The following is a 108,049-nucleotide window of genomic DNA, read 5'->3' on the forward strand; positions in this document are numbered from 1 at the left end:
TTTTTACATACATATACATACATACGTGCACACACATATATATATATATATATATACGTGCATATATATGTATATATATCTATATACGTACACGCGGCGGACTCTACATGCACAAGGCGGCAGCTGTAAAAACACCATCGCGCCATCCAGACCCTGTGGGGGGCGGTGATTCTGCTTGTCTGTATACACGCCCTCTGTCTCCGAATGTGTCCATGCATGCGTAGGGCATTTGCGCGTGGCACCGTGAACAGCCTTAGTACGTGCTTCGTTCTTCGCGTGGTGTGGGCGCGCAGGTAAATGCCACAAAGGGCCGCAGTGTCGCTTCGCACACCACGTGGATGAGATCAGCACCGACTTTGCGCCGCACACAGCCGACGCTGTCCAGCGGGCGCTTCCGAAGAACCTCGCAGACCCGCCAATCCTGAAGCGCCTGTTGTTTCCGCGCGATGCAAAGTCTCTGCCTTTCGGAGAGGGCAGCGCGGGCGCGCGGGCTGGCGGCGAGGAGGAACGCGCCACAGACGACGGGGTCGAGGGGCTCAGCGCGGTCGACAGCGAGGGTAGCGACGCGCGGCTGCGGCGGAAGGAGGACCACGACACCCGCGAGAGAGGAAGGAAGCGTGGGCATGAGGCGCTCTCGCAGGCTGCGGAGATGGAGACGCCGACGCAAGCAGACGCCCACGCCGCGGATGCCGCGGACTGCGGCCTGGTAGAAGGCCCGCCGACTCTTCTTGCCGCCAGCCACGTGCGCCCGGCCTCCGCGGGTTACGCGGAAGCGGAGGCGGGCGAGAACAGCGAGGACACTCACGGGGTGATGCGCCCGCGTGCCGCGCCTCTCGACTCGCACGCGACCTACTTGGGTCCCTCTCCTCGCCTCTGCGAGCCGAGCTCCTGCTGTCTGCTCTCCTCCGCCTCTTCGCCGCATTCCAAGCGCAGAGGGAAGCATGCACCGCGCGCGACGTCTTCGCCGTTCCACTCAAGGGCCGAGCCGAACGGCTCCGTTTCCGCTTGTGCCCTCTCTGCCTCGCGCCCTCCGTCTGTCCCTCTGCTCGGTGATGGGGCGTCATCTCCCTCGCTGAGCTCGCTTCTGCCGCGTCCTGCGGCGGCGGCTCCGTCGGGATTCGAGAAGCGGGAGGGTGTTTACCCGTTGAGCGAGCGGCCGCCAGCCTTCGGGTCCGCGCGGCCTGCGCGTCTGTCCTTTTCTCCGTCGGCGGGCTCCCGGGCTCTCGAGCAGTTGGGCAGACACGAGAAGCGCGGCGCGCTGTTGAACCCACCCTGCCCGCCGCATGTCCATCCTGGAGGGCTGCTGTCCCCTGCCTTTGCGGCGTGTTGTTCGGGGGCAGCGAGAGCTGACGCCTCGCCGAAGACTCGCGACGAGGGAGAGGGGGGAGTGGAGACCGAGATGTGCATGCCGTCTTTGCTGCGGGAGCGAGGGAGGCCCGCGAGCGGCGTTGGGGCGGCCCACAAGCTGCGTCTTCCCGCCAAGCCCGGCGCGCCGTCGTCGGTCCCAGACGGCACGAAGTGTTGTCGGAAGCCGCCTTCTTCCTCTTCGGCCTCTTCTTCCGCGTCTTCGGAGCCCTCTTCGTCCGGATTTGCGCCCATTTACTGTGGCTTCGGCGGGCAGGGAAGGGGCGGCAAGGCGCTTGCGACTCCCTCTGCGCCGGCGCCTCGCTGCGACCCGGGATGCACGCTGCCTCGTCCGCAGGAGCGCAGCGGCGCGAGCGACAGCGTCGGCTTCCCGATGCCGTCCTCTTCCGCCTCTTCGGCTTGCTCTGCACTCGCATTCCCGCGGACGCTGCCGCTGCCGCCGAAGGCCTGCGACAGCGCGCGGGTCTCCGCGATCCCTATGGCGCCCTGCGAGGTCTCGAGAGGCGGCGCCCGCGTCGCCGCTGCAGGGGGAAGAAGCGAGCAGACGGCACCCGCTGAGGTGACCGTGGCCGCGCAGTCGCCGTCGCCCTCTTCGTCGCTGGAGTCCTCGCGCTCTGCGAAGGCCGCTGCACTCCCTCGCAAGAGGGCAGGGCCTGCAGACGATCCGTCGCAGAGCAGCGAGCGGAGTGGGAAGGGGGACACGTTTCTTCGGTCCGCCTCCGCGCGCGCCCAGCGTCCGGCGTCGTCCTCGCTGCCTCCGCGCGCCCTCGCCTCCGCTGTCTCGCTGCCTCCCCGCGCCGTCGCCTCCGCTGTCTCGCTGCCGGCGCATCGAGGCGGAGGGCGTCTGCCGTTGGGCGAGGACGCGCCTGGGTGTGCTGCGAGAACCGACGCCTCAGTGTGCATGCCCCCCGACCTCGCCAGCGCCGTCCAGGAGCCGTGCCTCCCTGCCTCAAAACCCGCTTCCAGCGGCCCTAGCCACCCCTGTTGCCTTCCCCCGCAGAAGGCCATCGAGCTGCGGGCGACGCCGGCGCGTCGTCGTGACGAGGCGAAGGCGCGTCACGTGGGAGCGGCGGGGAAGAAGGATGCCTCGGCCTCGCCTTTGACCAGGACCCACGGAGCGTCTCCTCCAGGCCACTGCAGCCACGCTGACGCGGCGGTGGCCTCGCCTCACAACGCGCCGGGCTGCTGTGGGCAGCACGAGCGCATCCCTGCGTCGTTCCTTCCGTCCTCCTTCTGCGCGCCGACTCCATCCCCGCTAATTTGTTTTGACTCAGGGACTCAGATCGCGGCCGTCAATGTCTGCCCAATCGTCCGTGCGCCGGACACAGGGGCGACCTTCACGGGGCGTGAAGGAGACGGGAAGAGAGAAGCTGAGGGCGCGGAGAGACCCGTGGCGCCGCGACCTTGCGCGGTGTACTTCGGGGACCTGGGCTCCTACGTGGCGACCCTGAGAGAGAGCCCCTCGGAGTTGTCGCGAATGCCGCCTCCGGTGCAGATTCCGTTGCTCCCAGCTTGGTCCTCGCTGCTTGCGCATCGCCCCTCTGCGTCGTTCGCCGCGTCGCCGTCCTCGGCCTCTTGCGCGGTGTCTTCGCCGACGTTCTCCGCGTCGCCCGCGCTCTCCGCCTTCACGGTCTCGTCCTGCGGCGTCTCGACAGACTCGCGGCCATGCTGCCGCACCACGGGGACGGCCAACACCACTGCGTCCTTCCACTCCTCATCGCCGTCTTCCGCCTCGCCGTCGGCCTCCCTGCCACTGCCTCCGCTCGCCACGTCGCTGCTTCCGGTGTTGCCGGCCGCGAGCTCTCTGGCTGCAGCGCCCGCGAGGACGAAACTCGCCCACTCGACAGACAGAGAGGGAGAACGGCACGACACCTCGAAGAGAGAGGCAGCCGACCGAGGAGACGCAGACGGGCGCTCAGAGGAAGAGGGAAGCGGCTCCCCGCCCTGGACGCTGAAGAAGACCGGAAAAGGGAAGCATGGGGTAGGCCTCAGTCCCTCTCGAAAAAGCCGCGCCCAGGGAAGTCCGATCAAACGCGAGGAGTGTGGGATGTCTCCTTACCCCGCGAACCCCGAGGCCGGCGCCGCAGCGGCGGAGGGGCGCACAGAGAGACCTTCGGATGATGCACAAGGCGGCGACGCGCCTTCGCTCTTCAGCCGCCCTTCGTTGTCTCCTCCCTCGCCTGCGCATCCGTTTCCCGCGTGGTCGTCCCTCGTGTCGACTCCAGGGTGCGGCAACGCCATCGTTCTTCGTTCTTCCTCGCCAGCGCCCCCAGTCGGTTTGATTTGTCTCTCCGCGTCGCCCGCGGCGTCGCCGCCTCGTCTCCTCTCAGCTGCGACTTCTGCGCCTCCGCCAGCCGTCAAGCTCAGCGAGCCAGACGAGGCGCCCGCGCCTATGCTGTCTCCGTCTGTGTCTCTGCCGCCATGTCAGCCGCCAACGCTTGGGGGCGCGGCCTCGGCAACCAGCCAGCCGTATCCTCTCACTTCGATTCCCGCCTCGTACCCCGCCTTCTCGTCCGCTGGCGGCGTCGCGTTACCTCCCCCGACTTCGTCTTGCGAATTCCCTGCGAGGCCGGTGCCGCCCTCTTTCCTTGCGCCGTTTCTACCGTCCCAGGCAGCTGTGCCGCAGGTCTTTCCAGCGTGTGCGGCCGGCGAGCCGAGCGCACCGGGCTCGTCCTCGTTGCCTTCGTCTCTCTCTCCGCCCTCTCTGTCTGCTTCCTCGACGTCTTCAGCGTCCCTCGCGTCTTCGTCGCTCGCGGCGTCTCACATCTACTCGTTATCTGCGGCGCCTCCGTCCTTCTTCGCCGCGCCGCCGCCGGGAAAGCCCTTCGGGCCCGCGCCGCCGCCCCACGTCTCGCCTGCGGTCTTCTTCACTTCGCAGTTCGCCAGCAGGGGAGAGGGCGACGTCGTCGCGTCGGCCTTTCCTCCGCCCTCTTCAGGCGCCGTCACCTTCGCCGCGCCCCTTCCTCCCTCGCTCGTGCCCTCCTTCCCCTTCGCGCCTCCGCCTCCAGTCTTGTTCTTCGCTGAACAGCCCGCCCGGTTCGACAGCCTCGAGGCCACCCACGAGATGCACTCCCCGGCGGGGCGAAGAACCCTCGGGCGGAGGGCCCAGGGGGCAGGGGTGCGGGCCCCTTGCGGCGCTGCCAGACCCCAGAAGGCGAGAGGAACTTTCTGCGCGTAGAGCGAGAGAGTGACGCGATGGGGGGAGAGGCGGAGCTGCTGTCCGCGCCGCCGTTGTCGCCGCGCTACTCACGCGCCCGATCGCCGGCGCACCTCTCCACCTCTTCGCCTGTGCTGCCGCGTCTCGTCGCGTCTCCGGGCGGTGCCACGGAGGCGGCGGCAGAGCGGGCGGAAGACCTCGCGCGAAACGGGGAGTGGAGACGCGAAGGGTGCGAGTCGAGCAGCGCGGAAGGCTGGAGAGACGCGGCCGGTGCTGCTGCCTCTGCAGGCGGCGGCGTGCACACACCCCGGTCGCCGGGGGTCGACGCAGAGACAGCGGAGGACGCAGAGAGGTGTTCTGTACGAAGGCAGATACCGTTTTTGGCCCCCGCTAAAGCTCTCCAGGGCGCGGAGCAGGCTGCACCAGCGTATTTCCTCTCTCCTGCGCCGGACGGCTGCCTGGCGTGCGAAGGGAGGCGAGGCGCCGGGAGTGAGAGCGACAGGGAGGGAGAGAGGGTATACGCGCGCCCGACGCCTGGAAGGCGCGGCAGCAGCGGAGAGGGGGCAAAGTCTTTTGGCTTTTCCCAGTGCGCAGCAGAGGCCGCGCTCTCTTCCACGTGCGCACTCGGGGGGCGAGCGGATGAGGAGACACCGCACAAGGATGAGGCTGCAGCTGCCGGTGAGGCTCCAAACTGCAGCGGCGCGTCGCCGTTCCAAGCCGCCGCAGACGACGCGTGCGCAGAGCGCTGCGAGGGATCAGAGGAGGCGCAGACGGTGGTGCCTGTCGGCGCGGAACTGGCACCAACCGTGTTTGTTCCGCTTCCAGGATTTGAAGATGGGGCCGAGGAGAACGCGGCTCCGGTGCTTTATCCCTTCTTTTATCCTGACCTATCCTACTTGGAAATCATCTCCGCAGTGCGGCTCCACCCCCATATCCTTCCCTTGCTGCAAGGCGTCGCCTCCGCCCAGTACGAGGACTAGGCAGGGCGGGCTGCGAGCCTGCAGGCGGGCAGCGGGCGGCGGGGGGCGGGAGGGATGGCGGTCTGTTGTGGTTTTTCTCGTGTGCATCCTTCCGTGAGCGGAGGCAGCCGGCAGAAGGCCGCGCTCCTTGTTTCTTCTGTTTGTCGTGTAGCTCTTCCCGCCCTGACTGTCTTCTGTCTTCTGTCCCGGTGACCTCGTGCCTGAAGCTGTGTCTTCTGTCTCGATTTTTCCATTTTCGCAGTTCCTGCTGCGCTTCGTCTCTCGCTATTTGTGAGGGCTCAATCATCTCACAGGGGGGCGGGCCCCGCTAAAAAATGTCTTTTCTGTTTTTCGTTTTTTGGCATGCATTTTGCTCGCATTTTTGCTTTGCTTGGCGGCGGGCTTGAGGCTGCCGCGCACGCGTGTCGCCTGCGGAATGAAGCATACGCGAGAACGAAACACGACCATTTTTCATATTTCAATTTTTTGTCCCTTCTCGCCAGCGGGCTTTTGCAGGCGCGTGGTGCGGAGGGGCAGATCTGCAGATGCGGTCTTTCCCCTGAGATCGGTGTGAGGCACGGCCTTGCTCTCGCGCCTGTCCATTTTGCTCGCAGCTTTCCTAAACCCGTCTTTCGTGCTTGTCGTATTTCATTTTTCCATTTGCCTTGGCAGGGCTCGGCATCTGCGTTGTGTCCCGCCTTCGATTTTGCTTTTATATCTCGGGGGTGCGTCACCCTCAGAGTAAACCCTCAGTCTGTGTATGGACAGCCGAGCTGACTATTTTTGTTGCCGGCGCGTTTTTTTAGCTTCTCCGCTGGTCCTCTTCACTGCATGTTTGTCATCCATCTAATAAGCGCCAGCAAGCGAGAGCCTTAGGGACCTGGGCACGTGTTCGCATGTTGCAGCCTTGTGCCGTGCAGGGTGACACCACACACACATATATATATGCATATACATGCATGGATATATGTGTGTATCTTTGTATGGTAATGGACGTGTGCATTCAGACCTGGATCTATGCGCGGATGCGTCAGCCGTGTTTCTTCTTTTCGAAGAAAACGTGTGGAGAGACGCCTTGCCGTCGGCCCTTTTCCAGAAAAAGGGGCAAACTTTTAGACATTTGTGTCAATCGTTCCTCGAAAACGGCATCGCGCGCCCCGCTGTCGAGAGCCGCGAGCAGATCGTGGAAAAGACACCCACGAGGGAACCGGGAGAACCTGCCTCCACAGAAAATAACCCAAGGGCGAATCGTACACACTTGCATACACAAGCAAATTCATATACGTGTATATACGCAAAGATCTATATCTACATGCATACATACGCACAAGCATTTCCCGGTTGAACCTGTCACACCGATCTATCTATGTGTAGGTGAGCAAGGGAGCATTCATACAATTCGAACGGGGGAAACATAATCAGATCTGGTGTCAGACTGGAGGCCTGGATGAAGTTGAGAAGTTCTCTCTCCTGCGTAGGCGCTGGCTAGTCTGCTTAGCTCGTCTGTAGTCCCGACTTCTCTCGTGATTGACAGGCGCACGAATTTCCTAGCGCTGCGTCAGTAAGCACTCTAAACTGAACGTGATAGGTACGAGAAGGAACCGCCTAGATGAAGACACCAACTCTCCGTAGAGCTCTAGAAGGGCCCTCGATTTCACATAACGACACGGGGCGCCGCCAGCAGCTCCCGCGAGGCGAGGCGCCGATCTGGCTGCGCAGCTGCCGAGCCTAGGGTCAGGAAAACGCTGCGAAGGAGCAAGCACGACTCAGGGCAACGGGAAGCTGTTCGAGTTTCGCTAAGCGCAGAAGTCTTGGTGTGAGTCTTTTGAAGCGCGCGTCGGGCGACAGTTCGAAAAGACTCGTCTCTGCAGCCCGTAGCGTGTCGTGCAATATTCACATCAGCGTTACCCTCGGGCTCATAGTCGCAGAGGAGGCTCGACTGCAAAGGGCGCCGCTGCATTAGCGTTTCAGGCGCAGCGCTCGCTGGTGACTTTAAACAAATGGAGTTTTCACACGTGCGTCCCGCCCGTTTCCAGACTGGAGACTGAAGAATAAAAAATTCGCCAGCGGCCTTCTGCCTGCGTCCGCCCGCCCATGGCACAAACCGAGAGGAAGATTGCAGGCGCGAGGATGTGGATGCAGGCACGCAGGAGCTAGATGAAAACAAAAAGCAAACTGACAAAAACTGAGGCACCCGAGGCCGAAAGGCGGGTCTCCCTACATATGAAACCATATACTCGAGGGCCCTTTTGCCGGACGCAACGCATCGGGGGGCAGCCAAACACACTCTTGGAAAGCACCGCCTCTGCAGGCGCCTCAGGGTCCGTCTGTGACTTTTGGTTGCCTCCCTGGAGGTCGCCCTCGCGTGTTTTGACTCGGTTCTTGCCCCAGCGTTTCTCACTTTCCCGCCGATTTGACGCGCCCGTATGGATTACCCTTCTTCAACTTGGGTCCCGGCTTCGCGGCCTCCTCCTCCGGCGCCGCTGCGAGGAGCGAAAAGGCCCGACGCGGGACAGCCGCAGAATACCAGGCGCCCTTGCTGAGGCGAGGCGGTGTCGGCGATGGCGGGCGCCTCCAAAGAGAGACAGCGCTGCGTTCTCCCGGCGTGGAGCCCCTCACTCTCCGCGTGTTTGCCGAACACGAAAAGGAGGCGAAACGCGTCGACGGCGCGTGAGAAGGGGCGACGGAGGCGCCTGACTCGAGAGAAAGAGAGGCGGAAAGCAGCGAACAGACTCTTTCACTTCCGCTCTCGACATCTGGCCTCGCGTCACGTGTCGGGCCTGTCTCCCGAAAAGAAGCGGCAGACTGTGCGTCGCTTGCCTTTCTCTCTGTTTCTCCGCCTCGATCTGACTTCACAGTCTCTCGGTCGTCTGCGGGCGACATCGTCAGGTCGTACTCTGTATGCAGATTTCCGGCAAGAATCTCCGTCGTCGCCTCTGCCTTCGAGGCAATTCCTGCTTCTCCCCCGCCATCGCCATCCATGCCATCTAAACCCCTCTGTCTTCCCTCTCCTTCTTCCTCAGGGTCGCCCATTGCCTGTCTCTCTGGCGTCACATGCGTCCCTGTCTCCTCGGCCTCCACGGCGGGGTCTACAGCTGCCTCGCCGTCTTCCGCCGCTGGACCGTTTGCTTCCTTCTCTCCCTGCGCACGCCGCCCTCGCGCGCTGGGTACCTCCTCCGCCGCGGGCGGCGCCTTGCCTGCGAGTCTCGTCGATCCCGTCTCTCCGCGGTTTCGCGCGTCATCCCCTCGCCCCGAGTTTTCCTCTGCCCACGGGACTGGCTCTTCAGCCCCTCGGCCTGCCGCCTCGCGGCTACCTGGATCTTCCCTCCGCGCCCTCGCTTCTTCGCGGGCGCTGTCGTCAAGCGCCACCTCCTCCGGCGCCGCCCCGGAGGCTCCCTCTGCGCCGGCGTTGGCCCGAGCGCTGGAAATGCGTTCGATCTCCCTCCACAGCTCGCGCTGGCGCTGCTGCAGGAGGAAGGTGAGGAAGCGCGCGTGCTCCGCGGAGGTCGCGAGACTCCTGCCCTCGCTGCCTCTGGCTGTCGAGGCCGACCGGGACAGCCCGCCGAGGGTGTCTTCTCTAGGCGACCGCGAAGAGAAGCCGCGCGCGAGCGGCGAGGCGGTCGGCGCGCGCGAACTCCAGGCGCGCGCCGTCAGACTGTTGCGTGGGGGGGAGTAGGACGCCGCAGAAGCAGTAGAAGCCAAGAGGGAGGACGGCGACGAGGAAGGGCGCGACTGGATGGAGCTCGAAGAGAATGCAGAAGACCAGCGCCCCAGCGGGTACCGCGGATTCACTTCGCCCGCTGCGTCTCGCTGTCCTCCGCCGAAGTCGCTGCGCCTTCTAGGGCTCGAGGAGGATGCCTTCTCCCCGCCCCGCCTCGAAACCGCGCGCGCAGAAACAGGCACAAAGCACACGGAGGCCGAAGACAGGCACGATGATGAGCAGGAGAAGCGAGACGACAGGCAACGCGATGGAGAACTGTTGCGCGTGGTGTGCAGTCTCGCACGCGACTCGGCCTCTCCTCGCTTCGGCTTTGTCTTCTCCGTGTCAAGCGCGTCCGACATGGGCTTAAACGTGAGACTCAACTGAACGCGCTCGCTTAGCTCAAGATCCAGTTCGCTGCTCGCCCCCGAAGAAGCCGAGTCAGACAGGGAACGGAGTGTCTCGGCGCCGCCGACCCCTTCTCCGCGACCCCGACCCTTTGTTCCTCGTGCGTTCACTCCCACCCACGCTAAAGCAGTGTCGTCTCTGCGCACGCCTCGCGCGCTGCCGGCTCGGCTGCCGCGCTCGATGAACAGCGACTCGAGTTTCCGCACGCGCTCTGCCTCGCGCTCAAGAAAGACGAAGGGGCACGCGTCGCATCTGCGGCAGACCTTCCCGAGGGCCTCGCCGCCGCTCGCCAGGACCGCGTAGATCGGCGCTTTCTCCGCGAAAGTCGGAGCTCGCCTCACGCGCCCCAGGTTGGAGTTCCACGGCGGCCATGGCGACTCGCAGACCGAGTTCGCCGACGAGACCGACCGCGCAGAGTGCGGCGGGCGAGTGCGTGAAGACTCCGCCGCGGAGGCGGAGGCGGAAACTGAGCGCGACGCAGCGGGCAGAGGCCCGCGAGGCCGCGCCGAGTGAGGACGAACCGAGAGCGAGGAGGCGCGAGCGGCCGCGGCGACAGTCCGCGAAGAAGACCCTGGCGACGGGTGCCGCCGCGGAGACCGCGAAAGCGGCGCGCGTCGTGCAGAGAAATACCGGGGCCGTGAGGAATCATGCGAGCGACAACCCGCGAGGCGAGAGGAGGCGCGAGCTGCAGGTAAAAGGGACTGGGCAAGTCGCGAGGCAGAGGAAGCGCCGAGCCTGGCGGAACCAGGCGTCCGCGGCAGCGAGGTGAGCGACGCATCCGTGCCGCGCGGGAGACCGCCGCGGCCTCGCGAAGGCTCTGAAACCGCGCCGGGCGGCAATTTGGGCGACGCCAGAGACGCAAGTGACAGTCCGTGCGGAGGAGAGCAACGCCGAGGAGAGACAGCAAAGGAAGCGTGTGACGCGGGAGGAGGCGACGAGAGGCACCGCCGAAACGCAGAGGCCTCCTCTTCGCTGCATGCCTCTCTCGCTCTACAGAGAAAATACGAAGAACACAGGCCGGCGACCGGGCTCTCCAACGAGGAGGGTGAAGACAGCGACCGCGAAAGAGCTGCGATCGCGTCTTGCGTAGGCCGTGCCTGCTCGTCGTCTGCGCAGGCTCCTCGCCCCGGTGACAGATGCATGCAAGACGAACGAGACAGAAGCGAAGACAGGGCCAAGCGCTCAATCTCCGACTGGAGCATTGCGGGCAAGGAGTATACGGAGGGAAGGAATCCCGCGCTCAACGAAGAGACAGCGATAGATGTAGCGTCCGCCGGTGCAGCGGAGCCGGAGCCTTCCCTAGTCAGGGGAGCGTCCACGGCGGCCGAGTTTTCCCCCCTGTGTTTTTCGGCGCTTGCCGCCTCTTCACTCTGGCTGCAGGCGCACGCGTCTCCTTCGCTCTCCTCACCCGCCATGTCTTCTTCGTCTTGTCTCCTCTGCTCTTTTTGGCCGTAGTGGCAACGAGCCTCTTCTTCGTCTCCGCGCGTACCAAAGAACTCGTGTGCCTCCGACACGGCTCCCGGCTGTTCGCGCGGACGGATGGATATGTCTGGGTCGCGGGTCTGCGCTTCATTTTCTGGTGCTGCCCTTTCTTCAGTCGCTGTTCCTCGCGTTCCTGCGTCGATCGCCTCTCTCCCTCTTCCATCCTCATCTGCGCTAGTGCCAGAATACCCCTCCACGCTTTCCGCGCGCCTCTGCGTCTGCCGACTCTCGTCTCCTTCGTCTTCTCTGTCGCGCCACCCCCCTGCATGCTGTCTCTCTGCCTCGCTGAACCCGTAGTCTGTGTCCGCAGAGGCTTCCTCCTCGTCGCTGCCCGCCGTGAGCTTCGCTGCCTCCAGGTCGGTCTCTTCGCCTTCAGCCTCGCTTGCTGCCCCCTCCTCCGCTGGCTCTCCACCCAAATCTTCTGCTTCTCCCTCGAATGCGTCGCCAGAGGTCTCATTCTCTGGAGTCGCGAGTGCGGCTTCAGGAACCAATTCGCGGCCGGTGTGTGACTCCACCGAAAACACAAGCGCCTCGGCGCTTGGGCGGCGAGGGCTTGCACGCGGAGGCGCGACCCCGTTGACCATCCTCTCCGACAGCAGCTCCTCCTTCGCTGCCGCGTGTTGCGGCTCATGTGCCGCGCAGTCCGGAAGGATCGCAGGCCTCGCCTCTCTGTGTCCTGCGCATTCGTCTGCGTCGGCGGCAGCCTCTGTCGCGCCGCAGGGCTCGTCTTCCTCAAGAGACTTCACAAAATGAGATCCTTCTGCTGCCTCTTCTTCATGTATGCCTTCTCTCGCGTGGGTTTCAACGCCCCTCCACTCGGAGGGTGTCGCTTCCTTTTCATCTTCTGTCCGGTGGCTGGTCTCATCCGCTGCAGTGTGTGACGCGCCGTCTGCTATTGCGTCAATTTTCTCGTTTTTCCTCTCGTCGCACCCTTCTGCAGCTTCGCCTTCTTCTGTGTCTCGCTCGGCCGTTTCACCTCTTTCCATCCTCCTCTCTGCGCATTCCTGTGCGTCATCCTCTGCCTTCCTCCCTGCGTCAGAATCGAATGCCGCTTCCTCTTCGGCTTTCAATCCCTTCGTCTGTGTGTGCTCGCTCGCAGCACCTCCCTGCAGCGGGTTGGTCTCTTCTTTCTTGTCGTTCTCGGATTTCTCTTCGAGGCCTCCATGCGCGTCTGTCGCTTCGCGGAGGGACGCCTCCGCTCTCTCGTCTTGGCTGACCTCCGCGGACTTGCGGCAGCCGCAGTCTGCATCCTGTCCGCGCTCCTCAGTTGGCATGCATCTGAGATCGAGTCCTCGTCGTGCGGCTTCCGACGCGCAAGAGACATTTGGTTTCGCCTCTATTGCTGCCTCGTCTAGTTCGTCAAGCCTCACGGAAGAGGTGTCCTCTGCGATTCGCGCTTGCGTTAGGGGGTCAGACTCCTCAGTCCCCAACGGCACCTCTTGCGAGCTAGGGACAAGGAGACCCCACAGCACACAACTCTGCGAGTCGCCGTTCGCTTCCGCGTCTGCTTCTTGCGCTTCCTCGCCGCGAGGCCCCAGAAGGCCAGCCGGCGCCCTGAAGACGTCGATCTCCTCCACTCCGCCTTCGTCGTCATCTTCTGTCTCCTCTCCTCCCGCCTCCTCTTCGTCTCCACTGCTTGCTCGTGCCTCGCACGCAGTTTCAAAGGACTCACAGCGAGGAGCCCGCTCAGGGAAGGCCTTTGTCTGCCGCAGCGAAGCCAGGGCGACCTCAGTCAGCCTCTCCATATCTGCCGACTGAGCGGCGCCTGCTTCAGATTCTGCGCGCGGCCTGTTGCTCAGAGGAAGAAGCTCGGGCGAAGAAAGGCCCTGCGCGAAGACGAGGCGCGGAGACGCGGCGCTGGAAGGGACGCCCGCCGGCGCCGCTTCTCCTTCGTCCTCTCGCTCGCCCAGTCCTCGCGCCTCAGCCTGCCTGTCTGCGCGCTGCGGAAGGGAGAGGGGGTCAGCGCAGGATGCGGAGAACACGGAGGACGCGAAAGACGAGGCTGCAGAGAAAAACAGCGTGGATCTGCGGCGCGCAGAGACAGGAGGCTGAGGGGAGCTCGCGCGGCTTCCTTCTGCGTCGATATCGCTCGTATCATCTCCACAGGAGGAGCACGCGAGGGCGAAAATCGCCGAATCAAAAGACGACGCAGGCGGCAGTGCAGAAAGCTCGAACGATGACGCTTCAGGAGCAGGCGGGATTGGTTGAGACGCGCACGACGGCGCCGTGGAGGGCGACGGAGGAGACGGGCAGGAGGGTGCGCAGTGAGGAGGCAGCGGAAAGCCCTCTGAGGAAGAGAAGTCGCGCCGCAGCGAATCTTCTCGATTTGGCGATTCATGGGAACCGGCATTTGCATCCAGGCCGGCGGTCAGCGCCTTCTGTGCGTCGACTGTTTCGAGTGCGCCCTCCTCGGCGTCTTCAGCCCCAGCCGCGGCTCTCAACTCCAGGGACGCGGCAGTCGCGGGCGTCTGCCGAAAAAGGAGAAGGCGAGGAAACGAAGAAGAAGGAGAAAAGGAAAGGAGGGCAGGATGAGCAGGAAAGGCACACATCACACACACGACACAAAACACACAGCAAGATGACGAGGAAGAGTGATCAGAAAAGAACTGTGCGGCGAGGGGAACCAGCCAGGCTCGCGGCCGCCACGATGAGCGTGGCGGCCGCGAGAAGGCGCCGGAATCCGAACAGTTCAGAGGCGGGGGGGGGGGGGGGGAGGAGGAGGAGGAGGAGGTTCAAGGTTCAGGGCTTAGGATTAGAAGTTTGCAAGTGTGCTTTTCCCCTTGCGTTAGGAGGTAGTATGTATGTGGGCGTTCATTGTTTCCACGGCACTATCTCCTTGCTTTTCTGCCTCCGCTCTCTGTTTTTTCGTTTCCAGAATGATTGTTCGTCTCCGCCCCCCCTTCGCCTCTTTTGATAACTTGTTTTATCCCTAAACAGTCCGTCGGCAAGAGCCCAGCATTCGGCGGGGCTGGCTCGCGAGCGGGGATATCGCGGCAAGCTCGATACAGGTACTACTGATCGGAATGGCGTGCCAGGGAGCATATCAAAACAGGCCATGAAGCGTCGCCTCCCTGTCTCTGGCGCTCCTCTGTCCCCTCCTACCTCCCTCTTCAGGGATCTTCTCTTGTCATCTGAGCGGCCGCCGCGCCCAACCTCCACAACTCTCTCTGCTGTCTGGTCTTCTCCTGAGCAACCGCTGACGCGCCTCTGAGGCGGCTTCAAACGGCTGAGATCCAGAGAAGCAAGTAAAGCACCCAGTACGTCTTTGGGTAGCTTTGGCTAGCTGACGAAAGGGGATCCGCCAACAGCAAAAAAATATGGCACGAAACAGGAGAGGGAAGGGACTGCAGCCGCACCTCTCTGAGAAAGAGAGGCCCTGTCGGCTGAACCAGGAGGACAGAAGCAGAAAAGAATGTCCTCTACTGCTCGCGAAAGCAATAGAACCATACTCGTATGCAGAGAGCTCTCTGTTTTGGTCCTGAATCTGTGCGGATCTACATTCATGCGTGCCCATCAACACGCTCACTGACACACACAGGAAGACTTCCTCGTCTCTTCTCGGAACCGAGAGTCGGCGACAGCTCCAAGCGAAGAGAGAGCAAGAAAGCAGCCGGGCGTTCTCGGTCGTTCCGAGAATAGAGGAACCTTGCAAGAGGAAGCTGCGCCACGGTATAAGGGACAAAACTTCCTCAGATAGCCGACCTGTTTCTTCCTTTTTGCCAGCGTGCCGACATCCACACATGCATGCATATACGTAGTTATCTACCAATTAATAGAGATTAGTCTCGATATCTCCGGAGCCGCTCTCCTCAGGCGCTTACCGACGAAAGACGAGGAGGAGGCGCGGTGAAGCTGCTGCATCTGTGGGGGGTGCATTCGCGCCTTCCACCTGGTGATGTCTCGTTGAAATGGGGTTCGAAAGACGGAGACCGCGAGGCCACGAAGTCGCCTTCGTGGTCTTCTCCGGCGTCGCCGTAGACCTCCCAGATTGATTCATCGGGCTGTCTTGCACACGCTTCGCCACGGGCCTCGGCGTGCCAGTGTGGAGCCTGGATCGCGACGGCATGCCCCGGGGCGTGTCTCCAGGGTCCCGCCCCACAATTTTCTCCACTGTCTCCTTCCCCGCACTCGGAGGCCCAGCGCGCGTCCGCATCGCTAGCTTGCCGCCACAAAGGCACCTCGGGGACATCTGCGCATGACTGTCTCGGCGATCCAACCCCCTCGTCGCAGAAGGAGGAAGACGAGAAAGAAGAAGCCTGAGGCGGGAAAGTCGCGCGGAAGGGAGCGGCGTCGCCGCAGCGAGAGCGGGCAGCGAACGAATCGGGAATGGATCTGACCTGCGGCACACACGCTTCTTCCCTGTCGCGCTCGCCGCGAATGGGTTCGTAGGCCTCTTCAGCGAAGGGCAGGGAAGAAGGATGGAAGCAATTGGAAGGCGAAAGCGAGCATCGGTGCGACGCAAGACGCGAGGAAGGGAGACAGCCGCGATTCTCCTCCTCTTGACCCCAGCAGCGGTGACACGGAGGCTGCCGCGGGGGGCTGTGGAGGGCGTGCGGCTCGCCGGCGTCGTCTCCCCTTCTCTCGGAGATTCCAGTCGCTTCGCAGCAGCTGCGGAAGAAGGGAGCATTCCAGGGAGCTCCGCACTCTCTACGTTCTTTTTCCTGTCCCGTCCCTTCAGGTCGCCCTGCCTCGCCTCTCATCCAACGCGGGCTGCCCTGCGGCTGGCAGTCTCCGCGTTCTCTCTCCTCGACACGCGCGGAAAGAAAAGAGGCTCTCCCGCCTCCAGCGTGAGGCTCCGCCGGGGGACGGGCCCGTTGGGGAAGCGCCGCGGCTCCAAACGCCGGCGGATCCGCGCCCGACGTCCACCTGTCTCCTTCTCGCTCGTCGTCCGCTCGCCGGCAAGTCGCCGCTGAGCGAGCCGCTGCGCCCGGCGCAAGCAGAGGAGAAACGGGCGGCTCGCCTTCGCGGGGCGAGCGGAAGCCGGGGGTGCGTCCCGCTTGGGCCAAGGCGAAATTCGCGCTCTCGGATGGGAGCTCCGAAGAAGCATGGAATGGAGGGAAACGAATGGCGTCTGCATTGCCGAAGAGGCGCTGAAGGACACGCATGCAGAAAAAAAGAAGGAGAGAGACTGCGCGGTCACCAGAGACAGGCGGGGTCAGCAGGAGCGGGGAAAAGGAAAAACAGGGAGAATCGATAGGAACTGTCCGCCTGTGACGTGCAGTGATATACATGCATGTGTGGGCAGCCGTCTATCCTTACAACGAACGAACACGTAGATATTCATATGTCTATACACATATACATATGGATATATGCAGCGGGGCAGGAGGCGACTCGCTTGAAACCGACGGAGGGATGCCTCAGCGGAGCCAAGCTGTGCGGCAGTTTAGGAATCGCTCGCCGCGGGTTGATAGGGAGAAGAGAAGTCAGGTAGTTTCTCTTCCCAGGCGCTCCATTCTGCGCTGTGTAAGACTCAGATCGCGATGCGCACCTCTCTCAGTTGTCGCGTGTTCATGGCTAGCGCTTGTCCCTGCATGCGCAGTCGCTGGTTGGTTTCTGTGGTCCGCCGCAGTTTTTCCTTCAGACTCTCGAGATGTTCGCGGGAATAGGCCTCGCGATCCGCCTCTCGGGCCACTGCTTCGACTGCGAGCTCCGCCTCTCTTTCTCGTCGCCCTTCTTCGTCCTCATGTAGAGCCGCGCGCGCGCAAGGGCCTTCAAAAGCGGCGCTGGCGACGCCCCGGGTGCCCATTCCAGAGACCTGCAGATTCTCCTCGCTGAATTCTTCCAAGGGGTCTGTCCCCATGTCCTCCGCCGCAGATCCCGGCCTGGGGCCCGGTCCCCACCCCGCGGGCCCGAGGGCCTCGTCCTCAAGGGTCTCTTCGGCGCCGAAGGCCTGCAGGCGCGCGTGTGCACAGAGTTCCCTCTCGCCGCGGCCGCGCTCCTCCTCAGGGTCCAAGCAACACGGAGGCGCGATCGCAGAAGAACGAGAAGCAGAGGGAGGCTGGCGGAAGCCGCGCTGAGGGTCGGCGCAGGCCCGCGGCGAGCAGGCGGGGCCTAAGGAAGGAGGCGCCTCCGCCGGCGGCCGCTGGCACGATGGGTTCGCGTTTCGTCTGCAGGCGTCGATTTTGCGAGCGGTGCGACTCGTGATGCACATGTCTTTCATTTTCGCAATGACTTGAGTGAGGTCTCCGTGTCGCCGCAGTTCCTCGAAGCACCGCGCTTCGTCCTCCGCCCCCTCCGTCCTGCCTCGCGCGTCGCTGCAGCGCGGCGGGCCCTCTCTCTCCGCCTCCGCTGAACGGCGTATCGCCGGCGCTTCGCAGGCCGAAGAGCTGTGCGGCTCCCGGGCTTCGCGGCGGACGCTGTCGCTCTCTCGGCCGCACCCCACGGTCCCCGGAGCGCTTCTGTGCGGGGCATGTGCTCCCGTTCTGTCGCAGCCCTCCTCTTGGGCGGCAGCCGAGCCCCGGCCCGTGGGCGCCTTCGCCGGCGACTCGTTGCGCAGTTGCTGGAGGTCGCCGGCGCGCGAGATTCCCTCTGCTGCAGCCTCTGTGCCGCTGCGCCTCACCGGGCGTTTGCCTGGGCTCTCCATCAAGCGTCTACCGTCGCTCGACGAGGCTCGCTCCTCCACAATGTCTCCCCACAGACACGCAGAAGGGTCGCGCGTTCCATCGCTCGGCTCGAGCGCGGGCCTTGCCCCTCCAGGCCCGTTTCGTCGGCCCCTGCCGCCCCGCCTCGCCTCGGGCGCGCCGAGTTCGTCGGCGCCGGAGTAGTGCGAAGACGAGCACGATGAGGAGGCTGAAGGACCGTCGCAGCGTCCTGCCGAAGGGGGCTCTGTTGAGTTTTTCCTGCGCGCGGATTTCCCTGTCTGCCGGCCTGCATGCTGTTCGAGGCCCGCGTCGGGGTCGCCGCCAGGGCCATGCACGGGCGGCGCCCGCCCTGGCACTGGGCGATGGCGCAGCGCGCACGCCGCCTCGTCAGTCTCATCTTCGGAATCCTCTCCGGAGTGCAGCCGCGCGGGCCTCCTCTCGCGCCGCTTTAAGTGACAGCAAGGCTCGCCGCGGGCGGCGTGGTCATGAGCAAGGCGAATCGGTGAGGCGAGTTCGGGCGCGCGCGCGGCAGCGGCGAGGCAGCCGCCGGCTATTGTGGGAGACAGTCGAGGCTCACCGCGAGAGGGAGCCAGCGACGACGACGAGAAAGCGGAGGGACGAGAAGGCGACGACGCGTTCGCATGCACCGCAGACGCCTGCGAGCGGTCGCGCGGAGACAAGCACCCGCGACCACTTTGCGGGTGGCTGGCGGCGGAGGACCTACGGAGAGAACGGAAGTCAGACGCAGCACCAGGAATTGAAAGGGAGAAGAAAAGGGAAAAGTAGAAGACGAGTGGATCCGGAGGCACAAGCGTGGAGACGAAGACGCCGCAACGAGAGAGACAGCGACGGAATGAAAGGCCCATGACTGAGGAAAACAGAGGAAGGGAAAAAAGTGCGAGCAGACGGCCGCGAGAGACAGGAAGGCGCAACGATGAAGAGGAGAGGGAACAAGCCACCACGAAAAGCGAAAGCCAAGGCGGCATTCCTAAAACTCTTAAACACCGAAACGTCTCTGTCCTCTGCAGACGGCAACACACGCTCAAGGAGACGACGATTTTATGCGCGGTGTGACGTACAGTGGTGTATGCCGGGGGTTTCGATTTTCGGCTTGTTCAGCCTTTCCTCCTCCTGGTGTATCTTCTGTCGCTCTCTGCTTCCCGCGCTCCCTGCCATGTAGCCGCGAGCTGTCTACGTGTCTCCCGATCTCTCTGCGGCTGTCGCCTCTCTGCAGCGGCGCGTTGCTGCTTGGCACGAGGTGTCTCTCTCTGACTGTCGTCTCCTCTTTCGCCTCGTCTGCAGCCGCTCCTCCTCGAGGGCGGGGGGACGCGAAGGACGGCGGCAGCCGCTCGCTGCGAGCGACTCCCGTCTCCGCGTCTCCCTCGTCAGTCTGTGTCTGGCGCGAAGAGGAGCTCGACGAGCGCAGGAAACTGAATGGAGGGGGGACGCTGGACGCAGAATCAGAAGAAGAGGGTAACGAAGAGGAGGAAGAAGACGCATCCGAGAACTGGAAGCCGTCTGGCGGGCCGCCTTGGGACCCCTCGCGAGAGTAGGGACCTTCGTCGTAGGGCGAGTAGTACGAAGAGGAACTCGACCGAGCCGAAGCCTGATTCCCTTGCTCGGCAGCAGACCCTCCGTAAGAGCCTTTCTCCCTCGCACCGCTCTCTGCGTCGGAGTTGGTTCCCCGCGGCGATGACGGCGAGGTCCAGCGGCCGGTCCCTGGAGAAGACGTGCGTCTGGGAAGCGACGCTGCCTGGCTGCTGGCGCCCTCGCCTATCCTCTCCCGGGCTTGCTTCTTCCGGTCGCGCGACTTATCTGCGCTCCCTGGATGCTCCGGAGAGCCGCGCAGAGCTGAAAAGGACTGCGTTTCTGCGTCACTTGGACTGCGGGGCGAGTGGTCGGTGCGCGAGCCGGATCGCTGCGGTGTATGTACACCGGGAGGAGGTGCGGTCTCTGGGTCGCTGAGGTGTACCGACACCCGAAATTCTGGATTCTGGGGGGGATGTTGCGAGGAATAAGAGAGAGGCGCCGCCAAAGACGCTGAGCTATAGAACTCGCATCCCTGTTTCACTATTTGTTTGGCTGACTTGCGTCTGAGCCCGCTGCGCACACTCTTCTTTGACACTCGAGAAGAAGCCTGCGAGCGACTGGCTGAGGAAGCCGACCTGTTGCTCTCTTGGTCCGTTCCGGAAGCCCGAGAAGTCTTTTTTTCCAAGTCCTCCTCCTGTGCGGCGTCTCTCGACCGCTGAGAGGACACCTGTGACGAGTCCGAGTAGCTTTCTCCCTCAGCGTCACTGCCTGAGTCCCTTCCCTGCTCTTCTGCCTCTTCTGCTCCGTCCTCCATCTCGCTCCTCTCTTCTGCGTCTTCTCTCTCGTCTTGAGAATTCGCTTGGCGATGCGCTCCTCCGCGGCAGTCGCGCGTAGCCTGTTCTGTCCGCGACGCCTGCCGCAAGCTGCGTCGTTTCGTCGGGTCGTTGAAAAACGAAGACGACGCGATGGAATTGCCGTTCTCGCCTGTCGAGGGAAGTCCGCGCAGGTGTCCCGCTTCGGCTCGCGCAGCGAACGTCGTCTCCTTCGTCCCCGCGCCCGCCAAAGACGAGAGGGAGGCCGCGAGGCCGCCTGCGTTCTTCTCGATCTGGTCGCGAACTGACGTCGAAAGCAGAGTCCCCTCGGAGGAAGAGGAGATCTCGTGCGAGGCGCTTCTCGGGGCTACAACCGAATCCTTCTCTGGCGGCTTAGAAAACTCGCTCTCGCGATGTCGCGGAGGGCCGCCTCCTGTCTCCGCGTCGCCGAGAGAGACCGACGACGGCGGCAGCGAAGGCAGGGAGCGCTGGCGCAGCTCAGACTCCTCGCGCATCAACTGCAGACGCGAGGAGATGCGCGTGAAAAAGCTTGCGGACTGCTGCGACTCCGCGAGCAGCGGATGGCTGACTGAAGAGAAGGAAGACGAGAGAGGCCGGCGTGGAGGCGAGTCCCGCGAGACCCGCGAGGAAGCGGTCAACACACCCGAGCGTGCCACGCGACTCGTGCTGCTTGTCAAGCAGTTCCCAGACGATGCCGACGAAGAGGATGCAGGCGCAGACGAGGAGGATTGCGAGGGCGATAAAGAGCTCTGCAGCGCGGAGGACCCGCTCGAGGAGGCAGTGTGGCTCGAGGAGGCTTGAGAGGATTCGCCGCCCGACAGAGGGGTGCGGGACGAAGAAGAGCGAGAGAGAAGGGAGTCCGGGGCAGGCACCAAGGAACCCGAAGAGGAGGCACTCGACGGGTCTGGGGACGCGCTGCTGCTCAGCGAAGAAGACACTGAAGACGACGAAACGGAGGACGAAGAGGATGCGGACAAGAGGCCTGGCGTGCGCCTCGATTCTGATGAGGAGAGGTCTGAAGAAGGAAACTCGCCCCGAGGCAACGACGCTAGACCGCCGGCAGACGCCTGAAACGCACAAAGCAACCAAGGAGACCAGAATGCGCATGCAAGAAGATAAAGCAAGGCGCAGCGTGCCAACGCAAAGAGCAAAGCAGAATACACAGCAGCTAGTGCCAACGCGTGCCATCGCGGAGTCAACCCGCAGAGGCGAAGCCGCTGTAGAAGAAATCGAAGTAAACTCGTGAAAAAGACAGACGAAGAGGCCCCACACAGCTTGTCCTCCCTTCCCGTGTGTCTCCTCGGAAGCGAGAGAGAGAGCCGAGAAACACATCCGTGGAGAGTTATTTCACAGTGGACGCTTCTGAGACTGGGCGTGGAAGGCGGTAATCTTCTTCTCATGGTGAGGCCCGTCTCCGTGCCCCGTCTCGCGCAGATGGCGTCTCCTCTCGAGTCTTGGTGCGTCTCTCGGTCTCTCACCGATTCTTGGTAGCTTTCGCAGTCGCCTTCTGAGGCGACCTTCGCGAGTGCGTGTCTGTGTCGGCTGGTTGCGTTGCACTTTCGCGTGAGAGCGAGGCCCTGCGCTTGGCATTTGAGCTGAAGCAGGTTGCCGCAGAGCCTCTCTTGATGCAGTTTGAGGTGTTCCTGCTGCTGCTCGAGTTTCTGGCATCGCATTTCCGCCGCGATTTTGGCGCTGGAGAGCGCGAGGAGCTCGGCTTCGCCGGCCTCTTTCTCGCACCTGAGGATGTGCAGTTCGCGTTCCATTCGCTCCCAGTCTTCGCGCTGGAAGCGGCGCTGGTTTTCCTCTCGCTCGGCGAGGAGCTCCTTTTCCTTCTGCAGGCGGCAGTTGAGCGTCTCGAGCGCCGCGAGTTGCTTCGTGAACGAGGCGCGCACGCGATCGAGTTCGCTTCGCAGCTGCTCTTTCTCCTTGCCCACGCGCAGGCTGGTTTGTTCAGCCTCCTCCAGCTGCTCGCGGAGCGTCGCCAGCATCTTTTCTTCTTCCACGCCGCGGGCCTTCTTCAGCTCATCCGTCAGGGAGCGAAGAAACGCGATCTCGTTGCGCAGCGCCTCCCCCTTGACCTCCAAGTGCTGCACCTCCGAGTTCCGGTCTGCCAGCAGCGCCTGAAGCTCCTCGATGCGCCTCTCGTAGTTCTGTGTCTCCTCGTCGTACTCCTGCTCGAGGAGCCGCTGCAACTCCGCGGGAAAGTCGTCATCCGCCGACGGGGCTTGCAGAGGCAAAGACGAGGCCGCGGAGCCGCGGAAGTCCGACCCAGACGGCGCGGCAGACAGAGACGAAGACGAAGACGACGACAGGAGAGAAGAGGAACCCGAAGACGAGCAAGAAGAAGAACAAGATGAAGAGCAAGAAGAGCCGGATGAAGAACCGGACGAGGAGCAAGAGGAGGGACAGGATGAAGAACAAGAGGAGGAAGAGCAAGACGAAGAGGAAGCGGAGGACGAGGACTGGTTGGATCGTTTTTGTCGCAATTGTTGTCCCTGTCCGCCAGACGACATCGAGGAGATCTGTGTCGCTTCGACTCCGCCTCCCGTTTCGCTTTCGCTGGGGCTCTGTTTCCTTCTATCGAAATCCTCCGTCTGCTCTCGCCACTTCTCGCGGTCTTCTCTCCGTTTCTGCTGGAGGAACCGAATCATTCTCTGCGCGACGGTCGCCTTCTTCGTGGCCTCCAGGGCCTCCGAGCGAGACGCCTGGAGCTCCTGTCTGCATCGGGCGAGCTCCGCTTGCGCGTCGGCGACGGCCTGCAGCGTGCGCCCGATCTCCTCGTCCTTCATGTTCATCTCGCGCTCGCTCTCCCACAGCTTAGCCTGCATCTCGTCTCGGTCGAGCTTGCTGGCGCCCGCGGGCTCGCCTTGCCTCTCGCCTCCAGCTGTCGCGGAGACAGGGCAGACCGCGGGGGCGACCGTCGTCGCCTCGGACATGCCTTCCGCCGCCCCTGCGTCCTCGCTGCCCTCTCCTCCGCTCGAAGCGGAAGGTGCGGCGGTCGAGTCGGCCTTCGCCTTCGAGGAGAGACAGGCGGTCTCGAGGAGCCTGCGGCTGACGGCGTCGAGTTTCCCGATGACTCTCTGGCCCTCATGAACGGAGTTGGAGACTGCGGCGTACATCGCTTCCTCGTCGCTTTTGGCGAGCATCTTCAGTCTCGCAGCCTCGTAGGCCTCCAAGATCTCCCGCGTCTCTTTCTCGCAGTCGGGGGCCGTTCTCTGCGCGCCCACACATCCCCCAGAGCTCGCGGGGGGGAAAGCAGTCCACTGCGTCCTCCGGTCTTCCGCGTCCCCGCCCGCTGTGGGGAGGCCCGCGGGGTCCTTCGCACCGCCCATCAGGTTCGCCACGGGCGCGGAGAGGAAGGTCGAGGAGGGCTCCATCAGCGCCTTCCATCTGTACTCGTCGATGTCGTTGGTGAGTCGCCGCCACGCGTCTCGCCCTTCGGCTTTCTCGTCTCGCGAACCCCCCAGCCAGGCACCCACGCCCCCCCCCGCGCACTCGATCCGGAGGAAGCGAGTGCCCCGAGACCGGCCCCGTCGCCTGCGGGCGTCTTCTTGTCGGGGAGCCCCAGGCGCCGCGAGACGAAGTCGACGCGATCGAAGGCCTCCGTGCTCGGACCGTGGTGCGCCCAGGCGCGCAGGCGGTCGTCCGCGGGGGCTGCGAAGGCCGCGGAAGAGACAGAGGAGGAGACACCTCCCGGTGGCGCGTACGAAGAGGGGCCTTCCGCGCCGCGTCCATCAGCCGAGCCAGGCGGCAAGGCGACGGACTCGTTGGCTTGGCTGCGCGATCCCCTGCTGCCCAGCCTCTGTCTCGCCTGAGTCGTCCCTCGGCGTACACTCTCTCCATCGCCACCTTCGTCTGCCGCCTGTGTCTCTCTTCGATCGGATCTCTCCTGTGTGCAACTCCTGGACAGAGAGCGCGAGACGACAGCGTCCAGTCCTGTCGCCACCGACGGCCGCGCCACGATCGCTTTCTCTCTCTCGGTGTTTTCACGTCGCGCGAGACTACCTAGAGACGAAGGCCCGCCGGGGCGGTTTCTGAGGAACTCCGCAAGCTGGCATTTTCGAGGGACGTTTCCGTCGTCTCCATCGTCTTCGTCGGCCCACAGTTCGTCTGTACGATGCTGTATGGAGAGCGTCTCTCCCTCTTCCGCGCGGTGCTTCTCTCCGGTCGCCTCAGCGGCGCTTGGGCTTGTCCCTTGCTCGCCCCGAGCCCCTGTGAGGAGACAGTCCCCCTGCCCCGCTTCCGTGAGGGCTGTGTCGCCGCCTGCAAGTCGGCAGACGCCGCGCTCCTTCCGCGTTCTTTCGAGGTCGCGTATGGTCTTCTCGTGTGCCTCCAGGCGCGCGCGCGCCGCTGCCCAGGCGCAGGAGGCGTCGTCAGCCAGGCTGCTCGCGGATGCGCAGCAGGCGGGCGGAGGAGCCCAGAGAGAAGGAAGCGCAGCGTCGACCGCGGCCTCGACGACAGGGTTGCCAGTGGCGCCTCGCAAGAGACGGCGGAGATTCTGTAGCTGCTTCAGTTGCTCGTCTGTGCAGTACGTTTGCCGCGGAGGGAGCGGCGGAAGCGAAGAGGCGGAGGAGGGGCGCGCAGCCTCGGCCGGGAGCTCAAGCTCGCGGCTTCTTTGGTCGAGCCCGCACAAAGATCCCGCGCGGAGAAGGCCGCGTCTCTCTGCTCCCCGGTCTTTGCCGAGGGGGGAGGCGTGTCGCGCCCAGAAACGCCGCGGGCTGCAGCCCTGCGAGCGCGGCGAGCCCCAGTCGTTCACGAAGGAGCTGGACTCGGAGAGGGCAGCCCCGTGCTCCACGCAGTGTGCGGCAACCAGGGACTTTCTCTGGATTTCTGAGAGAGCGTCGAGGATCCGAATCTCTCGGCTCACATCCACGAAGAGCTCGTCGCCAGATGTGACCTCACCGCTGTCGCCCACTTTTGCGCTAGTCGGGGCGCCGTGGCGAGGGTCGCGGTGGCGCCCAGAAGAGAGGGGAGAAGAAGCCTTCAGAGGCAGAGACAGGCCGGCACGCGGCGAAGACGAAGGCAGAGAAGACGATGCGGAGGAAGCCTGGGCGCGCGGCATCAGAAAAGAACACAAAGAAGAGGCAGAGCCTGCTGTCCCCCTCCGTCTTCGTTCTCCCTTGCCGCTGTCGCTCGCCGCGATTCGCGGCAGCGATCGCGAAGACATGCATGAGACGCGCCGCTGACTGGAAACGAGATAGCTCTCCGCATGCAGCCGAGGAATACGCCATGTTGTCCGCTGGTGCACAGAGGGCAGATCCCGAGCCGACAGCGGCGACGCGTAGCCGTGCCTCATGAATGAAGAAGGGGAGGGGAGGGAAAAGGGGAGCGAAGTCGCCCGCGAAGAGTCTCCTCGCGCCTCGCGTGCGAGCCCGGAGAAAGAGTCGTCGTCCGCAGTCGAGCGCTCGCATCCTGCATGGGTGGCTTTTTGCACGGTAATGGAGCTGTGGCAGGGCGAGGACGGCGTCTCAGAGGCACTCTGCGTCAGGCGATGGAGCTCGTCCCTTTCGCGGGACAGCGAGAACACAGGCGGGCGACAGGCGAAACATTCAGGGTGCTGCTCAGGATGGAAGCGCGTGGCGGTATCATTTTTCGACGAAGCGACGCCTGTTCGGCCGGAGGAGACCGCCCAAGCGCCTGGAAGAGCGCCAGACGTCGCCTCCGCGGAGAAAGGGGAGGGGTGAGCCAAACGGCAGCCGAAGGGCTTGCTTGAGCGCCGAGGGCGCTCGGGTGTAAAGCTGCAGCTGCTTGTTCGTCGACTTCCGCGTGTCTCGGTTCGGAGAGAAGAGGACGGGGAAGACCCGCCATACGAAGACGAGGAGGAAGAAGAGTCAACAGGCTGAGAAGTGCACGAAGAACTAGCGGCTTCAGAGGGACGAAGAGAGGATGCAAGCGAGCAAGATGGGGAGTCGGATGCAGAGGCGGACGAATCAGAAGACGAGCGCGAGCGGGAGGGAGGCGAGGGCCGTCTAGGAGAAGAAAGCTTTCTTCTCTCCGATGGCGCGAAATGGGCAGGCGAAGTCCCGCTTCCCTCTTCCTCCTCACCGTCTACGCTCGTTTTACCGCATGCGTCTGCGCTCTCGAACACGGACGGCATGCGGAGCCTGAGCTTGGAGGCACTCCCTGAGTGCGAACTCTTGTAATACACATTCGAGTCGCCGGCCGCGACCTGGGTCTCGGCAGCTCTCCCCTGGCTGGATAGCGGAGAGGGTGGTGGACTCTCCTCGTCCTCCGCTTCTCCTCGACTCGAAGAAAAGGCAGAAGCTTTCCGTCGCCCGCCTCTCAACAGTTCCGTGCCGACTGAACTGCGGCTGGCGAGCCCTCGGCCGCCGCTGCCGTCGCTGCTTCGCGGCGAGCCTCGACTTTCTTTGCTTCTAGAAGAGGGAGACGACAGACGCGCAGCGCTGCTCGGCGAAGAAGAAAATACCGCACTCGAGATGCGGCCTCCTGACCACGAAGCGGACGAGGCCGCCGAGCTGTTGCGTGCGCTCGCCGCGCCTGCGCTCGAGGAAGCCCCGGAGATCATGGTGTGATCAAGCGAGAGAACGCATGGGGAAACAGAGCAGAAAGAAAGCGACGAGCATTGTACGATAAATCCGGAATACGAAGGGAATGCCAGGGACGAAGAAAAGAGGAGAGAGACGCAACACCGTTATGTAGTACCGTGGGGGGTTTCTGCGCCAGCGCGCTACCCGAAGCGAAGTCCGCAGGCGGCGACAGGCGACCGCCTGTCTTCAACGCGGACGTAAAGGCAGATAGAGGAAGCGTTAAACAAGAAGGAGTGCACGACACCGTTGAAAAGGAGACAGGGCACCACATATCTCAGCTCATCCTCCCTACCGCCCTAGAGCCGCCGTCGCGACACTCGAATTCATAGTGTACGCCAGAGTGTCAAGACATTAAGAGACTGCCTACGGCGTGACATGATGATCCACGTACAGAGGGCGTCCACGGGCTCGAGAAATCGTCATCGGAGAGCAAGACATTACTGCAGCGGCTGCACGGACAAAAGCAACGCCCAAGGGCTTCCTGCGCGTACGCCGTTTTCCGCACTCCGAGAAAACCCAGGGGAGTGGAAGGAGGAAATTTGCGGAATGTTGTAGCATTAAAAACAGGAGGAACTTGCAGGAAACGACGAAGAAGAAGTCCCTCCTACCTCGTTCATGCGCAGCAGATCTACAACTCTCCTCCTTGCGCTGGGTCGGTCGATGAGAAGCGTCACAAGACATGACGGTGCCCTGGAAGATACGTGTACGGTTCTCGCGCTCAGCAGCACAGAAAGCCCGCGAGTGAACCGGAAGCCAAAGGCAATTCAAAAGAGAGGAAATCGGTGAACGATGCACCTTTTCCCGAAGGAATCGGCGGCCAGATGTCGCAAGACGCGCGCATTCGGGTTCGCGTGTGGCGGGTATCTGTGGTGAGTCAGCCGCCCTCCACCGAGAGACGTTTTGAGCGGCAACGCACCAACACTGAAAGAAGAGGAGAGACCTCTGGATTGAAGATGGAGTCGCAGCAAAGAAACGAACCACGTGTGCTTTCAGTTCAGCCTACGAGGAGATGTCTTTCTTCTTTCGATGGTCATGTCGATCTGCAGATACTGTCGGCGCCCGGGGGCCGTACTTTGAGCAAAGACGAACGCGGCTGCGCGGGCGTGGATGCCCTGCCTGCGAAAGAACGTCGAGGGATCCTGGCGGGAACTGTCCTGCTACCGTCAAAAAGAATGACGAACGAGTCGCACCCAAGGGTTCCTGGTTATTCTTGATGTCGTCTGCTATTCAGCTAGACGCCGCAGGTTGTTTCCGCGTGGGCACTCGGGAGGGCGCTCAGAGTCTTTTCGCAGAGGAGCAACACGTGGATGTCTTGCGATCGCTGCCGCAGAAGCTCTCCTTGCCGTGGTGGTAAAATCCTCTGCTGGCCTCGATTCACAAGCCAGTTTGGTGTGTGTCTCCCTGAGAAGGCGGAAAGTAACGAGCTCGAGAAGAAGACAGCTGATGAGGAGAGAATCATCAGCTGGGGTTAGGCTGGAAGGCGTCTGCCGGCGCCTGAGCTCAGTCGGTCTTCCCTGAGGCAACGCTCCTGGGCAGTCAGTCGATAAGATATGACTGCTTCGCCGAGTCAAGTCGCTCAGGTAGGGACTTCCCATCGCCGCCTGGCGTGGAGGCAGTTTCGATCCCACGCGAAAAGCAGGAAGGACGCGCGAACTTTGTTGAGGGGCTGTGTGCATCAGATTCAGTCCTTGCGGTGGAGGGGCACCCCCGGCCCCAGGTTTGCGAAACGTAACCGCAATTCGCTCGTCTCTTTGGAGAATCGGAGGAAACCTAGTGCCGCGGCAGCGGCTTGCTGGGATCTCTCCCGGGGCGTTTCCGTGCCAAGTCGGTGTGCGCTCCACCGCTAGAAATATCGGCGAGAGCTGAATTCCCGGTTTCCACAGAACGTCTTTCGTAACTGGCGCTTGGGCAGGCTCCACACGGCTACATCCGTCTCGAGTAGGGGAAACAACAGCAGAAGTGAATGTGGATGGTAGAGAGGGCGGGCTGGCGGCCGGCTGCTTCTTGTGCAGAGAGGGGCACAGAGGAGTTGGCAAGCCTGTAGCAGCGAAGGTGCTTTTTGAGGTTGGCGTCTCCGGAGTGCAATACCGGTACAGTCTTGCAGAGCCAGCCGCGTCAGTAGCATTTAGAAGAATATCTTTTTGCACGGTGCTAGGAGAGCGACATAAAGACCAAGGTCTGCTCCTGCAGCTGTTTGTGCAGTCCGTTCAACAGCAGAAAGTCTGTGGCAAGGCGTGAGGCTCTGGCTAACGAGCAACACCTTAACAGATCTTGCAAGCAGCGACAAGGGTTCCCCAGCTCTCCAGACGCGAAGAAAGCAGACGTTGTTGCAGCTTCAAGCAGATAACAGCAAACCAGCTCTGTTCTGGTAGTCGGCGGAAGCAGGCCATGTGCAGACAGCCAGCACTCGGCGTATGTTGCGTGAAACGTGTGTGCCGAACCCGTTCCTGCGAGGAAGCCGAGAAGCGTTGGGACAGCGATGCGCAGACCGCTGCATGCGCCTCTCTCGCTCAACGCGGCGGACACATGCAAAAGCGGAGGGGTAGCTCACATTCCCTGGCCGTGCATTGGCACAGTGAAGTGAGTCTCAAGCCCACAGCCGAGCACAGTGTCTCGCAGTCCGCGGCGGTATGATCGTATGCGGTTTCTTAGCTTGGCAAAGGCTATGGGTGTCTACAGAGCGAGACCGTGGTGTACTACTTCTAGTCGAGTCCAGCAAAAAAGAAACATGGATTCCCCTCCTTTGTGTGTAGCCGTCTCCAGGGGGGGACTAGAAGACAGTCACGACTGAAGCTTCTGCAGGGGATGGTAGTAAACTCTCCCTCACTGCAGGGGAGCCGGCGCGTTCTTGACCTTTTTATAGCCGGCAGTCACCACCGCAGCCCTTCTTAAGGACTACATACAGTCCCAGTAACAACCGACATGTCTGGTATCCTTCTTAGGCGGAATGAGCCTAGAAGCCGGCACTGAGTTTCGTTGCCATTTTGTCAGCTATCTCCGCTTCGGTACGAATACCATGCCAGCTGCTGTCGGCGCTGTCACGCCGTCGAGCCTGGTCCTCGGCGAACCCCACCCCAACAACACTCCGACGTGAGCACGCCCGCTGCCGAAATGCGACGTTGATACTGTTTGCCCGTTCATAGCACACGGGAAAAGTCGATCCGCCTCTCTAAATCAACTGCTGCTCTGTTGCCTGTGCGTACGGGAGACCATGGTAACTTCTCTGTATCACTGATTTGCATTTTGAAGGTTTTCCTTTACTCAAGGCAAGGGTTAAACCTGCTCAAAACACCAGACATAACTGGCCGAATGTGGGCTCTACAGTGGAGAAAAAGATGTATTTCTGCTGTCGACTCGCAAATTGCGGATCTAAAGATGTACTGGCCTGCGAAAGTGTCGAGACACGTGACCTCGGATGTCATGCAGGAAGCGCCACTTCTGTATCGTGGACTGCCCGAGAAGCTGCCATCAGCAAATCAACAACTCGCGGCCGCTTACAAAGTCGTGTCCTATTCGGCGAAATAGTTTCATACAGCCAACGCTGTACCATTCTCCTTCTTGGCGAAACGCGTAGCTCGACGCGACTACGAGGAGCGGCGCATCATCATCAGTCCGGAGACTCGGCAGATGAGCCTCCGGCTCAGTAGGCTGGAGGCATCCGGGCTTTCAACTGGCCCACTCGGGCGACATTGGACGGAACCTCTGTTTCAGTGTATCATGAGGTACCACAAAGAGCGACAGTAGATCCGCCATGTAACCTTGCGGCGATACTTGCATCAAACAACCTTGCCGAGTGGAAGCTCCGTTCCGTTAGCACTTTGTAATCTGCGTCATGCGTCTCCTCTGCTCTATCGCATCATCTCCAGACGCTCCTTCGCGTCCGAGCTCATGGCACCAGTATCAGAGACTCGTGCACGGCTCCGCCGGTTTGCTACATCGAATCTTTTGTAGTTGCCCGTGTCTACCCTTGGACTGACCTACGCGCCCTCCTTCCGCGCCTCCAGCGGCTTTGTGCGGCCGCTCTCGCATACGACGTGAGATGGAAACAGCAGTGTTCGGAACAAGCAAAAACACAGCTTCAGAGGCAAGTGACTTACAGGGGAGAAACATGCGCATGCATTCTTCCGCGTGGTTTTTGTCTGTAAAGCAATGAGTACATTTCTGCCGTGCGCGGTGGGCTCGTCGGCGACTCCTGGATGAGACATGCACAGAGAGACATGTGTCGGGTGACTAGCGGATGGGACGCGCCCGACACGGTCAGAAAACGCTTTTCACGGCCCCCGCGCCACTGGACCTTCACTACCGTTCTCTGAAGCTGCTAGAACACCGTGCACGCTCCGTGTCCCATAAGAGATTGTCATGTCTTCGATGTATTCCCGTTTCTCTGCGGAAGCATTTCACGGATAGCTACCCTTGCGCATGGGTTGGCGCTGAGCCCTGCGTCGGTAACCTCCCCTGCGGACTCTCTGCCTCTCTTGCTTTTTGTAGAACAGCCGGTGGTTTCTGTCTCTACTTCCCCCGTATCTTTGTCATCGCGCATACCTCCTTGCAAGGTATACTGAATACCAAATAGCTTCTGGCTGCCAGTTCCTTCCCTGCATCTGCTGCGGTGCTTCTGCGTACCGCAGTGTCTTCTCGCGCTAGATACCACGCGGTTGTCCGCACCCCGCCCTGCTTCACTCATGTGCTTTTATGAAGATTTCATCTGTCGGATTTTGCCTTCCTTTCATCTGCTCTTCCGGCCGTTTGCGGGAAAGAAGGGCACTGGCTCTTGGTAGACACTGACGCAACTCGGGCTAGCCCACGCGCCCGAGTCCCAGCACGTTGGGACGTGAGACAAACGTTTTGTTTTTTCCACACCTCCGATTTTGCCTTGTGTTCTGCTTAACCCTGTTCTCGTTGCGTCAACTACCGCAAGACACAAAATGAGGTGCCGGTGGGGAATGTAGAAGCCGTTTGTCGGGTATCAATACACCCAGCCGTCATTTCCAAACAGCCACCCGTTTCTGCCTGTTTACAACTGTCGCTCACTCTTCCTCTTAGCGTGTGCTAACGAAAGCCGCTTTTTCCACTGTGCCTGGCCTTCTTCTAACTCGTCGTCTCAACATGGAGATTTGGGTTCGCGCCGTTTTATCCGGCGGCATCTTCGTCGCGGCTATGCTGGCGGCGGCCGCTGGGACGGGAGGCGGAGCGTTGTATATCCCCGGCTACGTGGTGGCTCTCCGTGATGTGCACAAAGCTGTGCCTCTTTCGAAAGTCACCATTTTCGGAGCTTGCTTAATGTCTGTTCTCTTCAACCTCCGGAGAAAGCAGCCTTCTGGGAAACTGTCTCTCATCTCGTATGAACTCGCGGCGATCCTCGAGCCCTTCACACTCTTAGGCGGCGTACTCGGCGTCCTGCTGAATATCATCATGACTGACCTTCAGATTATATGCTGCCTGGTTGCTGTTCTGTCTTTCACGACCTACAAAACGACCCGAAGGGGAATTCTACAATACAGAGAGGAGTCGCGCCTCATCGCGCAGCGAGCGGGAACTGACTCAGGTAAGATTCGACAAGAGAAGGAAACGACGCGACCTCACGTTTTCTGACGCGCGGAAAAAGAGGGAAAACAAATGGGAAAGACCGCGTGGCGAAAGACTCGCTCTGAATCTGATGTAGTTCGCATGGCTTCTCTCTTGGCCGGCAGAGGAGGACGTTGGGGGGTACTCGTTTCACTGAGTCGACTGGAATATCTTCAGAGGCCGTAGCAGATCCAAGTGAGATGCGTGCGTGAGGTCACAGGTGTGTGAAGGCTCTAATGCATCGAACTGAGAAAACCCGCATGCACATACGCAGTAAATTTGTACTGGAGCGACGCTTCCACGTTTGCGGCTTTGCGAATACGTCTATATACGCATAACTTGTCTACTCGTGACCGTTCTGCTTGGCGTTGCCCTTTTGTGCTAATCCTCAGTTTTTTCCGCTTCCACCTGCCATCTGCTCCCTTTCTATTTGCTTTCCCGTTGCGTCTACTTCCTGTATTCAGCTCTTCTGTCGGCGAAGCCCGCCGTTCCGCTGTTTTCTCCCTCCGAGCCCGGGGGCGACGACGAGACTTCGTCGCTTCTTGCGCCGGACTCGCTGCCTTTTTCTTCTCGCCAACCGTCGCGCGGCGGGCATCTGTTGAGCACTGCCTCGCTGGCGGAGATCATGGAGACGCCCGACATTTTGCTCGACTCGCCGACCTCGGGAGAGAAGGACGGCACTTTGAAGGGCGACTTGGGCGGTCATGACGAGCCGTGTCTGCGTCAGCTCTCGCCCAGGGAGAAGGACGTTATTGAGCACGAGAGGGAAGAAATCCTTGAGGCGAAGCAACATCCCTCCTGGATTAGTCTGGTGTATCTGGTCTTCGATGTAGTTGTCAACACGCTGTGTCTCCTCGGCGCGGGCGGCCCGGTCGCCATCGTCTGCGGCGAGCCGTGGCAGCAAGCGCTCATCTACTTTTTGATTTCTTTTCACGTTTTCGCGACGGCGTTGTACGCGCGCTGGCTTCTGCGTTCCAAGAGAAGGCGCGAGCAACTCGGCATTCGCGATGAAGACGTTGAACACGGCGGCCTGGGCTGGGTGTCGCCGCGCACCGTCGTCCTCTATCCCTTTCTTTCGCTTCTTGCGGGCGTCGCCGCGGGGTCTTTAGGGATCGGGGGAGGTCTGATCAAGGGGCCGCTGCTGCTGGAGATCGGTTTGAATTCGCTCTCTGCTGTGACGACGGCGAATTTCATGATTTTCTTCACGTCCTCCGCCAACGCGCTGCAGTACGCGACGCTGGGGCGGCTGCATATCGAGGACTCCATCAATTTCTTCTGCATTGCCGCACTAGGCGGCGCTGTCGGACTCGTGTGCGTCACAAAGGCTCTTAAGCGTACCAAGAGACAGTCGGGGCTCACACTTCTCCTCGCGTTCACGACACTCCTCAGCATGCTGTGCATGCTTTTCTCCTTCGGCTACAACCATATGCGCAATACAGGGAGGGGGAACGACAAACCGCTCACCATGGAAGACGCCTGCCAAGAGCGCAATCGGCTTCTCTTTGTCCATTCCTAGAGGCAGCCGCCTCGCCGGCAACAGGATAGCGTGTGGCGCATGCCATCGCCCGCGAAACCCATCCGGCGGAAAAACACTTCTGCGGCGAGAGCGACTGCACTGTCGCGTCCTCGTGGCGCGTCGGCCGGCCCTATTTTATGGATCAGTAGGCTTGTGGCTTTCCTTTCGGTCATTTCGTCCTGAAGATGGAGTCGTTGCATATACATATACAGGCATTAAGGGGAAGGATCCTCGGCCTTTTCTCTGCAGCCTGCATCGGGACTCACTAGCCGCCACGGAGACGGAGGCGAATGGGGACGAGGAGATAATTTCTCGCGCGGGGCCGTCGTTAAGGAACGTGTCTGCTTGGAGTTCCGAACCACGACTCAAGATTTTTTCGGCTGTCCGCTACACAGCGTGCCTCTTGCGCTGCCGCCCGCTGAGTCTGCGGTTCGCTCACCTGTCGCTCCTCTTCGCTTGCGTACGAAAGTAACGCTCTGTCTTCAGTTTCGAAGGGCAAGCGCGCCCATACAGGCAAGACAAGGGCATCGCCTATATATTCGTCCTTCCGTCGGGTGTTGTGCATGTTTTCGCCGTCCTTGCGATGTTTTTCCTTGCTTTAGTTTTATCCGACCCTCCCTGCTGCTGTGTGAGGCGGCTGCTGGGTTGTTTAGTCGATTGTCAAAGTCGCGCTCAGCGGGAATGTTCCGGTCAGGTCAGATTGTGTATCTTCGGTGCCTTGTGTTGGAGGCCGGATTTTCCTTTTTGGTACATGCTACTTCGCCCGTGCGCAAGTCAGGCGCATGAGCGCAAAGTAGAGGACGGGCATCTCTTTAGTCTCGGCAGTGTTGACTCCGTCGATGTGAAAAAGAAAATCAGAGTTTTTTCAAAGGAGCAAGGCGAGAGTGGGAAGAGCTGTCAACTCACACGAGCCTCGCCTCCGGAGGCCAGTTTGTTTTTTTGGTTTTGTTTTCTCCGAATCCTTTTTAAACGTCACCTATTGGCTCCCAAACAGCTTACCGGCTGATCAGCGAGCATCTCGCTTCTCGCCTCCAGAACGGCCCTTGTGCGTCACATTCAAGGTCGCACACTGGGCCCCCTTATTTCAGGACGCCAAACATAAGGGCAGCGTACATCCGAAGCCGAGAGGCACGAGCTAATGCAGCACTCTTCCGCGTGTCCGTAGGAGTCTACCCACGTTTTTTTCACATGGCCTCTCGTTGATACATCCTGAGGCACGCACCGAAGAAACCGCCCAAACGACGCTTCTGTGGGCGCCTCACGCTGTCGCCTCTCCAGCTGATACCACCCCAGCTGACGCAGCCTGGAACTCACGCACAAACTGACGGCGCTTTTTAGAGCCACAGCGAGCCCAGAAAACCTGCCTTTCTCACGGGGACGCGCAGATTCACGAGGTGCGGAGGTCTTCATACTCTCGAGAGCAGTTGCGCATTTGCTTTGCGGGCTCACTGGCCAAGGGACAGATTAGTTAACTCGCCTCTGGAGCGGCTTAAAACGGATTCCTCCGGCTTGGCTCGTGGAGCTTTGTTGTGTGTGTGCTAAAAAATATCGAAGCATTCGTAATGTTACGCAGCGCGACACTGTTCTCGCCGCATGCTGGTTCGCCCTACATCCGGTAGTTTTTGTATCGTAGAGTAAACAAACAAGTTCATGGGGAACTTTAAGTATTTTCTTCATATGAAAAAGCGACTGGCGGGAGTCCAGGGCCCCGAGTACTGGAGTCTAAAGAATGTGCAAGAGCGACAGATTCTCAAGTAGTGTCGAACGGCTGACCAACCCGACCTGCTGCCGAATAACTGCCTGTCATGCATGAGTAGTCGGCAGGCGTTTGGCGTCTGGTGCGCTGCATGAGGGTACGTATGCGAGGCAGCACGTTGCGTGTCACGAAAGAGCATTCAAGAGTCAGAAGGCCTATGGAGAAGTTTTTTCGTGGATCGCCCAAACGTCAAGCCCTCCACGTTCCCGTGCCTGCAGGCCCGACTCTTCACCGTGGAATTCCAGGCGAACTGTCGGGACGCCCTTCGCAGGAAGGAAGACGCAGAGGAAACCCACAAGTCTCGGTGCGGATGCGTCCCCAATAAAATCAAGAGGAAACAACAGTAGATACGGAAAAACGCGGAGACACAGACCACTTTGCATGTACGACACGGAGAAGGGCCTAACGCAGAGGTGACCAGCACAAGACAGAAGACGCCCTCGCGGACAAAGAAACGACAAAGACATTGAGAACATACTGGCATGGCACACTGGGTTTTCGTTTATCCCCTGCTTGTCTCCGTTGCTGGGTGGTAAAGACAGCTATGTCTACAACACGTGAGCGCCCGCTAGCCGCTGTGCCTGAGAACCGGGGTGGAGCCCAACACCACAGGCATCACTTGCACGATTTCACAAAAGAACGCACTGCCTGCATTTTTCCCCCCCGCTTTCGGGTGTCGCAGCCATCTATCTGCACCAGACTCTGCCGAGCATAAATTCAGGGAGCCTGGTTTTGCTTTCGTCGCGGTTTTCACGGTATCTTTGAAAAAGGACAGTGTCCAAACTTCACCCTCCTCGCATCTCAACGGTCTCTGGCACGCGCAGGACCTTTCCGGCTTCCCCCACTTTGCGCACCAAGAGGAGATCCCGCGAGTCCCCCAGTTTGGCGAATTCATCAGAAATTCGGCGTTCGCGGTCTTCGTCCTGCTCCCTCTCCTCGCTCGCCTTCGCGTCACTTTCGTCCCGCTCCTCCTTCACACGCGAAGAAGGGAAATACGCAGCTCCGTCGCGGAAGCCTCGCAAATGCACCGGCGGCGCGTCGCGGAAAGAGGAAAGCATCTCTTGGATAACTGAGAACAAGGCGCCGCTCGCCGTCGTCTTGAACCACGCAAGCTGCATCCAGGCAAACACAGGGATATGCGAAGCCGGTAACACGAGAATATACGAACAAAGAACGAGATAAAACGCAGCGAACCTGTACGCGCGAAGGCTCCAGCCGCGCGGGTCTAGAAACAGAACAAGAGTTGTACATCACAGTGCACGGGTACGCACATAGAAGCCAACCCCACGTACGGCGCCACGACACTCAAACCAGTGACGAGATCCGAGGCCGCCTGCACACGAGTGCGGCCCTGGCGGCGCATCTCCATCGACTGATGAGGACTAGTCAGACTTGTTGGGGAAGGAGGGGACATGCGCGTCCGAGCTCATCTGCCCCATGCCTCCCCCTCGGTGCTCCCTCCAGGAGTGTCTCAGGCTTCTACTCACCTCTGTGATGGCGGGAAGGTGGGGTCGCAGCAGCGGCAGCGTGAGAGAGTTGGAGGCGAGCAGGAGGAGGACGCTGACGCCGACGAGCACATCGTCGTCAACTTTCGCTTCTTCATCTCCGAAGGCGATTGCAGCGGCTATGGCCGCGGCGCCGATGCCTCCATCTGCCGCTCCGCCTCGACTGTCTTCCTTCTTTACGCACTTCTTTTTGGCACTGACTCCTCCGCTCGCGGGCGAGGCCGCTCGGCCGCTGCCCTTCGCGGCGGCGTGGGCGGACTCTCCGTCGGCCCCCGCGCCCTCCAACGCAGACCCAGGCGCGCCGTTCCCGCCTTCCTCGTCGCGTTCGTCTCTCTCGGGTGCCACTGGATCTTTCGAATCGCCCGCGCCTCGAGCACCAGGAGCGCCAGGCCGATGCGGCTTGGCGCCCGAAGCGTCTCCGCGATGCAACGCATGCATGAGGTCGCCGCCCTGAGCGGCAAGCGGGTGCGAGGAGCCGTACACGGAATAGAAGTGCGGGTAGTTGCCCTGTGCCGGATTCTCACCGCTGTGCGGGGCGGGGGACATCCCGGGGTACACCTCCGCTACGGGCCGCACCCCAGTTCGGTCATGCGGCGAGCCAAACGGCGCCGAACACGGATGGAAGACAGACCCCGCCGCGCCGCCCCGGGGCGGCATCGAGGCCCCCATCCCACTGGCGCCGCCGGGCGCAGACATGAACGACGGCGGCCCGTACTGAGAATTCATGTGTGGGGCCATGCGCTCCGTGTGGGGTGCACTGGGCATCTGGAGACCCGGCTGGGGGGGGGCAGATGACCCCTTCACAGAATCTGCGGAGGAGACGTCCGCCGCCATTTCGGTAGCGTACAGGTTCGCGGAGGCAGTGCCGTTGCGTCGCGCGTCTCCCGGGTAGGGCACGTTGTGCGAGCTGGGGCGCGGCTGGGCGGAGGGCGGGACCCCGAAGGGACGACCCGACGGGTCATGTGCCCCCTCCTTCTGCACGCCGTACTGGGCTTCGGAAGGAAGTCCATCGGCGGAACAGCGACCTCCCATGAGACCCATATTCTCTTGGCTTCCCCCCTGCTGCATGTGGGGCGGGAAATTCATCCACCGGCCGCCCTGTGCCTCGTCGCCTTCTTTCGCGCCCGCGCGCCCCGGCGCGCCGGAGGCGTGCGACCCAGACGGCTGCTGCGGAGACGCTCCCGGCATCTGGTGCACATTTGTGGCCCCCGCCCCCTCGGCTCCACTGCTGCCGTCCATGAAGAATTGACCGTCTCTCTGCTGCCCCGAGCCGGCGCCCCCTCCCTGCGGCCAAGGACCACCTCCTCCGTACATGTTGCCGCCCCACTGCTGTGCGGCGGGTTGCTGCTGGTTGGGAGGGAGCATGTGTGCAGAGGAGTGAGGATAGGAAGAGGAAGCGCTCGCCTGGGGATACGAAGACGGGAACGACCCGAAAGCAGGGTCTCCCGCCCCAGCCGACCCGGCCGGAGGGCCTCCCGCCCCGCCGCACACCTGACGGGCGACGGCGCGCTGCTGCTCATGCTGCCACTGGAGCCACTGCTGCTGTCGCCAGGAGGACGAGGAGGAAGACCCGTAGTAGTTGTCTGCATAGTAGGGAGAAGAAGAGTAGTGCTGCTGCTGGGGCGGCTGCTGGTGATGCATTGCCATCCACTGGCCCTGCTGATCTCCCCTGTTGGGCACGTTCCCGTGAGGCGACGAAGAGAATGCGTTCGGGGGCGAGTAGGAGGAGGACGGGTACATGTGCCCCTGATGAGCTCCGCCTCCTACTCCAGGCATGGAGACGCTCCCGGACTGCTGCCAGACGCCTGACGAGTTTGCGGGCGCGTGCGGCTGCGGTGTGGATGAAGAGAACGACGGGGAAAACGAGGATTGCTGATAATACGAGGAGGAAGACGCAGATCCATGCTCGCCTTGCTGCCCAGGATTTCCGGGGTAGTAGCCCCCAGACGAGGAATAGAAAGAAGCCGATGAACCACCGCTGCGCTCTTGCTCGTTTTCTTGACGGTTCTGAGAAGGAAGCGGAGCCCCGTGAGTCTCCTCCTGCCCAAACACCGGGACAGGGCCTGCCCCCGCTTCCCGGTCGCCTTCCCCCATATCCACGTCGCTGCCTTGATCGTCGTCGCCCTTACGCTCTGCCGCGGAGCGCAGGGAGCTCGTCGGGGAGGCGTCGTCCTCTCTCTCGTGGCTGTCGCCGCGCACCAGAGAAGATGGAGATGAAACAGACGCGAATTCTTCGGCCTTCGCTCGCGGTGTCTCTGCAGCATGCGCACCCACGATGTCTGCTTCCGAGTCCATCTTCCGCTCCACGCCAGCCCCTTCGCCATCGAAAACTCCTGTTCCGTTCGGCCTCGCGCGCTGGTGCACTCTCCGCTCAGCGACCGTGCTGCTGTCACCGTCTTTCGCGCTTGCGGGCAGCCCTGACTCAGAATTCGGTTCCCTGCCCTCTGCCTGCCTGCCTCGCGCTTTCGCCGCCTCTCGACCGTCTGTCTGTGCCTTCTGCGTCGCGCTAGGCTCTGGTTCGTCTTGCGGAAAGAATTCCGGGAAGAAGCACTCCGCGATCGCGGCAGCTGACCTGCGGTACTCTTCGACTGCCAGCGCTTCCTCGCCGTCACCGTGGGCGCCCCGCCCTCCTCCGCCCGCGCCTGTCTTCCGTCCCTCTGGGGCTTCAGCGGCGTCGGGCGCCAAGGAGGCCGAGGGCCCCCCCCGCAGCCTTCGCTCCGGCTGGTTGCTTCGCTTCTGCAGGGAATTTGAGGGAGCCGAAAACTGCCCGCTCCTCTCGGCGCGCGTCTGCCCACATGCAGATCGACTGAGGCTGGGGCTGAGTCCCTTCGCGTCAGGCAGCAGCGCCTCCGCGCCCTTGGAAGCCGGCGACGACGCGCTCTTGGGGGGCGCTGCTTTCTCCTTCCACGTCACCACCTCTTCGGGGATCTCGTCGACAGCCCCGATGAAGTGCGAATAGCTCCAACCTCCGCGGCTCTTGTCAAGCGACACGCCGCCCTTTGCGGAGCCCGAGGACGCGGAGGAAACGAAGGACTGGGGAATGACCGTGGCGAACGGGCTCGCGCACGCAGCGGACACCAGACGGCGATTTGCCTCCGTCTCATACATTGCCGTGCAGGGGGCGAGTGGGTCTGCCAACTCGCTCTGCGACTGGATTCTCACGGCGCGTTGCTGCACAAGAGACGCGAAAACAAGAAAGAAGGATAAATCCGCGCGAACCGAGGCGAGACGCGTGAAGCGCGGCCGCCCCACACGGGGAGGTGAAGACAAGAAACGCGCGAAAACCAAGCCTCAAAACGTCAATTAGAAATCGCCGATGAACCGCCCACGGCGAAAACGTCCACGTAGGTTGCAGAGCCACGCTAAAGCACACACAGAGTCTTGAAGGGTCCGCCAAACACGAGGCGAGACACCAAGGGTGAGACGACCGGCTTCAGCACGACGACTACGACCCCAGCGCCTTACGCGGTGGAAGCAAAGCTCACGCACACCGCGACAAGGCGACAGCCGACCTGCAACTTACCAGACGGAACTTGAGGAAGCGGAGTAGCGGCGTAAGGAAGAGCCTGGCTGCCGCCTCCACCGCCGCAGGAGACGGTCTCCGTCTGCGGCGGCGGGCCTCTCTCGATAGAGACACAGGGGACAAAGCCACGTCGTCGTCCCTCTTGCCCGCGAGATCAGCCGCTGCGCACTCGAGGACTTCACAGAGCGCCTCCGCAGGACCGTCTACGGCGAGATACATCACTGCAAGCCCCGCTGAAAAACGACAAAAGTGACTCCGCACACACCCTCACGTGTAAAGGAATACTTACATATATATCGCGGACATGACAATACCTGTCCAAGACATACACACATTCGGACACAGCCTGGCGCGGGGGGAGACGCGCCGCCCCGCCCAGGGTAGAGCACAAAGCATCACCGCTCGCGACGACGGCTCCTTATCACCGCCCTGCCTCCGCGTCTTCACGCAGAGTTCTGCAATTCCTTGACAGGGTCGCGAATCGCGTGTCTGGCCGCTATGTCGGTTGCTAATCCAAAAGCAGCAATACGTCTGCCTGCCTGTCCCGCATCAGCTGCATCCATACACGCCAATGCGCACGTATCGGTGTTTAACATTGCCGCCAGGATGCGACGAACTCACGGCGGCGACTGCGGCCGCTCACCTTTCGTTAAGACACGCGGGAGCTGAAGAGATGGGACGGAGACCTCGAGATCCAGAATCGCCGCCGCGACCGCGAGAAAGATCTCGAGATGGGCGTAGATTGCCTGGTGGAATACGCGAAAACAGGAAAGAACGATTAAAAACGCCATGCACAGACGTGTAGGTCTCGAGCCAGGAAAACACAGCTCGCGCCTCAAGATCATCTCCCGAAGCCATCCACCTACCGTCTGCCGGAAAAGAAGCATCTGCGAAGCGAACTCGGATGCCGCCTGGAGGAAATGGAGACCTGAAAAAGGAAAACAAAAACACCAAACGCCCCCGCTCAGAGTGTCGCAGAGGACCGGCACGGCACACAAGGCAAAAGAGAGTCCCCTCTCCCCTCTTAGTATCCCCCCCCGTACCCAGGAAAGTGAGTGGAATGACCCATATCGGCCTGTGCCGACGCCACATGCATCTCTCTCTGCTCTACAGCGGCCTCTGCTCTCTCGCGCTTTTCTACGCAGAAAACCAGACGTTTGCATGCGCCTGCATAAGATGCAATGCGGAGGGTAGATCGCGTACCCGCTGCACACTGAAGCACGCGGGGAATGCGCGTGTGAGAAATTTCCTGGAGGCCCCTGAAGAGGCGTGCCACGGAGGAGACGAAGGAGAGCGCGAGCCACGACGACTGCGGCGCGTCCCTGTAGAGCAGCGCAGACGAAGACGAAAACAGCGACGGCGAAGGAGGAGCAGGCAGCTGCGAAAAAAAAGTGAAAAGGCAGAAAAACGCCGAAGCAAGGATGAGAAGAGGGGGGAAGGAAAACGCACACAGCGCAATACGTTTTGATGAAGATGATGACGAACGAAACAACGAGACGGAAGTATACCGCCCAGACAACGACTGGCAGGGAGCGCCAAAGCGGTGACACGTCGTTTACTTATCGCAACAGAAACAGGAAAACCCGGCAGCGCGACATTCCCCTTTTGGCGATCGCTTTTTTCTTTCAGCCCGCCACAGCGTACCAGTGAGACAAGCGCGGTGAAGGCTTTGACGCAGGCGATCGCAGTCTCAAGCTGAGGACTGAGCCCGTCCAGCATTTTTTTCAGTTTTTCCCAGCCTATGAGGCGGACGCGCTCGGCGGTGTTCAGCTCCCAGTCTTCCTCCTCCTCTTCCTTCTCCTCCTCGGCGGCTCTCTTCGTCTTCTCTGCTGGACTGCTGCCTGCGGAGGCCGCGCCCCAACTGTCGTCCTCAGTCTCTCTCTTCTTGTGGGCGGGCGAGCGCGCCTCCTTCTGCTCGTCGGCTTCCTTCGCTGTCTCGGCTTCTTCGCCTTCTGCGTCCATCTCGCTGCACACTTTGTCTGGCTCTGCCTGCGCAGCCTTGTCCACTCCCTCGCTGTGTGCGCAGATCTTCCCCTCTGTGTCTCGCTTTTCCGGCAACCCTTCACCCCCCTGCCGACCCTCCGCCGTTGCTCCGCAGCTCGCACCCGCCTCCGCCCCCCCGAGCGATCTTTCTCCCTCTCCTCGTCCGCTCTGCAGCTCAACCCCGACGAGCCCTGGGCCAGCGCCGGCAGACGCTTGCCCTTCTCCGCGGGCGGCTGCGGGAGGAGGAGAGAGGACGCTGCGACGACGCGCGCGTAGATCGGTCCGAGCGCTTTGCCGAGTCTCTGCGGGTCGCTGAGAATGAGGAGTTGCAGCGCGAGCAGAAAAGCAGCCAAGCCGTGCGGCCGCTGCCACGTGAGAGGCGCCTGACCCAGCGACGAGGAGGCTGAGAAAAGGAGCGACTGGAAAATCCGCGACACATGCCTGTAGAAATTGAGTCTCTGTTCGCGGGAGGCAGCCGCTCTCTCCGCGACGCAGTGAAGCGCATGCAGCACATTCCGCATCTCCAGACGCAGGAACGACTCCACAGAAAACGCGCTCTGCTTCTCCGCGCCAACGAGCACGCAGGCCTTTCCCTTCTTCTTGAGATGCGAAACGGCCTTCGAGGAGACATTCGGCCCCTTACTCCGGTCGTCCTTCTTCAGCGCAAAGATTGGACATGCCGCGCTCTTGCTGAACAGGACACCCAGGTCGGAGAACTGCTGCAAAAACAAATCCTGCGACGCAGGCGAAGGAGACGGGCTGGCGGCCGCCGCCGCGAGCGAGAGCGAATGAAGCAGGTTCGCCGCCTCCGCACGCGACGCCAGCGGCGACAGGAACGCGGCAAAGTCGAAAGCAAATTCCGCCTTCTCCGCATCCAGGTGCCCGAGAAGCAACGGCGTGCGGACAGCCGCGGCAAACACCTCGTCATCTTCTCCGCGCCTGGCATCCTGCTCATCCACCTTCTTCTCAGGTTCCCCTGCCTTGCCACCCTCCTCGCGCTTTCTGTTCCGCGCTGCGCCCCTCGCTTCGCTATCCCTCCCGCCTTCCGCCGCGTCTTGCCTCTGAGCACCCGGCGCGGGCGCACATCCGCAGAACGAAGACGGCGAAAAGCCGGAGGCACTCGGGCTGCGCCTGTCCGGGGCCCCCTCCGCCTCACGCTCCCCCTTCACTCGCGGGCGCAGGACGGTCGCTGAGAAGAGAGGCACCGCCGACGAGGCCTGTCGCGCCGCGGAAATGGAGACGGGTCGCCCGAAAAGGAGATTCTGCGCCTCGGACATCTCCCCTGCACACAGCGCAGCCTCCACCGCTCGTCCCGTGTGCACTAGAGGAGAGGCGGTCGCAGGGAGGGGGCAAGGGTACGCGGCAGAGGCCGACTCCCCACAGCGCCCAGCGCTCCCCGCCTCGTCGTTGACTGCGGGCGTGCCTCCGGTCGCCTCAGACGAGAGAGCGGAGGCCGAAGACGCGCGGTCGCACTCGCCGTCGCCGCGGTGCAGCTCGTGCGCCGTCAAATCCTTCTCTCCATTGCATGCTTGCGAACACGGGGGGGACGCCGACGTGGAAGATGACGAGCCTGTCGCGTGGCTGTCGTCTGGCGACGATGGAAGGGATGGGTGCATCTCGCTGTCGGCGGCTTCAGCCGAAGAAGAGGCGCAGGAGCCTAGAGCCGGAAAGCGCAAGTCGAGCCCCATGGTCTCCGCTAGAGCCGCCTCAGTAGAAAGCGACTCGTGAGCCTGGGAGCGTGTTTCTTCCACGGGTCGAACCTGCGTTTCCTTTCGCTCTTCGCCGGTAGTCTCGCCCCCTTCGCTCGTCTCGCGGCGTAACGCGACCGCTGCCGCAACTGCCTCTGAACCGCGAGCCTCGCGCTCGCTTTCGCAGTCACTCTGGCGCAGCGCCTCTCGCATCAGCCCCGCTTCCTTCGCGGCCGCCTGGATATCCACAGCCCTTCTGGCGGCCCCATATCCCGCGAGGAGGCCGAGCGAGAGCGCGGGCCTTGTCTGGGACGCCCCCTGAGGCTCGGTTCCCTCACCCCCTTCGAGGTCTGCGAAAAAGGACGCAAGGCGATTCTCCTCATGCCCAACAAGGCAGAGCTGCTCCTGAATCAGAAGATGAAGAAGGCCGGCCACGTCACCTTTCGCAGCCGCAGTGAGGAGGCCGCAGACTTGCCGTTCCACTTCCTCCTCTTTTTCTTTCCTCTCCTCCCCCTCTTCTCTCACTGCGTTCCGCCTCTCTGCTCCAACGGCCGCCAGTGCGTCCGCCAGAGCGGCGACGGCCTTCTTCGCGTTCGAGAGAAGGAGTCGACGTGAGTTGGGCAACGGGGCCTTCTCAGCCGAAGCCCTCCTCTCGACTTCTCCCTCCTTGCCCTGTGTCTGATGCCCTTCTCCATGCTGGCGCGCACCGCCCTCCTCCTGTGTCCCGCCCTCTTTGCAAGTCGGTTGCTCTCGGTCCTCATCCGTCATCTCCACGGATTGCTCGGCCGCTTTCTCCGTGTCTCTCTCACTTTCGCTCTCTTTTTCAGCTGCATACAAGGAGGCCTGAGAGGCAGCGCCTCCGGCAGCACTCGTCGGCGAACAGACTAGCTTGAACTTCTTCTTCCGCTCCCGGACGAGGAACGCCTCCAACACGCGCATAGCCGTCTCTGTGCTGACCGATGAAATGTATCGCTCTCCCTCGTAGGCGGAGATTGCGCAGCAGTCGAGTGCGGACAGGAGAGAGGAAGACAGACCCTTTAAAGTACGCTCTCTCACCATCGCTGCCAGTCGCTCCTGCTCACGGGTTTTGGTGCCGCCCGACGCCCCCGACCCGTCTCCGTTTGAGCCGCTGCCCCCTGAGCCCGAGAGCGACAGAAGCAGACCGCTGGATCCCAACGCTCCCGAGGACGAGACAACCCCAGATCCCCCCACCGCAGAGCCTGCGCCCAGGCCCGAAGCGCCAAGAAGCCCACTGCCCCCCAGAGAGCCACTCGCGCTCGAAGACTCGCCGCTGGCGGAGGAAGAAGGAAAGCGGCGAAACATTCGGCCTTGCCGAGTAAATGCAATATCTGCCTTCTGCATACGCAGACAAAGAAGAAACAAAAAGACTGCGGAGGTGACTCAACGCATGAAGGACAAGGAGAGAAGCGCCACAGAGAAGCAGTTCTGAATGCTGAGATGAACACACCCGTTTCATGCGACTCGGCGGTTTCTACATCCTTGGATTACATAGCAAGGCTGAATCATCTGCAGGAGCTCGAATTGTGCCGTATGCGGGGATCGCCAACGTACGTCAGACAGGCCCAGAAGAATTTCCTCCTCGAGCTCAATCGCTTCTGCCTCGCTTCCCTCGTCCTCCCTGTCTTCGTCGTCTTCACCGTACGCGCCAGAGGCGGCCTCCAGATTCTTCTTTCGCTCCTCTTCTCGAAGCGCAGCGAGCTTTGTTTCTTCTTCGTCAGCGTCATTTCCTCCGCCGCAGGCAATGATCAAGCCGTCGGGGCTGACGACAGTCTCTCCGGGGCTGCCTAGGAGTCCCGCACCGCCAGGGCCCGCCGACCCCACACTGCTACCCCCCGCCCCCGGCGACCCGGCCGGGGTCAGGAGGCCCCTGCCGCCCGCGCCGGCGAGCCCGAAGCCCCGACCCCCCAGGCCTGGGCACACCACGCCGGTCGCCGCCGCGGGGCCTCCAGTCCGGAGAAGAGAGGCCCCCCGGGCGGCGAGGCAGGCTTCTTCCCAGAAGGAAGAGTCGTTTTTAAAGTTTGACCGAGCGCCGTCTCCCTCCCCGGCCTCTGGCGCGATTTGGAGCCCAGCGGCGACCGATGCATCGAGCAGACACTGGCGCGAGACGCCTCCCAAGAAGTTCACGTTCCCGGTTTCGAATAGGATATTGCTCAGAATCGCGGCAACCAGAGCGACTACGTGCAAAGTCGCGTCTGCGTCTTTCCAGCCAGGTGGGCAGGGTGCAGCGTCCACCGCATCCGAGGCGAACGGGAAAGGCGGTAGAAGATCGGCGGGGCGAAGGGGGTCGTGCAGCAGAGACAAGCGAGACGAAGGAGACCCGTCCGCATCGAAAAGCGACAGAAAAAAAGCCGGCAAGTCGGGGGAGCCAGACGACGGATGGAGACGGCGAAGAAGCGTTTCACGCGCCGACAAGGCGGCCTCAGAAAGGATACCGCTGAGCTGGTCTATTAGACCTGGATGCTGCGAGGACAGGCGACACACGCGGAAGTCGACACGAAAACGGACTGCATATATATATATATATATATATGCACAGGTGAGAGAGAGTCAAATAGATAGCGGGGAAGGAAGGACGCGCGAGCACAGCTGCCGATGCGAGTCGGGCGCGTAAGTCGTGTCTGACAGGAGAAGAAGCCCAGCAGGAGCAAAAATGCCCGCGACGCTACTTCGGTGCTTATTTTTTCAGCTGCCTACGCGCACTCTGTGAGGCCGCAAGGCTACTCTCAAAGATATCGATCGGCAGAGAGCGAATCCGAGAGCTTGCCTGTTGAACGGAGATGCCCCGGTCAGGCTGTGAGAGGTGGTAAAGCACGTTCAAGGCGAAAACGAAATCGGCGGGGGCGAAGCGTCGCTCCTCCAAACACTGCTGGAGACGGAAGACATCTGAAGAAAGCGACGCAAAGCATCAACAGGCGGGAGAGTATCGCATGCACGTGGCTCTGTCCCCTATCCTTCCACGGAATTATGATATAATTTTTGCAAATACCGTTCACACTGCAGGGGAATCCGCAGTCTGTCGTAGATCCTGGTTGAGGCCTGCCCCGAACTCCAGGTCGAGCGCCACCACTCTCGCTCTCTGACCAGGACTGGGACTGCCGAATGCTGAACGCGAAACGACAAAAACCTAAACTCTAACCGGAGTCTCTTCAGACGCTCAGCCAGCATCGGGAGATAAAAATATCTCCTTGTTTCCTCACCAACGGCAGGAGGCAGGACGCCCTGCGCGATGAGGGCCTCGCGCCGTCTTCGCTTCCAACGCCGCTCCGCGACTGCCTCGGGCGAATACTTGAGGAAAAACCTGACGCAGAAACACGCCCCATCCAGACAGAAAAGTGAGCCCTATGCCAACAAGAAAGGATTCTGTTGTGACCGAGCCACAACGAGCAGTCAACACGCAGAAAGCAAACACAAAACGGACTACGCCATCGCACACGTTGTCGTACAAATGCCGAGAATAATAGATCTGCTCACAGGCCTGTAGGCGCCTGCCTGGACTGCGGTTGTGACCACGGGACGCTGCGGACTCCGATCTGCATGTCTCTGGGCCCTACTTGCTTCTCTTGCGACTCATTTCGAGAACCGTCCCCCCGGGGCCTAGGCTGCCGGGCGCTCCGGCCCCAGCGGCCCCCGCGCCGCCAAACTGCTGGGCGAGTCTCCGCTCGTTCCGCGTCCGCGGGCCTGCTGTGCCTAAGGCGAGCAGTTGTTCATCGTGGAAGGGGGAGGAGCCTGGGAAGAACGGCGTGCCGGGCAGGAGCATGCCCTGCGGCTGGAGCCCAACTAGCTGCTGCGTCTCCGCGCCCGTCGGGGCCGCGCTGGCGCCGCCGGCCCACGCGGCTCCTGCGGGCCCGCCGCCGACACCGAAGTAGGAACTGGGCGCCACGCCGGCGTTTCCACCGAACCCGAGAGGAAAGGGAAAAGCTTTTTGAGACGGGTGCAAGGCTGAATTTGAGAAGGCAGAGAGGGGGTTCTGAGGATCGAAGAAAAGGCCCGGAGTCTGAGAAATGCCGGGAACGCCGACGGCTCCTAGAGCGCCAGGCACCGCCCCCCCCGGTGCCCGGGCGCCTGGCGAAGGGCCAAGGCCGTGAGACGAAGAGTGGGCGGACGACGAGCTGCTGCTGCGCTTGCAAGGCAACTCCATGCCAGGAGGAATGAGGTCTTTCTTGATGTGCTGCGGCACGCGCTCGCCTTCGAAGTGCCGAATCCATTTGACATAGTAGCGCTTGACCTGAAGGGGAGACAAGACAGAGCCAGGACGTTCGGGGGGGGGAGGGTGAGGGCGAGAGGCGCGAGGGGGACTGAGTTGGCAATTTTTTGGCGCGCTCTGCCACAGTGCCGCACGCAGTGTCCTGCGCTCTGTTACAGAGGTTGGTTTTTTCCGTCTCTTTGTCACTGCAGCACGTGCGGGTCAGAGGCCCTGAAGCGACTTGTTTGCTCGCGGGGGTCGCGCCTACCTGTTCAAGATCCTGAGCAGACGGCGGTTTGTCCTTCGGCACCAGGCGGAGGTGCTTCGCGAGGTAGCCCCATTTGTTGTTTTTGTTGATTCGTGGGAACCCTCCCTGTCTCATGGCAGCCATGAACATCTCATACAGATCCACCTTCTGCCCGAGGAGGCGGCCAGGCACGTAGGGGTGCCCGCGCTCCAAGTGGTATTTCTCGAGACTCGCCAGAAACTGTTCGCGATCCATTTTCGCGACGCAGGCGAGCGACAGAGGGGAAGCGGGGGAGGAAAAAGGGGCAGCCAAGCCGGCCTCCGCGAGGCAAAAAAAAGAGACAGGCGCAGACGGGATGCAGACGACGCAACTGAGAAGAGACCAGCGGCGCAGCGACACGTGTGAAGGCGTGACAAGGTAAGGCGTCAAAGGAAGACAGAGGCCGAAAAAACAAAGGCAGGCAGATGATCCAGAAGCGGATGCTAGCGAAAGACCCACAGCTGAGACGAAGACAAACCAACTGACCCCTACACGCGACGCTGGCCGCCAGCGGCTGATCACCAGGGCGAGACGGGACTTGGGGTTCCACACCTCAAGCAAGACTGCCGCCTCCTATCCGAGGAGGCGGGCGAGACCAGCCGGTCCATGACAGAACGCGCTTGGCCTGGCGCCAGAGGAGGTCTTCGCGCCTCTCTCGTCTGTCGGGCAGCTGGGGCCGAATCGCGAAGAAGAAATTTCTAGAGAGCCATGCAGGAAGGGGCGTCGCGCGGGGAGCCGGACACCGGGCTCACAGAGATGCGGCAACCAAAAACGCGTAGGGAAATCCTGCGCTCCTGTCTGTGCAGCGGGGTGTGTTGCATACGCCTTCAGAAACTGGAATGCACAAAAAGTAGAGATCTACTCTCACGTGCATGCTCACGGCGGAAGTCCGAGACGAAGGGGCGCGGACCGCGTGCTTGAGGGCTGTCTCGCACTGCCCATGCGGATCGCCGAAGACGTCAGATGGCGCGCCCCGCAGAGAAACAGAGAATTTACAGGGATACAGAGATCGCCGTTCACGGCCGACGCCGTTCAGCAACGAGAGGACACTGCCGGTTGCAGCTGGACGGAGACGTAAAAGCCAAAGCAGCAGTCTGCAGCAGAACAGACGCAAGTCTGGGTGAAGGGGCAGCGCCACGACAACGCAAAGTGAAAGAAGATCGTCTGAGGCAGCTCGGAGGAGACTGCGGAAGCCACACGTCTGGAGAAGAAAAGAAGAGGAGAAACTCGTGGGCAGGGCACGCGCCGGCGCGACAGAAACGGCACACGGAGACTGAATTATCCCTTTTTCTTTCAGCTGCATGCACAGCTGGAGAGACGCGCATTTCAAAAGAGGACGAAGAAAAAACCGAGAAAAGAAGACAACGAGAAGACGGTTTGCGGCAGAGTTGTCGATGCTGCGACGATTGCCCGACTATGCGACCTTTCAGCATGCACCTGGAAGGAAAAGCGCCGAATCGCTTGAAAGGGACGAGAAGACTACCGCCCTCAACCGGAGTACTCCCTCTATCCTGCCATGGAGAAGCGAGGGAAAGTGGGCGACAGAGGCGCTCATCGCAAAGCGGCGTTCCGTGAGGACAGTCCGAGAGAGAGGTGACAGAAAAACTTGAGGTTTACAAGCCAAAGGAGGCACAATCCCCGAGTGCGTCCACTCCCGCGGTGCGTAGGAAAAACACCTCTAGGGTCTCGCAACTCAGTGTCTGGACACCGCGTCGCTGGGGGGCGCCCGGGTAAGCGAGTGGCTCGCCGAGAACAAGAGAACAAACGACAATACAAAGTATTTCTGGCGCACTTTATTTCGAATTCGACACATGTTGCAAGCAATTCGTTCAACACAGCGAGAAGCACTTGTTTCTCGGGGCGGAGGTGTTCGGGAAGGCTGCCGTCCTTGTGCTCAGGCCCCCCTCTCCTGAGAGCGGCTGGCTTCACGAATAGAGCGAGTGACGACCAAGACAAGCCGAGTCTCCTCTCCTTAGAGCCCCAGCCGTCTGTTTCCTTGTTCCAGAGTTTTCTTCTAGTTTTCTTGAACCTTCTGTCTTATCTGTGTTCGCCGGCGTGCGGTTAAATGTCATTCTAGATCTGGAAAGCTGCAGAAAGGGCAAGTGACCAAGCCCCGAGATTCCGTTTGAAAGGCAGACGAACGCTGCAGCACACACGTCCGGACACAGCGTTCTCTCTGATCGAGGGCGCTTCTCGCTCTCATCGTAGAAAGCTAACGAAGTAAACAGCGAGAGGCTGCGGCCTTGACGGGGAACAGCCCTCGAGCGCAGGCACTCGCGTTCACGAGCTGATGTGTTCTTCAGTTTCCGCAGAATTTTAGGCTGGCATCTATCCACAATGCGGGTCGTTTGCGCAGCGTGCTTTTCCTACTGCGGGAGCTTCTGGGCCCCAGAAGGGGAGTTCTGCACGAAGCAGGTTTCGGCCTCGATGAAGCCACACCGCCCTTCTCTCTCACTTGGATGTGAGCGCCTGCACTACGCTTCTTGGGAGTGTGCCACAACATGTATTCGCAGCTTCCTCCTAAAGGTTGCCTGCAGGCGTATTGATACATCTTTCCAAGAGTAACTAGGCATGCTGCCCCTGCGTTTTTTGTCGGACTGCTTGGTGCCGTTGGGGAGGCAGGACGCGTGTTTCAAATGCTGCCGCATCTGTCGTTGCCTTAGTTGCCTCAGATCACGGACATGCGTCCGCTTGGAATACAGTCGCGGAGCACAGAGCACAGAACGGTTGATTCTCTAAGTCGCAAGGCACCTTTCTGCAACGCCAAAACAGTATCGTGGCTCCCTCCTCCTCCCCAGCGCCCGAGGACTTGCTGAGCTCTGACACTTTCATAACTCCGAAGCGTGGGTATTAGTAGTCTGAAAGGCCTTCCAGTGATTCACGTTCCTCTGCACCCGTCAGACATGTCTCGAAGCCTACAATAGCTCCTGATCTACTCCGGTGCGTTGAAACGACATGTAGCGATGATAAAGGACGCTTAACAACAGCCAGGTGGTTGCTGAAGTCATGTGACAAGCAGGTGAAGCTCGTCATCGCAAGGCAGGCGGTAGGACCGAGCAGCTCCCAGGCGATAAGTGACTGCATCAAAATGAGCAAGCAGTGAGCTTCTGGTGGCAAGTGGACTCCAGATCCTTTCAGCTGCGTTCTACTCTGGTTTTTCGGCGACTCTGTTTCACCCTTCAGGGTGCTACCCTTCGTCTGTCGCTCTAACCCCAGTGAGACGCCTCCTTCGCTTGCAGCATCTGTGCCACATGTCTTTTGAGGAAAAATAGTTCGATCTGGCAACTCGGAGTACCTATAGAGTTCAAATACGCCCAACAACGCAAAGACCTATTTCGCAACACCAAACGACGGGCACGGCAAACCGAGAAAGAGTGCAGAACTGAAATAAACAGTGGAAATATGACCTCTAAAAACGCACAGAAAACGGAGGGGAACAACGAGGAGACGAGGGAAGCTTACAAAGGTAGGTTCCGCGAACAGAACAAACGAACCGCCAACGAATGGACACAGACAACTCCACCAAACTACGCCTCCTCAGACGGACGGAAACACCAAACACACGCCCCCTAGTGGGCTCCTGCTAACGTTATGCGTGATACATCTGAAAGATAGGAAAGACCATACCCGGCGGGACCAATACGGCAGCATCTGACATTTACCTATCCTTCGCCTCAGACCCGGCTTATTCTACCGGGATAGGACAACAGAAAACCTATCGCCTCCTGTTCTCCCACTGTACGGGAGCCTGCGGCTATGACTGATCGCCGTCGGAGGCAGCCACCCGGCGCAACACATTTGGGTGACGCTCATATCCTCGAAAAAAAAATTCCAAGACCCATGTGCGACCCCGGCAGATTTCCGCCCACGGCGCGTCTGCTAACACTACTGCGGGCTGGAAAAACAACGGCAGCCTGTGCGCAGGCTGTAGCCCAGTCTTCCTGAAGCCAGAGAATCAAAAAGACCGTGTCAATGTAATTCACTAAAAAAAATATCAACGTGAGTGCCCAGAAACCCCCAGCTCCTCGCACTTGGGCCGCTCTGTCCTCTCCAAGCATACCGTGACACGTCACAACATATCAACAGGAAGTGGACGTTCACAGTACAAACTGAGGAAAAATACAGAAGCCAAAACACGATTCCTGTCATGTTTTGGAGACGAAAGCGAGGGACAGAGTGTGACTCCTCCAGTCTATCCCCCCTGCGCCTGAGAGCCGTCTCCCTTGTCGTTGCCCGAGTGTGCGGCTGTGGGCGTATGGGGTACCAAGCCGCTTCTCAGACCAGCGAAATGCATGGCAAGTGAGAGTTTCACTGTAGCGGCGGACACACACGAAGAAACGGGTGAGGTCGCTGCACAAGAACCGACTCGAAGACCCGCCAGACAACAACAGCCATCTCGGGGCTGCGGAGTGGAGCAGCGCCCAGGGTGCACCCACTCGCCATGCCCCGCGTGTGTGGGGTCTCGTCCCACTCAGCGAAAAGAACTGTTTCGCTCACACACCACTGTTTCTGCGACGTTCCACACTGGCTGACACTCCACACACAAAACCCGCACCCGAACGAAAGACTTTCCCTGCAAATCGGGCGCGACACAGCGCACACACATATAGAAACCTTTCCCACTGACAAGCGTTTCCTAGGATCTGCTCTAATGTATATTGGATTATGCACTGGTCTACTGGTACAGAAGTCGATTTTGTCCGTGTCGCTGCTCTCGACTTCTTCGCGGTAACGTCGAATGTGAACACGCCAGTGAATCGGCGCGGTGCCCGTCCCACTCCACAGTTTCTATGTCACTTCCGCACGACAATCACCTTCCCTGCGCGTCATTACTTTTCCTCCGCCCCGTGCCCAACTGAAAAACGCGTCAGTCTCGCTCCTTAACGTATCGCAAACGGCCCTGTCCCCACAGCGTACAGACAGCGCGACCCAGGGACAGGGCATACACGACAACCGGGAGACAGGCACGCCGTCAGGAAGTCCTATCTCTCGTTGCAGCCACCGTCGAGGTGCCTCCAGGATGCACGTGAATCCAGCCCTGGTCCTCTGTTGCCTGCTCCTGAAACTGAAACATATTGGGAATCCGCCTACCCCACATCCAAACTCCCTCATGCCTTCGACAGACACACACGAAGAGGGTCTCAGCGGTCGGGTCCCCGTAGTGTCACTTGAGTTTCCCTTCGCTCCCTGCCCAGTGGCTTCCTTCTTGATGACGAATCTGCCCCTGCCGCCTTCGGCGGCGGCTCTCGTTCGTCATGCCTCCGAACTGCATGCAGAGCTCGCTGCTGTGAAGAGCCCAAAGCGCCGGCGCCCGTGGCGCTGCGCGGGTTTCTCTGCGTGGGCTCGCCCTGCGCGTCTCTCTGAGGACGGCTCACGCCTTCGCCAGAAGCGCAGTATCCAAGTCGGTGTTGCAGTTCGGGCAGGTGACACCGTGAACGAGCCACGAGCGCAGACACGCGGCGTGGAACATGTGCCCGCAGACCGGAACCTCGCTCACCCACGCCCCCTCGTCAAGTGTATCCTGGCAAATGGTGCACAAGACCGAAGCGAATGACGAGCGCGGAGCCGCAGGTGCGCCTGGGGAAGCGACATCCGCACCGCCTGGCGCTGGACCTTCAACGCACGCTGCTGACCCGCTGGCAACCGAGGACGGCCGAGGAGACGTTGCGACACCAGTGGACGTTTGCATGACTGGCGAGGTGTATTGCTGAACATAAAAAAGACGCAGACATCACAAAGATGGCGTTGAAACAACCAGGCAATCGCTAAGGTGTCACCCTGCAGTCCGCAGCTCCCCAAGTGCACACTAAACCCGGGGTCTCAAGGCTCAGCTTCCCTGTCCGCAGGCCCTGCCTACGTGAAACACCTTCTCAATTGCCGAGATTTCCGCTGTCACATTTACTCGTCAGCCGCCGGGAAACGCACGAGTGGCGCGGACTGTCTGCTGAATGCGCGACACAGACGGACCGCAAGAATTCGCTAGACACAGATCCTCAAACCCGCATCTCGCGTCTCCTTATCTACTGTGCTCATTTCTCCACGCCCCTATGGAAGCCTCAACGTCTGACAACAATCACGCGTTGACCCCTCCACCTGCCCGTGGGCTAACCCCTCTCCTTCTGCGTGCATTCCATGAAGACATATATCTATATGCGTATCTGGACGGATTGACACATGAAACTGAGTCGCACCCTCCGTTTAGACGGCACGCACGATTAGCATGCGCTGTGTCAGCCATGTCCACATGTCCACGTGTGTGTTGCAGGTGTGCGTCGCATGGGTCTTACCCGCGTGATAAGTTTTCTTTGAATTGCCTCGGCGCGCTCTGCCCTCTGCCTCTGCGTGATTTCTTCGCTGCCTCTGGTCGTTCTCCGCGTGCTGGGTCGCCACGGCCCCGCGTCGACGATGGCAAACTGCATGTGGGTGCCGTGGACGAGGGCGACCCGCGTTTGCCTGTCGCTTCTTCGGCTGTCGAGACTCCTCGTGGAGTTGTGTCTCCGGTAGTTGGGTCGCACGTCACTTCTGACTCTGTTCGCCGCTCTCGAGCCCCGTTGCCTGGGGACCAAAGTGCCTGACTCCATGCGCCCAAGTCGCCCGCCGTCTTCTTCCTCGCTGTCCTCTTCGCTCTCTCCCACGCCTCTCCCCCTGCGGCGGTTCGCGCCGAGCGCCGAGGCGGAGGGGGAGGTCGACCTTGCCCCCAAGCCCGCTCGCGGCAGGAGGCTTTCCTTGAAAAACCTCAAAAACAGAAGGACGCACACGCCCATGGCTGACGCGATCAGACATGCCAGGCTTAGGAACAGGTCACTCCTGGAAAGACCTGAAAACAGCGGCAAGGAGTTGAAGGGCGGGAAGAGAGGCAACTCGTCTTCGAAGTTCTCTTTGGGGGCCGAAGGCGCCGCCTTCGACGCGTCCGCCGCAGGGTCTGTGGCCCCCGCTGAGACGGGCGCAGAAGAGGCCTCGAGGGCCCTCCGTGCAGCGGCTGCCGCGCGAGTCAGCGTGAAGAAAAAGGAGAAGAGGTTAGACACCAGGAGCGTGTTCATCAAGCACCACAACACGCACGTGACGAGGAGGAGAAGCGAGGCGCCGTGGCGGAAGCAGCGCGACTCCCGCCGGCGAGACGACGGACTGCACGCCGGCATTTGCGAGTTCGTCGTGAGGAAGAATACCCACGGCAAAACGAAGACGCCGAAGGCCACCAGAACGCAGGCCACCCAACCCTGACTCCCTGCAAAGCATGTCACGCAACAGGCAAAACAAACAGACGCCTCTGAAACACTGATAGACAACCAGGAGGACCCCACCGCAACAAGGAATAATATCAGCAGCACACGCACCCGCCGCGCGGCTGTGTACGGGTCTTCTATGAAGCCAAAAAAGCCTGCCAAAACGGCAGCCCCAGTAGGTAAACCTCTTCAACACCACCCCTATCGACTCTCCCCAGAACTCTCTGCCTGCAGTGCGTGACTGGTCTCGCAGCTCCACGACCTAAAAGTCTGCGAAGAAGCGCGCATGACGGCGACAACGGTGCCGGACGCGGGGCTCGACAAACTCACCGGTATATGGAATCCGGCAGATGTTCGCGCTGGCGAGAACGAGTTCAAGGTGCAGCTGGCCGACGATGAACGACACGCAGAACGTGCGCGGCCAGCGGAAGAGCAGGACGGCGTAGAACGGAAGACACGCGAGGTGACAGATCCAGGACATCTGCAGATGTCGACACCACATTTCGCAGCAGCAGTGGGATCCATGCAGTAGGTAAAACTATGGATACGTTTATGGAGGAGTTTAGTGAAACAGTTTTATTTATTGAATGATTGGGAAGGGATAAGTGTCAAAATGAGAAGTCCGCGGGGGCGCGGGCGCGCGCTACGCGCCGCGGCTCCTCTCTCTGTGCCGCGAGGCCTCGCTGACGCGGTTTGAAGAAGATCTCTGACAGTCTTCCTGCCTCGCAGAGCTTCTGCGTCGGCTGAAGGCGGCGTCGCGGGAAAGTTTCCGCTTGCTCCGCTACCTCGACTCCGGGCCTTACGTGGACGGCGATTCCGACCATAACGATGAGAGGCGCGAGGTGCAGCGTCATGAAGGGCAGCCTCAGCTGGCTGAGCCCGGGGTTGCTCAGCGCCAAATCGAAGTGCAGACAAAAGAAGGGGATGATGGCCGCGGCGTAGTCCGGCACGGCGGTCTCGGGCACGACGACTCGGGCAAAGAGGACTAGGGGAAAGCAGACGAGGGACAGACAGAGAAGGACGTAGAGAGGGCAGAGCCGATTCGGCTTGCACTGACTGGCCTGACAGCCCAGACACGTCGCGCCCGATCTGCCGCTCTCCGGAGATGCCGAACCTTCTTCCAGCGACAAAACCGGTTCCCTCACCGACAGCGGAGCCGACGCATAGGATAACGACTGCGTCGAGCGACGACTCCGCCACAGAAACGCCTCGTCGCTGCCGATGCGGCTGCGCAGAATCCGTCCTCGCTCCAGGTCGTCCGTCGAGTCCGCGGACGACGCATGCACCGCCCGCGACCCTGACAGAGAGCTCCTCAGCGACCCGGGCCGCCTGCGTCGCTGTCCCCGCTGCAGGTTGCTCTGAGCACTCTGCCCCCCGCCGCGGGCGAGCCCCTCCCGCCGCCGCTGCTGCCGCCCCGGCGCGACCAGCGGCAGCCCGCGCCTCTCACCCCACAGTTGCGCGCCAAACAGCCGCCGCGGGCGACTGGCGGCTCCACCCGTGCGCCTGCGCCCGGCGGAGTCCCTCCCTCGAGCCGCCGACCTGCTCGAACTCGCCTCCGCAGGCGCGTGAGCCACAGGCTCGGGTTCCGCGATCGAGGACGCAGACGAAGGAGACTGGCGCAGCGCGGTGTGCAGCCCCTCGAGGGACGTCTCCACGACGGGCGGCAGCGACCCGCTCGACTCCCCAGCTAGCCAGGACGACGAAGAAGCCAAGCGGGCGGCCGTGTGCAGAGGCGAAGTCTCGAACGCGAAGGGCACTGCTGCACGGCGCCGTGGAGCACGGAGCCCGGGGGCGGGCGACCCAGCCCCGTCCCCTCCACCAGCCCCCTCATGCGCCGCGTCGTCGTCGACGAGAGAAGGCAGAGGCGGAAAGAACCAAGAGTCCGCCGAAGAAGAAGGCACAGACGAAGGTGGCACGAGGGGCGACGCCCAAGCGTGGACGGAGGGCGTGAATCTAGGCGAGGGCAGGAAAGGGTGCTCGTAGACTTCTGATCCGGAGGGAGCCAGTGCGTCTGCCTCCGACTTCCCTTCGCAGCCGAGCCGCACCGCCGCAGCTCCCTCTGACTCAGAACCCCTCGCGGCCTGCTTCTCGCGGCCGCGCAGTCCGCACCTCCCCCCCGTCTCGCCGTCGCTTTCGCCCCCTGACGCGGATGTGCATGCAGACGAAGCGATGGACATGGGCGACATCGTTACGGAGGACGCGAACGCCGCCACTCTGGCTTCCTCCCCGGCGCGGGGCTGCGCCTCAGTAGTGCGGGAAGTCGGCGCCTTTTCGAGGGTCACGGGCAGTTCCTCGGCCGAGCAGCGCAACGTGACGAAAGGCGCACAAGCTGACGCCGGTTCCACGGTAGATCCCTGAGAGGAGGCCGCCGCGGACGAAGAAGAGGATGCACAGAGATCGCCAGCGTCTTCCTGCGGCAGCCCCCCCCTCCATGCTTCCTCCTCACGCCGCGGATCCACAAAAAACAGAGAATGCCGAGGAGGCGAATTCGGAATATCCAGAGTCGACCGGGCTCCGCACGCTTGCTGATGTGCATGCGTCCTACCCTCCATCTCCGGTGCAAACGGTGGCGGGGCGGGGCGAGCGAGGGAGGGCGTTCTGTGTACTGGAAAGCGCGAGTGACAGCAACGCACTTCAGCGGACGCTCTCACCAGCTTTACACGACTACGGACGGGGGCGGCACCTGGAGCCGCGCGCAGTGAGTCACATGCACCAAACGAAAACGCCGCTCAAAAAAAGACCCAGATCAGGGACGCGGAGCGGGAAATCACCGAGCGGAGACGGCTTGAAAAGAAATGTAGGAGACATGTAAGGCAAGGGAGCACGAGAGGCAGGCGCGGCGTAGACGGCTTGAAAAGAAATGTAGGAGACATGTGTGGCAAGGGAGCACGAGAGGCAGGCGCGGCGGAGACGGCTTGAAAAGAAATGTAGGAGACATGTGTGGCAAGGGAGCACGCGAGGCAGGCGCGGCGGAGACGGCTTGAAAAGAAATGTAGGAGACATGTGAGGCAAGGGAGCACGAGAGGCAGGCGCGGCGGAGACGGCTTGAAAAGAAATGTAGGGGACATGTGAGGCAAGGGAGCACGAGAGGCAGGCGCGGCGGAGACGGCTTGAAAAGAAATGTAGGAGACATGTGAGGCAAGGGAGCACGAGAGGCAGGCGCGGCGGAGACGGCTTGAAAAGAAATGTAGGAGACATGTGAGGCAAGGGAGCACGAGAGGCAGGCGCGGCGGAGACGGCTTGAAAAGAAACGTAGACAAGACAACGAGGGCCTCCGCGGGGACACGCTGCGTAGCGGGGCCCTCCTCCCCCTTAGCCAAAGTGAGACCACTCGCGCGCCCGCCGAAAAAAGAGATGAGAGGAGAAAGACCTCTGCTTAGGCTCAAAAGAAGAGTCCCGCGCCTCGGCCGGAGCACGTAACGAGCTGTGCATGAACAGGTTGGCAGGCTTTCGAAGTTGATTCTGAACGGCGGGTCGTGCGGGACTGCCCTTCTTCAGTTTCACCGCCGGGAATCCAAGGAGCTCCGGCCCCCAGCAAGGACTGGAGGACGGACGAGTTCCCGACGTTCCTGCTTACATGAAGAAGGGCATCCTGAGTTCCTGGAATGGAAAGAAAACGAAGGCGAGAGGAGCGAGAGGGAAGGGCTCAGCGCCACTCGACTGCGGACGAGGGAAGCAATGCAACAGAGACTGGAGAGAAAAACTCGAAAAAGCCCCTCTCTCCTGCAATTCAGGCTTCTTTTTACAAAACTCGCTGAACCGCGAAAAGAATCGACAAACGAAAACGGCGCGCCCCGCTCGTCTCAATTTTGTCTGCCGCCCTCGTTCTCTCTAGCGTCTTTTCTCCCACTCGTCGTGATGTGCGCCTGGAGCTCAGCGGCAGAGAGGCGCGAGGACAGAACGACGAAGCTCTTGGCGCACCGATTCGTTCCCATACCGCATCTTTTGCCTTTTTTACAGGTTGGCGACCTGAAATAACGAAACTGGAAAACGGCCGGATGCAGTAGTGCTCGGGCGTGCGCGAAACTCGGGCTGTCTCTGCCTGGGGCCTGCGCCTCCGCTGCCTGCACTCTCTTCTTTCAAAGTCGTTTCTCCCCCGGTGTGAAAACTCGTCGTCAACGAAGTCCTTCCACGAACCGGGATTAGAACTCCCTCGCCTGCACACAGGCGCGGTGCCCGCTTTTTCTGCCCGCAGCGATCCCTCGTCCTGCACGCCTCTTAACCCAGCTGCACCAGCCAGGCAGCGGCTGGTCCGCTGCGCCTCTCCGGCTCCCGGCCTCGCCTTCCCTCCACACCCTGCTCACGCCACTCGCACACCTCCCAAATCCGTTTCGCTTCGAGAAGCCGAAAAACGGGTCATCTGCGAGCTCTGTTCCACCCTGCCGCCACGGCGCCACCTTTTTCGCTCCCCAGTTCCACAGACAGCGCCCAAAAAAGCTGCGGACGCCCTGCATAGTTTAATTGCGGGGGTGCGATGATGCCACACACCGACGGGGAGAAACAGAGAGGCTCCCGGGAAAACACCTGCACCGCCGTCCCCGGAACGACAAAACAACGAACAAGATTCGCTGCTTAGGCGCGAGGCTCGGGAATCGGCTCTCGCCACCGGCCTACTGCTGCTGCGTGCAGAGCTCGCTTACGCCGCCGCCTCTCCGGCAGAATACCCCCCCGCATGGAGTCCATTGCATACACACACATGTGGATGCGGACATGCGAAAGAATCCATTGAACGCGGCAGGACGCATTCTGTGCGAGTGACGCTGGTCTTTGCGGCGCGAGCCACGGGTGCCGTCGAAAGAAGGCAGAAAAACGAGGGAGCGACAACGGCGCGCGGGGAGGGAAGGAAGGTACTGGGGAAGAGACGTTGGAAGCGACTGCGAGTCCATCCGAAATGGGCTGCAGTTACAGGAAGCAGGTCTACGCACACATGTGTGTCGGGTTTTTTTCCGTTGTCTTGCAAAGGCAGGCGCGCCGCCTGAGCGCCGCGCTCACTACACACCTCGGCTCACCGATGCGTTGACTCCACACGAACCAAGCTGACAAACAGAACGCAGAGCCCACAGGCCCAGATGCTGTGCCTTCACACACAGGGCGGCGAGCGCCTCCGTAGACGCCTTGAGAGCCGGTGTGTATGTCGCAGTCTGCAGATCGGCGACGTCCACGACGCTGGGCGCCGGCCTATCAGCGCAGATAGCTTCTGTTTCCAAAACACACGACATCGGCGAGCTGGCGCGCGCGTGTGCGTCGGTCTCTGCGAATGACGCTGGGCGCTGGGACGTGAAATCCAGGTCGCAAGGTGTATGCACACGTGGGTGTCTGCGGCTACGGAGTGGGACGGTTTACTCTCGGCGACGTGATGGCGTCATTTATACTTTGGTAAACGGCGCAGGCGCCTCCAGGCCTTTCCAGGTGAGGCGGGCTCACTCTAATTCGCGCATGCCCCAGCGTGGCAGGTGCTCACACATGAGCATGACCTGTCAAAATGTGAAACGCATTCACAGCCTGCGCGTACGCGGCGCCGAATTTCGCCCAAGTCTACTACTACTACTACTACTACTACTACTACTACTACTACTACTACTACTACTACTACTACTAACTACTACTACTACTACTACTACTACTACTACTACTTACTACTACTACTACTACTATACTACTACTACTACTACTACTACTACTTACTACTACTACTACTACTACTACTACTTACTACTACTACTACTACTACTACTACTACTACTTACTACTACTACTACTACTACTACTACTACTACTACTACTACTACTACTACTACTACTACTACTACTACTACTACTACTACTACTACTACTACTACTACTACTACTACTACTACTACTACTACTACTACTACTACTACTACTACTACTACTACTACTACTACTACTACTACTACTACTACTACTACTACTACTACTACTACTACTACTACTACTACTACTACTACTACTACTACTACTACTACTACTACTACTACTACTACTACTACTACTACTACTACTACTACTACTACTACTACTACTACTACTACTACTACTACTACTACTACTACTACTACTACTACTACTACTACTACTACTACTACTACTACTACTACTACTACTACTACTACTACTACTACTACTACTACTACTACTACTACTACTACTACTACTACTACTACTACTACTACTACTACTACTACTACTACTACTACTACTACTACTACTACTACTACTACTACTACTACTACTACTACTACTACTACTACTACTACTACTACTACTACTACTACTACTACTACTACTACTACTACTACTACTACTACTACTACTACTACTACTACTACTACTACTACTACTACTACTACTACTACTACTACTACTACTACTACTACTACTACTACTACTACTACTACTACTACTACTACTACTACTACTACTACTACTACTACTACTACTACTACTACTACTACTACTACTACTACTACTACTACTACTACTACTACTACTACTACTACTACTACTACTACTACTACTACTACTACGTTGTTCACAGCGGCGCACACCAGAGAGTTATACTTGCGCATTCAGGGTAAGAGAGGAGTTCTAGATGGTGTTTTGTTCCGGGTGTGCCGCCCTGTTGCCTGGCGACCTGCCAGCTGTGGTCTGAGGACGAACTCGCTCCAGCGCAAGGCCGCGCAAGCTCGTTCGCGAAGCATGTGCTCAAGCCGCATGCCGAGCGAGCGCCAAGCGCGCATGCAATGCGGCCCATAGAGTCGGGAAGGCGCCTTTTCGCGCAGGGAACGAGCGCAAATCCGAGCCGCGCTCAGCTTCTTTGCCGGGTGAAAGACCCTGTGACGGTTTGACGACGCTTGATTTCCTTTGGCAAGTGAAATGCGACAAGACAAACAGCAACGGGTCGCGCGACATACGCTCCCTCCTAGCGCATCGGCGCGCTACCCATTGGTTGCTCAGCGGCTATGCCACATGCTCGTTCACGCGTTTTGCCCACCTTTCCGCATTTCGAGCTGCGTAGACCACTTCGAAGCTTCTTGCTTTCTCTGCTTTCCTGGGTCAAGCCTAGTTTGTCCTTGCCGAAGGTAAGGTCGCCGGCTGACTGGCGGATCACCGAGCCGAGGCGACAGCGCGCACTTGAGACAAGCCAAGCACGGATTCGATCGGCATACAGCGATAGTATCAAGAGAGGCGTATTTCGAGGCAGCGACCCTCCGGCCGTCAAGAGGGAGGAGATGAGGCGGCAGTTTCCCGTCTGCATATTTCCTGTTTGTTCTATGCCTTCTAGTTCCCTGCGTTCCGCGGCGCACACGATCGAGCTCTGTCAGCCAAGAAGATGACGGCTGAAGACGCGAAAAAGCCCTTTGGCGACTCCTCTCCGCCGCAAGAGCCCGTGTCGACTTCCTCGCCTCCTTCGCTCCTCACAAAGTCCTCCTCTGCGTTGTCGTCCTCGCGTAACGTTCCTTCGTACTCTCCATGCCCGCCTGAACACGCGCCTCCGCTTTCCTCGGCCTCCTCCCACTCTCCCCAAGGTCGTCCCTTGGGGCCTGGCTGCGGCTGCAAAGGTATCCGCCGCTGTCTGCTGTGCGCAGCGCTGAGTCGTTATTCGCCGCGCGCGCCAGCGGAGCGCCAGCAGACGCAGGGGCGACAGACAGGCGGTGCTCTCGAGAGCCCAGACGTCTCGTCTCTCCGTTCTGCCTTGGGGGAAGACTGCTTCTCTGCGGCGGGGTCTTCGCCGTCATCATCGCCTTGCTCTCCAGATGCTTCTCGCGCGCCTTCGGCTTCTCATCCAGCGGGCTCTGCGCTATGCCCCTCGGCAGCGTCGCCGGAGGCCTTCAACTCTGCAGGCGCCTGTCTGCTCGAGGCGAAGCATCGCGTCGACCGGCGCCCTCCAAGTTTTCTGCAGTGTGCATGCACATGTCGCATGCCGTCCCCGGGGCCTTCGCTTCTCCGGGGCGCCTCTGAGAGAGGTGACGAAGGGCTCGGCGGACAGCAGCGGAGCGAGGAGGAGACGTCTTCAGCAGTGAAGCGCCTCCCGCAGCCAGAAGGGAGTCTCGAGGGAGACGAAGAGAGACAGGAGGGCGCGTCCGGGCGATGGAGAAAGCCCACGCGACCGCGGAAGGAGACGGGCGCACCGGTGCAGGACGAAGACGCGGTGCGAACGCCGAGGCGCGGCGGAGGGGATAGGCTGCCGCTCGTGTGGGCACATCGCACCGATTCCGACGTGAAGAAGAAATGGGGTGAGCAGGGGGGCGGCGCGCGTGCGCAGCGCCAGGGAGAGTGCGGAGAAGAGGCTGCGGCCTTCAGGGAGAGAGAATGCCTCACCCTCTGCTTCCTCTGGTGTCCAAGGTGTCGCGCGTTGCACCGCCAGGTCGCCGAGCCCGCCTGCGCGGCAGACCTCCTGGAGCCCGAGGGCCCCCCCCTCACGACCGCGAGAGGCGACCCCGCCCCGCACGCGGACGCGGCGGCTGGAGGAGAGACTGGAGGCGGGGGGACAAGGAGACAAGGCAGAAGCGAAAACGAAGAGACGTGCGATTGGCTTCGCTCGGGGCTCTGCGTGAGGATCGAGGACGAAGAGGAGGGTCCCCTCGAGCCCCAGAGAGGCGGAACGGTCTGGTCTGAGGAGGAGGCGCGCGAGACGCTGGAGAGCGGAGCGCCGAAGACCGCGTCTCCGCCGCCGTCGTCCTTTCCTATCCCATTCCTCACAAACGTCGAGATCGTCCGCGCGGTGCGGCGGCTCCTGAGGGGTGCGACGCCCCCGGCGCGAGAGACGCACGCGGCAGAAGGGCCTTCAGAGGCAGGAGGCGGCTGCGGATCCGGGAGGGGCGACGGCGGCAGACTGGAGTACGGAGAAGGCGTGACTGGAGGAGCTGCAGGAAACCGAGCGACGGCAGCCTCTTCGCGCGCGTTTGCGCGGACGCCCCTGTGGGGCTGCTCGAGAGGAGGCCGAGGAGAGGCTCAGCTAGCAGAGAAAGAGGAAGAAGAACTTCTTACGCGGCTTCTCGCTCTCGAAGAAGACGCAGGCTGCAGCGGAGGAGCCGCAGCGGAGGCAGGGTATCCCGTGGCGGAAGGTGGGGGCGCCCGGGGCACTCGAGACAAGGCGCAGCCGCCCTTTGTCTTCATTCAGAGAAAAGACGTTTCAGGGCAGCCGTTCGGCGTCTTTCTGTTGTCCGCCGCCGTGACGCGAGAAGAAGAAGACGCCATTCTCTCCTGGGCCGATCACGCGGCAGCTGGGGAGACCGAGAGCGGGAAAGGCGAGGCAGAGGAGGCAGAGGAGGCAGAGGAGGCGAGGGGAGCGGAGGCAGAGGAGGCGAGGGGAGCGGAGGCAGAGGAGGCGAGGGGAGCGGAGGCAGAGGAGGCGAGGGGAGCGGAGGCAGAGGAGGCGAGGGGAGCGGAGGCAGAGGAGGGCGAGTCGAACGGAGTGGTGAATGGAGTGTTGAGTGGAGGCGGTCGAGAGCGAGAAGGAGCTGGCTGCGGATTAAAGGGACGGATTCCAGAAGAGCATGGATTCTGGGCGCTGTCGCAGTCAGGCAGGAGGAAGATCGACTTCGGCCCCAAAGTCAACTTCAAAAAGAAGCGCGTCAAAGTGGGGAAGTTCAACGGGCTCCCCCCTTTCGCAGAGCGTCTCCTCTCACCCGCTCAGCCCGACACCGCGCCAGAATCTCTGTCTCCTCCGGCTTCGACTCCTGTTTTGAGTTGCGATTCTTCGTCTCGAGCGTCTTCTGCTGCATCTGCCGGCGGAGCTTCTTCTCTCCCTGCGGCCTCCTCACCAGGGCACTTATGCGGGCGACCGTATTCTGCGCCAGGCGGCGAGGCGTCTCGCGCCTTCTGCAGGACGCTGCTGAGCGACTTCCAGCCCGTGGAGCTGTGTTTGTTGGAGTACTCTCCGAATCGGGGGTCGCACATTGAGGAGCACTTTGACGATTGCTGGCTTTGGGGGCCGCGGTTGGTCACGTTCAATCTCGTTTCCGCGGCCGTCCTCGCCTTTACCAGCCCCGCTTTTTGCGTGCCGCGGGAAGCCTTCGAAAACGCCCGACTCCAGATTCTGGCGCGTCTGCCGGCAGCCGAGAGAGAACGAGACGCGCGCAGCCACGGGCGCGCGGCTGCCTCCCCCTCCTCTGCAGAGGCGTGCCCGCAGGCACCGCACAGCGCCGCGCAGGCCGCCTGCGGCAGAGTGCAGGTGGAGGTTCGCTTCGTGCTGCCTCCGCGGAGTCTCGTCGTCTTCGAGGGACACTGCAGATACACCTGGGCGCACGCGATTCGGCCTCACCACATCTTCTCACGGCGCGTCGCCGTCACGCTTCGTGAGCTCGCCCCCGAATTCCTCCCCGGTAAGGCCTCTCGAGAGAGACAACGCGCGGGAGGAATCGCAGAGGAGTGGAGAGTGAGTCGCGCGCGGAGGAGTCTGCATCTCGTTCGGCGGGGCGTGTCTGCTCACTCTGTGAACGAGCATGTAGCGATCTACCTACTGAACAATCTTTCTGCGCATGGGGACTGTACTACTATCCCTCGTGTCTCTCTGCCTCTGCTAAATTTTCTCTGCTCGACCATCTTTACACTCACTCATATGTTTCTGTCTCTCTCCATCGCCTCTTTCTGTCCCCGGAGAGGCATGCGTTTCGATGTGGTCAGTGGATTTTGCATCTGCATGCTGTTCGCATTGCTGCGTCGTCTTCTGTCTGCTCGCTGCTGCTGTGCGTAGGAGGGAAGAGCGAGGAGGTGGGTCAGACGCTCCTCTCGCTCGCTGCGTCGTTCTGCGGCAGTCCTGTGAACGACTTAGGCAAGGAGTCTGCGTGAAGTGCCTCACGGCGCAGTCGAAGGCCCCCACCATTTGAAACCTGAACTGCTCTAGAGCTACGAAATGTGCACAGGCGCGAGGGTGAGGCAAAGTAAGCAAGGAGCTTAGGGCGGCGTCTCGCTACGGCGACTCCGAGAAATGACGCCGAGAAGAAGCCAGGGGGAACACGCTAAAACGAGGAGGCTACGCAGAGGGCAAGAGCTGTCACAGCAGCAGCGCAGCTGTGTGGGGACTAGGGGTTTTTGCACCTGATTTTTGCTGGGTGTCAACTGGAATCTGTTGCGGCCTCAGGCCCGCGCTGCGGACGTGTCTACATGAAGAAGCTAGTGGCTTTGTCTCGTCAGAACAGCTTGTTTTCTAAAAAACAAACTCGAGGGATGGGATGGCCTCCGCCCCAGACTCGTCGCCTGCCGCAGCGCCTGGGCTCTGCAGCTCTACGCGAGAATGACTCGCTTTACCAAACGTGTACGAGCCTCTAAAACGTAGTTTTCAATGCACGCGAACGATGCATCAGCGACCTCACGCAATGTCCCTGTTGTCGCTTCCCTAGCGAAAACCACGGACGGCCTCAGAAATCAACCCGCCCGCGTTCCCCGCTCGTCCACATAACTCATGAGAATCATCTGCACTGTCGCCCACGCGTGCAGTCGAACCGATGCGGAATTACCATACTCCCCTCCTCCCTCACGCCGAAAATAACACTGCATGGACTCACACCTGCATCCACGCATGCACCCTGCCGACTACAGCTCAGACTGATCACGACCGACGAATTACAGGAACCCGTGGGCTCCCGGGCGGCGCCTCGAACGCGAGATCCCAGAGAAGGCTCTATGCCTCGATGAGGAGGTCACCGGGTCTCACGCAAGTACGGACAGTGAAAGGCTGGACTCGCTTTCTCCGCTTAGAAATCTTACTCGTCATCCTTCTCCTCATCCTCGGGCGCCACCTCTCCAGCCTCGCGGGCGCGGGTCTCGTGGGCCTTTGCCTGCGCAGCTGCGACGTCTACGATCTGCCCGCTGAAGAGAACGGTGTCGCGGCTGCCGTCTAGCACTTCGGAAGGTGAGTAGCGAATCTGGAAAATGAACGGACGGTTGATCACCAAGTCGACGACTTCCCGCGGCATCGGCATGCTCCGCAGCATGATGGCCATGGCGGTCGCGGCTGTCGCGACAGTCCCGTCTTCATCCACGGAGATATCCGCAGCATGCAGGTAGGAGGAGACAAACAGCTCTTTGTCGCCGGTGATCTTCGAGAAATCCGCCTTCGCCGGGTCGAACATATCCTTGATCTTAAGCAGATCGCGGAAAAGCGGAATCAAGTCTTCGCGGTTATCCTCCGCCCTCAGGCTAAACTTGGGCATTGTCAAACGGATGTGCTTGCCCCAGTATGCCTCCGCAGTCTCTTCGCTGTTCATCTCCGCCACAAGCGTCTCGATGTACGGAATGCCTGAATTGAAAGGAAAAACCAACGCAGCGCGAGACAGAGACGCACGTTCACATACCGTCCGCTCATGTAAAAGCTCGAAGGGGCGTGAGGTTTCCAATGTGCTCTCAGCATGTCTGGACGGCAAGACAGATACGCGGACACGCACACTCATATACGCAGATACGAGAACGAATGCCTCTGCGCTACGCTCCGAGCTTCTCCTCCAACGGCATGCTATCGATCGATGTATGCCCCTTTCCGCATAATGAACAGATTCAAAAATATGTTCATTGTCCACAAATATATGCATATACATGTATATGTATATATATATATGTGCAGCACGCACACCACATGAAGATGTATATGGTATGCGCAAGAGAGCACGAGTGAGTGCGACCGCACAGACCGAGTGCAAACGGGGCTGCTCACCCACGTGGAAGACGTTAAATAAAAGCACACACACTCTAAACCGCATATATGTGCACGTGGCTCTCTTGCACTCACGCCACGCATTGACTCTTCACGAGCGAGAGAGTTGTTTATTCGACTTTCGACTATTCCAACTTACCCTTTTCTGCGCTCTTTTCCTTGTCAAAGATCGTCGCGAGGTCTTCCACATCGTGAGGCTGGATGATGTACATGCGAAGGCTCGGCTCCGCATACTTCAGGGCGATCGCCGTCAGCTGTTGGCTTTGCTTGAGAAAGACGGGCGAGTCCTCCAGCATAACAGTCATCATATCAACTTGTTGCGCGACGTGCTGTCCCTCCTTGAGGGCGTGGAAGGTTCCCTTCTTTGTCGCGCTGTGAGGGAACTGTTTCTCCCACGCACTCTTGAAGAACATCGCACTCACGAGGACGAGGCGAGTCAGAGCACTAACATCGTTGCCCTTGAGCAAATTCTTGATATGGTCATTCGTATGTTTGGCGACGTACGCGTTGATCTCTTCCACAGCCTTGGCGACATCCGAGAAGTCAATAGCCGCAGCGTCGATCTTGTCTGCAGACTCCTTCTTCAACAACTCCACGTACTTCTTGAAGTGCGGGTTGCTCTCCAAATCGTGCTGTACGTACACCCGGTTGCCCAGCGCAAGCTGCGGAGCCTGCCCAGGTGGGTAGCCTTCTGTGTCGAGTTGAGGCAGCGCCGGGAGGTGCGACAGCTTGAGGAAGCTCTGCATTTCGCGCAGCGTCGGGCCATTCGCGCCGCGCATGGCCATGGCGAACACGAGCAAGACCGAAAAAGGCGACAAAACAAAGTTCGTTTCGCCGCCACGGGCGCGCGCACGCTGAGCCTTGACGGCTAGCTGCAGTTCTGCGGACGGGCCTGTCAGGGACACCATCTTGTTCGGTTCTCCTCCTTGACCTTCCTGCCCCACAAAAGCAGAGGAGAGACGCGAGAATATGGAAGAGAACATTGCACGATCCCACGAGAGGTGCCGGGAAGGAAAGCCGGCGAAACAACCGTGCGCAGTGAAAACCGACGGGGTGGGGCACGAGCTTGAGCTTGGGGTACCCTTGGGAGAATTCGGGGGAGAAATGGAGAGGCGAAGGGAGAAATGATGTCAAAAACCTGGGGATGTAGTAAAAAGTATCAATACAGAAGACTCGGAACTAGGAGTTCACCATGAAACGTCCTCGAAATAAATGCGAGTGAAGGACACGTTGCTAGGAGGACGAGTGCACCAGCGCCACCGAATGTCTGCCCCCACTGAACTCCGCGCTCCACTCCGCGACGAGATCCCCTTCTCGCGCACGTCGATCCCCCGAGACCTGAACTGTCACTAACTAGCGACGCAGGGCGCAGGCAGGGTCGCCCTTGATTGCCAAAAAATTGCGCGTTTCCGCTGCAGCCAGGCTGCGTAAGGGGCGGGGCGTGTGGACCAGTCGAATACCTGGATCGCAACCGCTAAAGAACTCGTGCAAGACACTTACGGTCGCGCGCCCTCCCTACTCTACGTTTGCTGCAGGCTCGAGTTTGAGTAAGCACATGCCACGGCTCTGTCTGTGCAGCACGTTTCTTCCTCTCGTTATATAGCTGTTGTGTGATAGACTACCCACACAGACGCTGATATGACTCCTAAACGTGTAGATTCAAGCGTCGCCTCTCAGGTTCTCGCTATATGGGAGCGGACCACGATCCTTGGAGACGCGACACGCACTCGCTGACCGCGGCGAAGGCAGGATCGATGGCGCTCGCAGGTGCGGCCCCTTCTCCTGCCGCGGGCGTGCCGATTCGCACGTCGGACACTACTTTCGCCAACATGTAGTGGCGTTTTCTTTTCCTCACATCCTACGGTTCTTCTTAAGGCGTCGTCCTCGCTGCACAGCCTTGTGGGGCGTGACGCATGTTTAGACCCCGGCCGAGGCACGCCGTCCACGCCGCCACATGCATGTCGTAGCATGTTTCGAAATTCGTGGCTGTGCTTACCACGTGCGCCCGGTAAAGAGCTCAGGAAAGAGCCGAATCCGTTTACCTTCATCCGCCACAAAAACCCTAGGCCTCGGCTTGTGAGCTGCGTCTCGGTGGCGCCACTGGGACCAGATGATGGGTTTGCTCGCATGGTTTGACGGGGCCGCGGAAGGTTGCCGCCTGCATCTGTAAAAGAAAAGGGAGTGCTCAGGCGCAGACCGGATTGCGCTTGCAGCGAGAAATTGAAATCTACACATTACGACAGACCATATCTGCGGGCGCTTGAATCACCAACCTTGTCTCTGTTACTTCATTCCGGGTGCTGCGGTGTCGGTCTCCATGACGCCTCCAGCTTGCCCGGAGGAGCCAAGCTCCTCTGCCTGCCAGCGCGAGCGACACGAAGTGCCCCAGTCGCCGTCCGCCGCAGAATGTTCCTCCGGAAAGGAGAACGAAGGTAAAACGCAGCCTCGTTCAGCTGACGCGAGCGAGCACAAAACTCTGTCAAGCGACGCGCCAGAAGACGATGCCGAAGTCGACGTCGCGCGGGCAGCTTTGTACTTCTCCGTTCACACGCAGAGAGGCAGCGCCTACCGAAGACCGAAAGCGCAGCCGTGCGAGCGCGAAGAAGGCTACAAAAGAGAAGACAGCGCAGCTGGGGACGGAGGCCGAGAGGGCGAGTGCGCCACGCGCCTCCAGAAGGTCGTGGACAAAAAGGAGTTCAACGGCGACGAGGAGCTGCCTCTGGCTGAGCTCCTTGAAGTTTCTGAAAAAGAAGGAAGCATCGACCCGCGGCGCGTCACGCGGACAGACATCTACCGCAGAGGGCGCGTGCCTTGGTCATCCAGTCCGTCTCCTTCGCCGTCGCCGGCTGCGGCCTCCTCCGCTGCAGGCAGCGGCGCCTCCTCAGAGCGCGAAGAAGTGCGAGATGTGTTTGTGCTGGAGGGCGTCTTCTCCGCCGCGGAGTGCGAGTGGCTGCGCCGACGTGTGGAAGACGGCCCACAGTTCACCTACTGGGATTCAACCGGCACGGCGTCGTCTCAGTACCGCAGCGCCTACACCGCAGAAGTCCACCACCCTGCGCTAGCTGACCTCATCTGGGTAAGTTGCTGGGGGGGCTGGGGGCAGGGGAAGGGGGGGTAGGGGAGGGGGGGGGTAGGAGAGGGGGGGTAGGGGAGGGGGGGTAGGGGAGGGGGGTAGGGGAGGGGGGGAGGGAGAGACCGCCGCGCGAGGCGGAAGTATCTCAAAAAAAACCAGCGGGACGTTTCCTTCAGCATGTGGGCGCCTGCGCTCTGCCCATGGCGCTGCAAACAGGCGGTCCCTCGCGTGAACGCTCAGATACCGGATGGCGCTCTCTGCGTGCATGTCCACACTCGGTCTGTTGGTCTTTGTGTGTCGTGGCGTGCGTGCGGCGACCGCTCAGTTGTCTTCGAAGCAGAGGACGAATGCTTCGCGTCGCCGTTATTTCCTGAGCCGTGTTACGTCGCGTATCGTCACACAGCTTGGCACAGTTGACGGGGGTGGCCTGCTGTGTCTGCGCGGATGGTGCGTACCGCTGCTTCAGTGTTTTGTGGCAGGCGACTCGTGTTGTTCGGTGGTTTGCGTCTATCTCTATCTTGGCTCGTATTCTTCCTCTGGCATTGCTGCCGGATCACATCCGATTAGTCTGCCGCGCTTTGCTGAGGACAGCTTGCTGTTGGTTTTTTTCCTTGTTCTGAGCCCGTGCTCATTCTTTGTTTGTTCGTTTGCGGTGCTTCGCAGGAGAGAATCAAGGACTGGGTTATTAAAGAGGTCACGATCTCTGAAGACGACGAAGCCCGAGCCGAGCGCGACCTCGTTGGCGACTGGATTGCCTGCGGAGTGAATCCGCATCTCCTTTTTGCAAGGTTCGTATTTCTTCGCTTGCGGGTGTGCCGCACAGGCTTTCCGGTGCGCCCAGTGCTTCTCCCTGCGCAACTCGTTTCTCCGTGTTCGCCTCTCCCTTTTGCCCTGGAGTTTTCTTGTTTTTCATCAACCTCTAGCGTCACAGGTTGTGTCTGTATATCCACTCCCTCCGCCAGCGGCTCTGCTTGCTGCTGTGAGCGCATCGCTTGCCTGCACACCTGTCATTTGCCAACGAATACGGTCCGTTCCCGTTCCCTCGGTCCGTCGCCGCCGCGTCCTCACAGTCGCTCTCTTTTTTGCCTCGCCAGGTACACGGACGGTGCTCACTTCGGGCCCCACACAGATGGGTGCACAGCTCTCGACTTCAACACACGCACGCTATGGCCTGCCGTTCTCTATTTGAACGATGTCGCTGGTAAGTCGAGACTTCGAGATGTCCCTTCAGCGTTTGCGGCCTGTCGGAGCGTCTCTCTTCTGGTCTTCTTTGTCGTGGAACGCTGACTGTTGTTCTGCGCTCTGACTGGCGCAGAAGACGCGACGACGACTGGTGCGCGCAGGCGGTCCTTTCTGGCGACTGTGAAAGAGCGTTTCCTGGTACTGTGGTTCTGACGGTCGAAGCCTGGCATGTCTGCCTGTATTTTATTTCAGACGAGTCGACCAGTTCTTTATTTGTATGTTTTCGGTCCGGCGGCCAGCGAACAGCGCTCAGTTTGAGGTCTTCTCGTTGCCCTATTCCATATTTTCTCGGGAAAGGCCGTGGGCTGTCCTCTGCTTCATCAACATCATCGTGTGTATCAGGATTGCTGTTTGACGCTAAATCATGGGCGGTAATGGCAAGCTGTTGTTTGGTGCGGGGCTGCTCTGTTTTAAACAACAGATGGAGGAGAAACCCTGGTAATTGACGACGCACAGAAAACCGAGCCGATGGTGCGCGACAAAGCAGGAAGGTAATGTGACTCCTACAGTGATGCCAGCGGGGTCGATAGTTCGAGTTCCTGACACTCGGCACGGTTCTAGTACTTCTCCACTCGAAAATTCGCGTGATGTCCGAATCCTGTGGAGATGCACGGACTGCGGGAGCATGTCTTGTATGCTTAGAGAACCCATCTGGGCGCGCATTCACGTGCTGGGCGATTTGAATTGTTGCTTGGCTACTTGCATACGCTGGTCGTTTAGGGGCTACGCTCACCAGTGTTTCACCCCTCTCGCGCCACGCAGCGCTGTGTATTTTCTCTTTGCGTCTCCCATGTGCAATTACTGACGCCGAAGTCGGTGCACGTTTTTCACTGGACTCTCAGACACACAGCGGACCCTCGGCTGATCGTCGACGCAGTAGAGGCGCGGACCGGGCGGATGCTGTTATTCTACCATACTCAGGTATGTCCAATACGTACAGCTGTCCTTTTTCGCCTCTCATGATAAGCTGCCCTGTGTCTGTGGTAGTGTTTGGTGTGCTGTAGAACTCCGCTGGTCGTCAGTGTGGGTCGCTCAGATATGCAATTGTGGGCACAGCTATGCTTGCGTTGTAGTAGCAATTTTTCACATCGCTGGGATGGGCGTGCGCGCCGACCCGGACTATTTCAATCCAGCGTGATACAAAGTGAGCAACGCACTTTCGCGTCTTTCCTATTGATAATAGGGATCGCCAGGCCGTGCTGTGGGCATGTGAGTCAGTAGTTTTTCCCCAAATGTGCGTTCTGCGCTGTTGCAGATGCACGAGGGAAGGCGGGTCGGACCAGGAGCGAGTAAATACATTATTCGGACAGATGTTCTGTACCGCCGAAAAGTAAGGCTTGTCACATTCAAATTCGTTCGGCAGCTTCGTCACCAGCAGGGGACACTGTCCGTCGCTTAGAAAAAAGAGCACCTGGGCGTTTTTTTATTTGCAGGCTCTGGAGGAGCAAGTCGCATAGCATGTGTGATCTCAACAAACATGCGCTTTCACGACCCCCGCTTCCCCGTGCCGCCCCCCCTAAGAAGATCATGAGGCACTGCAGGCTTGTCTGGTTCACTGTCTCATCCCTGTCCCCCTTCTCAGCGTGTTTCGTACTCTGTGTTTTGTTGTTTTCTTGTTAGACACCTCTTCTGACGGCCCCGCAAGATCAGGATGCCTATGCGCTGTGGCGGCGCGCAGAGCTCCTTGCGGAAGAGGGTCAGACGGACGAGGCTGCTGCTCTTTTTCGGAGAAGTCTCAAGCTTTCCCCTGATCTAGCGGCAATTTATGGAATGGCTTAACACGAGTATGGTGGGACGTTCAACCGTTGGGAGAGCGTGAGGCGCAGAGGACTGAAGTCCGTTTTTTTCGCCGTGCCTATCACCATTCTTGCATCCGTTTGTAGCCTCATCGCTATCGACGAAAGTAACAACAGTATAGTCTTCATTGATAGTGCCGATCTTTCTGCTCTAGCTCCTAATCCTGCTCAAGTCGATTTGAAACGTAGAGCAATATACCGACACTGCATCTCACGCGCGAACTCGAACTTGTGTCGGCGACAAGGCCAAGACATAGCGGGAAGAGGAGATCGGACGCCGTACACGGATCGCTGGTCCCCGATCTGTGTCATCTCGTATTTAGGCGCTGTTTTTGCACCCATCATTTCACTCCAGATCAGATATTGCGAAGTGTCTTTGATTAGCAGAGTAACAGACAGGGTGGTACAACACGACAGCTACTGAGAAACAGGTCACTTCTACGTGAGTGTCGACACCAGGACTCTGGTAGCATCCCGAAGGAATAAGGCCAGTTCGATTGCACTTAACCGCGTGGCGACGGAGTCTCAGACAGAAGCCGTGCTAGAACTCTCGTATCAAACAAGTTTTGTGACACTCCCATGCTAAAATGTGTGCCCGTTTCGAGCCGCAAGCCGCCCACTGTCCGTGACTGGTTGAACAGGCTGTTTGTGCCTGCATATGCAGGATGCTGCCGATAGAGAACACAGTAACGCAGCGTACGTGTCCAGCAGTAAGCTAGGCGGTTTCCAACCTATTGGTTAATTATATATATTTACGCATGTAACGCAGACTACAGACATCTTGTTGCGAAGGCATGATTACACCGTAGCACCGTAGTCAACTCGAGTTCCATGCAGGCTCTGCGTCGGACTCCGGAGCCATCCATCAAAGTTGGTTCGGAACGAGAGGACACGGCGCACTTGTAGTGTAGCATCGCACATGGTTGTGAGGTACGTATCACAGAGGCATGTTTCGTAGAAGCAAGAGTCCCTCTCACGTTCCTCAGTGCAGTGATGCAAACTACGTGGCAATTGGCGAGCATTGGGCGTTGTTCGTTGGTTTCGCTCACCGACGCTGGCTGCAAACATGGACTGGATATGCAAAGGGAAAAAACTCATGGTCCTTGCCCTGGTATGACAGAATTACACGAAGTGGTGAGCTGCTGCTTTCCGAAAAGAACATCGCAGCAGGTGTGTCGCGGCAAGCGTGTGTCCTTCTGAACTTCTCATGCAGAATTGGAGACAGCAAGACTGATGCCCATTTAGCCGTGCTTGCCGATTTGTTCTGCAAGCGGCCCAATTCTAGCCTCAGCACGGGACGAATTGAACGCGCGAAGTGAACAGATACTTCTGAGCTCTACAAGCTAACGTACAGGTCAAGAGCCCCAGACTGTGTGGCCCAGTGCATTACCAGTCGGGAGTTAAAACGGAATACAGAAGAGGACCAACTACGTACCAACTCACCAATTACGAGTGAAGGATTCTTCAGAAATGCTTTTCCACGACGCTAGTCACTATCTGCTTTCGATCGGAATCCATCAGCGGCGCCGCAGGATACAATATCTATTACATCTGAGTGCATTTCCGTGGGGCCGGCGGTGGGGCTGGCAGGCTGGCGCGTGTTCTCCCTATCGGATAACCACGCTGAATAGACGTTCAAGGGAAAACAAGAGGCTCTCACTGTTTTCTCACCGTAGTGCTTCGCAGCATAGCGCGTTGCAACGCAACGTGGAACGCAGTGTCAATCGCATTTATTATCCGCTGAGGACCCGCAGAATACCTTTCCTCACGTGCCTGCACGCTCCACCCCCACTGGCTGAGGAATTCTGGGGCTCTTTGGAGACACGAGGTAGAAACGGAGCCGCCGCCGTTGCAGAGAGGAGGGGTGGTGTGGGCTGATGACTACTCCTCAATATTCACACGGCCGCGAAACCAGGTAAGAAACTGGTCTAGAGCGCTCTGAACGCCTCGCCTGGCTTCCGCCGTTTGCGTCGGGCCTCGTCAGCTCCGTCTCCTTCCCCGTGAAGATATGCCTCACCACTTTCAGACCGAGGGAGGGTTTTGGCGTTGTTCATCCCCTGCTCCGGCACCGCCTCGTTCAGTGTACAGCACCTGGCCGTCGCCAGGTGCGCAGCGGGGTGTTTGCAGGGCATCGACACCACCAACAACTGCCGCCGCACCGGGATATCTGAAGTATCATGGCCTGTCAGTAGCAAGCGCAGCTGCCAAACAGAGCATTGCCGCGGCATCAATCATGTCACCTTTCTCTGCTAGGAGCCCGGCGAATGCGCTAACATTTGTGTCACCACCTCGGGGACTTCCACCTTCGCCACTGTCCACCATCTCTGCGGCCGGTAGGGGTTCTCGTGGCTCGAAATTTGGTCTGCCCCCGTCGAGTGGTCTTGTCAGGGGGGCTCGCCCGCCGTGGAATGGGCAGATTCCAGGGAGCCAAGGAATACACCCCATTACGTGGGGTCGTGGTCACGGGCACGACGATACCGAGGTTCTCGCTCAGTTCTCAGCGTTCCCGCCTTCTCAGCGCCCGAGTACGTCCGGCGGTCCCGCCGCTGGGTCGCGGCCAGGCACAAGCACTTCCTCAGCATATGGGCCTGGAAGTCCAGCGCTCTCCGAATTGTCGGCAACTATCAGCTCTGGTGCTCTTGTAAGAGCGGGCACGACACAGGAGCTTAGCGCCTACCAGACTGAGGGTTGCAGCGTGCCGCCGCTTCTACTGCCTGCACCTCCGGAGGGAGATGAATTTGCCAGGTACTATGTATTCGACTGGGATAATACGCTCTGTCCCACCGACTGGCTGTGCCAGTTGTACGGTCAGAGCGGCTTGAATCTTTACATTAGTAAGAAGCCTTGCCAGGCTCTCAGTTCTCCCGCATTGAAGTCCAAGATGGACCTCCTGCAAACCAGTGTGCGAAGATTACTGCTCAAGTGCAAAGAGAAAGGCGAAATCGCAATCGTGTCCAATGCGACAAGCGTTGGGCTCATCAAGACACTCGGACTCCTTCCTCTCATTCACCGAACTGTGGATGAGCTCCGTGAGTGCGAGTGTCCATTGCTCGACATAGGGCAGTGGCACGGAGAACTCGAAAAACTCAACACAGTAGTTGATTAACGAACGCCTTCCTGATGCGATGGAGGCCGTGTTGCAGGCCTTGCAGACACGAAAAGGAAGTAGTCGCTGCACTTGACTCACGCCATCTAACGCGTCTTCACCTATCACGGAAGGCCGCTTCAAGCCTATTGCTCCCGCTCCATAGCACTCCCTTCTCTGCGGCCTTCTGAGTGCGGAGAACGTCGTTTCCGTAATAGCTCATTGTACAAGGGCCTACATGGCCACACTGAGACGTGTCCGTGCAAGCAGTAGAACCTCGGATAAACGACAGGCTTACATTCACGTGCTGCCACTGCCAAGTTCCTGTCTACAAGTGAGACCACTTTTTACAGCACGGCGGTGAACCAGTAAGCGTCGTCTGTTCGACAACATTCCACGAAGTGGCCCCCTCACGGCAACACTACTCGCCGCAATAGGTTTCTGAAGGCATCCAGCATGAGCGCCCGGTCAATCAAATTTTCGAACACTCACGCTGAACCCTTCGTCAGTCCCGGCAACAGGGCAGAACACTCGAAGGTACTCAGCTACTTTGGCAAAGCACGTTCCTGTCTCTCGTTGGTTTTGATGGACAGATAGAAGCCACGACTTACCGGGGAACACTCAGCAGCCGTCCTGATATTTCTTCAGGCAATCGATGAACCCAAGAAGAGAAACCCAGCACATGCATCTCCTGTGGAAGCGAACAAGTATTCGAACTACTTCAACGCTGAATCTAGGTGCCTGCTGTGCTCCTTTCCTCTTTCACATGTGACTGATAGCTCACGGTCTTCGTTCCGCTCTGTTGTTCTCAGGCATCGCGGTTGTATCCGCTCGTGATATGTGCGAACCTCACGGCCTGCCTTTAGAGGAGTGGAAGGACACAGCCCTCATTCAGATGCTTGTTGATTTCGCAGGGCGGCATGTTAACCACAAACTGTCAGTAATGACAATCGGTACGGAGACACAGGACGAATAGGGAGAGTGGAGCAGCGCGGTTGCGGGCTGACATCATATCCGCACGTTGTGCCATTTCAGCCTGATTACTCATCGCCTCTTTTGTGATCGTTAGCTTTGGAGTGCTTCACTGCTTCCGGTGTCATTCGGGCACCCCGTTCTTCTTATGCAACGTCGTCCTGCCACGGGCCTGCTCTGACGTGGGCGGGAGACTTCCTCTTGCAGAGACATCTCAAAAAGCACGACTCGCCTTAATGAACCAAGAGAACCCCATACTGTGTCTTCGAATCAGGTGACCAAGACTTCGAGCACATCGCGCTCCACAATGCGTCGGAGTACCTTCAAACGCAATTCGGGCGCGATTCTCACCCAAAATGTATCAAATACGTCGAGTCTCCAAGCATTGATGCCGTTACGAAGCAAACTGCAATTTTTACAGAGCTCGTTGACCAGTTTGCCGACAACGAGAGCGGAACATACCTTATGGAACAGGATGGAGCCATGACAAGGCCTTAGGTCTTTCCCGTGCTCCAAGCTGAAGCACGACGCGAGCGGAGGGCAGGAAATTCCCGCTTCGCGGCGGCGTAAGCTATATACACTGCGCCATTTGCAGAGGAGCAAGGTGAATCCCGCGCGGTGCCCCTGTAATATCTTCTTAGACTTACTCGAAACAAGCGTTATGTTCTGTCGCTTGCGCGCGCCCACATTCACGAGAGCGAACTGTCGCCATCGCGCGCTCTTAAAAGTACATCAGAGTAAGAGAACTTGATGAACACCGGGGCTAGGGTCTCACGCGGAATCTTAAAGGAGTTGCTTGGGACGCGTCTATGTCACAGGCACACGCGTTGGATGCGTCCTTCTCGTGCATTTTCAGTTTGAAACGAACGCCGATTGGATTTCGAGGAATGTACAAGGATGTGGCTGGATCAGAAGAATAGTTCCCTCCGTAGTCTTATATTGTCGTGAGGCCCCCTCCTAACGTTATCCGGAGGTTGCATTGTTTGTGAGGCCAAGCCGAAGATGATTATTATATTTCCGTTCTGCCTCTGTCGCTCAAGATTCCTTAGAGCATTCCAATGCAGTAGGTGCATTCTTTGATGTGGTGTCTGCCATCAAGCAGCCCGTTTTGTATCGCACAGCACCGCCATGTGTCGTTGATACTTCTACTCCCGCTCGGTATCCAATCGCATCGAAAGCAAGCGACACGGTCAATTTCCGACGTTTTCGTTGTGGCAACGAGGAACCGGACCAGCTCCGAGCGCGCCCAATGCAGTAAACACCATGAGGATCCGGAGTTTGATTCAGTGGCAGGCGGAACGTGACACAGCAGCACCTGAGTGTTCTCTAGAGTCACTACGACGGCCAGCCGCGTGCCCCAACTTCTCACGAAACGAGGTTTTTTCATATCCAACAAGACTGCGACAGAGGCCTCACGCGAATTCCGCATGTCACCGCCTCAGAGGTGACGGCTGTGTTTGGGCCCCGTTTCTAGTTCAGCTGCGCTCGCTCTCCTGAACTGCGTGATCTCTCAAGCACAAGAACAATCCGACCTGAGCTGAGATATGTGCCGTGACAAAGTCCTTGGTGTCCAAAATGCCTACCACACTTCTCCAGCTCTGCGTCTGCCTATCGCTGGGTGAACCATTCTGGCAGTTTCAACTGAAAGATGACTTGCATTGTTACGGAATTACAATGTTACGTCGATGAGAAAACCCTCAGCCACGTACCCACGCTTCCGAGAAGAAGGACACCTAGCGCACTGACGACCGCGTGTGCGCGTGCTCGCGGACAAACCCCCCTGTTTTCTGTTGATGCTTGATCAATCACGACGAAAAAAAAGCTGGACATCTGCTTACTCCCACACAGAACACGATGGCATCGCTCTAAGTGCGGGCGCCTGTAAACGGCCACGCATACACCGCGTAGTCACTAACGACGCAGAAAAGCGTGTCTGCTTTCACTTGTTCGGAGTAACTTTGGTGTATCTCTTGAAAATCGTTGGAGAGCCGGCAGATCTGTTTCAGTCATTTCCATGCTCCCAAAGACAAATCACTGCTGATCCCGAGTGACTCGCACCGCAGCCTCTCGCACCGTGCCTCCCCCTCGCTCTCGTTTTCCGCAGTCCTTAGCTCCTTCAGTATCCGCGCTGCACCTTCCGATCGAACGCAACAGACGAGTATCCTTTCTCCTTGGCTCTGTCTTTTTCGTCGTCGCTTTCGTCCTCGTTTCCTCCGCGTCTCCTCGCTCCAGCCTGGCCGTACGAAATGCGCAAATGCCTGGCTCCGCGGCTGCTCTCATCGTCGGCGCTGCCTGCGTCACTATCATCTCTGCTGATGGCGTCCCCGCGTTTGATGACACCGTATTTCGCTGGACACGGACACAGGATTCACGCAGAGCCAGATGCAGAATGAGGAGAGAGCCCTGTGCGGCACATGCAGCACCGACGTCCCTCGCAGTTGACCAAACGACAACGCTAGGAGAGGCACTCAAGGGGCTGAAACTGCACATCGATGCCGAAACATATCCCCGCACTGCGAGCGTCTGCGCTTGCCAGCACGTGCATGCATTTTGAGCCTTTCGCGACGCTGAGCTCTTCGCCGAATGGGGACGAGTTCGGTCGGACAGAAACGAGTGTCTCACATCATGTGCGCTCCAGTATCTGACCATATAGGGGACTCTAACTGTAGAGGCGCCTACAGGCCAGCATGGACCTAGCACTGCAGGGACCTCCTTCCGTCTCACACGCTCACCCCGTCAACTAGATATCCAAGTCCAGTTCTGCTACACGTGTCCTAAAAAAAGTAAATACACAGAAAAGAGGATATCTATGTGCTTTACACGACGGGGCGCGTGGCAGGCCGGGGCGCTGCTTACAGAGGAATTTCTCTAGCCCCGGCAGCGTAGCGAGTTTTCCGCTGGTGTGCCCCGCTTCGTCGAGTGTCCATTCTTTCTGCAGACCGACCACCTGAGCGCGGCAGGTGCCTGCCCAGTAGAGCAGCATCGTCGGGACCTTGGAGTCTGGGTAGTTGGGGATGATGTCTGTCGCGATGCCCTTCATGAACTTGATATCTCGGTGGCGCTGCGCGAGCTGCGGCAGCACCTCGTTCACGGCTTTGCACGCAGGCACGGCGTTTTGATACAAGTGCACCACGACCCACGTGCCTTGCTTGTTCTTCTCAGACTTTCCAGGGGAAGAAGAGGACGCTCCGGAGAAGGCATTCCGGGCGGGCCGCTCGTCTTCCGAGTCCGAGGACGCAGGCGAGTCCGAGGACGCGCCCGTGGGGTGAAGGGGATCCACTTCGGACGCCCGAGTCACTTCCTCGATGAAATCATCCTTGCTCAAGTGGTAGACCTCGCCGAATCTGAAAGCCGAACGGCAAACACAGCAAGCGCAGATGGGAAAACAACGCACATCCACGGCTCATGACAGGCTTGCGGGCGTTCCCTTCGTTACAAATGGGAGCTCTTTGCGCGTCGCGGCGTCCTGGCGCGACGTGAAATGTATACACAGCCTTCCGCGCACGCTACGCACCACGCACAACGCCTTTCTGTCCCTCTAGAGGCGCGGCGGCGGACGAACCTTTCGAGTTTCTTTCTCTGCTGGATCTCCTCGAAGCGCTTGCGCCGGTATCTCTCGAGAACGTCCTCTTCGACGTCGTCTTCGAGTTCGTTCAGCTCGCGGACGCTCTTGTTCGCAAGCGAGTCGACTTTCTCAGCCGCGTCGACGACTTCGCGCGTCAGTTGCTCCTCTGTGACGACATCTGGCAGCTTGGGCAAGTTTCCGAACTTGCGCTGGAGCGCGTCCCACTCTGTGTCACGGATTTCGGGATTTGTGGTGGACATCTTGCCAGCCTCTGCCGCGACGTTTGCTAAGGAGGCACAGCTGAGTTTCACGACCGCGAACCGAAGGCGGAGAGACGCCACAAACCCAAGAGGCAGACAAGAAAAGAAGACGATACGAGAGGGCTAGAGGGAGGAGAGCCCACCGGCGGACCAAGGAGGCGGTGAAAAAGTTACGCCAGGGCCTCCGCGGTGGCGCCAGAGGGTCACCTGCGGCAAGAGGGACAAACGGTTACCCAACAAACCGCGACAAAAAAAAGGAGCCTTGGGGAAGAAAAAGGTTACATATACTTTCTCCGCGGCTTGCGGAAGATCTCCAAACGGAAAGAAACTCCACACACAGCGCAACTCGGTGAAGCGCGTCAAGAGGGTGGCCTACACCGCGAGCCTCGGCGCGGCTTTGAGACACAACCGAACCCCAGTCGAAAATTTCCACTTCGCGGAAGGAAGCATCCGTTCTCAGCACAACACGCGGAGGGGATCGCGTCCATGTTGTGAAATATGCACAGCGAAAGAGCGACAAAGTCAATGTCGGCGCGTTGAAGTCGCCGCACGCTTTTCCCGCCCGCATGCGCGACCTTGGCGTGAGAGGCGCATCTGGCGAGCTGAGCGGCAGACACCGCGAGTGTCTTTTGTAGAGGTACCTTTTCTTCGCGGGATACGGTTTTCGTTGCCATCATAAACTGTCTAGCAAGCCTCCGTCGCGGTGTTGAGCGCTCCCTCCTTTGTCGCCGTAATTCCCATAAAATTCCCTTTTGTTCTAACACGCTCGCGGAACTTCGGCGACAACGGGAACCTAATTCAGTCACTGATGATGGAAAGCCAGCCAACCGCTACCCGTTCACGCAACAGTTTGCTTCTTCGTCGTTTCACACGCGCTGCCACAGCACGTCAAGACTCGTAATTCCCATACGGCGATGTTTTAAGGAGGCGGCGTCCCAGCTCCACTTGGTCATGAGATTCCGATATGCCTCAACGTGATCGTCGACGCTGCCGTCGGTTATTCCTCCGCGCAAGTGACGTATGAAGTCTGGCTCTCCATCCCCCGCAACACATTCCGAGCCCAAGCTGAAGCAGCGACTCGCTGAATCGCAGTGGAGGAGGAATGTAAATTGTATACAGCGGGCAGCGGCACCTGTTAAATGAGAAAAGTTCTTGTCCATTCGGCTGCCCTGGCGGAATGCCTGCGGATGCCCCTCCCATCAGCCCCTTTTGACGGTGTAGCAAGAAGTCGGACTTAGTTGACCTCAGCGTACTTCACTCTTTCCACACATCTGTGCTGCCTGCACGCAGCGCAGTAGAGCCGCCTCATGCTTGGTTTCTACAGAAAAGGTCCAAGCTCGCTTGTGCTTTCCATGCCCATCATGTTAGGCGCATCAAGTAGTATAGTGGTATCCAGCGTGTATTTGAAACGCAGAAATTCGGAGTGAGCCGGTGTGGAGATTCCCTGGAATTTGCCTTGGTCCGGTTCGCTCTTTTGACTTGCGTACTGAAACGGCCATCTGACATGCACATAATCTGCAAAACTGCGTTACACCCTTACACGTGGTCTGTTGTTGGGAAGAAACAGCCCGTATCCGCAATACTAGACGAATGAGCCCCACAGAGGTTAAGGAACTTTAGCAGCGACTTCTTGCACTGTGGCATGCGACTGGCTAAACGCAGTGGAATGCTCTTTAGCCGAGTGCGCTCGCCTTGTCTTTAGACTGTCTACGCGCACAAGCTGCGCCGCGCTGGCGTTCGATGTAGAATTCCACACGTGGATTATTCTACGCATAAGACTGACAGCTTTTCTCAGAATATCGCAACCCGCAGCTTCTACACGCGAGTCCCCGCGCCCGCCCTCTCAAGCGCTTCCTGTCTTCGCTGACAGTGCAACTTCCTCGTTTCACGACGGTGGTGCGATGGATTGCCACGCCCGGAAGCTCAAGCAAAGGTGATAGACTCTCGCTACAGGCGCGTCATGCCTCTAAAACGTATGCAGCAACGCACACATGCGACATCAGCTAACGCGCGCGCCCCGGAGAGAAACACAAGACGTAGTTGAAAGTTTTTGTTAAAGCTGATGAGCCGCAGGATTCTTGAGCGAAAACACTGTCGGCACCTAGAGTCTCCCTTTCTCGGCGACTCTATTCCCAGTGTCTGGAATCCGTACCTCGCAATCCTCCCCTAGTCTAACCTTCCGCTCCTCCCATGCACTTCCACAAACAGGTTCTCGACTCTCGTTAGAGCTACACTCCAGAGTCGTTCAACTTGGTACCATGTCGGCAGTGTAGAAAAGTCTTCGCATGCATTTTCTCGAGTGTCCAGCGAAATAGCAAGCACAGAAACACAGCCGGTGAGCCACAGGCGCGTCGATGGCAAAACGCGACGACGGAAAATACCCACTGCAGAGCGACGTTCACTTCCGCATGTACTGCTTAGATTTTTCTCCACGTTCTCTTCACGTTCGGGCTGAAGAAGGGGCCTGCTGGGAAGCGCGAGCTTCCGCAGCAGCTGCCAAGTTGCGCCTTCTTTGCTCCATCTCCTTTCGTTTTTCTTCTTCATTCTGCTGCGTCGCGTCGCGTTTCTGCGAGGTCGCTGCAGCGCCTCGACCCCTTCCTCTCGCTCCACGCCCGCCCCGCGCCTGTCGCCCCTTCGCCGGCTCGCCTTCAGCCGCTGCCGAGGCAGGAGACGCAGGCAAAGGCTGAGAAGGAGACGCAGGCGCCTCGGCCTCAGAGGGCGAAGTCAGCTGCCCTCTGCGACCGCGCCAGCCGCGCCGCTCGGCGGGAGATGCGCTCGGTGTCTCGTCACTGGGCTCCACACCGCGCGGCTGCCCTGTCGCGAGTGCCGCCTGCTTGATTTCGCGTCCATTTTGTCGTTTCTGTCGTTTTCTTCGCCGCCTGCTTCCCTCGAGCTCGTCCTCCTCTTCCTCTTCGCTTTCTTGTACGTAGTCGCCATCGAGCTCGTCGTCTGCCACCGCCTCACCACCAGCCCACGCGACAATGACTCGCGGAAGCGCGGTGCCCAGTCGGCCGGATGTTGCTGCGGCGTCGTTTGGCAGGCCTCGCTTCCTCGGCGTTCGAAGCGCAGAAGAGATTCTGTTTTCACTCTCCACGCCAGCCGGCGCGTCTGCTTCCTCGGTGCGAGCTGGTGTCCCCTCGCTCGCAGCCTCGACGGCCGCGGCATCCTCCTGAGCGGCGTCGGCGCTTTTCTCTCCCTCCTCTCTCCCGCCCCCGTTTCCACCTTGTGCCTGCGTCAACGCCGGGCGCTGGGCATCGACTGAACTCTCGCGGAATGCATCAAGCGCTGTTTTCGTCTCCTTTGCCGGCGCATCCTGCGACCCCCACGCTTCGCCTTGCGCAGGGAGAGACGTGGGCGGCGACGAAGATGGTGCGGCCGCTGCAGAGGACGGAATCCATGCGGACTCTTGAGCGTCCGCGAGGAGAGACTCAGAACTCGTAGCTCGCGGCAGAGGCGCTTCCGATGCCGCCACTGCCGGATCGGACTCTCGAGCCTTTCCTTTCTTCGGCGCGCAAGCGGGTGACCTCTCTGTCCCCCTATCGCCATTCGCCCCACCCGCGTTGTCTGGCCTCTCGGCTCCCTTGCGCTCGCACCTCTCGAGTGTCGCGTCGCCTTCCTGTTTGACTCGCCCACGCCCGTCTTCACTGTCATTCGCTTTCTCCGCGCGCGCTGGACTCTCCTCAGTCTTTTCGGCGCAGACTGCGGATGGCGATTCTCCGTCCTCCGCGCGATCGGCGCTGCGGGTTTTCCCCTCTAGCTCGGTTTCCTCACGTCGCTCTCGTCCCGACTCCTTTTGGTTTGAGTTTTTTGCTTCCTCCTCTCGGCCTTCATGTTTCGCCCCGTGCTGTCCCGCTGCCGTTGCTTGCTCCCGCGCATCGCCTGCGGCAGCGGCCGCCTGCGCCTCGGCTGCACTCTCGCTTGCGGAGTCATCGTCCACAGTGACGCACTCAACTGGCGGTAGAGCGGCTCTCTCGACACTCCGCCCGTCGCCCTCCTTCGACTCTTCTTCTTCTGCGGCCTCGCGCGCGGCTTGTTCAGCTGCCAGCGTCTCTCCCTCTGCGCGCCCTGCGCTCAAACCTTGCTTGCCCCTCTCGGGCGACGCGGCGACCGCATTCGGCGAGGAGACTGCCGCCTTCACGCCCGCGGCCCGCGCCAGTCTCTGCTGCTCGCGGAGCAAGCGTTTCTCCTCACGCGCCGCCGCAGCTTCCTCAGCTTGCCGCTTGTTCTCTTTGGCCTACGCGGGAGAAAAAGAGACAGCAACCGGCGGCAGAACGCGGTGAGACACGGCTCCATCGCCGACGCGCCCCCCATGTCCTTTCGCAGGCTCCATCATCCCTGGCGCATTTCCGCCATGCTGCGCCTTCCGGCGTCGCCGTTTAACGCGAAGACAGCCACCTTCGGTCTGCGCGTCGGCCGAAGCACAGGCCCGCATCCGCTTCCTCGCTGCGAGCGTAGGGACGCCTTGCACTTTGAGAGAGCTGGGAAATCAGCCAATCACGCCGAATCCTTGGAAGTAAAGAATTTGAAAAAGAGTGGAGTTGTTACGTATACAACCAGAAGGGTAGCTTGGAAGCAGATTTCCTTTACAAGGAGGTAAAAAGCCTACTGGGGACGTAATTCCGCACCGACAATGAAAAGAAAGTCTTTTTTATCGAAGCAGCTGCATCCCAGGACTATCCAGAGCTCGTTTGAGGGCTCCAAAAGACTTATCACGTGCGCACCTTCACGCTCAAGTATCGCTGAGACAGACACAAACACACACTGTAAAGGGTTCCTTTTGCCTCCCACCTTCTCAGAGAGCTCTCGCTTCCGCTCTAGCAGCTCCTCCACCGCAAACGCCGGGAACACCTCCCTGAAGCACGCCCCGAAATCTCCGTCGAAGTGACGCACGATATTCCAGAACACCTGCACACACACGAGGCAACAAAGAGTCGAGGAAATGCCGCCTTCGATCCTGGGGCGTCCACGTGCGTGCATCACGGACGATGGCGACAAAAACATAATTAAGGCCACGGATGGTGAAGTATATGCTTGCATTCGCTCATAGGTAGATTTAGTTATTTAACCTATATATCTATATTTATTTCCATTACCATGGGTTGTGCGTGAGCCATGTAGTAGGGCCGCAAATTGTTTCGGTCGACTTGTTCGGCGCTCTTCCAGACTTGCGAGAGGACGATGAGCACGAGCGGCTTCGGGAGCGCTGAGAGAGACGCAGAGAGAGAAAGAGACAGCAGGAAAAACACTGGCGTTCACTCTACCGAGCCACGCCATCAAGATGCGGAACCCACTGCCCACTGCTTGACAAGCAGAAAAACGAAATTAGGCCCGCGCAGTGAGACGCGCCACGCAGGCCCCTGGGGTCCCTGTTGCGGCGGCGTTTGCCAGAAACTCCATTTCCGCTGGACGCGTCGGTTTTCCAAGCTAGGCATCTAAACAGATTCGTAGAGTCCCCCTTTCCAGCTTGCCCGATCCCCTCCGCGCAGGCGCGGCACGTCCAGTCTCCCCTTTCCTCCGCGCACTGCGCTGACGACTCCTTCACGGCGGCGCTCGCGGCGCCACGCTGCCGGAGATACATGGACAGCTCGACGCACCGCCGGGACGGCGTAAGACGCTGCGACTTACCGGTGTATTCTTCCGTGCGCTGCGTGTCGAGGCGTCCCGCGACCGGCGCGTAGAAAACCACTGTGAACTTCCCTGGCTGCGGAAGGCCCTCGCGGATCTCGAAGCGCCGCCCCTGCACCGCGCCCCACCTCTCGTCCGCCGCGACTTCGTCTGCGAATACCACCCAGAGACGCCGCAGCGCGTCGGCTTAGATTCGGAGAAGCTGGGACAGAGCGGGTTACCAGGGGCGACACAAGAAGAAGCCAAGAACGGACAGAGCCAGGGAGCGACGCGGACGAAGGAAACTGCACAACCTTGCGGAAGATTTCCAACGGGCGGATGATGAGGCGGAGAGCGAAACACACGCACGCGGCGACGAGGAGAGAGAGAGAGGTACGCACGATGGGGCGTGGCGAACAGACGAGAGGAGGCGGCGGAAGAGGCGCGAGGCACGGAGAAGGTTTAGAAACGTCATCGAGCGGCAACCAAATGAGAAGAACGCAGCAACCTGCAGGAGGACTGCAGAAGACGCATCTCACCGTAACGCTGATGAAGCGCGAGAGAGAAAGCCTTCCTCAGACCGCGCTCTGCAGCGGAGGTTCCTTTGTCTGTCTGCGAACATGACCTCCACATGAGCGCTTGCATCGATATGACGAAAACTGCGTGCTTTTCAGAATGAGACACACAGCCGCCGCGTCGCACAAATCTCAGCTGCAAACGACGCTCACGGAATTTCAGACCGCACATATCCCTCAGTTTGTCAAACTGCGTTAACTCCCCACGCGAGCCCGCTACGAGGGCCTACACGCCGCGCCTCACACAGAGACTGCGCCTGCGCAACCCCGTAGAAGCTAGGCCCTTTCCGTGGCGCATCGTGTCGAATCACAACGACACACAAGACGCGACTCTCAGCGTCGATCACTCGCACTCAAACCGTGCAGCGCGAAGAAGATGCAACGGCAGAGACAGAGACTGAGGAAACAAGCTGAGTTAGAGAGGACAGGCAATCCCGCAGAGATGATGTAGTATATATCGCATCTTTTAAGTGCCAATGGATGACACCGTGATAAGACGCAGTACATATATTTATATATATAAATATATATCCGTGTATGAATATGAAGATGTGTGGGCTCCTCGGGAGCCCCTGCGGGGGGCATACGCGAGGCCGCAACAAACAGGCCAGACAGGAAAACGACCGCGGTCGCAGTCCTCGACCCTGAATTCTTGACGTTTCTGGCGCCACATCGAACTCGCAACGGCCAGCGTAAATTTCCCAGGAACGGCGGGCGGAGAACGGCATTCAAAGCGAGCGCGAGCTGCGCCCAGCGAGGAGGATAACAAGAACGACCTGCTGCCTCCTTCGGGCTCTGTTTGCTGCAAACGCGCAGGGGGGACGCGGTTCAGAAACTTACGAAAAGGCGAACGAGGTTCTCTGCGACTTCTTCCTCCGTGCTGCCCAGGGAATGCGCCTGCGCCCTGCGTCCTCCCCTTGTCCCTCGCGGGCCGGCGGCCGCCGACGCGGGCGATCTGGGCTCGCGGCGACCGGAGAAGCGAGATGAAGACGACGATGAGGCAGGCGAGAGCGTGCGGATGTTGCTTGATCGCGGCGATGAGCGACCCTCGGCGCGGCGGGTCGGCGTGGCGGCCGCGACGGAGGCCTCGTCTGCGACAGGAAACCCAACGCAAGCGAAGCAGCTCTTAGAGAAGGCGCGGTCCAGTAGCATCGCACTGTCCGGCTGTCAGAGACAAAGCCGTCCGCCTCGAGGCCGCGGTTCGCCGCACCCCGCCAGAATGGCGCAGGTCGACGGGCGGCGTGTCGTCTGCGGGAAGGAGCCGCGAAGGCGACAGAGGGAGCGGCTGCCGCCCCCAAAGACACACACAGCGGACACTTGAGGCAAGTCGCGGAGACGCGAGAGACAATGCCTCGTTCTCTCGGCACACTTTCTGCGGTAATGCCTATTGCCTATCGCCTGCTCGAGCGACTGCGATACGCACTAGACATGAGTAGCGACTGGCGCGGAAAAATCGGCAGTTTTTTCTCACCAGTCGACGCTCGCTTCCTCTCGGGAGTGAGAACTTCGCCGTCCTGCAGGAAGGCTGAGAGCCGCGCGTCGGCGCCAGGTTCTAGTCGCTTCGGCGGAAAGCCTGCAAGCACTGCAGAGCGAAGGCAAACACACCGACAGAGACACCTCCTGTGGTGCCCTCTTGCTGCGCGCCACCGTTAGACCCGCCGGCACGCGACAGACCCGCGGCAGGGAGCAAGTTGTTCGCGTCTGGCGCGGCCGAAGCAGGTCCCTCCATTCTTCTTCGCTACGAGCGAAAGCCGGCGAGCCGGTGATGCCGCAAGAGACGCAGCAAGGCCTCACTGTCCCCTGCTGGACTCTGCTCGCTTCTTCGATCCTCTGCCCTCCTGGTTGGCTGCAAGCGGACTTTCAGCGCCCTGTTTAGTTCATTTTCCTTTGTGTCTCTCGACCCACGGATTTACCTTTATCGTCGGGACTTGATGGCGAATTCGCTGTCACTTACAGCTGAATTTGTCGGTGTCTGCCAGGTAAGGGAGCTGCGTCGCCTTCGCCACTGCATCACAACGAAAACTGCCGTGAACTCGTATAGAAAATGGAGCAGCACGGACGCCGATACAGCAGAAAACCAAGCGATGGACTGGAAAGGGAGCGAGCGAAAGTCCCTCGGCGAGCCACGCAGCACACGCGCGAATCCACAGCAGGCCTCAACCCTTCCAGCACCCAAGAAGCTCGGCGCTTGAGCGGAATTCGTCACAGAAGAGCGATTCAGAAAACTTTCAGCTTCTGCGCGAGACATTGACACGTCGCAAAGACCAGAGTAAGCCATTACGGAGGGACAGAAAGCAGAGGCGAAGAGATTCACAGAGACAACGCAGCAGACACATGCGAAAGCTTCGGGGGAGGGGGCTGTTCAGACTTACCCGCCGCGAGCAAGTCTTGAAACGTGGCGTGGGAGGCAATTTCGACGACGGGATTGAAAGGTGCACATCTGACTCTGAGCCGGAACTGTTGAGGCTTCGCTTCGCCTCCTTTTTCAGCCTTTTCCGCCTCTCCTTCGTGCTCGTCTCTGCCTGCAGCGGTCAGATGCGGTGAGCCGTTCCCCTCCTGATTTCCAGATTTCTCCCCCTCGAGAGCGTCAAGGCTTCCTCGCTTTCCAAGTTCAGGGTCCTTTTCTCCGCTCGACTGCGCTCCATTGACTCCATCGGAGGACACAGCCGATCGCGCCGGCGTCGACCGCAGATTTTTCGCCTCCCTTCCGCTCTCTGCATCCGCGGTGGCCTTCGCGTTCCGCCTCCCTTCGTCGCTGCTGCCGGCGCCCCGGGTGCCTTCCTTCAACTGCGACGCTTCGGCAGTCTCTGCGACTTTCGTGATTTCGACTTCTTCGTCCCCATCTGGGCTTTTGTTCTGCTCTCCATTGTTCTGAGAAGCCTGCCCACCAGGGTACGCAGGCCCAGAGAGGGCGGCAGGCTCGCCTCCTGCCTCGCCACATGACATGGCGAAGCAGAACAAGACAAAAAAAGTTCAAAAAATTCTAGAAAGCGCCGAGAGCAGCGTAGAGGACAAGCACCACAAGACTGAGAGCGCCACGAGCGATGAAAGGCGCAAATCACGACCGAACGAGATGCGAAAAGGGAGAAGTGAAAGACAAAAAGATAGAATCACGAAGACGGGGGAAAACAGGCGAAAAAAAGAGGGCATGATGGAGATGACAGCTTAACCATGACGAAGAAAAGATCACCGACAACAGAGGGTGGGCGGAGAAACAATTAGGCGAGGTCGGAGACGAAAAGGAACACGGGACGAGACTAGCAGGCAATCAAACGAGCAAGAGCGTGAGAAGGCGGCCTCGCTCCTCACGAGAAGGCGGGTGTATCGGTTGTGACGGCGGCACACGCACGGGGCTCTAAAGATCTAGAATCCCTTTTTCAAACGCCCTCCCCGGAGTCTCCTCTTCTCTATTTTAAGGCGCACACCCCAGTGAGTTTTCCGCGCGCGCCTGACGGCTCTCCGCCACCCTGCGGCGGTAAAGGACACGAGAAAACGCTAGAGTTCCTTCTTAGCTGCCCTCCTGTGCGCTTGCTAGGCTTTAGGAGAACGCATGAGCAGGGGGAAACAAGACAAAAAGGAACTGCGAGACTGGGCTCGGATGTAGGCGTGCGTTTCGACAGACGATGGTGGAGCTTTCACGCATGTACCCAACGACTCGGTGCACAGAGGCCGTACCAGGCTAGAGGCCGGCACGCAGTTCCCTTCGTTGATTCGGAGGCGAAGACCGACGCAAAATGAAGCATTTTTGACATCAGGCGGAGTCTGCTGGACGGCGGCGGTTGTGCCACCGCTGCATTGAACTCGCGCGTGACTCTGGCAACGCGCGGAGACACCCCAGTGGCGCCGCTTGCCACAGAGGAGAGCGGCGTGCAATTAAAAACAGAACAAATGCATGCGTCGAGGCCAACCTCCGCAGATAGACATGTTAATGTGTACTGATAAAATGCTTACTTTCCGTCCCGTTTGTGCGTCATACTTGTAAGGTGGCCGCACTCGCATGCACGCTAGCGAACAGCGCGTCATCCGCGAGTCCGTCCGCGAATTACACAGCGCAGAGAGACGGCCAGCCCAAAACCAGAGCGACGCAGCGAATGGAAACTGAGCCTCCTTCTGGTGGAGCAGTCCGTTTCTCTGCCGCTGTGCAAAGCGGAGATGACTTGTTTGCTACAGCTTGAGGTTTTCCTTCTGTTTTGTAGGGATGAAAGCGGCGATGCGCGAACGGAGATGCATCGAATATCTCGACTGGTGTATGTCGCGCACACTCTCCAGACTCGCCCGCCCAGAGCTCCCCTGCGTCGATTCCGGCCGGTTTTCTTGGCGTTGTGCCGCTTTCTCCGCCTTGAGAGAGGGCACGATCTAGGGTATGGACGGCAGTTCACAGTAAGCCTGTTTTTTCCCAAGGGCAGCAGGAGTATCCTTGTGAATGCGCTATGACACACGGGGCACGTTGCAGTGCAAAGGCTGAGCGCAGCGGGCTGGACGAAGCTTGAGCAAACGCGGCAGTGAACGGAGTCACCTGCGGCCTTCCTCAGGTTGCAGTCTGGCCCTTTTCCAGCTTTTTCTTTTTCAGGGACATGAAGCACGTGCCAGGGACGACTTCTTTTCCTCATACCCAAGAATTACCTCGGAAACTAGCTGAAGTGGCGGTTCCCGGGCAACGGCTAACTGACCGTTGAGGTGTATGTACACCATTGCGATTGTTGTACGGAAAGATTGAAGGTCTAAATTCGCCGAAGAGAACGAGCAGACCTTGCTTTTTCTTCAGCTCCATTGCCGTCTTCACCCGATTTTTTTCGTTTTTCGGAGGCATACATACTCTGCACTCGCCTGCGGTCCGAGTAACGTCTGCGCGCGAACAGAATGGCGACGTTCGTCAGGGCGGCTTCGAATCTGCTTACTGGGGCTAAAGTGCCTTCCCTCCTCGGTAGAGAGGGCTCAGCCGAGAACACCGAAGATGCGGTCTTCACAGTCGTCGTCAGCGGCACGCATGGCATGCTGGGAAGCTACCTCGTGGATATGTTTCGCCGTAAGTTGTCCGCGCGACATGCCTGCGCCACTCTTGTTTGGGTGCTGCTCCCGCTGCGTCACTCTGTGCGGATAGTCTCTGTCCGAACCTCTCCGGCTGTGCCACTTCGGCCCGCATAAAGCACAGTGTCCCCGCATTTTCCTCTGTGCCGTCTGCGTCGGTTTCACGGAACGCCCGCTGAATCCCGCGATCGAGGCGCTTGCCGAGCGGCCCCTTTATCGGGGCCTTTCTCTATGGGTTTTGTCTCATTTGCTCGCGTCTGTCCCCACTTCTGTCAGACCCGTGGATGCGCATCAACGGCCGCCCTGTCCGCTGTCGCCGCCTGATCCGCACGCGGCGAAGCCCTGGCGCGGCCAAGCGGCCTCCATCGTCGACGACGATGTACGACGCTGAGGCGGTGGGGCCTAGGCTGCCGCCGCGTCCTGAGTTTCTGCCTTCTTCCGCAGACTTCGTGGACGCCAAAGAGCGCCTCGAGGACGCGGCGTCTGAAGATGCCGCGCGCGTGATGCGCGGCGCTGAGGAGGGCGGGCAGACAGACGAGAAGAAACGAGATGAAGCGGACGTGAAGGGCAGACAGAAATCGCAGGCTGGAGAGGAGAAGGCGGACTCAGCCACGCGCTCGAGCGCCGCCAGTGGATCTCCGAATGAAGAGAAGGGAAGCGGACGAGGCACGACGGTGGAGGAGGACATCGAGGAAGATGATATCCTGTGGGACATTCCGGGCCAGTGGATTGAAACTGAGAAACTCGAAGGCGTGGACGCCGTCATACATTTGGCGGGTGAGACGCTGCTGCAGTACTTCCGCGAATGCGTTCCGTCTGGGGTGCTGGGGGTGTTTTTCTTCAGCAGAGTTTAGGGCTTCTGGTTTAGGGGATGCAGCTGCGGCCCTGTCAGCCGGAGGTGATGGCGTGGGGTCGCGCCACACTTTTATTTATCATGTTCTGGTTCGCTGTGTGCCTCTGTTTCTGAGGCGAGCCGCTGGCGGAGAAGGGAGAAGTTGCGGGCGAGCGCGCCCCCGACCGCGCCCTCCTGGCGAGTTCGACATCGACGGCGGTGACGTCCCTTGGAGCCCAGCTCGCGGAGACAGAGGCGTCCGAGGCCGCGGGGCTTCCCGCCGCAGGGAGCTGGGGCACGAGCCGCCTGCGTTCTTTCTTGGATAGTGAGGAGTGGCTGAGGTCTCTGGGCGCGTGGACTGAGGCCAAGAAGCAGGAAATCGTCGACAGCCGCGTCCGCAGCTGCAAGCTCCTGGCAGACACGTTCAAGCGACTCCAACGCCCTCCCAAGCATTTCTTCGTCGCTTCAGGAGTAAGGCGAGAGACGCGTGCGAGAGGGGGGGGAGGCAAACGGAGACATTTGGAAAAGGGGGGAAGAGTTCAAAATGAGACAGCGAGACCTGGAAAACCGTGTTCAGACCTTCCGCCTCGCCGCGCGCGTGGCTGCCGTTCTCAGGGGGAGGCCGGTAGAAACACTCACACAGAACTCGTATATTGATGCAAATGTATTTTTAAAAAATTATTTTGTAAATGTGTACGTAGACTTATTGCATAGTGTCTAAGGGCACATGCACACCAACTATCCATGCATCTGCATGTCGGTGCATATGAAATGAAAATTTCTCTTCGTACATATACAGCGACATGCACACGTATTCCTGCTCATATATATAATCATGTCTGTATACTTACATGTGTCTGAGCAGCGACGCGCGTCTTCGCGCATGTTTCTTGTGAGGTGTGGCGCGTGCGTGTGTATGCTTGTGTCGTCGCTTTCTCTGCCTTGGTGCGTCTGCTCTCAGGTCGGCTTTTACGGCATCGAGAAGGGCGACGAAATCTGCAACGAAGAGACGAGTGGGGGCAACACGTTTGTCTCGGAGGTGTCTGTTCAGCTGGAGCGCGAGGCGGCGAGGGCGGCGCCGCGGCAGTCCGCTGTGTTCAGAGAGTTTGCGTTTCCGCTGGCAGACTTGGAAAAAGATGACGCCGCCAAACAGACTCCCCCTCGCGCCGACGATGACTCATCTGGATGCCGAGTCGTCTTCCTAAGGTACCGATTCCGAGGCTAGCGATATTCGCGTGAATGTCGGTCTGTGCTTACCCGTGTGCGTTTTCGGTTTGAGGACGCGTGCGGCATGCGCGATCGTCTGCAAAGTGAGCAAGGAGTGAGGCCGTCAGACGCAGGGGGGACAGACGATTCTACCTGAGGACGCTGGCGTTCGCGTTCAAAACGTGTCATTGAACTGCTGTCGCATGCGGCGACAGCAACGAGGTGTCCGAACGTGTGGAGTTGTCTCCGTGCTCGTTCCGCGCGGACGTCGTGGCTCTCGCGGGGCTTGGTGTTGACGCCTGCGCACACGCCAGCAGGGTCGACTCTGTGTCACGGTGTGCGCAGATTTGGCGTGATATTCTCCACGCGAGGAGGGATTCTGCCGCGACTTCTTCCTCTGTACAAAATGCGCTTCGGGTCACGCTTGGGAGGCGGCCAGCAGTGGATGTCGTGGATCTCTCTGCGCGACGCGGCGCGCGTGATCGTCTTCCTTCTCCAGGCAGAACAAGCTTCCATCGAGGTGAGAGGGAGAGAACGAGAAAAGACACAACCACGGCACCACGCCCCGTCCGTAGCTTGTGTCTCTCGCAAGGAGCGTCGCCGCCATTTGCGTGACGCCAGGAGACAGAGACAGAACGCCGGCTCCATTTAATCTGAACCGAACACACTTTGCGCGATACAGTTGTGGTTCATCTCGCTCGGCGGCGAGGCTTACGCAGTCCACCCCTGTCCCACTCTGCGCTGCGCGGTGCGTCTTACGTGGTGAGTGACTCTTTTTCTATCCTCCGTCCTCTACGTTCGTTTGTGGCTGCGTCTTCGAGCAGGGCCCCGTGAATGTCTGCTCTCCGGAACCCATGCGCAACGCAGAGCTGGCTGCGCGACTCCACGAAGTCCTCCATCCCAATGCGTGGCTCACCCTGACGATGCCGACTCCAGCGGCGCTTCTTCGGTAAGTCTCGGAAGGCGTGCACATGCCCAGAAATGTGCGAGACGATATAGCAAAGTTTTTTCTTCTAGTGACAACAATACCTTCTACTGAAATTCAAAAACTCGTCCCGCTCGTCTCTGCAAAAGGTTGTTTCTTGCCGCGGTGAGTCTGGGGCTGTGCGCGTTCGCGCTTCTTCGTGTCTTCTTCCGCTCCAGAGTCGCGAGGGGGTGGGGTTGTCACGGCTTTGCGATTCACGTATTGTTTAGTTTATCTCTCTTCACATGGCTGCCGTTCCTCTCTTCGCCGCCGGAGGCTCCTTGTGCCTCGCCTGAGTCGCTGTCGTGGCGCGCGGTGCCTTCTGCGGTGCACCTCTTCCTTCTGCCCTCTGCGTTCACCACGCCGCCCTTTGCTTGCGATGTGTGTCGTCGCGAGCTCTGTTTTTTTCGTGTCTCTGGTTTTGCGTTCGCGCCTTCACTGAGCTTCATTCCGGCTCGCTGCGTCGCTGCGGATGCGCCGCGTGTCTTCTCAGGCTCGTATTGGGGCGTCTGGCTGACGAAGTACTTCTGGGGGGGCAGCGCGTGGTGCCGCAGCGCCTCGCGGAGGCGGGGTTTTCATTTCGGCATCCGTCTATCACCGAGGCGATCGAGTGGAGTCTCGCGGACAAGAAACGCCGAGACGTGAAGAGCGCGGAGGCGCACCAGGGCGAGGAGGAGGGCTTGCCAGAAGAAGCAGGCGAAACGGACGACCCCGAGGAAGCTGAGGAGAGGCGGGCGGCTTTCGAGACACTCAAATCTCAGCAGATCGTTCTCGCCGAGCAGCTGAAGGAACAAGAGAGACAGCAGGAGGCGAAGCGCCACGAACTGCTGCTCAAGAGACGACACTCATCGAAAATGATGTCGCAGGCGCCTCAGGAGCCAGAGGGGGGTGGGGAGGACGCGAAACGCCAGGTGGCTGCTGAGGAGGCGTGAGACGTGGAGAGACAGCGCGCCATGCAGCCGAGCAGGGAGGCAAACTGAACGCGGAATTCAAAATCAGAAGCGGGAGTCCATACGTTTCGAGAACCTAGAGACGCACAAGGCACTTGAGAGAAGGGTTCGAGAGAGGGAGAACGAGAGGCATGGCGCCGTCACTGCGAGGCACGAGTGAAGAGGATCCCGCACCGAACCGACGGAAAGACTTAGCGGCGGAGTCACTGTTTCCACTGATGGAGTCACGACCGACGGATACAGAGCTGCTGCGGTTGAGTGTCGCAGTTGTTTCTCTTGACTACAAAAATGCGCGTTCTCTGCGGTGCTGGATTCGCGTGCGTATTGGTCGGCGCAGGCGGAGACGCATCGACAGATCTAAGGGAGGGAAGGTGTTGCCGGAGTTGTTGGACGAGATGTCCAACTTGTATATATATATATATGTATATCTATATCCCCGTGTAAACGCAGGTATTCGTAGACAACGGTAGGTTAGGCTTGTTGCGACTGGTGTCATTCGCGATTTTTTTCGAAGAGGCATTGTTGCCAGGTGCGCGCGCCACGGCGCCCATACGCTTGTAAGTCTCACGGTTTTATTTCATGGCCGTTCCTCTGTGCCAGAATCTGCTCGTGAGGCCGCTGAATGCATTCCAGATTTGACTCCATTCCAGATTTGACTCCATTCTAGATTCGTACTACGTGCCGTTGCATGCGCATGTATGCGTTCGATGTATAGGCGTGCCAAGATGTCTGTGCCGGTGTCGGTAGCCTCGCGTTCATCGTTCGAGGCAAACCGGAAAAGGAAACGCTGAATGGGTTTACGAAGTGTCGAGTTACTTGAAAAAGACGCAGCAATCCAATCAAGGCGTGCCTCGCTTCAGATCGCCGCGAATAAACCGGTACATGCACATGAAACACTCTCTGCGAGACATCTGCTGCGCAATCGATCGAACTCCACAGATCTCAAAACAACAAAGGCTCGGCTCGCACGCTGAACGGCACAGCGAACGTTGAGCGGCGTGCGTATCATGAATGCGACATGCCAGTGAACATTTAGCCAATGCATCGATACAGAAATACATCACAGAGAGACCTGCTATACCGCTGTCGGAGGCGCGCTGCATCAACCTGAAATCAGACTCCTTTGTCGCTGAGAAAAATTCCTGATGGTCTGGACGAACACAGCGACTAGCGAACAAACCCTAATTTCCATAACCCAGCTCTATACTCACATAAGCTGCTGTACGCGAATACAAAACTGGCGGTATTCCCACCCACACACTGACGTTCTTTATGATTACTGAACTCAGCCACCTCCTCCTCGCTTCGCAGCCTGTTTAAGACAGCTACAGTGTTGGATTTCAATTTCCTGATAAGTAAAGGCACTGCCTCATCGGCTATGTTGAACGTGTGCGTTGACACGGAAACGTGATCATCCACTGAGAGACAAATGTGTAGGCGGCTAGAGTTATTTGAGAGTCGCTCGTGTGCGAATGATCGCTGCGAGGATGGGCGTTCCTTAAGAGACCGGAATACGACGCGATGAAATCTCACAATCCTGCTGAAGTTTTTTTTCTGCATTCTGCACGAGCCGGCCGAGAGCGGACGTCTCCAGAATGTTGTCAATCGAATAAACAAAGACGTGGTAGTTCCCAGGATACTGAGGACAACTGCAGCCATAAGATACAGACAATCAGTTTTTATGACTGCAGCACACCACCACCCCACTGGACTGCTGAAGACAGCTAAAAGTGTTGGGTTTCAGTAACCTCTGCCATCTGAATTACGTCACACCGGATTTGTTCGTGCGACTGTCTTGCAGCGGATCTCGCTCACTTAGGGACTATAAGAGTTCCTTTTCGAATGAAAGCGCCTCAAAACACTTTGCCCGCGGCGAGGCTGTGTGTTTTCAACGTGTCAGCAACTCCGAAGCCGCCGAAGTGGGCGCGGAGGACATCTCCAGACGAGCTCCGTTTTGCCATGGCGGCCCGCGGTTCCATAAGCGATGCGCCGCCGACAACGTTTTTGCGAACGGCGTGTCACGCATCTAATCCCGGGATCTATCCGGCGTGAACTCGCAGGTGGGCTGAGTGGCGCTAAGCACTAAGATTATTCCGCATCGGTTACGCTGTCGACTGTCGACGCAATACATGGATTCCTGTTTCACTCATCTTAACAGCGAGAGACAACCACTTCTCAGATGCTAGTCTGACCGGTAGCGCGCGCTTGAAGCACTGATGCCGCAGCCTCTAAAGAGCCTTCCGTGCGGTGTGTCGGGCCCGCCCCATTCCTATGTCTGTGAGAAAGGCTAGGTCTGCCAGCGGATCGCGAAAACGGCGCAGCAGGCGCTTCCGAGAGCCGCCGAAGAACAGTTGTGCCATCTGAAATAAAAAAACTAGATATAAACAACTAGTTTACAATGAAGAAAAGCTTGACGTAGAAGTCGTAGCTGGAAAGTTCCCCTTGCAACATGAGGAGGCTAGAAACGATCCGAGCAGCCTCTAAACCCAACGGCGACGCCTCGAAGGCCGCTGCCAGCCAGCCTATCGATCCTCGGGTCAAACAGCACGACTTGCTCGGGCGACTCGAAAGCAATACAGAACACGGGCACGACTCCGACAGAAGGCTCACGCTCTGCGCAAGCCCTATACAAATGGAGAGGAAGACACGCGCCTGTCAAGTCTAGGAATGATTACTCGAAACGCACAGAAGGAAACAAAAATAAGAGACGCCACGCGAGACCGCGCCGGAGGGAACGGCTTAAAGGCCAGCCACACAGATTCAGTGGAAAAAGTAGTCGCTGTTAAGGACTTCGGTGATGTCCAGCGAGCCTTTGGTGGGCGGCGGCGGCAAGTCCTCGGCGACGCGGCCGAGCCTGGCGCGGAGGCCCTCGTAGAACTCCTCCAGGATAGGCTGCGAGTAAAGCCGAACGAACTCTTGCCTGAGGATGCGGCGCATGCGGTCGACGTCGCCCGCCAGAGTCCAGTACGAGTCGTGAACCGCGGCGAAGGCCATCGGCGCCCACGTTTGCTCCCGCGAGGCTGCGTCGATTTCGGCGAGCGCAGGGAGGGCGGGGAGGTCTGCGAAGTACGGCGGCACCAGCGGCGGCGGGTTGGGCATGAGGCAGCGGCGCGCGGTGAGCATCATGTGGGTCGCGTCGAGCGAGTGAATGAAGTTAGGGGGGAATCCGAGTCTCTGTTTGGACGCACTCGTCGGCGTGTCTTCGCCCGCCACACGGACGATGTGCGTCTGAAACACCGTCTTCACCTCCAGGGCCTTTCCCGAGCGGTAGGGTTGCTCGGCGCCGAAGTGGATCAGTGGGAGAAACCAGGAGACCGGCAGGCCGAGGCGGTTGAGCATCTTGGAGACTTCGTCGAGCCACTTTTTCAGCCGCATCGCGCTCTCAAACACCTCGCCGATCGAGGAGAGAACGACGCGCGCGAGATAGACGCCGAGGCTCTTGAGCGTCGCCGCGTCGACAGTCTCCCCAATCAAGTCTTCGAGCTGCCGGGTGACTTGGTCGCGCGCGCCGACGGCCGTCACGCCGTAGCAGATGGTCATGACCGTCTGCTTCACGACTTTCCGCTGCAGCAAGTTGTGCTGAATCAGGAGCGCCGCCAGCGTCTTCTCGAGCGGCTGCCGGCCGTCTGGGCTGACGCTCTGCGCAGCGGCGTCCGCGAAAACCCGCATCTTGACAACCTCCAAGACAAAGGTGTACACGTCCTGCGGCTTGGCGCCGCCCACGAGGTTGACCGCCTCGCCGCCGCGCCGGTCGCGGCCGAGCGCGGCGTAGTGCTGGAGGCCGTTGCAGCTTCCGTCCTGGTGAATCGGCAGGCTCGAGAGGAACTGGGCGCTGTCTGCGACGCCGTGATCCACGACTTTCTTCAACTCGAGGATCGCACCCAGTGCCTGCCAGGGGTCGTCGGCCTCCTGACCCAGGATCTGCAGGCTCCGCGGGTGCAGCGGGTCGTTCGCGACTTGGATGAAGTCGTCGAGACGCGAATCCACCCAGGCTTGCCGGTCGGCGAAGGAGAGCTTGTTGACGCCGAACAAGTTCGCAACGTGCACCTTCAGCCAGCCGAGGCCGGTTGGACCGAGCGGCTTGGGCTGCGCAAAGACCAGCAGCGAGCGGCAGACGTCGTCGCCCATGTGGTTCAGATGCGGCGGCAGCGGGTAGCAGCGACCGCGGAAGTCGATGTTGTGCGGAAAGTAAAGCGCCTGGACATTCTGGAAGCACCGCGCCACCTGCAACTTGAGCAGAAAAGACGGGCGCTCGGACTGGAGCTTCGCAGCCTGCTGCAAAAGGTGCCTGAGGCGGATGCTCGCGGCGGACGCGTCCGCCGCGGAGAGGCCCGCGCGGCGCGGCTCGCTGTCGAGCTGCTTCAGGCGCAAAATCTCCTCCTCGAGAGCGCTGCTGTCTCGCGAAGGCAGGCGCCCCAGCTCGAGCCCGCGCTCCCACGCGGCCTCCATCACGCTCAGGACGTCCTTATTGATGCGCCACGGCTGAGAGCCCAGCGCCGACACCACTGCGCGGGGCAGCGTCGTGTCGTAAGCGTGGAAGTCGCGCGCCATCTTCGCGCGGCCTGCGCCGCCCAGAAAAGTGATCTTCTCCGTCTTCGTCGAAGAGGAGGAAGATGCCTTGCCCGCCTTCCCTCGCTTCGGCTTCTTGCTCCTGACCCCCTGGTCGCCATAGGCCGCGACCTCCGCCCCAGACGCCGCGGACTCGCTCATGTCTTCTTCAGCTTTCTCCTCGTCTTCGAGGTCAGACTCCTCCTCGTCCTTCTGCCTAGAGGAGGGCTTGCTGGTCGACTTGACCTCGCCGTAGGAGACAGCGCGCACGAAGGAGTTGCGCAGCATCAGATATGCGCCTTGCGAGTAGCCCTCCCACGGCAGCGGCGGAATGATCATCGGCAAATACTTGAGAAAGAGCCAAAACGACGGCGACGGCCCCCCGCCTGCGGACGGGAGTGTGCGGAAGTTGCTCGGGGGCTGGGCGCCGCCCGCGGGAGCGCCGCCGGCAGACAGGGGCGAGGCCGCGGCGCCCGCCGCCGAAACCGGCCGCGAGGGCGGCGGCGGTCGGTTCTTCCCGGGGCCGAAGAAAGAAGTGTACTTCTCCCCCGAGACGAGCTGCGAGTAACAGACGCGCCGCATCTGAATCACGCCGAGGAAGCGCTGCGTTTTCGCGTTGTAGATCAGCCTGTGACAAAACGCAGGGACTTCGACCTGAACGAAACCGAGACGCGACAGACCGACACCCATCTGCACTCCTCTCGCTCGGCAGCATGTGCCCCCTTGCCTTTCTTCATCGGCTGCCCAGCGCAGCAGACGAGTGCAGCGGGCGAAGACCGCTGCACTCGCTTCTACTACACGGCCAAACTGCGCAGCGACAGTCTTCTCAAACAGGAACCCCGTCCCCACACCGAACCAGCGTGCCCTGAAGGCCGCACCACCTGCAGCCCCTGTCGCTTAATATCGCTGACTCCCTGCGCGGACGTGTCGCCGAGTGACAAGAACGCAGGCGTCGCTCGGTCGCCCGCGCACGCGTCCGTCGATTGACTGGACGCCGCGGCCGCCCTGCTGGGCCTTAGTGTCTGGTCGGCTCGTACGGCAGGCAGGCCTCTTCGTTCACAGGGAAACGGCATGCTGCAAAGGGTGTTACTTCGCCGGCACCAACACGACAAACTCCCAAGAGACGACAAGAGACAGGTGTACGCCTGCGAGCCGTTCGCGAGCACCTCTCGTACAAGGCCTGCGATGGAAAAGTCGAATCAAGGACGCCGCGTATGCATGCCCCCGCGGCGCTGAGCTCCAGGGTTCGAACCCACGACCCTAGCCCATGTCGCCCTCCTCCCTCTCGCCCTTGTGACGCACCTTGCTGAAGGAGCGCCGCGAGCGGTAGACTGTGAGATGCGCGAAGTCCTCGGAGTCGAAAGCCGTGCCGAAGAGCGGCTTGGGTCGACCGCGCCTTTCCTTCTTTGCCTGATTGTTCGCGCGCGCCTCCGCCTCCGACCCAGCCTCCGGCCTCCCGCCTGCGACGACCTGGATGCTCGCCGCCGCAGGGAGCTGTAAACACGACACCCCGGAGACAGAGCCGCCGAGAACGAACTCAGATACACACACGCACGCTTCTCACGACAAGCGAACCCAAAACGCTACACCCCCACTACACCCGAGGCGCGAGTCTATGCTCCAGAGGCGAATCGCGCTCGGCGTCTCGCCTCCGCTTGGCGGCGTGTCTCCAGCTTGGGCATCCTTGTAGGCTGCGAAGTCAGCGTCTGCAGCTTCCACCTCAGAGACAAGTGGAAGCCTAAGCGAGCCTCTCTGTTCAGAGACCTGCGGAGACGTTCACAGGCCGTCTTCCCCCCTTTTTCGACCCTCGCCTTCACCGGCCGCGCTTCCTGCCTCTTCTCCAGCGACCTCTGCGCGGCCACACCGGGCTACAGCTGCATCGCGAGCCGCCCAACTGCCCTACACTCGCGCCGTTTCCCTCCACGGCCCCTCCTCAGCCCTTTTGCTTGGGGTGGGCGCTTACCGGTTCGTCGTGCGCGGTCTGTGCGAGCGCCGCGTCCGCTTCAGCTGCCTCGGATTCAGCGCGCGGCATGTTCTCGCCGGCCGCTTTCCGCAGCGCTCGCTCGGCCTCGCGTTTCTTCTCCTTGGCGCGGCGCATGCACTCTTTTTCGCGTTCCTTCTGGTGGAGCTCCTCTGCGAGTTCGCGCTTGGCTGCGGCGTAGTCGGCCTCCACGAACGCGTGGCGGAGAAGCACGCCGAGGAGGAGGCCGCCGACTTGCAGCTTCTTCTTGATGTCCCATAGCTCGTGGTGCCCGCTCGGCGACGAGAGGAGGCGCTGCAGCTCGCGCCGCTCCCGCGGATCGAGAGTCTTACCCTGTGCGCGCTTCTGCAGCAGCTCATGCTCCCGAAAGAGCCGCGGCTGCGGCAGGATGAGGCGCGAGGACGACGACGAGCCCGCGAACGGGGACGACGCGCCGCCTCCGGCGTCCGCGCCGCGGAAAAATTGGTCCGAGCGCAAGGCATTCACTTCGAGATTGACCGCAGTTCCAATCGCCAGCGCCATCTGCGTCACCGGGACTTGGCGCTGCGACCGATTCTGAATCAGCGCCGCCGCTGTCGCAGCCACGACTGTCTCATCCGCTTCTTCGTCCTCCTCTCCTCCCTCTTCGGCGCCCTCCGAGGACGTTGGACGGTCGCTCTTCGTCGTCGCCGCGGCCTCGGTGCCGTCCCCTGAGGCGCGCCGCGGAGGCTGATGCACCACGCGAATCCTGGACTCGGCTTTCGCCGCGCTCTCTGCGTCGCGCGCGTCGTCTTCCGCGACCGCCTGCGCGTCGCTCTCCTCGAAAAGCGGCTCTTCCTCAGCGTGCGCGGGCTTGACCTCGTCGGCGCGGCCTTTCTTACCCGGGACGACTGCCGAGGAAGCCGTCGGGACGACGATGAGCTGCACCGCCGTGCGCGCGGTGATGAGCGCGAGCACTGTGGGGTCGAGATCCAGCGGCAGCAGCGTCTTGTCGGACTCAATGTCTTTCTGCAGGCCGTTCGCCTCGCAGTCGCCTCCCTGACGCCTGCGACGACCCCCCCACTCCGCCTCCGCCTCCTCTGCTGCTGGCGCGCCCGCGCGGACTGCCGGCGACGCCGCGTCCTCCTCCTCCTCCGAGCTCAGCTTGCGCGCGTAGCGATCGAGTTGCTTCTTCTGCTCCGCCTGCATGGCGGCGATGCGCGTGCGCATCTCGTTGACCCAAAAACACCAGACGCGCTTCGAGATGCCGCGGTCTGCCGGCACCGGCTCGCTCGCGCCTCCGCCTCCGCCAGACAGCGCCGCAGCCTCAGACGCAGATGCAGAAGCCGCAGAGGAGGAGCCGGAGACGGAGCAGGCGGCGCTGGACAGGAATGACTTCTGCTGGTCGACTTCCTCGAGCATGCGCTGCCAGACGCACCGCTCCACAATGATTTGGCGCTTCTCCAAGATGCAGCTCGGCTCCTCCGCGGAACTCGAGGAAGGCTGCTCCTGTAGAACAAACGGGAGGAGGGACTGAGAGACAGGCGCGGCCGATGTGGAGAGCTGCGGCGCGGCCGATGCGGAGAGCTGAGGCGCAGCGGAAGAGGGAGGCACAGAAGACGAAGCGTCGAGCGTCCAGCGCAGCGGGAACGGGTATGGGTTGTCTCCGTAGATCTCCTTTTTCCGCGCCATCACCCACGCTGAATTGAGAAGCTCCTGCCTTGACTCGCTCGACTGGTCTCTCTCCCCCTCGCGGGCTTCTCCGTCGAAGCCCCGCTGCGGTGTATGCACACCGGTTTTCTCGGTCGGCCGCGTCCGCGAAGGCGCAGAGAGCGCCCCCGGGGTTTGCGGTCTGCTCCAGTCGACTCCGTTCAGCTTCTTCCCTCTCGCTTTCTCGGCTTCGCGCCGCTGCTTCTTCTCCGCCTGCTCAGCGGCGATCTCCTGCGGCAGCGCCGCATCACGAAGGTGAGAGAAGAAGACGTCGCGCGGCAAGTCCGAGATAACTAGTCCCTTAAGCAGCAGCTCCTCCTCGAGAATGTGCAAGCAGCTCAGCACGCACGCAGGGAGCGAGGGCGGCGAAGACGCGCGCGCCGGCGAAGATGCAGAAGGAGGCGACAGAGGGGAGTCCTGGGAAGGCGTGGACTGAGGAGGCTGAGACGAAGAAGTCGCGTCTGCGGCCGGCGCGGGGCCCAGGTCGCCGGTCAGTAGCCAGTGAAAAACCAGTTTCTCTTGCTCTGGCGAGAGCCGCCGAAGCGTCTCGAGGCCCAAATGCGGTCCAGACGCGAATCCAAGAGTCCGCGCCTGCTCGTCGAGTGTATGCACACCCTGCGCCTCCAGCGCGTCGAGCGCATCTCGAAAGGGCCAAGCGGCGGCGAAATGCCCACGCGAGCTTGCACCCTCGGAGGCGGAAACTGACGATTCACGCGGAGTCAAAGACGAGGCAACTGGACACGAAGGGTGCGCAGAAGAGCTCGGGACAGCAGACGACAGAGGCACGTCCGATGCGGCCGCAAGCGGCGAAGAGAAAGGAGAAGAAGACTGCTCGGGAAACGAAGGAGACGGCGCATGAGGACGTTCAGAGAGATCCTGAGAGAGAGACGGAGAGGCTGCACACGACGTCGGGGAGGAGACAGGCGAGAACGATGACGAAGGGATTGTTGTCGGCTGTGCAAAAGTCGACGATGAAAAAAGCATCGTCAGTCGTGAGCGCGAGCCGGCGAGGCCGGACGGCCGCGTTCTTGCTCTAGCAAGCGAGGCAGGTAGAGAAGAGAAGTTCCGCAGGGAACACGATGAAGAAGCGCCCCAAGCAGGCGCCGCGAAACGCGGGCTCGACGGCTGCAGAGGATGCCTCATTCGTCGGGTCGAAACGGCCGCCTCGTGGAAGCCCCTCGGACGCGATACAGCGCGATCGGCAAATGCGGTCGAGCACAACCCCCGCGAGGATGAACAAATGAGAGAAGGAGACGAGAAAGAGTCAGTACACAACGTGGGAGGAAAGCAAAGTGGAGAAGAATCTGACGTAGGGTCGCACCTTGATACGGAGGAAGCCGGCGAGCACGTCGCGCGAGACGACAAAGAAACGAACGGAAAGGAGAGCGGGAGACCTTCAAACGAGTCGCAGTCCGAGGCAGGGAGACTTCGCCCGCGCACAGAGAGCCCGTGCTTCGGGGAATTCGCCGTCGTACGCTTCTTCACTCTTCTCTTCGCAGCTGCATCAGGCGTCTTACCGGCTCGCCAGCCGACTTTGGGCGGTACGTACACTGGTCTGAGAGTCGACCCCGAGCAGGAAGAGAGCGGCGTTTCCTCGTGATCTTTCTTCTCTGCAAGGCTCCTGCCTCCTCCTCTCAACGACGGCAACTTGCGCCGGTGAGCCTGACGGAGAGAGAGGAGACGCTGCATGGTTTCTGAACGAGAAAAGCATCGCGGCCCGACGGAAGAGGAACGGGACGACAACGCGGGCCTCCGATACAGCCAGAGGTAGCACAGAAATAGAGGTATCGCAGCGGATGAGACGCGCGAAACCTCTCCTTTCACCGTAGAGGGCGGGAAATCAAAAACACTCTAGGAAAACCTGATGGCTTTTCACACGACAACTCAAGCTGTCGAGCAACGCCGACAGCTGGGAACCAGCGGAGACCTCCCTGAGAAATGCGGCAAGGTCTGCCCCACGCGGAGAATCCGGAGGACAAGGGACAAGAAAAAAAAGAATGGGAGAACCGCAGTGTTCAGTTCGACGTGGTTCAGGAAAAGAGCGAAGAGAAACAATGCGGAAGAAAAATGTGTGGGGTTTTACGCAGCGAAAGGAGACAGCGCGAGAGCCTGTGAGAGACAGAGAATCTCCACGCATTACTGCGATGAGAAAAGCAGGCTTCGTGACATCTCCCTGCACCATCTAGGCTCGCTCTTCAACGCACCGACA

General features: G+C 59.9%; 15 protein-coding genes across 15 annotated transcripts in view; 7 read left to right on the top strand and 8 right to left on the bottom strand.

Annotated features, from left to right (window-relative positions):
- BESB_006540 (uncharacterized protein) overlaps positions 1 to 5,502 on the top strand; it is a gene marked incomplete at both ends in the record, with an annotated part of 6,384 nt that extends 882 nt beyond the window's left edge. The window contains 2 exons of the mRNA XM_029359409.1: positions 294 to 4,483; positions 4,546 to 5,502. Of these exons, the coding sequence (XP_029222322.1) occupies positions 294 to 4,483; positions 4,546 to 5,502 (5,147 nt within the window). The remainder of the gene's footprint in view (positions 1 to 293; positions 4,484 to 4,545) is intronic.
- A 2,376-nt stretch (positions 5,503 to 7,878) lies between these two features.
- On the bottom strand, positions 7,879 to 23,350 carry BESB_006550 (uncharacterized protein; the record flags this gene model as incomplete). The annotated part of the gene is made up of 6 exons (XM_029359410.1): positions 7,879 to 13,539; positions 14,174 to 14,344; positions 14,893 to 16,161; positions 16,563 to 18,375; positions 18,735 to 21,085; positions 21,497 to 23,350. The coding sequence occupies 6 exons, from the start codon at positions 23,348 to 23,350 to the stop codon at positions 7,879 to 7,881; spliced, it is 13,119 nt and encodes a 4,372-aa protein (XP_029222323.1).
- A 44-nt stretch (positions 23,351 to 23,394) lies between these two features.
- Positions 23,395 to 26,544, bottom strand: BESB_006560 (uncharacterized protein; the record flags this gene model as incomplete). The annotated part of the gene is made up of 1 exon (XM_029359411.1): positions 23,395 to 26,544. The coding sequence occupies one exon, from the start codon at positions 26,542 to 26,544 to the stop codon at positions 23,395 to 23,397; it is 3,150 nt and encodes a 1,049-aa protein (XP_029222324.1).
- A 5,128-nt stretch (positions 26,545 to 31,672) lies between these two features.
- On the top strand, positions 31,673 to 33,647 carry BESB_006570 (uncharacterized protein; the record flags this gene model as incomplete). The annotated part of the gene is made up of 2 exons (XM_029359412.1): positions 31,673 to 32,111; positions 32,596 to 33,647. 2 exons carry the CDS (start codon positions 31,673 to 31,675, stop codon positions 33,645 to 33,647), a joined length of 1,491 nt encoding a protein of 496 aa, XP_029222325.1.
- Positions 33,648 to 36,188: 2,541 nt separating this feature from the next.
- BESB_006580 (uncharacterized protein) lies at positions 36,189 to 48,808 on the bottom strand (the record flags this gene model as incomplete). The annotated part of the gene is made up of 14 exons (XM_029359413.1): positions 36,189 to 36,515; positions 36,891 to 40,079; positions 40,432 to 40,664; positions 41,075 to 41,177; positions 41,298 to 41,359; positions 41,635 to 41,809; positions 42,076 to 42,420; positions 42,537 to 45,458; positions 45,675 to 45,903; positions 45,940 to 46,583; positions 46,888 to 47,006; positions 47,321 to 47,421; positions 47,675 to 48,348; positions 48,575 to 48,808. The coding sequence occupies 14 exons, from the start codon at positions 48,806 to 48,808 to the stop codon at positions 36,189 to 36,191; spliced, it is 9,357 nt and encodes a 3,118-aa protein (XP_029222326.1).
- Positions 48,809 to 53,963: 5,155 nt separating this feature from the next.
- BESB_006590 (uncharacterized protein) lies at positions 53,964 to 58,367 on the bottom strand (the record flags this gene model as incomplete). The annotated part of the gene is made up of 4 exons (XM_029359414.1): positions 53,964 to 54,299; positions 54,880 to 55,817; positions 56,146 to 56,296; positions 56,619 to 58,367. The coding sequence occupies 4 exons, from the start codon at positions 58,365 to 58,367 to the stop codon at positions 53,964 to 53,966; spliced, it is 3,174 nt and encodes a 1,057-aa protein (XP_029222327.1).
- Positions 58,368 to 59,673: 1,306 nt separating this feature from the next.
- BESB_006600 (uncharacterized protein) lies at positions 59,674 to 62,414 on the top strand (the record flags this gene model as incomplete). The annotated part of the gene is made up of 2 exons (XM_029359415.1): positions 59,674 to 59,775; positions 61,317 to 62,414. The coding sequence occupies 2 exons, from the start codon at positions 59,674 to 59,676 to the stop codon at positions 62,412 to 62,414; spliced, it is 1,200 nt and encodes a 399-aa protein (XP_029222328.1).
- A 755-nt stretch (positions 62,415 to 63,169) lies between these two features.
- On the top strand, positions 63,170 to 66,630 carry BESB_006610 (uncharacterized protein; the record flags this gene model as incomplete). The annotated part of the gene is made up of 2 exons (XM_029359416.1): positions 63,170 to 66,164; positions 66,536 to 66,630. 2 exons carry the CDS (start codon positions 63,170 to 63,172, stop codon positions 66,628 to 66,630), a joined length of 3,090 nt encoding a protein of 1,029 aa, XP_029222329.1.
- Positions 66,631 to 67,544: 914 nt separating this feature from the next.
- On the bottom strand, positions 67,545 to 69,474 carry BESB_006620 (serpin (serine proteinase inhibitor) superfamily protein; the record flags this gene model as incomplete). The annotated part of the gene is made up of 2 exons (XM_029359417.1): positions 67,545 to 68,080; positions 68,631 to 69,474. The coding sequence occupies 2 exons, from the start codon at positions 69,472 to 69,474 to the stop codon at positions 67,545 to 67,547; spliced, it is 1,380 nt and encodes a 459-aa protein (XP_029222330.1).
- A 1,334-nt stretch (positions 69,475 to 70,808) lies between these two features.
- BESB_006630 (tetratricopeptide repeat-containing protein) lies at positions 70,809 to 74,585 on the top strand (the record flags this gene model as incomplete). Its single annotated transcript, XM_029359418.1, has 7 exons — positions 70,809 to 71,567; positions 72,228 to 72,352; positions 72,659 to 72,765; positions 73,228 to 73,297; positions 73,649 to 73,727; positions 74,062 to 74,136; positions 74,427 to 74,585. The coding sequence occupies 7 exons, from the start codon at positions 70,809 to 70,811 to the stop codon at positions 74,583 to 74,585; spliced, it is 1,374 nt and encodes a 457-aa protein (XP_029222331.1).
- Positions 74,586 to 76,835: 2,250 nt separating this feature from the next.
- BESB_006640 (uncharacterized protein) lies at positions 76,836 to 79,157 on the top strand (the record flags this gene model as incomplete). Its single annotated transcript, XM_029359419.1, has 3 exons — positions 76,836 to 77,631; positions 78,500 to 78,640; positions 78,934 to 79,157. 3 exons carry the CDS (start codon positions 76,836 to 76,838, stop codon positions 79,155 to 79,157), a joined length of 1,161 nt encoding a protein of 386 aa, XP_029222332.1.
- Positions 79,158 to 80,775: 1,618 nt separating this feature from the next.
- BESB_006650 (putative phosducin) lies at positions 80,776 to 82,484 on the bottom strand (the record flags this gene model as incomplete). Its single annotated transcript, XM_029359420.1, has 3 exons — positions 80,776 to 81,008; positions 81,516 to 81,816; positions 82,218 to 82,484. The coding sequence occupies 3 exons, from the start codon at positions 82,482 to 82,484 to the stop codon at positions 80,776 to 80,778; spliced, it is 801 nt and encodes a 266-aa protein (XP_029222333.1).
- Positions 82,485 to 84,924: 2,440 nt separating this feature from the next.
- On the bottom strand, positions 84,925 to 91,609 carry BESB_006660 (uncharacterized protein; the record flags this gene model as incomplete). The annotated part of the gene is made up of 9 exons (XM_029359421.1): positions 84,925 to 86,718; positions 87,273 to 87,389; positions 87,578 to 87,687; positions 88,110 to 88,259; positions 88,628 to 88,700; positions 89,504 to 89,754; positions 90,087 to 90,245; positions 90,618 to 90,668; positions 91,036 to 91,609. The coding sequence occupies 9 exons, from the start codon at positions 91,607 to 91,609 to the stop codon at positions 84,925 to 84,927; spliced, it is 3,279 nt and encodes a 1,092-aa protein (XP_029222334.1).
- A 1,914-nt stretch (positions 91,610 to 93,523) lies between these two features.
- Positions 93,524 to 97,625, top strand: BESB_006670 (NAD dependent epimerase/dehydratase family protein; the record flags this gene model as incomplete). The annotated part of the gene is made up of 8 exons (XM_029359422.1): positions 93,524 to 93,689; positions 93,968 to 94,191; positions 94,234 to 94,468; positions 94,660 to 94,994; positions 95,485 to 95,729; positions 96,075 to 96,249; positions 96,554 to 96,678; positions 97,187 to 97,625. The coding sequence occupies 8 exons, from the start codon at positions 93,524 to 93,526 to the stop codon at positions 97,623 to 97,625; spliced, it is 1,944 nt and encodes a 647-aa protein (XP_029222335.1).
- Positions 97,626 to 100,403: 2,778 nt separating this feature from the next.
- Positions 100,404 to 106,983, bottom strand: BESB_006680 (DNA-dependent RNA polymerase; the record flags this gene model as incomplete). Its single annotated transcript, XM_029359423.1, has 3 exons — positions 100,404 to 102,845; positions 103,494 to 103,601; positions 104,155 to 106,983. The coding sequence occupies 3 exons, from the start codon at positions 106,981 to 106,983 to the stop codon at positions 100,404 to 100,406; spliced, it is 5,379 nt and encodes a 1,792-aa protein (XP_029222336.1).
- Positions 106,984 to 108,049: the final 1,066 nt, after the last annotated feature.

The sequence above is a fragment of the Besnoitia besnoiti genome, chromosome I (genome assembly GCF_002563875.1).
Source record: "Besnoitia besnoiti strain Bb-Ger1 chromosome I, whole genome shotgun sequence".
Taxonomy (NCBI): Eukaryota; Apicomplexa; class Conoidasida; order Eucoccidiorida; family Sarcocystidae; genus Besnoitia; species Besnoitia besnoiti.